At 40.4% G+C, this 111,620-nt stretch overlaps 2 protein-coding genes across 2 annotated transcripts in view; both read right to left on the reverse strand.

Moving 5' to 3' along the window:
* AQP4 (aquaporin 4) overlaps window positions 1–119 on the reverse strand; it is a 10,723-nt gene extending 10,604 nt beyond the window's left edge. Inside the window, exon 1 of the mRNA XM_010574348.1 lies at window positions 44–119. Within this exon, the coding sequence (XP_010572650.1) occupies window positions 44–117 (74 nt within the window). The 5' untranslated portion in view covers window positions 118–119. The remainder of the gene's footprint in view (window positions 1–43) is intronic.
* A 17,401-nt stretch (window positions 120–17,520) lies between these two features.
* Window positions 17,521–104,221, reverse strand: CHST9 (carbohydrate (N-acetylgalactosamine 4-0) sulfotransferase 9). Its single transcript, XM_010574349.1, has 3 exons — window positions 104,122–104,221; window positions 37,152–37,189; window positions 17,521–18,663 (listed from the first exon to the last, which is right to left on the reverse strand). The coding sequence occupies exons 1-3, from the start codon at window positions 104,219–104,221 to the stop codon at window positions 17,566–17,568; spliced, it is 1,236 nt and encodes a 411-aa protein (XP_010572651.1). The 3' UTR covers window positions 17,521–17,565.
* Window positions 104,222–111,620: the final 7,399 nt, after the last annotated feature.

Raw genomic sequence — 111,620 nt, forward strand, 5'->3', positions numbered from 1 at the left:
GCCGCCGCCGCCGCGCCGCGCTGCCCTCCCCTCCCCTCCCTACCTGCTGCTCCGCGCGGGCGAAGGGGGCTTGAGGCGGTGCGGCCGGAGCCCCGGCTGCGGGTCGTTTGCCGTCATGTGAATATGCAGATTAATCGAGGGGGTTCGCGGCTGCCCGCTCAAAGCGGCGGCGGCGGCGGCGGCGGCGGCGGGCGCCGGGGCCGAAGGAGCGAGCCCGCTGTGCTTCCGCGGCGCGGGCTGCGCCGCATCGGGAGGGAAGGGCTCAGGGGTCTCCCGGTTTCCTCTCTGACACACGCTGCATCGAAGGAAGAAACGGTCTGAGCACCTCTGCAGCCAGGGAGCTCTACCCAGCTGAAACGCCTGTTAGCACCTTCTGACCTGCTTACAGGAGAGGCAGGGTGCTTTTATTTGCTGGAAGTCGCTAAACTCAACAAAGTTTTGCCCGACATGGAAAGCCAACGGAGGCCGCTGAAAACAACCGCTGACAGTAGACCGTGATGCCGTTGAGGAAATTCCGATGGTCCCCACCTTGAGAAGAACCCAGTGACTCTACAGCCTGCTAACAACCCCATGAGAAAACAGGCCTTCACCTTATAAGAAAAAAACAAAGTTGCCTAAGTTTCCAGGCACAGTTATTTCATCAGAGAATGCATAGAAACTGTGGCTGGAAGAAGACAAGGCTGAAAATGGAACACAGTATCTAGAAAATCCTTTCTTTTTCCAGTGGCTTAGGCCTTTGCATGCAGTAAAAGGATCTGTGCGTAAGTTACATAGAAAACATTTTAAGTGACATGTAAACAAGGTTAAAATAGCATGCACAGAGAAACTACATCTACTGCCATGCATCCATGCAGCAACAGAGAAAGCATCAAAGTTTGGCATGATGATCAGCCAGCCTGCACGGGGCACGCTGTACCAGATAATCCTTCTGACCATTAGAAAACAGTGCAAGATCTCAAGAACTACTTTGGGCATGGAGACCATGGATGGAAAGTCCTCTCAGCTTCCGCTAGGAGATTGTGGGTAATAATTTACACCAGTGAAAAGCAAGTATTACATATAACACTATGAATTCAGGATGCCCTGGACAAATTCGTACACATAGCAATAAAAAAAGGCATGCCCCTGTGTTAAATACTTACCGATCACCGTTTATGGTAAATGCAGGTGATCAGAAAGCACAAATGTAGGTGTTTCTCTCACATTTGCCTGCTCTACCCCTAAAGCCATAGAATCATAGAATCGTTTATGTTGGAAAAGACCTTCAAGATCATCGAGTCCAACCATCGTCCATGCCCACTAAACCATGTTCTGGAGTACCTTGTCTACTTGCTTTTTGAACATCTCCAGGGATGGTGACTCAACCACTTCCCTGGGCAGCCTATTCCAATGTCTGACAACCCTCTCAGTAAAGAATTTTTTCCTAATATCCAACCTAAACCTCCCTTGCTGCAACTTGAGGCCATTTCCTCTTGTCCTGTCTCCAGCACCATGTCATAAAGGATACCAAGAGACATTCACAATTTGATGGCAAAAGAAAAACAGCTGGCTGGATGTTTGCCTTTCTTGTTTTCAAGCTTTGCTTCATTTGCTTATGTCTTGAGCTTAGTCAAGAGCAGGTGCAGTCATCATTACACAGCTCTGCTCTTTCATTTGGTGCATTTGGTTTTTCAATCTATGCGCTTCACAATCTGCTACAGTGATTCCAGAAACTTCCAGTTCTAACACTGTCTTACTGACACATAAGCCCACTGTCTACTTCATACACTCACAGACCAACTTTTTCTGTCAAGACTGCAGGAGGAGTTCCTCACAGTGAAAGAATTTCAGTTAGGATGCTCCTCTGCATAATGTTTTTTTACCCCTGTTCCCTTTTTCCCCTCTGCCAGGAATTACTGTACAAAAAGCTCCTTTTCAGTGCTGTTGTTTCAAACACCTGTGGCTTCCCTTGATGTGGCTTGAACATGCGTATCTTTTCCCACCTGCATTTGGTGAAGTCGTTATCTAATTATTTCAGCCTTTTATGCCATGGCTACTTCTGTCATACAAATCCTTTCCTCTGCTATTCCAAAAGCTACAAAAGGTACCCGTACAAGTGTCAAATTTATTTCCAGTTTTGGAGCTGGCTGTTTCAAATCAGGGCTGAGTTTGCTTTCATAGCTTTTCCCTGACAACACGCTTGTTCTTTGGCACCTTGCGGACTCTGCTCCTGTGGCCCATTTGTTTCATCACAAACAAAATTCACTTAGCAAAACCAATAACTGCTTTTCCTTTTCTTGCAGATGGCATATATCTGCTCTTCTTGATCTGCAGAGCAGATCACTGCCACACGGAGAAGCCAGAACATTAATAGCTTCTGTCACTGCTACCATTCTTATTGCGATAGATCTTCCGGAGGATTACACAGAGGTTGTGGCCACATAAACAGAGAAAGGCAATGCTTCAGGCACAAACCTGGAGCAAACTGCACTGTGCCAGCTCTGATCAAACAAATGGACTATGTTTTGTTGAAAGCACAGAAGGCAAGGAAGACATCCCTTGAGATGGCACTCAAAAACAGAGGAAAGCTGCCCCAGTTTGTCCTGGGATAAAGTTGTCAATGTTGGGAGTTGGGGCCACATAGGTTCTTTTTTTTTTTTTTTTTTAATTATATATTTTCATCTTTATAAAACCTGGGTTCACTCATTTTGGACTTCTACCCAAAGATGAAATATTCCTCCTGCTGCTGTGCTCAACACAGTTAAGGAAATAACTTACGAAAGAATATCTATGAAAAATTTAAAAATGGTGTTAAAGCTCAACCAATGTCTGAGGGAGGGGAAATGTGCAGTGGAATCTTGCTGTGCCTCTGCTTCTCCTTCGCTGAACATTAAAGCTGAGTTTCTACAGTCATTTTTAGGACATCATGAATTAAAGATCTCTGTAGGAACATAAGACATGGTGAGAAGATGCTGCAACACGTAAGACACATTCCCGTTCTGAACAAGGACTTCCCAGACAGTGGAAGTGTGCCGGATCTGGGATTTCGGTTTGGTCTGTTATGGAGGAGAGGGCGCACTGCCAAAGTCAGAGGAATGTGCAAACAGCTAATTCCAGCTAAAGCAATATGAAGGAGAGAGGCAGAAAAACTCCCAGCACTAGATTCTGTCACCTCAGTGAATAGCAGTGCGGAGAGAGTCCCTTCGCTCCTATGGCAAGTCTCATGGATATCCATCCTGAGCAACTCTGTCAGACCGTGGGGTTTTTCAGACAAGACTGAAGCAGAGAAAAGAAAGACCAAAATCCAAGAAAGGACATAATTTAGAAGCATTGTGTGTTTTCTCAGTGCCTTAGTCCTTTTCCACTTGTCCCCAGCGGATCTGGACTGTTCTCCCTTCCGTTGCTGTTGTTAAGCTCCTCAGCTTGCTCAGCTCCTCTCTCAGCACCACTTCAGGCTTTCAGTTTCCACAGGCAATGAGTCTTACATGCATGTGCTCTCTCTCTTCCCCTCTCTTTCTCTGGGTGTTCCTGCCCCTTCCAACAGACTTTGAACCCACCAGCCAGTTTTAGCTACAGCTGATGGAGGATCAGAAATCCCAAAGCTGTTTAGGCTCCTGCCAGCCCCACGAGCCTGAGTGGCTGGAGGTAAGCACAGCAAAAGGGACGCTTGCTGCCGCTGGCAGGAGAGGCTCCAGGAGGATTTTCAGAAGTGCCTGAGTGATGGAGGGACTTAGCTGCTGTTTTCAAAGTGGTGCAGACTCCTAGGAGTCTAAATTCCTTTGACCTTCCTTGGCTCCTGTTGACAAGAGCGTTCGAGAGCAGGCTGTAAGCCTTTCAGAAACCATTGACGCTTGCAGAAACTCTCAGACTTCCTTTTCTGACTGATTGAAAGTCTGTTGCCACTAATAAATCCCCCTCCCCTCACCAATTTATGTTTTATAAGTTTGGGTTAAGCTTTGTCTACTAAAAGGATCTTACATAAAACACCGCTTATTGAAATGTGATCTTTGCACATTTCTGCAGTTTTAATTTTCCTGCGGTGTAATCTTGTTACTTAGGTCATTCATTTTGTCACGCCTTGGTATCAGTCTGGTCCAGGTTTGGCTGCAGGGCTATGTTCTCCTGACATTTAGAGCAAGAATTCCCTGGGAATCAGTCAAGAGATTTGACATTGCTGCTGGCCAAGCTCCAGCGGGTTTAGTTTTACTCTCCTCTATTGCGGAATCTGTCTGTCCACAAGCTGCACATTGAGTTCTGTGCTAGAGAAGGAGAACTGAAAGGCACAAAATGGCCATTCATTTGGGGGATTCATTCAGGCTTTTCAGAAAGGTTTTACAAGAAGCTGTGCACTTAGATGACTGCTGAGCTTCCTTAGCCCTGCTCTATTGCCTCCCTCACGAGACAATTTGGATTGACTGCTTCTTCTTTGCTCTCTCCCCCCACCTCAATAGGCAGAAATTATAGTTGGAAAAGCAAAATTAAGACTGAGATAGTATAGGGACCACCGGGAGGTTTTTCATCTCTAGAAATAGTTTAATTTCAACATGGCACAGACAGGTCCTTTGCTGGGAATATGGGGGGAAAAAAAAGGTCCTTTTTCTCCCCTCCTGCCACAAACTGCTGCAAATCCTATTGCAAAAAGCTGCCTCAGTGGCAGAGACAGCCAGGATTTGATGAACTGGAAGGGAGGAGCAGGAAAGCAGCCCTGGGCACTCATGGGAGCTACAGGAGAGTTGCGGGAAGAATCCCGGGTCAACTGGAAATGGGGGAGAGAAGTAGCTGTCTTGTATGGGGGGGGCAATGACATGCAGGGGCACAGAGCAGGGTGCAGGAGGGTCTGCATGTGCCAGGAGGGAGGGAAAAACAGCCCAACGTGCTGGTGGCCTGTGCGCTGAGGGTTGTGTAGTCTTAGCCAGTGGGGACAAAGAGGTTTGTCTAACTTTGCTAGGTGAGACACTGAAATTTGGTTAAGTGCTCACAGATTTTATCAGCCACAAAAAATGTAGTACTCCACTTCATATATCCCGCTGTGGTGTGCTCTTGAACATCCAGCCATGCTTTGCTGACTGATCTAAGTTGCTCTCCCTTACAGTCCTGCTGCTGTTTCTAAGCTCCTCACCTCCGAATGCTGAGCCTCTTCCCCCAGCACTGCTTCAGGCCTTCAGTTTCCTACAGAAAGAAAGCTCAGTCAAAGAATCATGGAGCTTAAGATGAGATGGCAACAAAATATTTTCTAGTTAACTTGATCTATCATAGACCATTACACTTGATCTTATGACACATTTCATGAGTTCAATCACTTACATTTGGTTAAATACATTTTACAAAAAGCATCCTTGCTTAATTTGAAAACTCATGGGGTAGAAAATCCACCCATTCCCTTGGTAGCTTATTCCGAAGACTAATCATTTTCATCAACAAAAATGGTCTTTGTCTCTAAACTGAGTTTGCACGAATACATCTGCCATATAGTCATTCTTATTAAGCTATTCTCTCCCCGATTAAAAAGCCTCTTTTGCTTCTACTGTATCCCCATGAGGATACTTATATAATGTGAGCAAGTCATCTTTTCATCATCCGTTTGATAAGCTAAGCAGATTGAGCTCTCAAAGTCTCTAACTCCAAAGAAATTTCTCTAACCTTTTTTTTTTCAGCTCTTGTTTGTGCCTTCACCACTTTTTCAACATGCTTTTTTAAATACATTTTTAATATTGGACTCCCAGCAGGCATATTCTGAAGTAAAAGCATTTCTTGTAGCACACCTAGGTATTGAATTAGGCCTTCTTACCACAGCATAGCATTGAGGAAGCATTCCTCCTCACTTCTCCACAATAACTCCTCAGTCCTTCTCAGGATACAGACCTTATCCTGTAGATAAGTCTTGTTTCACTCCGAGACATGAAATATTGCAGACATTCTGTCTGACAGGGATCATGCTAGAGAACAATCCAGTCATCTGTGTTTGGACATCCTTTCCTCAACCTACCAATTTAAGTCATGTTCAAACTCTACTGGCAGCGAGTCTGTATTTACTTTCAGATTTACTTACTGAGGAAAATCCTGAGGCACATGAGGCCTCACAGCGATCCTTTCAGATCCATGCCAACTGCTGCTGTTACTACTCCACTAACTACTTTCAGAGATCTATCAGCCAGGTCCGAATCCCTTTACAGCTCCATGGCTAACGTATGGTGGTAATGCTTTAAACAAATGTCACTCAGTTGTGTGGTAGAGCCTCTAGAAACACATTGCTGTGTGCCACTACCTCTGTCAGCCAATGTGTAAACTTAAACATTAAACCTGTACTGTGTTGTTGTTGGTTTTTTTTTTTTTTTTTTTTTTTTGGCAAGGCTGAGGCTCAGCGGCACAGTGTATTTGACATGTGGCCCAGTGGTAGGAATTTGTTCTTTGTCCAAGCCATCTGCTGTATGTAATATAGTGATAATATATATAATACATATATAGATTCATAGCCATAGGATTTATACACCTAGTGGAAATGTATGCCATGAATGGGCTTATGCAGTGTGTTCTGAGAAAGGCAGTTTTGCTTCAGACCATTCAGGCTATCTTTGTAGTTTACAATAGTAACTGTCTTCTTAATACTATGTATTTTGCAGAGTTTTTCTTCCCTCTCAACATTAATACCTTCTAAAAGCTGAAACCTCGGGCAATAGAAGTGAAGATGTTGATCTTTTTTCTATGCAGAGGTTCATCTTTCACTGAACTGACTGAAAAGCAGGGTCTGACTATGAATATTTACAAGGTCAAGCTCTTTTGTCCATAAGCGTCTAACGAAAATCTGACAGCATGTTTTTCTTGAAATCCTTTGTAGAACATTAGTTTCATTTCTGACAGTTTTCCGTGTTTACGGAAAAAACTTGCTTGAAAAAAAATTAGATGAAGCCTAATAACTTGTGATATAGATGCCACATTTTTACTGGACTAGGTGACAGTTTTTAAACTCAGAAATGACAATTGGAGTTACTCAGTCTCTTTTACAGCAGAAGCTGTACTGCTTTGGAGATTCTTGCATTGGTTCAATTGTCAACAAAGATAATAGAGATTAATACAAAACCCAAACACTTCTTGCTGCCATCCTCAGCTTTACTGACACCAGCTTATAGCCACTGCATGGACGGATGGGCAGTTGGTTGGTGAACATATGAGAACTGATCAGTTAACAATGCTTTGTCTTCAGCTACTGAACTCAAGTGAATGTGCTGTGGGAGCACATGCAGCCATAGAAAACAGTCTTTTGAGGCCCATAGGTCTAGTCCAGTATTCACATGTATTGGCAACCCACAGGGATGGAGGGAGAGTGGCAGATGCAGTCTGCAAACATGGGATGAAATCAAACACAGGGCCAGAGGGCTCTCCTGCTTTATGCTACTTTCACATCTCGTGTTTCTTTCTAAGCAACATTTTCTAACCTAACCTCCATGACTGCCTTCTATGGGCACTTACAGATTGGCAAGCTGCTCTTTTGCAAAGCCAGCTGAGGGAAAAAAGCTGCAAGCTGTGTGAGTAAGTAAAAACAATACCAGAAGACATTTATTCCAGAAGACTGGGGATAATAAATATTTTTTTTTACTTGTTTGCACACCTATCTTATTAATACAGAGCAACTAGTTTGAGACCATTCTTCATGGCTTAACTTTTTTGACTCACCAGTCTTCTCTTTTCCTGCAGCCACGCTTTGGATAGACTGTAGATAGACCTGCTGTAAGTTGTTTACAGTGGATTTCGTGAGTGTCATGTAGAGAACTGTTTTTGTGAAGGCAAGTATTGTATTAAATCAGTGTTTGAAAAAGAGGCTGATATGACTAATCATACCTCTTCAAGGATACAAGCCAAAAAAGTCTGATCCTTGTTAAAAATAGATCTACCTTTGTAAGAATGCATGCAGAGAAAGGGAAATTTCTGAGGGGTTTATGATTTCACATGTCCTCTTTTGTATAAGCTAAACATCTACAATACCCATCTGATTTTCAGTTTCACCCTGCATACTTGACTGACATGAACACATTTTTCTTACTAGCGGCGCAGCAGAACCAACATGCCAGTGAAGGGATTCTTTTCAGCTACACGCCTCACCAGCACCATTACTGGTGAGGCTCCCGCTGCGGCGTCGCCGGTCTTTGGGGTGCAGGAAGGGGCACAAAACCACCCAGCCTGGTCCTCAGTGTTGCAGGGTGGAGTGCAGTCTCGCCATGCCATTTTTCCTGTCCAGTGTCAGAAACTTGTAATTCATCCTTAAAAGCTCACCCTGATCCCAACTGCATTGCCTCAAAGAGCTGACAGTGTACCTGAGAAATTGTAGGTATTTCCAAGTTTCCAAAACCATGAAGAAGTATAAAATGCATATAAAGTCCTAGTAGCCTGTAGCCAAGAAAGTTCTTATTTTCTTTCTTTTAAAATTTTTTTATTTTTTCTTTTATTTTCTTTTTTCTTTTCTTTTCTTTCTTTCCTTTCCTTTCCTTTCCATTTTATTTTACCCTATTTTAATTTTATTTATTCATTTATTTATTTTTACTTTTATTTTTTACTGGAGTCAGGATGCTGAAGTGGAACAAAGATGGAGTCTTGGAGGAGAAAATAATCACCTGAGTTACAAGCAAGTATAATTTGTTGGAAAAATGGGGAATTTAAGCCACATTCAGAAAACAAAGTGAATGTAAAGCAATAGGGATCATAGTGTAGCCCAACTATCAATCAATTAGAAAAATGTGTCAGAAATTTCTGTCGTGATCCAGAGCAAGGAATTTTTAGACAGGAGTCCATCCTGATTAAGTAATGAATAAATAAAATACACACCTTTCCCCACTGTTTCTTTGTGTGTAGCAGATACTGAAAGTCCTAGACCATTTCAGAAGTTTGGGCACACCATTGATTCACTTTGGGTTTTGTGATGAGGCCAAAAAGAAAAAGAAAAAAAAACAAAAAGAGCCTGGGAAACCCTATAACTGTCCAGTCTCAGTGGTTTTGTTACAGTGCCAAAATAAGGGGTCAGGGCATAATAGCACTAGAAAAGCTCACTTGCTGTGGATTTTACATAACGAGTTCCCAGCGTCTCTCATTCAGCCTGTGCCTAGTTCTGCAACCAAGACAGCACAGAGAGCAGATTTCAGCTATAAAGATGTCAGTAGGAGAGCTTGTTTTCCTTTGGTAAATTGCAATAAATTTAAGAAATGCCTCAGTGCCTGCAGGGGCAGGGGGAGCGGAAAGCAAAACTGAAAATGCTAAATAGAATCTCTCAAAATGTCCCAAAATATTCCCTGTCCTTCTCCTTGGCTTGCTCAGAAAGGTATGGGTTTGGCAAAGTAGCCTCTGCTGCTTCCAGTTAAAGTATGTTTAGGGATATGTTTTTATACTAAAAAGCTGTTAGGCATGGTTTCCTAAGAATTGGGTCCTTCAGCCACACTTAGGAGGCACCCTTGGGGCCACCTGCTTTTCACCCAGTGGGGCCACCTGGCAGCTCCTATTGATGTGCCCGGCAGCAGCGATTGCTCAGCCCACCAGAAAAGTTTTGCCTGCTTCCTCCAAAGGCCGACTGAGTAGCCTAACGTGTATCAGCTTAAGCTGGAAATTTCAGTCTTAGCATCGTTGTTAAGTAAAGCAAGGCAGAAAATAAATTGAGAGCCAGTTTCTGTGTGCAGAGGCAGTGCAGTGTCCTGGCCCCACTGCAGCCACTCGGCTGGAGACAGCCGAAAGGTTTCAGGGAGAAATGGGGAAGGGAATTTGTTGGCAGCCTGACTGAGACATAGAACAATTCCGTCTAACTTTGGTTCTGTGTTTGTGTTTTTCCTGCTAGTCAGGAGGACCTGCAGGGATCACGAGGATTTTGAGAAACATCCTCGTCCCTTGGAGCTGAGCTTTTGCTGTGCTGCAGTCTTAGGGTACTTTCATCAGAGATACAATAGCAAAGAAGCAATTTCTTATTGTGCACTGTCACCTCCAGCCACAATTAACATTTTGCCTTCTCATTAGAGGTTTTCCCTCTATCCCTTTTCTGTTTTGCCTTTTTGTTTCTTTTTTTCTTTTTAAGAGAACAGCAGAAGTCACAGCAAAGGTGACAGCTGGTGTCTATGGCTTGGAGTGCATTATAGGTGGTAAGACCATAACTTCCTTGAAAGCAGAGAGATGCTGCAAACCCTTGCCCACTTTCCCCCTACCAAGCTCTCCACCAGGGAACCTCCCTGCAACCTGCAGCTGTACCCAGGATCAGAAGCCGGCACAGCTGCCCAAACTGCAGACCCATAGACCTGGCAGCATCCTCCCCCAGGCAAGCTAAAGAAGCAAAAAGAAAACCTGTGCAAGAGGTAAACTTGCAGTCCCTGCAAGTAGCTTAGGTTCGTTTGGAATACTGTCCTGGCTCTGCAACATGCTAACAAAATGTTTATGTGCCTATACAGCATAGGATAGTTTTGCATATACAGTGCTACCATGTTCATTCTCTGCTATTGCCAGAGATGAAAACAGAGTTAATCTAAGTTCTGTCTGTACATCCCGAGCAATAGGAACTGTGTCTTTAGGGAGTATATGTATCTATCTATCTAAATATACATTTAAGATGCTTAAGGTCAAATGCAGGACTTAAGTTTAGTAGCTCCCGCTACCATTGTTGAGAAACATTTGGCTGAATGTTATGAGGCTCATGTATATATATAGTGTGGGCATGTGCGTTTATAAAACATGCATGCATTTATACGTGCATTTGTGCAAGTTTGTGGGGAGGGAACTGCTATGTAGTTGAACTCAGCTCTTTGAACACACATTGTTTCTTAGATGAATTGTACTCGTCATTCCTAAACCTTAAAAGTCTGTCTCTGTGTGTGTCTGCTTTTATCAAGAATGAGATAATTTAATAGGGAGGTGCTAGTCTGCCTACATCCAGTTTTACACCCAAGTAGCTAGCTTGGGAAAATTAAAGGGTTTAGCATTTAATATCCTACTGACATGTATTTACAATCCACTGAGTGTTGATTTACATCTCTGTGTGCCGAAATGCCCAGATAAACCTGCTCTGCTCCTACATCCTATGTCTCAGAATGCTGTTTCTTGAATGAAAATTACATGGGACACTTCAAATTTGCAAATCTTGGGCAATGAGCAGTATTGGGAGGTTCTGTGGAAACTGTGGTTTCTGGAAGGAATTTGAGAAAAAAACCCTGAGATAGGAGGACTTTCTACATGACAGGGACAAGACAGATATATCTGCACAGATGGTGACTGACAGTACCATACTCTCAGTCAGGCTTATTAGTGCAGCCTCAGTGCCATGATAACATAGATGTGCTGGACTGGAGCTGGCTTACACTTGACAGCTGAGAGCGAACCCACAACTGGTCTCACCCATTTGTGCTGACATACTTAAAGAGGGCGGGAAGTTGTATGAGGAGACAGAGGAAATGAAGAAACAATCACATATACTAAAAAAGAAGTTGGTCGTGGCCTTGAGATTTTTCCCTTTCCTTTTGTAAGGACTCTTTCCCCTCGCTCAGGGTTGTTAATCACATCACTTTCTGAAGACAAATAGAAGAAAGCAACATAGTCTGTATCAAGACAGTCTCCGTGTTATTAGTAGCCTCCACAGAGCCATAGAAGAAGCGGCTATGTTAGTAGGAAATAAATCCTGAGAGTGTCTAGCAGCCAGGTAAACTGGAGACTGTCACAAGGGTTGGCAGGGCCTCAGGAAGGGCTGGGGGAACACAGCCCTGGGCACTGGGTTATACAGCCCTTGAGTTTGAGAGAAGGCAGGAGTTTGCACACATGGATGGAATCCACTGCTTGTGCAGAACTCTCTAGCTGAGCATCACTTTATTTAGGGCTACTGCACCAAAATAAAACAGCTTCTCTTTAATTGGGCTCTGAATAAAATGAGACAGCAAGATTCTCGCTCTGTGTCTGTCTGCTCTCCTCTGTACAAAAGGAACTGAAGGGGCACTTTCCCCTGGTCAGACAACCTGGCACTGGTTGTATGCTGAGGCAGAGCCTGGGCAGGCTTGACAGATGCACACTGTTTTGAAACAGAGCTTGCATTCTTAAGGCTGCCAACTGCCCAGAACAGAGCTGAATGATGCACTTCTCGGCTGGAACAAAGCTGGGAAGTCCCTGGCTTCCTCCAAGCCATTGGAAGTAAAACATAAAGGAAGGCCATGAACATCCTGTGAGTTAAATTCCATACTAATACCTAATTTCTAATCACAGTTATCTATCCACGTAGTTCAATGATTTTAGGAGAAGGCACATGGTTTAATTACCTTCCTATTTACAGGACCCCTTTATCAGTGGGGAAATTGAGGCAGGGAGCAGTTCATGTTTGTCCAACAACTCCATGAAGTTATAGAACCTGGAGGAAGATCCAGGTCTCTGAAATCCAAGTCTGTTACTCCAGCCACAGCGCTACATCTAACATACAAGAACCCTGTGGGACTCACTGCAGTTAGCTACAGTGCCAAGAGCTCAACAGTTCTCCCCCAAAATAGATATTTTTATGAATACCAAATTTAAACTAAGACATTCTCATTAAACTAAATATGACTGTTTCCTCCACCCACCCACATATACACATTTCACAAGGCAAATCAGTCCCAGGTATGTGGGTTTATGGACAGATTCCCTTTGCTGAGTCACTTAGTTATACCCCCCCAGTACTCTGCGTTCCTGCACTGCCCTCTGAACTGTAAATGAACTGGTTGATACAGGACAGGTGCATCTGTATTTTTTATGAAGTGTCATAATTTATGGTCTGATTTTGGACATTAGGTTCTGAGGCCAAATTAATTTAGTTTTGAAAGCATCACAGCGGGTTATACAGCTGATAAACCGGTATTAACATTACAGTTAAAAAGACTTATCTGATGTATCATTAGCCTGAAGGCACATACAACAAAGACTTTTATATGTAACCTACATATACAATACAAAGCTCTAGTAAAATAATTTCCTCTCAGACTTTTGCAAAGTGTCATACTGTAATTTTCATTTAAATTTAAACTACATTTAAAATTAAAGTGGTGATCTCCAATGACACATCACCAAACTAGAACAGCCTGAGGCAGGAGTAGCTCCAATAAATTTGGCCTTTTGGGGAAGTTACACCAGAGGACATTTCAAGAGGTTGTGCCATGTTTGACTGCACTGTAGCTGCACACCTCTGACACCCAGCAAGCAACAGTTTAACAGCAGTTTCAGAAGAGATGAGCATGATGGCTGTGTCTGAGCTTTGCAAGCCAAGTCCTACCTGGAAAAACAAAGCTGCCTTATGTTGACAAATATATCAGAATTTGAGAATGCACACCTATGCAGTTTAATTCAGTTTTTATTTTTGTTTATTAATTAAAAGTATTTTGACTTTATTGTTAAATAAAATAAATTTATTTTATTTAGTACTGATTCATTTTAGGTGGAACATTAGCTTCCAAAAATTAAGTTTTTGTTTCAGGAGGGAAGCACAACTGTCTAGTGTTTGGACGAGACAAATGAGCCAAGGGAGCACTCTCCTCCTGCTCCAGCCCTCCCACAGACTTGCTGTAATGCCTTTACAGCACATTTGACTTGCCCTGACAACCGACCTGCATTAGAGAAGTGCTTAGAGATCTTCAAATGAAGAAATGTTCATAACTAAAAAGCATTTACTGTAATGAAGCCCCTTAAAAGAGGCTCCGCATGCTGCAGCTGATCTCCAGTATAATTGCACCGAATGTTGTGGAGTATATTTTCATTCCTCTTCTGCATATGTTCAATATAATTTTCTGAGTAAAACAAACATCTGTGCACAGTTGTGAAGGTGGGATTTTATACTAGTTATAGTGGATGACCTTCAGTTTTTTGTTTTTGCCTAGCAGTCTTACAAAAGACAAGCCAAGTTGCAACCCAACCTCACACTTTGACCTTTTAAAATTTACTTTTAAAAATAGAGGTTATCTTTTATGCTGCAAATTATGCCTTTATCTCTTATAATCCCATAAGTCAGATATCACAGTCCCACTTCAATTATGCTAAACTCTTATGTTAATTTTAAATCATGTAACTTAATTTCTGGCAAAGCAGGCTGGTGATTTTCAAAATGTGGTTAATGAGGCAAAGTACAATCTAGATTCTGCTACTGAGATCATCTGAATCCCTTAGGTCGCTGAAGATGACTATGGAGAGGCTCTTCTTTACAAAAGTCTGGTTTAGATTTTCAAAAAATGAATTTTTAAGTGCAGTTAGGGGCTATGAATTTTGAAGTTGAGCATACAAAGAAGTTAAATTACTTTCACTAGAGCCATAGAACAACAGTGCGGCTAAACCATTATGCTTCTGTGCACATGCATGTTTTAAAGACCTTAAGTAGTGTCCTCCCCTTTCAAATCACAAATGCAAACTGTACCAGATTTTCAAGATGACAATCCAGGGACCTGATGTCTATGTCCATGGATGCATGCAAATCAATGTCATTTTCCCTCTCATTTGCAGAAGCCAAACATTTGCTAATAACTTCTTTCAGCCCCCCTTGATTCAAACAACAGCTTTATCTAAGACCAGTTAGTAGATGAAATCTTAAGAGACTGCACAGCTTTTTCAATACAATTACATCCCCCCACCCCCAACTTCTGTCATTCCCTGATCAGAATGGCTGAAACTTTGTCACTAAGGGAAGCTCAAGGTGAAGCTTAAGTTCTTCAGAGACTTTGCCATTTACTACTATTTATTTTTCTGAATTAAAGAATTCATATGAAACTCATATGGAAATTGGCCTCCATTCTTTATTAGCATGTTAAACTTTTTTCCATCATATGTTTTTTTAGAAAATATTGGTACGTCAGCCATTTTTTTGTCTGTAAATTTACAATTAATTAACACACATTCATAACAGACAAGACAAAACAAATATATAAACATCCAAAGGTTGGTGTACATTTGTTTTTTATTTAACATCTTCAGTGGCCTCCCTACAAGACAAGACAGATTCATTCAGGATTTGAGGTTGGAATCAATACTTACAAGAGCAGAGGATCTAGAGAGCTCTACTGCATCCGTGGAAAAGATGCTTTTTACACCCAGGTCAAATCCAAGTGAAATCTAAGGCAGTTTTCACATGAGTTAGGAGGCTGGATGACACAAAATCAAAACTCTGGCAGGAGCTGCTCTTTAATGTCCTAATGCATAGTCCCACTTGAGAGCAACAGTCATGAAAGTGCGTGGTCAAATAATAAAAAAAAAATTGCACTGGGTAAAGACGCATGGGAACTCAGTAACAGCCATTAACCAGCATGGTGCACAGCACTGGAGTGGCAGTGTACTGGTGTCCAGCATGGCAGTGGCTGCAAGGAACGACCTCTCCAGCACGGTGCCCCAGGGGCTGAGCCCTCGGCGGTGGGGCAGCTGCGCTCCCCATGGTGCCCCAGGCAGAGTGGTGCAGCTCCAGCACTGCCTGCTCTGGGACGGAGCCCACGGGAAAATCAGGAGGGATTTCTGCCAGGGAAGGTGGGAGTCGGACACCATCTTGAGTCTAGAGGTGGAGGTTTAGGGACACATTGCTCACCTGAGGAAAGGCACGCTTTGGGGCAGTTTGGTGGTTGGATGTGGCATCCCAAACACTTCTGGTGTTAAGACCTAAGGGTCCGTCTAGGCACAGGAACAGCTCACACAAGTAACGGTGTGTGCCTTTACCTGTCCAAGGCATCCCTGCACCTTCTCATCAGTGCTGAACACCTGCACCTCTCCACACCTCATGGTGATGATGGCTTGTGGGCTTTTTCCGTCTCCTCTTCTGCTCCACAGCCCCAGGGAAGAGGCTGCCTCCGGCTATGGGTGCTGCTAGTCACATACAGCTCACCTCAGATTTGGGCTGCCCAGTATGCTTTTACCTTTCCCCCTCGGAGCAGCTCGTCCTGCAGTGAGGAGAGAGATGCAGAGCCTGCTCGGTTACACATTGGCACTGTGGAGGCTGGAGGTGGCTTTTTTCCTCTTCTGAGGAGAAAACTGAGGGAGAAACAAGCAGCAAAGCTATGTAGGAAATGGTCTCTCCTTTCAGCAGGGACCCACAATTACTCCTGTGGAAGGACTGAAGCCATACATTTGCCCAAGATGAGGGAAAGGACAGCAGTAATGCTAGTTGTGAGCAGTGGTTGAGAACAGAGGAAAAGGACTTTTTACTTGCTTCAGTTTCTCGCCAGGCTCTTTCCTTATTCTACAACTCGCTATATCAAGACACTGGAGCAAGATGCCCCAAATCACTCCAGGAAGCAAAGAACAGGTGTCATCTTTATTTTGGAAGGGCACAGGGATTTCTCCCTGTCCATTTTGCAGAGATCTCTCCTCCTCCTGGGACACCCTGGCCACCCATCCTACAACACCATGTGCAACTGCGGGTTGCAGAAACAACCGCATGCATTGGTCAGACAGCGCTTGATGGAGGAGAGGGAAGAGAAGGAGAGAAGGTACCTTTTGCTTTTATCACCAGGACTGTGGGACTCTGGACACAACTGCCTCTGGGACAAATCACCAATACCCATCCCACCGCATAACACTGCAGCAACTACCCCACCGCTGGGGTTTGCTGGCTGCTGACAAGACAGGAAAGACACCAAAACACAGGTGACTTCAGGAAGCCTTGGGAACAAAACCAGTCCATGGGTTTGGGAGGCAATGGGCATACATACCTTCTGTGTAACAAATCACTGGGAGCTGGGCTGATGATCGGACACTGGCAGACCAAGAGCGGTCACAGCAGTTGCAATGAATTTGCTTCTCAGTACAGCCCTTATAACGTCCCATAGCTACCACCCTAAGATTTTGCCCTATCACCAAAGATGAAGACTATCTTGAATTTTGGGACCACAGTATGCATCATGTGGTTGACTCCACTGTAAATTAAAATGTTAATTTTAATGTATGTGACAGTTCTCTGAAAGGAGGGTCATGTTTGTCAACTCTAGCGCATCAATCAAAATGGGGTAGAGGACCGGGACTTCAGATCACAGGCTTACTCAAATTTACTCTGCTCACTAGCTGAGCTGCTGTGTTATTTGTAGTTTTATGCATTTGTATTCAAGAGCATCCTTCAATAAAAACCAATCAGGTCTAAAACCAGCTACAGTCTAATGGTAATCAAACAACCAAGCCTTGCAACTGAGAATGCTGCAAATGTTTTAGAAAATTAGCCAATGCTTCTTTATTAATAAGTGACAGAAAGTAAAAAATACATTCAAAAATAGTTTCAAAAACAATTTCTAAAGCGGACACACCAAAAAGAATCATGCTACTCTGAATGCTTTTTTCTTAAACCATTAAAAGAACATTAGGTAAGCTAATGCAACAGCTGGCTGCGCTACCGCTTCCACAGCATAATCCATAATGGTAAAAGCAGCTTTTTCAGGCATTTTAGTGCAATTTATGCTGTTTACAGGTCTTTTTTTTTGTGCATTCTCCTGTAATTTAATGTCAATTGATGTCACTCTAGCATATAAAAACCCCACTAAGTCAAGACAACTCCACTTAGCAGTAACTTTGTTTCCTTTCAGGGCTAATATCAAACTAGTTGTTCTGAATCCCAAAATGATAAATATCTAATAGAAGCCTGAAGCTATTCTGGTGCTATACAATTGGTGATGTATAATTGAACATTAAGTAATCCAAGTAATAGAAGTCGTAGGTCAGCTGTCTCTCCTCCTTAGATAATTCTTTTAAGTATTGCCTCACTACTTCTGCACTTGTTCTCTCATCAGAGGAATGTCTGTCTTTGAATTTAGGAAACTTCAGCTCGGCTGGAGCACCTACGAGCTGCAAAAAGTAATTGGCGTCTTCTTCCAGGGTTTCAAACTTTCCTATAAAATCATAATTGATGAGGCAGGGATAGCAAAGCTTACTAACTTGCTCCCAATGAATGTCCATTCCTACTGGGCGATGGGAATCTAACAAATACTGGATAAACTCCTTGAACTTAACTCCTGAACCTGTTTTCAATGCCTCTTCATTTGCATTATGTCTATACTTCTTAATTATTGCCTTCCCAAATACTGGATGGTAATAGCTGTTTGCATGTTCAAACTTATCCCTGAAGGCAGATACCAGTCTTTCCATAGGATCACGTACAAATATAGTCTTGGTGTACGTGTTCAAGCGTGTGTATATCCCTTTTAGGTCATAACTGTCCAGTTTCCTTAGATGCTTTCCATAGTGCACATCATCATGGGAGATGTTGTGTGCTGAAGCGGCGAGTCCATTGAGCACCATGAGGACTCTTTTCCAATTGGAGCAGCCTGCTTTTGGCACTTCACAGTACAGGACCTTGTGCCTGTCCTCCACATAAATTCTTGACACCAGGTGTACGAGGTGGGTTCTCAGCTGCTTTCTGCTGTTGTATTTCTTACAGAAGTCATGCAGGAAGGACCTGCGCTTTTCCTGGGTGCTATCCACATCCTTCCACTTGCCACCCTTGACTAACGTCTTGTTTAAAGGGTGCGGTGCAGGAGGTAAATACACCCCTCTGAACCAGCTGAGAGGTGACTCACTCTTCTTCTGCTGGTCAGACAGTTGGCTCACCAAGGAGGCAGCCATCACACCAAAGGGGTCAGCCTTGCCTGGCCAGTGCCTACCACCTGAGACGGCCATCTCACGCTTACTGAGGCCAGGAGGAGTCCTCCTGCTCCACGCTGCTCTCCTCGGCATCCCCAGAGATGGGAGTGTGAAATCCTGCAAACATGGAAAGGAGCAGAGCTTACAACACAGCGACAGCCCAGCCCAGCCTACTCACATTGCCATAGCAGCAAGGATGGTGGTGTGTGCTTGCGACCAAGCCACGTTTAGTACTACAAAGTCTTTTCTGAACCACTTGATCGCTACATGTAATTTAGCAACAAGCTGGGCTAATTCCTGAAATACATGCTTCTGAAGCTTACCTGTTAGGGCACAGTAGGTCTTCCTACAAAAATAAATAGCTTAAGCCACACCTTTTAAGACATCAGAAGAGGCTCATACAGGGAGGCTGATAGTCCTGGTAGGGGTGGCCAGATGCTTTTCTCTACCAAACACATTTTCCCCCATGACAGCACTGATTGAGTTGCACGGCCGCTAACAGCTCTCCAGAGCGCACCAGCACAGTCATGCTGAGAGCTGCTGGATCTGCTTCCACCGCTGTGACTTGGAGCAGTCCTTGTCCCCCAGTGGTGGCAGGGGACGAACCTAGGGCTCCTAAATAGCTGACATCAGTGGGTTTGAGCAGGGTGTAGTGACAGACAAAATCCTCCCTCCAAAAAGGTCCTATTCCTGTCACCCTACAGATAGATCATGGAAGTGGGATGCATTGGACTGCATGTGCATACAGGTGTTTGCAACGCAGACGCCTGCATCTGAGCTAGATGCTTTCACAGCTGATAAGGCAAAATAGATGCCTTTAGAGCCTATTCCATCTGACTTATTTAAACATCAACATTAATGACATCAACTAACTAAACATCAACTAGTGACCCTGCAAAGAATGTGAAAAGATGAGACTTTCCTCCCAAACATCTCCTTTAATATCCCCAGCTATCGTGCAATCCACAAGCTGCAGAAATGGCAAAGCTCAGGTCTCTGTTTTGCCATCAAATTCTTCAGGGTCTTGTATCATGCAAGTTGACTGAAGAGTTTCTCGCAGTTTGGGTATTTCTGCTCTCTCATTCCTGAGTGGATTCTCGTGTGTCTACTACGGCTTGTAGATTTTTTCTCCTGCCAGTGGGCAAGCCTGCTGCATTGGGCCATCTATATAGCTGCCTATTTTCATTACACTTCTGGAGAGGGGGGATACTGGTCAACAGGTTTTTAAACATCCTTTTGCAAATATCAGATAGCCAAACGGTTAGATGGACACACACGCACAGACTGCCTGACTGCTTTCTTAAGTCTAACTTTTTTGGAAACATATATAAGATGACTCTTCTGACATAAACTGATTAAACATTTACTGGAAAGTTGATTTGTGGACTGGCGGACCATAAGTGTGGATTTGGGCGGATGGGAAAGTTCATAGGCTGACTCAAATAAGGCTGTTAAAAATTCAGAGGGATAATGTAGGAAATGGTAATGCATGGAACACAATTTGAATTCCAGTTTGAAATAAAGCCTATGGAAAAATAAGCAGTTCCAAGAAAAGTTAGCCTATCTTGCAGTGTAATAATTTCCAATGACAAAAACAAAACCAGGGGATCAGGCTATTCTGTATTACTGCAAACCACTGACGATCAGGTCTTTGTTTTCACTGAATTGAGTAAAATGGTTTTTGTATTGGTGAAAGCAAATAAAAGAACAGAGCCATGCAGGACTTGTACATCTGTGACAGAGGTCATGTTGCTGTTTTTAGAGATGCAAAAGGATATTGAATTCTTTCAGTTTGATGTGGTCGGTTTTTCTAATATAATTTGTTTTTTTTAATTCTGTTGTCTAATATTTCATTCTTTAAAACAAATGAAACACATGTGCCTAGAGATTTATCCCTTCTGCCCTAGGACGGAAAGAATTCAGGAGCATAGTTAGTGTGTAAAAAAGTGCTAGTAGTAAAACAGGGGATGATTATGAGCCTAATGAGAATTTCAGCAACACAGTGAATGGCAGCTTACAAGTACTACTGCAGAAGCACAAGAGTTACAAATAAATTAAATGCTTTGACCTTAAAAGGAAAACCTGGAACTTAAAAAGGTGAAAATGAAAAATATGGGATACACAGAAATCAACCACACAATACCAGGCTCAACAGAAGTAGGAATAAAGTTATACTACAATGCTAAAGTAACCGAAGACTGTAAACTCATCAGTGTGGCTCTGGGGAATTTTATAAATTAGAAGACAGTCTCCAGTGATACGTAACTGTACTGGTGTTCCCCAGTGCAGAGAAAATTCAAGAGAGGGCAGCAGTACCTCATGACTTCCTATGGTACGTAATTTGAATTTAGCAGTCTATTTCAGGGGATATTTCAGTGCAAAGACACTTGAACCATCTGAATTTCAAACTAAAGCTGCTAAAATAAGCCCTACACTTTGGAGGAAACTTCAGCCTTCTGAATTCAGCCTGCCATCCTGATCTAGTAGAAGATGCCTCGGTTCCACCAAGCCAGGAGGGAAAAGGACAGACTGAAAGGTGTGTGATCTTGATTTTGTTCTATTTCAAACAGTCCGCCTGGGATCCAGGACCAACCTCAGGGGATAACCCAAGGAGATACGAGAATAGGATTGCATTTCAGTCTCAGTAACTGTGAATGCAGCTGTAGGAACCACTACTGAAGGATTTTTTGTGGGATTAAAGACTTCAGAGAAGGATGGGCAGAACTATTCAGAGAAATCTCAGGCAACACCCTAAAGGAACAACATATGCACAGTGGGAGTCACTTGAAAGGGGCTCCCTCCAAGCGAGATGAGGCAAAAGAAGAAAGAATCTATCAGGAAAAAAAAGCCCCAAACAGAAGGAAAAAAAAAAAAAGACCTAGGGGAAAAACAATGACATGGGAAGTTCTGAGGACAAAAAAATTATCTAGATATGTAAAATACTATTAGTTGCTTCCCCTCTCTACTTCCCCTTCTCATTGAGACACATATCCCATAGTGAATACAACAGCATTGGCTAATAAATGTTATTATAAGCTCCACGAGGGATAGTGTGCTTGGAGTAAATGCTGGCTGTAATTTCCTCTATCTAAGAATGGGAGTGGATAGTGATAATTTTCAAAGGCATAAATGGCTGTTACATTGTCATGGAAGTTTTCCAACTCAAAAAAAAAGAGATCAAACCTTCCTATACACTTGCCTGAGTAACTAGGTTAGTAGCTAGTAAAAGTGAGATGAGTGAAGGGATGAATCAAGCTTTACTTTTGATGAGAAATGTTTAGCTAGGAAGCTTTCTTGGGAAACTAACAGAAATTGTTGAATAGATAGTGCCATATTTCTTAAGCAAAGCTACCTGACAGTCTGGCATATTTAGCTGCTACCACTCTTATGTGCATGAGAGAGCTGAAAGCCACACATTCTGAAAGGATTTTAATGTTTTCTGATACTAGGCTTACACAAAGTGAGGTGCCTTCTTCGGCTTCCTCTTGGTGCCAGTGACTTTTCAATGCCCATTTTATGACACTTTAAAGATCTGAACATCTCCAAGTTATGTTGATTTTTTTCACAGCAGGAACAGATCAAGAAACTTGCAAAAGCAATAAGCATTTAAAAAAAAATAAACCTTGTCCATTATATCTGTGTTCCTATGGTCTACCCCACAAACTGCTGAGCACCATTATTTTGGAAAACGCCTGAACATACACCAACAACAGGCAGCATGCAGGTAATCCCGTATCAGTCACTAACTCTGGACCCAGATCTTCCCATGCAAACAGTCCTTGCCAAACTCTTTGAGCCAAGTGTCCAAGTGCAGGGGGTGGCCATTCATGGCTTTCCAAAGAGCTGCTGAGTTTGGGAACCAGCTGCCTGGCATAGGAGATGAACTCCATGGTCACCTTGGACAGATGCAAGGCTGTCCTTGAGACATGCTGACAACCTATGCAGCAGGTTGTGTACATTTCAGCTGGGAATTAAAATCTAGTGAAGTGTTCCACCCTTGCCAGTTATTATGCAGAGTGCCTTGTTCTCCGTTTGCACTAACACGTTTAAAAGGAAGTTAAGAAATGGCCATGAGTCCAGTTTAGAAGAGCATGCATATCACCTCTGTCTCTCTTTAGCTAGGTAGGAACTGAAGACAGATTTAAAAATTAGTTTAAATACAGGGAAAAAAGGAATTTAACAGTGTTAGTGTGGTGTTTGGCTACTGGCAGGCAACTCAGTGAAGCTGCCGAAACAAAAGGCATTTTTGAGTCATTAATGGTTTCATGGATTATTTTTTTTTTGACATTTTTATTACTGAAGATTCCCTGCTCCTCCCCATCCACAACAGGATTTCTCCTCACTGTAAAAGTAAGTAGCCAATACCTTCTTTTACACACATTGAAGCTGTCCTTTCCTTTAATATCTTCAAAAGTCACTAGGGTAGAAGAGATTGAGTACTGCCAAGAATGGTTGAGACTCATCCAATTACGCTTTGTGGCCGTTTTACAATGCACAGGTGGGATCTCATCTAGACAGTTTGCAACTAGAGCAACCCGCCATGCAAAAAGATAATGATGTATTGGAAAGGATGATATTCCAGGGCTGATTTACAAAGATTTAATGCCCTGCAGTGCAGACAGTACTGTGTTTCCTAAACGCTTTAGTGCTGGATCTTCATTTTTACTAACAAGAATAATAAAATTAAGTGAGCCCAACAGAAAACATAGGACAAAGAATAGTGGAGGAAAGAAATACTCTGTTTTATTGTGCTTTTTTGTGCTGCCAGATAACTACATTGTAAGTATTAGTAATGTATGGTTTGATTCTCAACATCTAGCTAGTATGTCTTCTGTCCTAAAACGCGCTTCCTGAAATAGTCCTCTGTGATGCTTCTTAGGAGCAACTGCATGAATCACCTGGGAGCCTACTGTGCTCTGCTTTTTACTGTGGCTTGCACTTGACTGTTGCAGGTTTGAGCGCCCTGAGGACCCTCTCAGCACTATTATACGAAATAACTAATATGGGTGCTCTGCAAACACATGAATATTCAAAGATGATAAAAACTTCATTCCTTAGGACAAGAACAGGTCGAAATATTTCTTTGAAGATGAAACTTATGGAAAAAAATTATTTAGAAGGACAGAGCATTTGTGTTTTCTGATCAACCCAGGGAGGGGTTCTGCAGTACCTACTCTCAGAAACTTACCCACAAGAAGATGCAAAGGCCCTCCAGTGATGAAATGACAGGTTTTTGAAATACATGTTTGGAGTATATTGTATCTTCGCTTACATCCCAGTCCTCTGGTACTAGATGTGTTCAGCAGTGCCAAAGTTCAGCATGAACTGAGAGCACTAGATGCTTTATTTCACTGTATATATTTCTTTACGCTACTTCTTATGTGAGGATTATATTATAATGACCATATAATTTCAAGACCTTACTTGTTTACCTAGGATCTCTCTGTAGAAAACAGACAGAGAAAGGCTCTTCTGAGACAAGGTTAATTTTCCAATTCACTCTCTGATTCTATACTGATCAGGGAGCACATGGAGATCAGTCTCTCAGTTTAGGTATTTTGATGAAGGCAGCTTGAATACTGGAGGGCTATAAAACAAATATCCTTTTATTTGGATTGTAGGTACATGTGAGTCTTTGAAAAGGTAATACATAGTTTCAGCCTAAACCTCATTTGCTTAAAACATCAAGTTTTTCACATAACTGGGCACAGTTAGAAGGATTCCTTCAGCAGAGGTCCACAACTGTGGCAGATGGCTCAGAATTGATACATAGTTGAAATATGAAGAAAAGTTCGCATGAGTCCTATCTTCAGCAAGCCAGCACAGCCTGGAGCTATTACTACCTCACTTTAGCTGTAAAACCACATAGAACTATACTTAGACACGTACGTGCAAGTTTTCTTAAGCCTGCCAAAAGGAGGGATTATCCTTAACTTTTTTGTGCTAGAAGACTATCTGCAAAGCATAATTCAGAATGGCCAGACTCCTCTACTACTATGCTACCTGAGCTAACACGTAAATATGCTCACAACTTTCTCATATTGTAGCAGCTGTGTACTGTAATGTTGGTGAGCTAAACAAATCCCTACCGGAGCTCCCAATGGAGAAACTATCCAGGCTGGCCACAAGTGACAAGAAATATTTGCTGATGAGGTGCTTTACCTTCTGAGCAGTGGAGATAAACCTCTTGATTCATCACTTGTGCTTAAAACAGCCACTCCAGAGATAGGCACCACTAACCCCTCACCTCCCAGTGGAGTCATGAATTTTTGGCTTATCTAATTTATTCAGGGCAAATCACTACTGCTACATTCCTCACAAGCCAGAGTTGACATATGTATTCCTTGTGAACACTGCAAGTTTAGCAGAGGTACTTCTGTTAGAGATACCTTGTGGCTCATACACAATTCCATTATGGAAGAGGAAGAATGAAACAACTGTGCTTTGAACTTTCATAGTTCTTTCTGCCCCTAAAGTTCTCAAAAAACCACAAAATAGCAGCAAGCTTATCTTTCCTCTGGATTAAGATCTACGAATATTTTACATATAGAGCCATCAGTCCTGACAGACCAAACCTTAGTATAACAGATATCACATTTTCCTATGAGGTATGTATCCCTAAAACACACATACTTGTATCAAGCATCTCTAAGATTACTCATTGATTTAGGGGAAAGAAAAGAAAAAAGAAACAAGTATATGAGGTGCTCAGAGCTTCCTGCAGAGGCTAAGAGGCAAACTTTATGGTTTGTAGCTGAAATACAATTAGGTTCAAAGGAGGTACTCGTGAAGACCGAGCCAGACACAAATGAGAATAACTGATCATTGTAAGAAAAAAAAATACTGCAGGTAAATTTTAATTAACAGATACCAGTCACTTTAAACACTGCTTTTCAAAACAGAGCTTTGTGAATCAGTGACTATTGCCCCTTGAATCTGTTAGCAGAAAGTTCAGCATCTCACTGCAGGGTGACTTGGGAGTTACGGCAAGGGCACAGACAAAGTGAGTGAAGAAGGAAAGGGCAGAGGGAAAGTGATTGGGTTTTTTTTATGCTATGTGGCCAAGTGTCAGTGAATGAGCTGGTGTGGAAAAATTTGAAAGGAGAGTACCAACCCAGAGCTGGTTTTGGAGGAGAACAACCCAGGCCCACAGGCAATGGTGAAAGTGGAGAGGCTCAGTGAGGTAAGATAAACAGTAACATTATCAGGATTACAGTAGTAGTCCCATCCCCATTTAATAAGGGGACAGGAGGAACCTGTTTGGTTTTGCCTGAGACCCGCACAGACACAAGACTCCTGGTTTTGCACAGGGCTCCCCTCCTCTCCCTGCCCCCTGCCTTCATCTACAGAAAGCACAAAGTCACCCATGCTAATGAGGCAAGACAGTCTGCACGAGCCAATTTCACAAGCTGATTCATATGGTCAGCAGCTTGGATGAAGGAAATTAATCTCTGATTTTACTTGCCAATTCTTGTTCAAATCTGGAATTAACTCCCTCCTGTTTCTGCCCTCACAGTCAAAACATTTGGTTTGTCCAAAACATGCTCAGGGTGGAAAGGATAAGAAAGGTCAAGGCACAGTTAATAGAAAAAGTACCAATAACGATGCTATTATTACCAGTAACAACTGCAACCAAGTATTGAAAATAAAAACAAGCACCCCACCCCCTTATTACTAATAAAGAAATCATTGTCAAGGTCAATCGATGGTAATGACAAATTGGCTTCTGGATAGCACAATGCTGATGCTGCTTCTCTAGCTTTCAGACAACAGTTTCATGGGGCTGGTTCTTTGCAGTATAACTTACAGATTTGTAAGTAAGCACAGAGTCATTGCAGCCCAGACAGCCTGTGTTTGGACAGAGCCTGCATCCAGTTTGCTCAGAGTGCTTGTCTCTAGATGTGTAGCTAAGACACACTGTTAATACAAGGCAACTTTTAGACCATGGACCACTTAATATTTGGCCAGATTTAGCCCAGCCTCCTTCCTATGCAGTCACACTCATTTTGGGTATGGGTAGACCAGTATGTTCGAACAGCATTTAATTCTGAGCTCAATCCTCCTCCTCTGTGTATAAAAACTAAGTCAGCCACTGCAGTCATTGGCCAGCAATCTTCATCAGCACTCACTCTTATTTCTGTACAGAACAAAGTCATAGCAAAGCAGCTTAAACAACCTGAAATTCAAAATGGACTCAAACTAAGCACAAAATATTCATTTTATGAATATCAGAAAAAGACTCTTGGGTTACACTGACTAGTTGGTTTACTATATGTATACAGGGAATTTAAATCTGAAGATGACACTTTCAGGTAATCTCTATATATTACATATTGGTCTCTTATTTGAGTTCATTAAATAATGTTAACATGCCTACTTTTTCATAACTAAAGCACAGAAGCAAGTCAAATAACCTAAACAGTTCCCTCTGTTGACAAATGCAATTCTCAAAATCGTTACTTCCAAGTGCATGGTAATTCATATACACAGTCATTTTATGAAGAAGAAAATAAATAATGCCTCTTGCATATTCACAACTCAAGCCAGGTAGGCATTTTTGAGCACATTTCATATTTTAAACAACATTTATTTTCCTCTCTGAAGACAAGGGCTGATGCCTGAGGCTAGACACCAACATCTTTTTATCCAGAGGTATTAGGGACCATGTCTTAGCACTTGCTGATCAACACTCACCCTGCACAGGGGAGACCCAGCTCCCATTGCCCCATCTGCATGAGTAGATATATTTCCTGGGAGTGTGATCTAACTGCTGGACATTAACTCTGGAGGTTAACTAACGCTGCATCCTGGGACTGAAACACTGGCTCCCCTCTTCCAGGGAGTGCTGCAACCACCAGACATTGGATGAGCTTTCCTCTCTCTCTCTCTCCAGTTCACTTTTATATACAGGAGCGATATAACACAGGTCTTACAGGCAGCAGAAGTTGTAGGCGTGAATCTTCTTCAGCAGAGGAAAAAAATGAACCTCAACTTCCCTATTTCAGGGAACCACTGACTTAGTTTTCATAGATATCCCAACACCATGTTAAGAAGACTGCCTGGCACACCTGTACCTCGTGTGGTCCAATCTGGCAGGTGTGAACTTTCCTGGTGAGAGACCATTTCTGGGTTTCCAACACAGTGAGAGATGAAGTGGCTGGGTTGGATCGTCCTGCCAACACTGGGGCACACCTGTACCCACAGAGGAACAAGCCTACAAGGCTCAGCTGCCTCCTCTGGAAAGGGATGAATGAGCAGAGGTTGTTGCAGATCTGGACTTGAGTCGAATTTAGGCACTTGGGTTTCCTTCCAAAGCTGCCCCCTCAAACTACAATGAAGATATAGCTATTTAAACAGTTGCTTAGGTGTTTGTTCTGAGTAGCCAAATGCAGAGCTTGGATGTCCATTAAGATACTTGGAATAAAAAAGAGGCAAAGAGCATGTATTATATGGGGAAACGATGTGATTCTAAGCCCAAAAGGTTTTGAGTTGGGTACCAAATCCTTTCCTCAATTACTTTAAAGGAATTACTTCAGCTGCAAACGTCAAGCTACAAACAAGCTGTTTGACAAGATGTTCTTACCAGTGCCAACACAAGTGGTAGCCTAGTTTAGGAGGAGTTTCAGTCACATTTCCCCATCCCATCTCTCCCCGGCCAGCACTTCCAGTTCCTGCCTGTACCCAACTGGCAGCAGTGGGCAATGTGGTGGTTCACTACCTGCATTCCTGCTCGCCAGCCAGCCCTCTGCCCTCTCCTGAAATGGATACGGAGCTGGGATACCGATGGCTGCCTTTTCCCCAGTGAGGACAAAATTTCCCCTCCGACCAGCCACCACTCTTCACGTCCCTGAGCTCTTCTTCTCTTATAACTGTGTCAAAGTTGGCTAAAATTGTCCTCGGCTTCAAATGTTACTGCAGGAGAGCTGAGAGGGAGATGGCCTGGCAGCGTGACTGGACAGGTCTCCCTGGGGCACCCAGGGCATTCACAACTAGTGAAATGTAAAAATGAGATGATAAACAACTGTACTCCTTCCCCACAAAACCTACCATCCCCTTTGAGAAGAGAGGCCTGTAATGTAATGCTGTGCTTCTGCATACATGGTAGTATTTCTCACATTAGTGGCTGTGGTAAGATCCACAGGGATTTTTTGCTGGTAAACAGAATCCATTTCTATCTTGTCTGCAGGTAAACACACTTATCTTCCAGCATAAACGAGACATCTTGCTCTTTTAGAAATAGTAAGAAAAGTTTCAGATGAGACTAGGTTCAGCTGAAGAATATTAATGTATATTCAGGCATGAAGAATTCAATTTCCCCCAAATTGCTTTGGAAGAGATGGTAAGATCTCTAGAGGTCTCAAAGCATTTTCTCCTCAATCACAATTAGCATTTAATTCAAATTAGATTACTTTATTGGTAAATAAAAAATAAATGGAAATGTATAATGCACTCTAGGTTGGCAAATATCTCAAATCTGTGTTTGCCTCCACTTATACACTTTTAAACAAGTTCATGTGTTCAATTTTACAAAAAAATATTTATACTTGAGAATTAATTGCATTCATAAATTACTGTGGGACAAAATAGGCTGTGAATTTACAAAGGGGATTATCCACTGCACACTCCCTCCTCACACTGACTGAAAGGTAGCATACCCTATTTTCACTGAAGGGGGCTAACTCATATTTATCATAGGTAAAAGAAAATACCCCAGTTTATTCTGTAGCAGTTTTTTTGTATAGCTATCCACTCGGTATGCACTAATCTGCAAGCAGTGCCACAGATGATCAGTGTGCCATCCAAACACTAGCTAGTTCAAGCGCCAGCCCTCCTTGAAGCAGAGGAATAATGAGCAAGAACGGCACTGTGGTTAAAGGTGGGTGCACTGGCCAGAACCACAGTGTTTGGTTTTGTAACTTTGAGCAAGTCCCTTGACCTTCACACTTCATTTTTCCATGTCTGCAAAACAAGGAAAGATAATAATTGCCTACTCCATGTGAATATTGTGATTCCTAATTTCTGATTAACACTGGTAGAAAACCCTTTCCATTTTACAGAGCAAGAAGGGACACGCAGAAAGCTGAGAATCAGGATTGCAACCCAACTTCCCAGCCCATACTGCCTTTTGTTGCTCAAACCTCACACCATTTCTTTCAATACTTCTGTTGAACATCCAGTCATCTTAGTCTGTTGCATACTCTAATGCTTGTTTTTTGTCACAAGAAGAATCATTCTTCATAAAATTGAAGATATTTTTATCTTCATACACTGCATGTGTGTTCCTGTCTATACAGCCTGAGAAATGCTTTCCTACAAAAGGATACTGAAAAGGTTATCAAATAAAAGTGTCTGCTGTTCTTATTTGAATAATGCTTCCTCCTGCATTTTTCTGAAATTCACCATCTTGGTACTATATATTATTTAATCAGTGAAGGACTGTTATGTTATCTGAACTTGAAGGGGGCAGAGGATGGTATCAGGAGCAGCCCTTATCAGCCTGGAAGAAAGAAAATGTTATGTGTAGAGCAAACCTGAACAATTTTTCCTGTCCGGTTTTCCTATCTGATCAGATATCACATATTGAATGGAAAATTAATTTTTAAAAAATGCAGCTTCTGCTTACTGGTAAACAAAATGTGCAGAGGGAGCAGGAAGGATCTCATACTCAACCAGCCAGGGCTCAGAGGTGCCCACCTCAAGCATATGCCTGTAAACATGTAAGTACCTGCAGGACAGCATGATGGGGGAAGCTCTCATACCTTCTCTGGGAAACCAGCATAGCTGGGTGCCTCTCCACAGTGTCTGTACACTATTGCATGCTGGACAGGGAGCAAAGAGGAGGAATTAGAGGTCTTCGTGCAGTCTCACTGGGATCACAGAGACGCAGTGGGACAGCTCACAGGGCTGGAGAGCTGCCATGGATGGATACAGGCTCTTCAGGAAGGGCAGGCTGGGACAGCAAGGCTGGGAGTCACCTTTTCAGTCAGAGAGCAGTGGGGATACATGGAGCTCTGGCTATGGACAGATGAGAGTCAGTGGAGAGCTTGTAGGTCACGACTAGAGGGCAGACCAGCACGGCTAACACTGTGGTGGGTGTCTGTGACAGACCCCCTGACTAGGAAGAAGTAGCAGATGAGGCCTTCTGCAGACAACTGAAAGTAGCCTCACATTCGCAGACTCTGGTCTTCACAGGAGAATTTAACCACCCCAATATCTGCTGGAGGAGCAGCAGAGCAGGACACAAGCAATCCAGGTTTGGGGAGTGCATCGATGACAAATTCCTAACGAAAGTGATCAAAGGCCAACAATGAGAAGTTGGCTGCCAGACTTCACACTTACAAACATGGAAGGACTGGTTGGAGATGTGAAGTTGTGGTTGACGGCAGTTGCCATGAGAAGGTGGAGTTCTAGATCCTGAAAAAAGGGATAAAGGCAAAAAGCAGGATCATAACCCAGGGCTTCAGGAGAGCAGACTTTAGGGTGTTCAGGGACCTGCTTAGAGTAAACTCATGGCATACGGCCCTGGAGAGGAGAGGGGTCCAGGACATCTGGGTGAAGTTCAAGGACCACCTCCTCCAAACTCAAGAATGGTTCATCCCCATGAGGAGGAAATCAAGCAAAGGTAGCAGGGGTCTGCATGTGTGAAAAGGGAGCTTCTGGAAAAAAAAAACCCAAAACATAAAAAAGAAGCATACCAGAGGTGGCAGCTGGGACAGGTGACTTGGGGGAATATAGAGACACTGTCTGATCATGCAGGAATGGGGTTAGGAAAGCCAAAACCCACCTGGGAGGGATGTGAAAGGCAACAAAAAAGGCTTCCACAGGTCTATCCACAGCAAAAGGAAGACTAGGGAAAATGTAGGCCCACTAATGAACGGGGTAGGGACCTGGTGATAGACGTTGTGGAAAAGGCTGAGATGCTTGATGCCTTCGTTGCCTTGGTCTTCAGTAGTCCCATGCCCCTGAGACCTATGGGGAAGTCTGGAGCAAGAAAGACTTCCCCTGGCAGAGGAGGATCAGATTAGGGAATATTTAAAGAAACTGGACATAAACAAGTCCATAGGACCTCATGGGGTGCACCCATGAGTGCTGAAGGGAGCTGGAGGATCTCACTGTGAGCCTATTCTTGATTATCTTTGAAAGGTCATGGTGATGGGGGAAGGTTCCTGAGGACTGGAAGAAAGCGAATGTCACTCCTATCTTCAGGGAGGGCTAGTAGGAGCATCAAGGAAACTACAGGCTGGTCAGCTTCACCTCAGTTCCTGGGAGCATGACAGAGCAGGGGATTATTCCTCCCCAGGTACATTGCACTTTGCTGAACTTCATGAGGTTCCCGTTTGTCCATTTCTCCTTGTTGAGGTCCCTCTGAATGGTGGCACACCCATCTGGTGTCTCAACTACTTCTCCCAGTTTTGTATCCTCTGACAACTTGCTAAGGGTACAATCTCTCCCATCATCCTGGTATGCAATGAAGAAGTTAAACAGTTATTTTATTCAGCTGTGACCCCTGGGGTACTCCACTGGTGACTGGACTCCAGCTGGACTTCGTGCTGCATAGATTTATGAAGGGGAAATCATGCCTGACCAGTCTGATAGCCCTGTACAATGAGATGACTGGCTCAGTGGGTGAGGGGAGAGTACTGGATGTTGTTTATCTCAAATTCAGTAAGGCTTTTGGCACTGTCTCCCATAAGGTCCTCATGAAGTACAGGCTAAATAAGCGTTCAGTGAGTTGGACTGCTTGAGCTTAAACGGTTGTGCACAAAATCCAGCTGGAGGCCAAACACTAGTGCCCCAGGGTCGATGGTGGGTCCAAAACTATCACATCTTCATTGCTGACCTGGATCATGGGGCAGAGGGTACCCTCACCAAGTCTGCAGACAATACAAAACTGGGAGGGGCAGCTGATACAGAGGGTTATGCTGCCATTCAGAGGGACCTCAACAGACTTGAGAAATAGGTAAACTGGAACTTCATGAAATTCAACAAAGGAGAACGCAAAGTCCTGCGCCTGGGGAAGAACAACCCCAGGCACCAGTACAGGTTGGGGGCTGGACAGCTGGAAAGCAGCTTCGTAGTAAAGGACCTGCAGGTCCCGGAGAACAAGCTGACTGTGAGCCAGCAATGTGCCCTCATGGCAAAAAAGGCCAACAGCCTCCTGGGCTACATTAGGCAGAGCATTTCCAGCAGATGAGGAGAGGTGATCCTTCACCTTTGCTCAGCCCTGGTGAGACACACTGGGAGTGCTGTGTCCTGTTCTGGGCTTCCCAGTACAGGGGATATGGGCATACTGGAATGAGTCCAGTGTATAAATGGACATGGACATAGATACACTGGAGTGAGTCCAGTGAAGGGCCACAAAGATATTTAAGGGATAGGAGCATATGACATACAAGCAGTGGCTGAAAGAGCTGGGACTGTTCAGCCTGGAGAAGAGAACGCTCAGGGGGATCTTATCAATGTATATAAATATCTGATGGGGGGAGGTGGGGGAGTAAAGAAGATGGAGCCAGACTCCTCTCAGTGATGTCCAGTGACAGGATGAGAAGCAGTGGGCACTAACTGAAACACAAAGAATTCCATCTAAATGTAAGAAAATACTTTTCTACTGTGTGAGTATCAAGCACTGGCACAGGTTGACCAGAGGCTGTGGAGTCTCCGTTCTTGGAGGTACTCAAAATCCATCTGGACATGATCCTGGGCAACCTGTCTAGCTGACCCTGCTTTGAGTAAGGGGGTTAGACTAGGTGAACTCCAGAGGTGCCTTCCAACCTCAACCATTATGTGATTTTATGAAGCACATGCAAGTGAAATAATAGTTGTTTGTTTAGTGGGCTAAATGCATTAGCTCTCTTGAAGATTTTCAAATTTTTTGGGGGGGAACAAAGTAAGTAAGACTGAGGAATATGACCCCAACCCGGGATAATAGGAGCAAGGGACATACCTATTAGATAACCTCAAAGTAGCAGCACTTGGAAGCTGGCATACATGGACTGAACTTTTCCTAGCTAGGTTACATGAGAGGATGAAGGGGAGAGAGGAGAGTACTAAAGTAAACTACAGCAGTGCACAAGGAAAACCAAGGAGTTTGGACTGAACTGTGAAGTTTTTGCTCATATTAATATAGGTTTATTACACCATGTGTGTACCTGAAGCATCCTTCAGGTCACAAGCCATTCCCCAACACCCTCTTTGCAACAAACTTACACTGTCATTTAATAGAGCTTTGAGTTTTCTTTCACCTCTTTACTTTGGCAGAAAGTGTATACATACTGCCAGTACATCAGAGCTGCAGTTATCCCTGGTCCAAGCCTAGCTCTAGCAAGTATACTGCTTCATAACAGTCCTTTCTGTGTTCCTGTTTCCCCAACCCCATGTGCTGAAAGGGAAATCTCCCTGACAGAGATGTTAGAAGACTAAGAGATGGATATGCCACTGCAAGACAGTCTGCCTTGAGGAAAGAGCCCCTCAGGGACAGAACAGCGGGACAGCTATTGTGGAGCACTCTCACCAGCCTCCTGACCCAACCTGCAGCTTCACTGCAGAAGGGACAGGCACAAGTTTGAGCTCAAACACAGCTGGGAGTTTAACCCAAAAGTCTGACTGTGCAAACAACTTCAGCTTCTAAACGCAAGTACGCATAATCTCGTTAGTCCTTCAGAGCGTCTGAGAGGTACTGGGCAAAACCACATGTAGGAGTATACATTAAGACCACAACAAGAGACAAATCTGAGTGGTAAGGATGAAACATAAAGGATTGCCTTAAGACACATTTTGACTGGCAGTCTGCAATGTGTTTTTTAGCCAAGACTGTTACACAGTTAGAAGCACAAGGTTTGTTCTTGTTTCCTTGCATTTCCCTTAGCAGTAGTTAACATGCTACAGCTAATCAGGCTGTACATTGGTGCCAGGATTTACCCTGAAGTTGCAAAGGTGGTTAAAAACAGGTATTGAAAAGCAGTTCACATTTCTGGATGTCTCTGCTCAAGCAGAGTGGTAGATGGCCACTGCTGTTAAATGAACATGCATACCTATACACATAAATGACAAAAAAGGTGCTTTAAGAAAACCAGCAAATGCCTTGTGATCAAAGGGAACAAGAGCCAGTGAAGATGATAACTGTAGTCAAAGGTTTCTGGAAGTAGATACTACCTTCATGTTTTATCTATGTCATATTTTGCCAAACTTTGCTTAGGCTTTAGAAAGAGCTAAGAATCCCACAGAAACAACCGTGGTCTTCACGATGCGAGAGGTCCCAGATACCCACAAATAGTGAGGGGTTTACCTAGCAGGAGATCACTAGGACAGCAGCTTTATCATTTCCCCATCCTCTCTCTGTTTCAGTCACCTCTCAACAAGACACTTCCTGCTATTTGCTCCTTTGCACTCCTGCTCCTGTCAAGTTGTAACATCATTCATCTTCTGCATAGCCACTTCTCCCTCACTTAGATTTCTGGCAGCCAGTTTAACTCAGTGTTGTTGCACTGACTTGAACGGGACTACAGGATCTTCAGCCAGACAAGTATCTTATCCTGCATATAAAATTTCAAGTTCAGTATTGAAAATAAACTGAATCCTTCTATGGGAGATACTCCATAAGGATCAACCCCACTTCTAATCTTTTTATTGAAGTAATATTACTACAAATCAAATATGCAGTGCCTCTGCTATTGTGGCCTAAATTATAGACTTGAAAATTAAATTGATTTCTAATTTGAAACATTCTCCCATTTCTTGGAAGTCCAAAGGAAGTTTGTATGGAATGGGGCATCATCAGCTTCACTAGTATCCATTTGAAAGTGAATGTCTACCATTTGTCCCCAAAGCAACTTTTTACAGCTTTATTTAGACACACTCTCCACATATCAAGACAATGCAATTTTCCTGCAAAATTAGATGTTCTTAAGTTAACTGCAGAGAGACAGAACAGGTGAGTAATTTGAGGAGGGGAAAGCAGTGGCATGCAGGAAAAGACCAAGACTGGATACAGGAAACACGGCACCTAATCCACCTTTTGCAACTGTGACAAATGTCCTTTTTATCGCAATACACTTTTCCTCAGAAAAGGGCAATGTCATCCACAGAGCTGATTTTGTCACACAGAGAATGTGCAGAATTAGGTCTCCAATCAGCCATTCACAGCCCTATCAATGCAGCCTCAAGTTGTGTTTTAAAAATACAACTGCCCCCTCTTCTGGTCAATAAGGACTCCCAAAAGTGGTTTTGGGAGACATTTCAGGCTAATTTTAAAATGCAGTTTAGTTGATAAAAGTTAATTAGACTTGGTTTAGGATATAAACTCTCAGTCAAAGCACAGAACTTCCATTAAGTTTCAAAATATTTCTACACTTACTTAGAAAAAGTGAAGATTTTCTTTTGCTTATGTAATAACATATTCTTGGTGAAGTATATTCACCCATCAATTTCTCAAGATAACAGAAAGGTTGTAACACTCTGGATATTATTTGCTGCCACAGGACCAGGCTTCCCATAAGCTTCCAGATGCACACGGGCTTACTCTGTCAGGAGCAGTGCCAGCTCAGGCCACTGGAAGTGACGCATTGACATCCGTGCCATGCTCTGCCATGGCAGGGGAAATGCTGTTCGACCCAAACCAGGCTGCCTTAGGTGGTCAGTCACCTGGCAGGTTAGTCCTCCATCTAGATGATCAATTCACAGATAACAGTGATGTAATGATGCCAATGCCTCAATTTATAGCTTGGAAGGAAGACTACTTAAGGGAGGGTAACTGGTGGAATACAAATATTTTAATGACTGCTTTTTAAGTGACTTTTCAGAATAAATCTCACGATCAAACCAGATACCCATTTATATGTCATCTGGATAACAGCATTCAGTAAGAGGACAAGAAGCCAAGAATGAGAAGCAGCATGATGCTTCTGTACAAATCAGGTCCTTTCAATCTGGAAGAGCATGTAATTTAGGAAAGCAAACTCTGGGTTTCCTCCTCTCTTTCTGGTTAGGGGAAAATTATTTTCAGTACAGTTCCTATCTCCTTTTCCTGATGCTGAAATGCTAAATGGCAATATATAAAGGGTTTTTTTCTAAATAATTGCTCCTAATTGATACAGTAATAAAGACAAGACACCAAATGCCTGCACAAGCAATGTCACAGTTTAGTGAAGCCTCAATGAAAATTCATGGCAGAAATGAAAACCTAAACAACATGGAAAGCCACCGCTTACATGTCCTGTGCACGTATTTTGTATTGATGGTTTTCTGTTGTTTCAAAGGAATACTAGCAAACAGGAGAAATACTACTATTTAAAAAAAAAATAAAAAAATTCTATGCTACAAAATTTGATATCAATGAACAAATTACCTCTAGGCTTTGTCCTCACCATCAACACATTGAGAAGGAGATGAACTAAATTGCTTAAATGGCAAATCTTAGGTTTAAATCAAAATGATGGCTAGTCTTGTGAGTTCAACACATCTGCAGAGCCAGGCAGTTGTCTGATATGTGGTCCTTAGCACACGTATATAGTTAATATTAGCCTGTCCCATGAAGTTCTCCCCTTTAATTGCTACAATTCTTCTACATGAAAAATTCAGTAACAAAAAGTATGAAAGTGTCAAAATACCTGATTAATAATCTGTTGTTGCAATTTTTCTCCAGACTCTGAAAGAGAAAGGAAATAATTAGTTTGTACATATTTTAATGAATATGATCATGTACATACAGAACAAAAACCTGTTAATTCAAAAAAAAGTAATCAAACCTTATAATTAAGAAACGGAATTTAACAGGTACAAATGACTTGAAACTTCAAAATGGAAATCCACCTAAAGTAAAAGAAACACAAGACTCTCTTAATCCAGATTTGATAAAAAGAAGATTGAGATAGGTAGCCAATCTTGCTAACCTGGAACCCCACAAGAAATTACGATATTCAAAGTGAAGACAACAAATTTCAAATATGTGCTATGAGGCATTTTAATGTAGTGATACGTAGTGCTGCCCTGTGTACACGCCCGAGAGACTGGTAGCATCCAGCTCATGATTTGACCATTGGAGGAGAAAGGCAGCTTCTGCCATTACCCTAAAATAAAATTACATGCCTGTGTCAAGACTGAGGTTAGGCACCAGCTGGCTCAAGGGAGAAATTCTATCCTGATAATATCCACAAAGTGGCAAGTTGAATTATGGTCTTGCTTCCTTATTCTGGCTGCCTTCTGCAAGGTCCTTCAGTGTGCTCCTGAAGACATGATCAAAGCCTAGACAGAATATTGCTTTTCTACAGCCATCTGGGATCCCAGCAGCAATGACACCTCAAACCTATTCTTTCCTTTTAGATCAAAAGGGACAGTAATTTTGCCTCATTTACTGTTCCTATGCGCTAGTTGTCAAAAGGGCAGCTGGTATCAATTACCATCCCTTTGCTACTGGAGACCATCCACATGTATTGGGGAAAGTCAGGAATTTCACACTTACCCAGAGGTTTTTTTTAAGTAATAATGATAGGACACTGTTTGCGACCTGTCAGTATCACTATTAACTCTAGGGGAACCCGCCTAGCATGGATGGCTGCCACCTCCAGCACTGGAAATGATACTCCATTTCAACAGTATTTTTTCATTCTGATATGTGTGGCACAAGAGAGAATTTTTAAAAGGAGATGAAAATATTTTGAGTGTTAAAATACAGTATAAAGACTCTATTAACTAAAGGAAAATAATCTTCCCTATTTGTCCCTGAGAATACTCCTCAATGAAAGCATTATAGACAATTCAGATAAAGATAATCACTTTAGGCTGTATTATAAGATTGTCTCTTATGGTAATTATTTCCTGCATGCTTGTGTTGTGTTTTTATTTGCTAAATATAAAAATTATGCTTTTTTGGCTATACCCCCCCTGCCCCAACTATCATTTAGGGGAGACTTCTCAAAATGTATTCCCTTGTTCACTGAGTTCATCTTTGGGAGAATAGAATTTATTCTTGTAACTAATATTTTAACCAAATAGATTGTTGGTAATAGAAGATTAAAGGAGTATGTGTTTTTAGCATTCTCTAATGATATACAAGTTGCTAGGAAAGCAGAGTGTTTGAAATCTCTGGTTAGATCAACACTATTTTGCTCAAAGGTTTGTGGACTTTGAATACTGATGCTTTCCTGTTTCCCAGTACATTTGTTTTTAGGCTATTTTGATTCACTTTAAAGGAATTTTAATAACTTTCTGTTGACAGCATGGACAGCTGGTCTTGAGAATTAGTGAAAATTCACTTGCTGACTGAGGAAGGAAGTGACATCAATGAGTTTCTAAAGTCAGCCCCAGGGGAAAAGTGCGCTCCGCCAGAGTAGCCTTTCATGCCATTGTATTTCCAGTGATGCCTCAAGATGCAAATTGCATTATCAATCAAACTTGTGGTTTCTACCTCAGACAAATATGAAAATGAACAGAAAGACTGGGAAAGACCTTTGTGGCCATTCCTGACAATGCTAAGGAAGAGGTGAAGAAGAATTTATGGTAGTTCTTTCGTTGTTCACTCTTAGTTCTTACTTTTGGCAATTTAAATACTACAGTATCAAGGAAAAGGCAGTTGCAGAAGTAGCCTGTATGATATACCAGTAATGATGACATGGGTTAAACAGGACAGAGATTCACTAGGCTGTTAAGGATAGATCAAATTCAAGGTCACCAGCAAATTGAATAATGTGTTCTCCATTTATTCCCTAGAAGATCTTTGTCCTCATCACAGAACAACTACGTGAATTTGGCATAGTCGGCAGTTGTGCTTAGAAGAGACCAAGGTCTGTAATAACAGAAATGCTGTAAATTAGGGTGGAAATACATTGGCACCATTATACGGGGAAGCCTGCAAAGTCCTGGTGTGTGCTGCACTTTTGTTTTAGGAGAAAAGCTACAAAAAGCAGTGAAAAAACATGAAAAACACCTACAGCACTGAAAGGGGGTTCAGTTTCCAGCTGATGGTTAACAGTAAGGCAGTAGACGGCTTTGTCACTGAAAGTAGCCAGAATTTTGTCCTGCTTTAAAAAAAAAAAAAGAAAAAATTCCCCAGAATTCTCTTACAATGACTAGCACTAATTTCTGTTTTATTCATGGCACCCTCAATTTTGAGAAGGATGTTTCTGTTTAGGTGCCTTGTGATCACTTGTGGTGACCATCAGCATTCACTAGAGGGATTCAAGAGGCTCCACTAGAGAGAGTGCTCCAAATTCAAAGGACAGGAGGCAATGGGACACTGATAAAACCAGAACTGTCAGAACATGTCAGCCAGTCCCACCAGCAATACCTGCATTCGTCTCACGAAATGCAGGTAATTCTTGAGACTTGACAGAAGTTTCATTACCGGTAGAGCTACACATGCTAAATTCAAAATTTATGACAGTTTTTTCCAGAGCCACTGCAATGAGGTAGCAGCTTATGCAAGATGAATGGATGCATGAACATCAAACTAACTGGGAAATTTACTGCCATCTGGAAATTTATATGGAAGCTGCCCAGCAGGTAGCCAGTGTAGTCCAAGAGACACATCTTCTGCAACTCAGACTGCACACGGATGGCTTGCTCTTCTCCTATATTTCTCCTGAAACTTCTTTTTTTTACCTGTCATCTGGCAAACTGTTCCTAAATGGGCTCAATAGTGCCATCTGACCAGCCTTGAAAACAAGCAAATCAAAAGGGCTTAATCATAGACAACTGCACTTCACTGATACTTTGGGTCAAAAGATGTATTTACCAATACAAACTACAATTCTTACTTGCTGAGGCTCTGCCCTCCTGCCGCTCTAACTGAGGCTAAACTGGTGCAACTGGATTCCAAGGACGGTTTTGCATCGGGACTGGAGAAACAGACCTCCCCAATTAATTTTTTGGTGATTTTCTTTTGTCTTTCCAGTTGCAAAAAGTGTAATGGATGGTTGGAAGGTTGAGATAAATGGCCTTCTTCGGTTGACCTCAAGCTATATCACTTTAGAAAAAAAAAACTGCAGCAAACATTCTTGAAAAGATTTCTCTGTATTTTCATACTCTAATTAGTATACCAATTCCTGTTTCCAGGGCAAGTTGGGGTTTTAATTTATTTTTTTTTTTTTGCTTGCTTGTTCTTATTATAAGGAAGATTACCTTACTGAGAGGAACAATGTATGTTTTCTAATGTAACTGACCATTGCAAGACACGAGAGCGTGCCATAATTGATGCTGTCACGAGGAACTGCAACACTGACTCCTCAGCCTTACACACACAACCTACACAGAGAACAACACGTAATTATGCATACTATGCCCTGCTTACCTCCGTACAAAGGAATGTGATATTTGTGCAGGTTTACAGATTAATCTGCTGTAATTCCTTTTAATGTTAAACTACTTCCAGCTCAAATATAATTAAGATCACCAGGTACAAAAGATTCAGATTTGAAATATGAGTACACTCCAACAGAACAAATAACAGCTTGATGCTGTTTCTTATGTTCAAATAGTTGGATACATTAAGGATTTTGACAGCATGTTTGTTCCCTAAGTATGTAGCAGAAGAAAAAAAAGATTTCATTTCAAAAGGCAAAACACTACTACTGCATTTAATTAGTGTAAAATCCCTTAAATACACAGATCTGCCAATTTTTGTGACGTGACTGCTACAAGTCCTAGCAACAAAGGATTTCTTTTTTTCTTTTTTTTCCCTCCCAAAAATCAAATCCCAATTTATACTTTAAGCAACCGTCATCAACATCAATAAAATGAAGGCTTTGGAATAAAAAGTTTTTTTCCTTAAGTCTTTCAGATAATCCTACTACTATTTGTGGCATGACAGCAAGGCAGGGGACAAACAGATATTCTGGGTCTGTCTCCCTGTTCCCAAGTATCTGAGGGTTTCCAAGCAGACTGAGAAAATTGGGGAGAATCCCAGGAGGTATAGGGGACCCTCAGCCTTGCTCTGAAACAGCCATATTCAGTTAACTGCACGTGGGAATGGCACTAATAAGAAACCAGTTTTGAAAAGGGAATTCAATATTCTAATACCAGTTTAATTTTGTTTTTTCCAGTTTGTGACAGAAACAAACAGCTGTGGATTTTACTTTATTTTTATAGACCTAAATAAACTCATATGCAACCTATTTGGTATGATCCACCCCACTTTCATTACTGGCTTCCTAATCTACCAGAGCACATTCTGAGAAGTGAAAGGAAACCAAAGCACTCGTTCATGACAAAATTCTGCAGCAATTTCCCATGGCACCAGAGCCTGAGGAAGAAACACTCAGATTTGTTTTTCAGACTTACAATGGAGAAGGTGTGACACTAACAGATTACCTTCTGTGAAAGCCTGTAACTTGGCACACAAAGATTAAAATATTTAGGACAGAACATACATTTCCTATAAATTATCCGCAGAATCTCCGAGATCTGTAAGCAACACAGCTCCTGCAGATACGCACAGCATTTCCTCCTTCTTCTAAGAAGGAATTCGGAAAACTGAAACTGCTCATTTATAGCATTGCCTTCAAAATCTAGTTTAGCTTACTTTTGCACCTCTGTCATAATTATGCAACTGAATATGATTACAGTGGCCTACAATGTATTAATCACATCTTCGCGGTATTGCATAATCCTTCTCAGTTGTCACAACGCCAACTCGTAAGTTGCCCTGGCAGTAGGAAACATAAAAAGAAAACCAAGTTGATACTGATTGAAGCAAATGAAGGAAAGTTGGCCATCTCAAAACACTGAAAATCTCACAGCATTCCAAGGTCTCCCTAGCTAATTTTTTGTGATTACTCTTGATATGAAAACAGACCTTTAATTGTCAGTCTCTAATAGCAATGCAGAACTGTTCCCTGGGAGGTTCAAAGGACCCTGGGAAACTAAACATTTATGAAAGCTCAGAGTAGCCCAATCTCTTGTGTTGATTACCATGCACCATTCGGTTTCCACCTAACAAAGTCGTAACATGAAGAGACCCCAAAGGAAAAAAAAAAATTGGACTGACAAAGAAACATTAATCTTAATAGGACTGAGGGCCCTCATTCATTAATTCTGTTGTGCATAAAAAGGAGGTGGGGGTGTAACTCAAATTCATTCCTGGACCAAATCCTGCATTGACTAACATTGTGTAACTGTACTCATGGCAAGGAGATGTTAGGATATAAATTAATTAAAAATTTGAAGTTTTACCTGTCCTCTGCCTTATCAGCATTGATAAGTATTTTCAAATGAGACAGAATTGCCAGGATGCCCACTAACAGAGTTAGTAGGCAGGCTTGTTTGCCAGTTTTCTTCTAGAAGGTTGTGCTTTATATATCTGGGAAAAGGGAAAGCAAAAATTTGTCACCGTTTTCCTTTAAGGATGTAAGATTTGAGATAATGGAAACATGCCAGACAGCATATTTGGTTTTAACATCAACACAATATTGATATGGTTTGGACGGTTTCCAGTTGAACATCGTGTATATTTTCAATGCCTATTTGGCATTCATCCTGTATCTAACAACAAGAATAGTTTGTTTCAATTTTGCTTTACAGCTCACTATGCAACCGCTTTGAATGCTTTTTCCTTTTATTCAACTACTTCACGACTTTTTCAGATTCCTGCTTTCTTAAGGAACTGAATGGAGCAAATCGTGGATTCCTACTCATCTGCAATTAGGCAGGCAAAGATCAGTTAATTATGGCTTAGCAGATGCATTTCCTCAAACTCTATCACAATGTGATCCAAATCCTCAGGTAGAAACTGCCTCAGTTCTCACACTGCAAGGGCCATTGCTTTTTCATTTGAAATCACATAGACCACCAGCCTCCACTTTCATGTTGCTAGTTATGTATTGTGCTTTATGGTGCTTTATATTATGATTGTCTAGAGGATAGGTCACATAATCTGTTAAAATGCCTTTTTGACTACGCTCCAGTGTCAAGCTCAATTGCTTATGCAGTTATCTTCCACAAAATAGGTTTCTGGGCTTTGACACAAAAGAGGATGTTCCACCCATCAGCTGGTCCACTGCAGTTTCCTGTATCAAGGTCCTTAGTATGTGTTAAATGAGGGATGGTTGACCCTGATTTTTTTCTGCTGAAGGAAAACTATCTGACATTTACTCTAAGAACAGCACAGTAAGAGCTGTCATGATGGAAAAGACCAAGGAGAGCAACTGGAGCTTGAATCTACATACTCAGACCCCACACAGAAATAAAGCCGTGGACATTCAGCTATCTCTTTAATACACCCTGTTATGGTCTTAGGCAGCTGAAGCTTTGCATCACACTCACAGTAGGGCCAAAACATTGCAGTAGTTTGGCTTTGATTTTGGTTCCTGCTTGGTTTCTGCCGTATTAAGAACATATGGTTGCCCCCACCCAGACAAGGAATGTGACTGCAGTTAAAATTTGCAGTCAGATTAACCATGTTGAGGCAAAGCCACATGGAGTCACGACCATCCAATGTGGCATATCCTAAAGAAGGTCAGCTGTTCGTTTTTCACTTGCAGTGAAGATGAGTTGATATCCAGCTCTGAAGCACGCTATCCCCATATAATCTTAATTAGAAAACCCTGGAAATGGCATATGAAGGCACCAGTAACCAATGGGAAGCAGCATACAAGCTCCGACAGGGTTATGCCCACAGAAGCTTATTTTGACTCACCTGCTAGGAGAACTGCACCACAAACAGCTGAGCTACAAAGCTTCTCTGGTGTGAATCAGAAGCAGTGGTGTGTGCAAGACGAGTATGCAGCAAGCCCAAACAGGGGTGGAAAAATCCAGTTTCTTGGCACTAATTACAAAGTAGAGTCCCACAGCAAAGTCTCCATGGGAAGCCTTAGTCTACAGTTTCTGTATTTCAGAAATAAAAAGGAGATGAATTGTCTATACAACATAAGGCCAGGAAGTGACCAGTGGTGATGAGTGCAAATATTCTTTCAATTTACTACTCATTCTGAGTTATGCCTACATAAATAAACTGTACGTGTTTGAATCTGCCATGTTTCTTTGTTTAAGGTCTAAATGTGCCACTCTAAGGCATGCTCTTATTACACTGGCCTCAAATAACTTCTCTGGAATTACTCCATTTGGAAGTAAAATAATCCCCAATGAGAATGTGACACTTACAGAAAGACACTACTCACGTTTACGAGGAAGATTACATGCAGGAGAATCTGGAATTAATCCACTAGTAAAGAACAGAGGGGAAAAGAAAAAGGTAAAATATGATCCCTTTGAAACAGAACTTTAACACCTGGAAAACTCAAAAAATTCTCTAAACAGGCTAATTCCATAGTGAAGGAAAAATAGAAGGAGAAAGGCAAAGAGAAACAACGCTAGGACATAACCTTTCCTAATGCATGGCTCTGAATTAAGATTGGTCAGATACAAAACAAAAACCTACAGCAATCAGTTGCTGTAGGGAGTACAAATTTATCTACATTTTGTGTAACTAGAGCATGACCTTTCGCGACCAACTCTTGTGCTTGAATTCAGCTGTAGTTATTGGAAGTCATTTGTAAAAGGTCATCCATGACTGAGAATATAATATGAATCCAAGATGCACAAGGGTTCAGGTTTGTGCTACTCAAAAGAAATTGGGGAGAGAGAAGAAGGGTAGGAAGCCCAACCACTGCTACAGATTCAGTTCTTAAACGGATTTGGATAGTTTGACAAGAGTATTGAATCTAAATTTCCGATATGCGAATGTGAATTATTAGAGAATACACAGTTTTTATGTTTGTCATTGATGATTACGTTACTGAAATGTTACCAAAGGAGGTTATATTACCAAGTAAGGCTACTTATTTGCTTATTGCAATTTGAGTCAATTTTTGATGTCAAGAGCACTGTAAAACCTCTTCTTCCCACTGTTTCTCCATTCTAAGAAAAGATTATGGACACTCAGTTTTTATTGTTATAAAGAAACAAAGTTCTTGGGTAAACATACTTTATAGCCCTATTAAACATCTATACCTGACTTTCTGCATACACAGGTGTAGTACTGTTTGGTTTGGGTTTTTTTTGTTTTTTGTTTTTTTTTTCCAAAACAGTACTAAATTGGTGATATTTTAAGGAACTCCTTACAAGAGCCTATAATGATGCACAACCAACCCTCAACAAGAGAAGTTCAAGAGACATACAAAAACTTTTTAGTCATGTTCTCTGGAAGTGTTCCTTGAACATCAGAAAACTCAAACTGTATTCTCGATACTGACAAGGTAGTTGACTAGGAAAAAAAAGGATACAATAATTTATGGGTAGACGTAAAAGAAAATTCATGTAAGAGAGAACTGATAGTAGTTATTTACTCAAGATCTTGTGAGACCACCTCCCCAAAAACCCAAAACTAACTCTGAAGGCCAGTCTGTAAAGGATTCACCACAACTATATGAGAACACATTTAAGCTTTTGCAAAAAAAAAAAAATATTCTTGTATGCTTAATGTCTTTAAAGCCAAACCTGCAGCTTAAGCTTTTAATCTGCCCTACCACTAACTTCAGCCAGCTGAATAACAACTGAGTGTATATTGCACATACTGTGGCTAATTGCAACTGTCTCCTTTGCTGCAGGTGCAGCACCCTGATGCTCCAAGCTTCACAAACAGCACCGTACTCTGCTTTGGCAGGAGCCTTTTGCTTACTTTAGAAATGCCCGTCGTGCCTCCCTCTGTGTGCCATCCTTGCTACGCCAACTTGGATATTGGCGGTGCTCAAAAGTGGAAAGCGGCAGGGGTGATGAAGCAAGTTCAGTTGGAGAAATCATTGTGAGAACTGAACTCACATACATCACTGAAAACATGGTTAAATGTTTCCTTTTAATTAAACAGAGACTGAAAATAACAGCAGTGAGGTGGTATGCAGTACCCAGAATCTGCAAAGTACCCCAACACCGAAGCATAAATGATGCACTGTATCAATTTGATCACTTGGGCAGAGTCTAAGCAGGCTCAGGTAGAGCGCACCTTTTTCATGCACAGAGGGTAAATTGTCAAATGGGCTTTAAAGCCACACCTGCAGGTTTTGGACACACAAGCATTTTCTGCCCACAAAATATACTGCTGCTGCTTGCAAAGGACCATACGTACATACCAAAAGCTGGTACCTAGGTATTTGCATCCCTAAAATCCGCAGGTGCAGTTTTATGGAGACCTACGAGAAGAACGTGACCATATAGCACACAACTACTATTTACATAGCAGCCTTCAGACAACAAGCTAAGTAATCTTTCTGTAGGATGTGCCATGCCAAGAGCAGCAAGGGGAAGTAGAATTTAGAGCTGAAATTGCAGCCATGTTCATGACTGGCAGACTGATTTAAGAGACAAGTCTACCCAGTCCCAGTTTGCAAACCATGGGTGTGTACTAATACTGGTAGTGATCACGATACCCCACACTGAGGGTGAGCTTAATGTGTCTTCTGCAAAGGTGAAAAAGGAATTCTGAGAGAGTCCTTAGCACCAAGTGATTTGAAATATTTTTTAATCACTGAAAAACCCCACCTTGTTTATTCTTCCCCAGTAAACTGTATTCTTTTCCAGGCATTAAAAATTAATCCTGTGTGCCTGACGTGAATCAGCATGTGAATTACTGACCAAGTTACCTTCAGCAAGTACTAAGTGACATAGTCATAATACAGTGCTTTTATGTACATGTAAATTACTAATTTCTACTGAATTGAGCACTCAGGATGAGACATTTTTCTTCTGACAGAACACAATCAATGTTGTATCTGATTGTCAACAAAACTTGTTATTGGTTTCTTGCTAACCACAGGGATAAGGTCTTCACATATTTCCACGGATTAAGGGGAAAAGGCATATTTCTTTTATTATTAGCTTATTATTAGTATTTATAATAGACACAACTCATTATATGAAATCTAATTAAAGAATGTGAAAAGAAACACAAAGGAAATGTGGAAAAATTCTCTTCAGATTAGAAATTATTCTGGACTAAAGCCACACCAATTGCTATTACTTAAATAATTAGTGAAGAGTAAAAAACCAACTTGACAGGACTGAATTTCCTGCCTTCTGAGGGATCTAAAAAAGAAAATGTGATAACTGAGCATCCACCCCCCCAAGAACTTTTGGGCATCACGAACATATTGACCTATTGCTATAATTAAAGTCATTTGTATACTTTGGATTGTTTACAATATAAAGGCTAGGTCCAATTATTGCAACTATATGAGAAGAATATCTTCAGAAAAATTAATTTTACATCTTGATATTGCTGGCAGGGAGTGAAAGGAGTGGCCAGCATTTTTGGATGGTTAATTAGATGTATAGCCAGAGACTCTGGAACAGCAGAGCTGCAAACAGCTCAGAGTTTCAGATTTCTTCTGTTCATACAAACATATCAGTAATGTCCTTACTTTCAACAATACTTCTTGTCCCTTGGATTACAGATAACTAGCTCCCAGGATCACAGAAAAAAATGGAAACACCATCGGTTGCTATGGTATAGCACCAAACTTAAGTTAAACATAGTAACAAACCCACTGGAATAGGGGAAGCTAGGCTTATTGATCACAGGAGAAAGCCACACAGACAGAAAGTCAAAAAGAAATCCCTTAATTTTTAATTCTCATTTCTGAGAAAAGAATACACCAATTCTATTAATGCAACGTGGACGACTATTTCTTTGCCGGAAAACAAATGGCATCATGCAACCACCTACTCATACTCAACACCCAAATAATCTCAGCTAAAAATACCACTTTAGACAAGCTACAGACACACAACTTTCCTAAGGCTTTTGTTTCATGATTGGCTTAAACTGTTCAATACCTGGCAAAAACAGACAGCCCAACTCTTGCTGCTGCTGTAGTGATGCTGCTGCTCTTCCTCCTCCCTTGTGCCAGCACTAGCGCAGCTGCATCATGGGGTCAAGACACATCACAGTCCCGATTCAGCTAAAAATTCTCGTCTTACTTAATAGGCTGATTTTCAACCATCTCAGCCACATTAGTTGTGCAGATGGAGACGCGTGGCTGGAAACAACAGTGGGGGCAAGGAGAAGTCCCCTTCTGGGGAAGCTCACGCATGGATCAGCATAAACCTGCTGTAAATCCACATCCTCAGAGCCCTCCTCTGCCCAGCTGCTACTGAACCATCAGCAGCAGAATACCAAGATTTGTCACAACTGACTGAATAGTTCAGATGAGCAACAATAACAAGTCTCTCGACTGCCTCCTACTTTCTTTCAGGGCTTGCACTGTGTGGGACTTTTTTTTAATTCTCAGATACATTGTCTATTTGGCTTTCTAAAAGGTATTTGATAACAACTTGCAAGATTTCTTAAGGAAACTTAACAGGCACAGAATTAGAGGGAACACCTTTGCACAGATTTAGAAAAGCAAATGTTTAAAAGACGGGAAACAGAGCATTAGAAAAATAAGAGAGAGAACAGTCAGTTCTCACCATGGAAAGAAGTCACCAATGGAGTCCTGCTGCCTCATGTTGAGGACACCCATGCTTTTCAACATATTCTTAAAATCACCCGAGAAAGGGACCAACCAGAGAAACGACAATGTTTGCTGATGATATTAAGTTATCTGGGGTAGAAATGATGGAAGCTAAAGAACTTTTTACAAGAGTAAGTTGCTAATAAAATGACATACGAAGTGCAATTTATGCAAAGTGATGCTAGGAAACTTTCAGGGGAAAACTTTTAATTTAAACTCAAAAGTGGTGGACTCTGAACTGAATTCTGAGCACATTGCTACTCAGGAATGAGATTTTGGAGTGATAAAACTTCTGTGTAAACATCATCTCTGTGCTCACAAGTTAGAGAAAGCAAATTGAAAACTAGAGGAAAAACAAAAAGAAACCATTGTGTTTCTGTATATACAGACATTTGCATCTTAAATATTACACGCAATTGTGATCCTTCCACTTCTGTACAGAACTGGAGAAGAACAAAAGAGGGTAAGGTGGTGGACTGAAAGCATAGACCGGCTTACAAGGAGCAACAGCTATGAAACCTGGCAAAGCAATGATCCAGAGGAGATGATAGAGATCTGTAAAATCATAAGTGACATGGAAGGGGTGAATCAGAACTGACTGCTGCCTCTTCTAACACAAGGCCGGGGGCATCAGATGAAGCAGGCAGATGGCAGGTTCAAAACAAACATGAGGAAGCAGCTTTCCATGCAACTGGGAAAGGAAACTCGGGAACTCTTTGCCAGGGGATGTTACGGCTGCTGAAACTTCACATGGATTCAGGGGACAACCGAACAAGCTGAGACACGGGAAATCCTCTGGGGGTTGATAAGCAAACAGAAACCACCTCTGGCGCAGGAAGTCCCTGAAACACAAACTGCTGGAGTTTGGGAAAGTCACGTGAGGAGGTTTCACTTTGCTGCTAGGATATTGAGCGAGACAGCTCTGGCCTCATCCAGCATTGCTGCTGTTATGTGCAACAACAAAGACGCTAAAATAAAGGCCCCAGTTGAAAATACTTCAGAGTCTGGACACCCTCAATAAGTACATCCACCAGCTTACTGACATGGCCCACTGGTGGCAGGCAGACAAGGGAAGAGTAAAGCTGTGTTCTTTACCTTGCACTGCTCTCAACAGGGGGGTGCATCAGACAACCAGTGAAATCATTCTCAGTTCTTGACCCCGGGGCACACAAAGTGTTTACTATACTGGTTTCTGCCATTCAGATTCTTTGCACACTTAAAAGCTGCCTTCTGGTCATGCTAAGGACCCCTAAACCCTGGCAGTGATGAGCAGTGAAGCAGCCTGTTTATATCTAAGCTTCCCCAGCTGCCACAAATGAAATGTTTCCCCTTTGCTTGTTGTGCTTTCAGGGACCACGCTAGAGGGAGGTGTCAGAGCAATGCTCTTTTTTGAACCTAAGTTTTGTCATTAGAGCACATGCAGGACACCTTAAACATGGGAGGGTGTGTTTCCCTCCTTTGCTAAGGGGCACAGGGATGTCCTCCTGCTCGGGGGGGATGCCCTACCTACCAGGGTGTCATACAGGGTGCTGTTGACCTTTCCTGTTGAGCTGAGACACACGCCTCCAACCACAGGAGACTGACCAGTGCTTAGATAAATTTCCAAGGAAAAGGAAGAACAGACTTACTGAATATTAAAAGTATCAGGCTCTGTGTGCAGCAAAAAATAAACAAATACAATGACCTCTGTGACTTCCAAAGTTACCTATAAAGTGTACTGAGAGCAAGGGATTGATCTGCAGTACCCTAAGCCACATGCTAACACCAGACCGTTCTTCCATGCCACAGGCTGGAAATGCCAAGTGTTTAGGAGGTATTACAGGAGTTTTTACCACTTGTCAGTTTGCTGGTTTTCTGTTTTTGCTCCTTGGAACTGCACAAAAATCACTAGAGGAAAACAAACGAGTCCTTTTGAGAACTGATCTGTGTTGGATTTTTGCTCATAAAGCAGATATTAATTTAGAGACTACAAATAGCCCAACAGCCATTAAAATGAACTCTTAAGCACTGTTTCTAATTATACTGCATCAATTAAATACAATTATATATTAATTAAACTTTGTTCATATAGTAGTTCTCCTATGTTTCTTTTTCTTCTAGAAGAAATGAATCTGTTCTTCCAGAGATTCGTTTTCATGACAAGTAATGCTTATCACTTCATTTATTTTAAAAGTGAAACCCAAAATCTGCACAAGACACTAAATATAGCAGTTGTGTCAGGCCAAATCAGCTGTCAGCTTTAAAGTTCACCTGCATGGAGAACCCCCAAGTCAATGCCTGCACTATTTTCATTGCTGATTCTAAAGTCCTACCAGAAGGCCCACTTTAGCAGTCTAAGATGTTACAACTCCCACTGCTGAGTTGCGTTAACAGATTGAGTGAGTGCTGCCAGTCTATTTCGATGTAAAATCAGGTTACCTACAATCAGGGCTGAAGACCAATCAAGCGCTTTGCCCAGCACCGGTACAACGGAGAAGATACCCTGAATGTTAGCACCTACTGCCCTCTACCTGCCTCACTTAAAACGCCTAAGCAGCAAAAACAGAGAGAAAACGTCACTTTCCAATTTTTAAAATTCCCAGCCTTATAATTAAACTGGTCAAAACCACTCTGATCATAACTGATTTTTAATCTATTTCTTTTTGATTACAAGAGTAAGAAGTGTTATTCCCCTCTAGGTTGCAAGCAACAAGAGGGAATGCCATTATGAAATGTGCAGATATTTATTTCTTGCATAATTTTATCCTGTTTTCATAAAACCTAATTTTACATTTCCCTTAACAACACAGTGGGACTGTGAATTCAGGTGTCCAACCTTGGCATTCTAGGAAATGTGGTGGGAGCCGCACTGCAGTGAAGTTCATCATGACAGACAGAGAAAATAGAATTTCAGCTTGTAAATCTTTGTCCTGCAATATGATCTGTGCAGTGAAACACTTATACAGGCCATCTGAGCACCTGGCACATACTACAGAAGGGGAGACCTTGATGCCTGCACAGATAAGACTGCACCATAAAGGACAAAGTTCCCATAAGCTCTAGCGGATAGCCAGCACCATGAAAGGGGACCCAGAAAAAGTTTGTCTCAATACTCTTGACCTGCCATCCAGCCTCAGTGATGCTACTATAATCCACAGTTATGTTTGACTTGCATTTTAAATTCTCCGTTCTGCCCACAAGACTTGTTTTAAATTCCTTAGCTATCAACAGGAAGTCTATTCTCTTGGTTCTTGTTGGAGGGTACACATATGCAGTAACCTCTGGACTTTAATGCTGCTTCCCTCTGACCTACAGAATAGAAAATATTGCCATGTCCATTTGTGGAGGGACAAAAGCCATGCAGGGGGCACTCAGAGAGCCAGACCTGGCCTCAAGTCCATGAATGCAAAGGCAATACTGTAGCTGTGGGTATATATACATGTCCATTAATCATTAGCAACGGTTCTAAAACAGAAAAGATACAGGAAATCATGGCAAGTTGTTACAATCCCACCTGCAGGTCTTCCAAAATGCACCCTTAGTAGCATTCCCTCAGTGTGAGGCAAGACATACAGGGAAATATAAATGCCCACCTAGATATGTAGCTACCTGAACCTGTGTTTTCAAAACTGTTTAAATTTCCAAGCTTCAATATGCTTCCAACAAAGGCTTAATCTGAGACAATTCAGTTTAAAAAAACCAAACCCATATGCTTCCAGCATATGTTAGGTTCTTGTCACTGCTTCTTCTTCTTCTTCTCAGTGGTATTCTTCTGTCACCAGTGGTCTGTCTGGCAGTTACCATCCCTTCTCACTCCCAGACTCATTCAGGTTCACACCTGGAATATTCACGCCTAGCTCCACCCTCCCACTACAGCTGATTAATTTGATAACTAACCTGTCAGACTGCCCAGACAGCTAAAAAATCCCAAGTAACACCAGACTGAGGCCTTCTATAGCAAGCTTTGGTCAGAAGCTGAGGACAACGCTGACAGACACACTACAACTGCATGCCATGCCTGTTGAAAGTATGTGTAAACTAATACTTGCATTCTGCATGCCTCAGCATTGAGCTGGCCTGGCAGACACAGTCCCCAAGTGCCTTCTTTACTCTCTTGTGATAGGCAGTAACAGCCAGAAAAAAAAAAAATATATAGCAAAACCCACCCACTTGGGACACCCCCATGGTTCACTCTCCAGCCCACTGTGATTGTTTATCCATCAGAGGGGTATGGAGAAAAGAGGTCCCATGGCAAATTCTCACAGCCATCCAGCCAGCAGGTAAAAGGCATTATTTCTCAACACAAAGACAACTTTACAGGTGTACCAGGAGCTGCCAATATGCCCGGGTGTGGCCAGGCTGCCAGCGAACCTTAAGCATCCCATCAGAAGATCACTAGGGTACAGCAGGGTCTGGCAAAACAAACCACCAGAGCATAATGAATCTAGGTGGTATGCCATGAAGTGTCAAGTATTTTAAAGCCTTTTATAAAAGTGCACTCCACTTGGTATCTTAGGTGCTTCATGATTGGTATGTGTAAATGAGGGCTCTGTTTTTGTTTGTTTTTAACATCAGGAGCTTTTGCATTTGTAAAATTATAGCAGACAGATTTTGATACTCAAGAAATGTATCTGTGTTTGTGATTATGCCCCCCCCCACTGCTAAATATGATAATTTGTTCCACTTAAGGTTTTATTAATTAAATTAATACTAATTGAGCTGCCTTTTGGTGTATTTTTAGCCTGAGTGGTTTTTGTGCTAAATCCTGTACACTGTAGCCTTTCCTTAGCCTTCCCCCTTTATCCCCTGTCCCAGAGGAAATGTTTCACTGCAGATCATTGCCCTAAAACTCTTCTGTGTTTGCAGATATTTATGGCTATACATGCATACTCTTGAATCAATAATAAATAAAAAAAGCCCCAGATATTTTTAGAAGATATTTTAAAAATGAAGCTTTTACAAAAAAAACCCAGCCGAAACACAGCTAATTTTGTGTGACTAAATGCCCCCTAGTGACAAAGTCCAACTCCAAAGAGCTTTCACAGCCACTTCCAAGCTTTACACAGCTTTGGTGCTCAGTATCTCAAACATTTTTTTTTGTTGTTTAAAGAAAACAAAGTGTCGTGGTTTAACCCCAGCCAGCAACTAAGCACCACGCAGCTGCTCACTCACTCCCCCCACCCAGTGGGATGGGGGAGAAAATCGGGAAAAGAAGTAAAACTCGTGGGTTGAGATAAGAATGGTTTAATAGAACAGAAAAGAAGAAACTAATAACGATAATGATAACACTAATAAAATGACAACCGCAATAATGAAAGGATTGGAATGTACAAATGATGCGCAGGGCAATTGCTCACCACCTGCCGACTGACACCCAGCCAGTCCCTGAGCAGCGATTCCCCGCCCCCACTCCCCAGTTCCTATACTAGATGGGACGTCCCATGGTATGGAATACACTGTTGGCCAGTTTGGGTCAGCTGCCCTGGCTGTGTCCTATGCCAACTTCTTGTGCCCCTCCAGCTTTCTCGCTGGCTGGGCTTGAGAAGCTGAAAAATCCTTGACATTAGTCTAAACACTACTTAGCAACAACTGAAAACATCAGTGTGTTATCAACATTCTTCTCATACTGAACTCAAAACATAGCACTGTACCAGCTACTAGGAAGACAGTTAACTCTATCCCAGCTGAAACCAGGACACAAAGCAAAACAGCCAAACAAACTCTACCTCAAAAAAAAAAAAAAAAAAAAAAAAAAAAAATCACTGTGTTAGACACAAATCAGCCTTATTTATTGAACCATGACTCCAAATGCTTCTGTCTTTTCTTGCATAGGTAGCATCAAAGTCAATGTGAATACTCCTATAACTCAAGAGAATCACATAGTCAGCCTCGTGGTGGGTTGTTTAAATTACACAACATCCAATGAACTGATAACACTTGTGTTGATTCTAAGAGATGTCTGCCACTGAGTGGTGATGCTGCAAAAGTAGAAGAGAGAATTAACTCTGGGCCAGCCCTGCAACCCTTGCCACTTGCTACAAATCCCTCAGCCCACACTGAAGCCCACATCAAATCAGTCATTCCTTCCCCAGAGCAGCCCACCCATGTGAGCGCGCGTGTAGCCTCATCTGCTCGGTTATCTTCTCCAAAGGTGTAAGTGGAAAGCATGTACTTAGGGAAGCTTGGTTTACAAATGAGCTCTTAGAAAACACAACCACCTCCAAACCCAAAAACCCTATTTTTTTGTCCCTCAAACATTTTAAATTTGTGAAATTAGAGAAATCCCAGAAAAGATACCAGCATCTTTACTTTGTACTGCTACTCGTTAAGGCAAAAGCTGAAGATTCACAAACTACTCTTAATACAGATGAAAACTTCCGTATGTGTGTGTGTGTATAGTGAAAACATTTTTTTTGTCTCCTCAGTTAATGAGCATAAATTATATTTTCCCATTTTTCTAATGAAGTAATAACCTTACCACATTATTTTTATTTGCTGCATTCCCTGTCTTTGCAGTGTTATAATCAATGATGTTAGCTAGAACAGCAGTTTGCATGTGTTCTTGCAAGTTACTGTAGAACTGAGGTTTTAGTCAAACATACTCCTATATTCCTCTGGAACACTACATTGAAGGCTTAAAATACAGCTTTTCAGTATGCAATTTCTTACAGAAGATAAAGAACAGCTCAAAAACCAAAAAAGACATGGCAAAAGAGAAAAATTGTTCAAATGCAGGCAACATAAAAATGCACTAAGTTCTAATCTCCTAAGGAAATTTTGCTTCCTTAAAAACAACAAGCACCAATACTAAGATGCTCTAAATTGCAATTTGACCTTTCAAATTACTGTCAAAAAAAAGGTACCTGTTCTCAAGTTTTAGCAGAGTACTTACACTGCTGTCTCTTTGTTCGTATTCAACATCGGCTAATATTGGTTAGAATCGACATATAATACCAAGGACTGTAAACGCAGGCTAACTATCTACCCAGGGGAAGGAATAAGCCACCCTTCAGTATTTTCTCAATCATGACAGAAAAATCCAGTGCCTTCTTAAGGCTAATAAATGTAGACAAGAAACACGCTACTCTTACACTTTCGTGAGACATAAAGCTCTGCAGTTCAGTGTCTGTGGAAATTTCTTCTGAACATATTAAAATGATCTTAGGGCTCTCCAGAAACCCTGCTCATAAAACCAAAAAGCTAGGGTAGTTAAAATTAATACATCATAAATAAAACATGCATTTCAGTATATATTAAGTGACAGGTCTCAGAAACTCCACCGCCACGCACACTTTCACAAAGCAGCAAGAACACACGCAATTCATTAAACCCACTCAAGTGTGCTAGTTCTTCCTGGCATTATTCATAATTGAAACATTTCAATTTTAGTTAACAGAAAAAAGACTAATTTAAAAGTAAAACAAGGAAATTAGTTCTGTGTTTCTGGATTACAATCCCATAGTGCCTTCAACTAGCCACATTTATCCTCAGGGGGGTTAATTAAAAAAAGTTGTTTTTTTTTTTTAAAAAGAGGCAATGTAGCCCACTCAAACAGAAACCTTTGCAGACACAGATCTCTCAAATATTTTTTCCAGTATGTTATACAAAGCCAGGCAGAAAAACAATAAAAAAAAGTCTCAACTTATATTTTAACTATATACCTTGAAAATGTCGTTCCTTAAATAGGAATGCTCTTAAATAGGCATCAGGAACAGACTCTCCCACAGATGGGCTTCAGGTCAGGTCCTCACAGAGGAAAATCCACTGCTTGTAGCAAAAAGCAGAGTAAGAGCAGTGTATCCTGCAGGATACAGTTCTGAGGTGACAGATGACAGGATGGGGGTGACAGTCTCCCCCCACTTGTCCACCTGCTCTAGCCACAAAAGCCTCCTGCCAAGCACCTCCACAGCCCCTACATGGTCAGGACACCTCATCTGGACAGCCTATACAAAAGGAGACAAAGCACACTGAATGAAATGGCTTGGTTTATTACAAAGAAAATTAATGGCTGAGATTCAGATTTTATGTCTCAGACTCAATATTCACAAGCCAGAGGTGCACACATCACAAGCTCTGATCCAGGTCCACCATTACTCAACATGTCATTTGATTTTATTTTGTTCACAGAGATGAGTGCGGACAAGACGCATTTCCCTATTCTTTGTCTGTCTTAGTGGCTCGCTGGGGCTCCACACTGTGGTCCTCAAACACAGCCTCACCCCCTGAAATGAAAAAAATCACAGCAAGACATAGAAGACCCCACATGAAACACAGGCATACCCTGCGAGACTGGACTCTATAATGCCCGTAAGTCTCGTCTCACTGTATATGTTATACCACTGCCCAGAGCACCAGCACTTTGTGGGCAGAGCTGCCTGCACCTTTTCTAAAGCCCTGCTACATTTCAGTGCCATTCCCAGAAACACCACCAACTTTCCTCCACGCTGGGCCCTCCAACGAACAAGGATAAAATTTTTTTTAATTTTTTTAAAGTTATTCTGAAATCTCATTAGAGTATTACCTAAGTGGAACTGGGAGAGCCCTGGGGGAAGGAACCACAAATTTTTGCTTTATTCCTGCGTTCTTCCCTTGCAATCTGCTTTTGGTTACATGCTGGAGACCAGATAACTGCACTCAGCAGATTTTCTGTCTGGCCCCACGCGGCCTGTTATCGTTGGGCAAACAAGCAACCAAATTATGTCCTGCTTATATAAAATCATGTGAAAGCTATTCCAGCGCAACACCAGATGCATGAGGAGACCATTATTCTGGAGTGCAGCTGATGAATTCCTGAAACATAGCTCTGCCTTGTTTCTGTTACCTTTTGTCAACGTATAAAAAAAAGGAAGAAAAAACCCAGCAAGTTCCTTGTGCAGATCCTAATTTCCCCCAAAACCTGGTCTAGCTTCTTTATCATTGCTTCTCTGTAAAGTAATATTTTCATGATTTGTACAGTGAGGCAAAAGAGCTGTACACACTTTTCTGTTTGCATGATGAAGAACTGATTTTACCTGAAAGTGAGGCTGTAGTAACACTTGATCTCATCAGTCACATGGGGCCAGAAAAACACTCACAGTTACCACATTAAACAATTCCAGCTTCTTAAGTTTTGGGAAGTTAATTATCATTATTATGCTTTAATACAGCTATATCAGTAAATCTTTACCAAAATGTCTACAAGCCTTTTTGATTTTTCGTTTGGGAGAATAAATAATTCTGAAAAACAAAACAGCCAAAATAGTTATCATGCCATTGTTTAAATAGCTCCCACCACAAATAAAAATATGCTAAATATGCTGACAAGTCTACACATGTCCAAGGTCCATGCCTGCATAAATCAGAAAAACAGGTGAAAGTCATTCTATTTATTTAACAGTCACACGATATAGGAAAGGAGACAAAAAATATACTCTTAGATTTTGTTCTCTCTCTCCATAAAATCATCCTCATGAATCCAAATAGCAAGCATATTACCACTGGAAAGCCGGGTAAGTATCTAAGTGCCATGACTACAACACACCAGCAAGGGGAGTAGTAACACTTTGAGAACTTGTGTCTTCAGCCATAGTAAACTATACATAAACGTAATAATGTACAGAATATGGATGCCGGCCTGTACAAATAGTGGAAGAGGCATATATTCTACTGAAAGACTGAGAAATTAAAAAAAAACAACCCACCCAAACACAGAGTCTTGCAGCGTTATTTGTTTTTGAAAAGAAGGTGGAAGCACACATAAACAGTCTCGGATCAGCCCAATATGCCACCCAACAGAAAACCCAGGGCAGCAGGATAAAACCCTCTCAAATCTGAGACTGTTATTTCTAATATATTTTCTCCTTTTAAACAGCAATGACTACATATTTCTATGGGAGGGACAGACACTTTCTAGCTTCCCAAGAAGCTTATTTTCCTAAGAAAATAAACGCTTGGCACTGCTGGGGCTGGCAGGTAGGAGGGTTAAGGCATTCTCAAGCCTGAACTGCAACCCCTGGTAAGGAAAGCAGAAGGTGAAGTATCTTAAAGCAGGTTTTCACTGCTGGATTTCTTAGTTAGGGACAGGTAAGTGAACTGGCACTTTCCTAGAAAAGTACATTTTATAACTGCTGGCAGACTGATCTTTTAAATGCTCGTGCCCGCAGCACTGACGCAGACCTGCCCATGAGGTGGTACAAAGGGAAGAGCTGGACATCCCTGAGCTCCCACCACAGCACGAGAAGGAGAGGGAGCGCTGACACTGCCTCCTCACTGCATCATGCCCGCTCCTCCCTTTCAATCCTATACTACTACAAGCTTTAGATACCTCTGAGGAGTGGTGTTGCCCAACACAACTATAGCCCAGCCACTGCGGAGCAGAGGGCCTCAGGTCCCAAGCTGGGAAACGCTGTACTAGAGAAGCAAAGACGAGAAGAAAAGCTACTGCCTGCACCTGGTTCACCACTGCAGCCAAGGTTCCCACATTCATGCCTTTTCTACAGCACTGCGAGGTTTTTAGAAAGAAACAAGAATCCCTCTCCCTCCAAAATGCTGCAACTTTCTAACAACGGCTATCCAAGTAGGTAACCAAGGCATTTAATCAACTTGTAAATACCCAAGTGTGAAGACATCCAAAGTACTAATCAAGAAATTACTATGCATGACAAAACTCAGAATACTGTTTTGCTGTAGTTGTGCATAATTTAACTCAAAAAAGCAAGAGGAGTTATATTTGGATACAGAAGAAAGAGGTCAATTTGATGAGGGGGAAAAAATGCTGTCATTTTTACCAGCCTGATAGAGAAATTCTTCACCTAGTGTAAGAATTTTAGGATGTTTCTTCTCCAGTGTGATGCCAGGGGGACAGGCCATCAACCAGGGGGCATCTAACAGAAGAAGAGGTGTTCCAGAGCCATGTTTTTAACAAAAGAAATCCACCTCTATTACCTTAAATTATAGTTATAAACTGCTGTTTCACCCATTAAAGGCAGACAGACACGTGTATGTTACAACCCCAGAGTATAGCTGTTACAATAAAGCAATATAATTTTTTTCCTTCCTTCCGATAAGAAGGAATGGAAATATTAAATAAAAAAAACCCCAGATGGTCTCAGCAATTTCCTACTGATTTCCTAACGTTTCTTAACAACAGCCTCAGCAAATTTCCTAATTTTGAGTTTGTAAGTGGATGTTGATGGGGTCAATTCCAGGCCCGGCTTGGACAGTTTCTTGTTTTTCTCTGAGGAAAAAGATGTGGGACACGGGGTGACATCTGTCCTTGACACACTGCAACTAAGTCGGGAGAGGCTACGTGACCTACCCTGAGCCTCCCAGCACGGGTTTCCAGCTACCCAGACACAGAGTCTCTTCTGGCCGAGTGGCTCTTCAGCTAAGCAAGGCTGTGTGTGAATTGCCAAGACCAGACGACGGGGTGCATGGGCAGAGGAGTCTGAAGGTCCGTTAACAGGGCACCAGCCACAAAGAAGAGTCACAGGCCTCCTCTCGCAGCACTCAAATGGCAGACTTTGCCCTCCTTTTGTACCCTTCCCTTCGTTAGCACCAACCCAAAACACAATTACATCTAATCCCTTTACCTGGCAGAAAGCCAGCAGAGAAAAATGAGCTGGCATCCAGCCTCAGGACTTGCGTGACAGAGAAGGGAGGGAAACCTCAGCATGAAGTGCCCACCACTGAGAAGAGCTTGCCCTACCGCATGGGCCCAAGCAGCCTAACCGATGTTCTCTGGCGCTATCCTGAGGGTATCGCTCCTTGGGGCATAGTTTTGGGGCCAAAAGTAGAAAGAAGATGAAGAAAAAAGATGTCATAATACCAGGAATAAGTGCCTTTTCCAAGTAACCAAGCCCCAAAAGGGTGCAGAGAGCACAGAAGCTATTGTAAGAAACTCTCTTGATGCTAATGCAAATGGTCCTGGTTTCTTCCAAATCGACTCTAGCACTTGACCTTTAACGCATACCTTTCCAAGAAAATATTCTGATTAAATCACAATCAAAATTCCTTTAGATTTATTTTAAATAAGACAAGTAAATTGCATTAGCATAAGTGCATCTCCATCTTAAGAGGCAGACTCCTTGATAGGTAGCTTTCAATGCACATAGATTGCAAAAATACAAGGATGGCTTTAAAGACCAGTTTCCAAACTTGCCTAGATTGGATTTGGGTTGGTAACTCTTCTGAAAGTAGTAAAATTGGTGCATTTTTCCACTGAAGGTGTACACCTTTTCACCTTTTGGAGACTAAAATGTAATTCATTGATTTTGAAGACCTCTGGAAAAATAATCCATTTTGGTTTATTTGGAAAAGGTAGTAACAGGATATCTTTTCAAGAAACAAGTACATGTAAATGCAAAGTTCTCTATGCAGGCATGATATACACCTCAGCCCTGCCTAAGATCTCACCTGCAGTCTGTATAGACTTCATTCATAATCTAAAATAGATCCTGTAACATTCACGTAACCACAAAAGGTTTGGTTTTTCCCTGAAAGGATGGTGGCTTTACACATTCTGCAAAGTGATTTTACCTGCACATCAACAGCACCATCACAGACAATCCAAATCCAATTTGGACCCCTCTGGCCATGGGCCTTGCTGGGTCAGCCCAGCATAGACAAACCCAGGCAATTCCACACCCTCCGATGGGAAATACCAGGCATGACTAGATCGAAATCTGCCAACCCTTCTTCTGTATCACAAACAGGTCCATGGTATCCCAGTTTTCCCTGTGTTATTCTTCTTCCTTACATAAATGAGCCCAAAAGCATAATTTAATTTGCAAAAAGAGAACTAATACTCAAACCTGTAAAAAAGACAGGATGCTGGACAGAAATGCTCTGGGATGAAGCTATAGTATGGAAATTAGCACAGACACGGCTGGCTTTTTGTCTTCCCATCATCATCATAAGAAAGACCCCTCTCTTTCTGAGCCCCCTAGCTCTGGAGTTTGCACATACATGCCTCATCTTCTTCTTTCTTCTTTAAGGTAGCAGAAAATTTTATCTCAGTCTCCTCCTTATCTGCCACACAAAAAATCCAGATTCAATGTCTTCATTTATTTTTTAAAAAATTGTTATTATCAAGAATGTTCCTAATTATCAGTTACATTGAGAGATAAGAAACGCTTTTCCTATCCTGGGAAAATACTGGGGGTTTTTCAAAACCTTTTCTGCTCCAAATCAGGAAGAAGAGTCTAAGATTGTAATGATTTTATAACCCCCCAAAAAAAAAAAAAAAAAAAAAGGCATTTTTAACTAGCTGAAACTTCCAAATAGTTTCAAAACATTTTGTCCTTTTTCTTAGGCTGCAGAGTCTGACAAATTCAGAATAAGTAAGAAAGGATCCTTTTATTCAGAAGATGTCAAAACAATAATGTCAACACAGTACTCCAAAAAATGAATTTAAATAGAAAATTCATTTGAAACTTTGTTTCCTACACTGTTTCACATTTGCACTGGATCAGCGTTTCGTTCTGAGGGAGAATATTCTGTCAGAAAGATCCGACTTGCTCTAGGGCTCTGTGCTTACTTGTATTTGAGCAACAGGAGAATCAAGGCCTGAAAAGACGTTTTTCTACGGTAAGTACTGTAACCCTCCTCCTTGGGGTCTTGCTGCCTGTGATCCCAGGCCCAAGGCCTGTATGGCACAGCTGTGCTACCTTGACTCAGATTTCTGAGAAAATTGCTAAGTTGTGAGGCAGGGATGTGAGAAAGCACATGGGGTAGAGCCACGCAAGACAAGAATAGCAAAACTATAGACAGAGGGACAGTTATTGAGCTGAGGATAGATGCTGCTACAGGACTCAGGAGGAAAAACACTGACATGAAAAGTTATAAAGTACTTAAGGGAGTGGAAGAAAAACACAGCATCTTACCTGCTTCTTTCTGTTCTCTAATTTCCTGAACTAATGAGTATTTAAAAAGAAAATGCACAAAATAGATAACTAAACTGACTGCAGTGAAAGCTCAATTACAGTCCAAAGTATTAGTTCATCTGTATAATTTTAACTCATTTCACATTGATAAAGCAGATATTCACTGTATTCGAATGTATAAAACAATATTTAGTATTACCCTCAAATAATATTTCAGTATCATATTTAATTTTTTAGCTTCATGCTTCTATGTATCAAGGGTCTAATCTTACCTGATTATTCCCATTTTACTGCATTATTTATCCTATATCCTCATTTCATAGCTTGGAATGAATTATGGTAAATGTGTACATCTAGTGGCTTCCTGATGAAACACATTTTCCAATATTATTTTTAAGCACTTACAATACAGTGTGGCTAGGGGCACTACGTGACAGATGCTATGGAATCACTGAACATTTGAAGATTACTGCATTAATTTTATAAGAACTGTTATACGTATCCACATGGGCTTGTTAGTGATTGTATTACTGCCTAAGTGGTTAGGAGACGAGTTACTGCAGGAACAAGTGATCAGTGGAGGTTGGGGATACCGATACCAGAAAAGGCAGGTTCTATACCATACCCAGAGTAGTCTACAACAAGGACATGCATTATTTTATATGTATTAATTAATTGTCCCACTGCAGAAGACAGGTGACCTGCTCTTGACTAAGCATACACATAGCTTATTTATAATACATTTTCTCTTTTCTGAAGAAACTCTGCTTTAGGAAAGCCTACTGGTCACCATGTAAACCCGTCATTTCCAAACCTGGTTTAATATAAGGCAAGATGGGGCAGGACAGGCAAATGGGTCAATTACCACCACACGATCCAGGTCACGAGACATCTAGATTTAGCTGAGAGAGCACAGGTTGTGGGGCTGGATGGGAGATGCTGCTTCTGGCCAGGGCTCTGCAGCATGTTCTGCAAGGAAGGAGATACTTCAAGGATGTCCAGGGAATAAGGTACCTTCCAGATGACCAAGAACAGATCAGGTGAAAGGTGTACACCAAAGCCATGACACTCATCAGTGGCCCTATGCTGGGCTTGACTCTGCGCTAACATAAAAAATTATTCCATTTGGTCTCATAGCTTTAGTTCAAGAAATAGGAGTGTTCTTCTGTTGGATGTTCTGTCCTCTCATTTAATAGCCAAGACCAAAACGAACACAGCCAGTTCATTTTACTTAATGCTGAACTGGGAGGACTTTTTCCAAACCTCTTTCAAGAAAACAGGCAGTCCACACTGACCACCAGCCGTTGTATGCCACAACTCCAGCTGATCCCAAATAGCATCTCATTCACAAGCCTCTTTAGCCTTAAAGAGATAAAGAACTAGCCTATGCATTAATGTATACTTCAGTTTCTTCAGGAACTATAAATACAGGACTTCATTTGCTGAACAGCATCACAGACAACACACTGCAGTACCAAATTTTTAAGAGACTGTAGTAATTTTCTCCTGAATTCAAAAGGATGCAAGGGTTAGACGTACAACAGGACCACATCAGTTACAGTCTGCCTTTGGTGTGACAGTGGTTGATAATTGGCTTAATATCCATGAAAAATAAAGCAAAATATTCATGCTAATTTATCGGATTAGACACCAAGTTGTTTGCATTACAAAGTCATCGAACAACTGCTTCTAATGGTGCCAACGTAAATTATCACAAAACAAATCATTTGTTTCACAACTGAAATCGTAGAAGTGTACAGAACAAAGATATACTTTGGAGACAAAACAGTTGTCACTGTCTGCCAGTCTTTCAAACTAATTATTTAATTTCCTTGTGGCATTACAGTGATGCAAAATCTACATGCAATTCATGTCTTTTACTATTCTAATTGTATTTTCTTCCTTTTTCTAAATTCAAGCTATACACACAACTAAAGCTGTATTTTCACATCTGATTAATTTCATAATCATTTGTGTTAAGTCTGCTCCAACTCAACCTAAAAGATGTGGAGGAAAACAGTTTTGTTTTTCCTTTAGCTTAGATTTAGATTTAAGAAGACAAGCAGCAGCAGCAGTGTGAGACACATATAATAGGGCTTAATTACATCTCATACAGGCTTAATTACAAGAAGTGGCAGAAAGAACTTGCAACATTTCATCGCTAGAGAAAAGTTATCAACCATGTTTTCCAAACTTTTAGAATAGAAGTGCAATTAATTGCTTCATATTTGCTATTCAGGCTGATACACATATCACAACTGCCACAAGAAATGGATAGCAAAATTAGTTTGATGGATTTTTTAATAATAAACATAGAATTTCCTCAAGATGGTAAGGGAGTTGAAAGCCTGCATTTACAAGTCCAGATTTCTGCAGCAACTGGTTTGCCCTTTTTTCTTCTTAAATTCAGGATGAAATATTGCTCTTGTTATGTCCTTTGATATCCTTCTTTAATTCCCAATGCATAGACAAGATATTCTATATGCCAATTTACGTAAAACAGTTATTTCAGAACTAGTTGAAATACACAATTTCATCCACAGAGGAAGCTTTAAACAAGCTGGTTTCTGAGCATGGAAACTGAGGAGAAATAAAAAAAAAAATAAATGTTTCTACAGTGTACCATATGACAATTTTAAGAAATTTTTATTGCCAATTTCAATTTTCTATTATTTCATGACACATCAATAGCAGTTGTACACATTTATTTACGTGCAAGTGATAACCTTTCATTACAACCCAGGAGGGGCAGATTTAGGTGAAAAAAGCCAGTACTGTGTTGATTATTGTAGCATTGCCAGATTCACAAAGGCTTTTATCTAGACCACTTGTAACACCATTATGTGTGCACCTTATGTTATGCATTATGTGATTTATAAGGGAATTATTCGCTATTGCCGAATAATATTTTGAAGATACAAACAAGTACCAGAAAAATTGAAATCATTATTTCAACACTCAGTGGCAATCTGTCAAAAAAAAAAAAGTTTTTCCAGCAGTGCTGATTTGAACAAGAAAAGCATTTTTCTCTGAAAATAACCTGACAACAGAATTCAGAGCAGGCCTAATCCATTCCTGCCTGCTTTGATGGTATTTAGTACAGGATCATTTTGTAGACATTCTGCTATATTATTGTTGTTAACATCTTTGAGCAACAGCACTCCGAAACTGGTTATTCAGCCTAAGCTATTTCCTGGTCACTCTTCGTAACACAGCCGAACATATTTGCTGTGCTGCAGCGAGCGTGTATGAAATGCTAACCACATGCTGACGTTTTCAGTTTCAATCCCTGTCTTCAAGAAAGAAGGTGTAAATGCCAGGGGAAGACCACCAAATAACTGGCTCTGCTATAGGGTGTCACATCCAGCAGCATCAGAGTCGATACGTTGGCGTGGGAGCTAGGGTGGGGGTAGCACTTGCTATATAGGACACTGTTGGCCAGCTATCTGGAGGTTAGACCTGTAGACAAAAACTATAGAGACAAAAGTTATTGACACCATCTTCCTGCACACAGAACATTTTCTTGCTTTTTTCCAGTGCAGAATGGGATGTCTCAAGCAGCAAAGCTTTAAGTAACTTTCTTTAGGAAGCTGCTCAATAACTTGCAACACATCCCTGACAGAAAACTAAACTCCCTTTAATTTAAGGATTCCTGGAACCCAGCTGAACACTCTGCTACTTCTCAGTCACCCAATTGTTTAATCCACTATTCACTACACCTTTCTATGGCTATCAGCATCAGTAGCAAGTTCAGTCCCTCCTCCTGATTTTATTTGGTTTTTTTGTTAAAAAAAAGCTGTTCTTTAGCTTCCTTACTTCTAAGGTCTGAGCATTTCTAATAAATACTTGATTTTGTCTTCTGTCCAGGGCTAGTCCCAGTAGGTGCCAATATTTTACTTATATCTGCCTCAATGGCATTTTTGACAAGGGGGGAAATCAACAGCATGCTGAAAAGATGCTGTAATGAAGATGTTAAAGAATAAAAACTTGAGCTTAAATCCTGACCCCTGCAGAGCCTCATTAGTACAATTCACCCTGTCTCAATTCATCACCATTCATCACTGTTCATTATTTACAGTCCTTTGACTCATCTACAGTCTGTATGACCATGTTTCTATCCAAGCCAACATGTATTAGTTATTCGTGTATGTTTTGGTGAGATTGTATCAAAAGGTTTACTAAAATGCATGTATTATATCACTTGCCTTTCATCTGCTTATTTTGTAATCTTATCAGAAAGGTAAAAAAAGCAATCATCTGGCTAGATTTATCCTTTCTAAGCCTATTTGTCTTATTGCTTATGGTTCCATTATTACAGCTGAGGAAAATAATCTTCTTTACTCCACCTCTCAATGCATTTATCATTTGCCTGCTTTTTATAGTTCTAATTTCACTAGCTCTTCCAGTTATAGTCACAAAACACCCTCAAAAATGGACCCTGCCATGGGAAAAGATGCATCTGCACAATGGGGATAAGGTTTGTGGAAAGAAGCCCAGACATAGAACCCAAGGTATAGCAAATTTTATTCCTAAATCTGCCTCCTCTGACCTTAATAAACTGTGTGTGCTAAAACGCAGTTCTGCAGCAAGGAGCACAAATCAACCAGTCAGAGCACTTCAGCACTCCCTTAGCTTTAACCACATGAAAAGCCCCTCTTGACTTCAGGGTCTACTCAAGTGTCACAAGCTAAGCACAAGCTTCACAGAAGGAAAAAAAATCAACTACAGTAAATCACAAGCCTCATTTATTAGCTCTGAGGGCCTACCTCCTGGAGATGGAGGAAGCAAGAATACAAAGCATGGATGTCGGTGCCGCTGAGGAGCTCTGAAGTCCACAGCTGGCTCTGCACAAGCCAGTTCTTCTCACACCTTTTTCTGTTACGCCTCTTGACCAGCGTTCATTCATATTCCTCATTCTCTTTAGTATTTGCTGTTGGGTTCTTGAGCTTTGTTTTTGCCATTCCTTGGGAGGACCTGTTGTATGACCTCCCTGTTATACTCTCCCCTTGCTACTACGCTGACATACACACAATCCCCCTCCGTACCTGCAAATGGCAGAAATGGTTGGAGACACTGCAGACCAAGTAGAGGTTCTTCAGTCAACAAAAAAAGATAAAAAGTAAAGAAATCGGGGGCCTCTGTTTTAAACAGGCACGTCAACTTTGTTCACAGAACCTTTACTCAATCAAATGGGGCTGAGAGTTAAGAACTGTATTTTTTTATATGTCATTTTGGAAGTCCCATTAGACGTTGAGACTTACTGAGTACACCTATAACATTTTTCCTTAAGTATATTTTCCTTGAGCCAAAATAAGTCTTCCCAGCAAAAAAAACAAGCCACCTCCAAAAAAACCCCTGCTAAAACCCCCAAACCCAGCCCAATAGTCCAACCTACCACTACCACAATATAGTAATATGACACCGCTTCTCAAATGGGCAAGGAAGAACAAATAAAATAAAATAAAATAAATCAATTGTTATAAGCTGAAAGGGTAACAACACCTGCCAGTTCAGTTTCAGAACTGAGATGGAGAAGGGGCAAAGGGAGGCACCCCTTGTTGAGAAGGATGCGGTGGTGTGCTGTTGCCACGCGACCCACAGCAGGAGCACTGCGATAATCTGCCTGTCTCTTCAGGCACGCTGATCTGGGCATGGAATGGGGAGGCTAGGAACAGGCTCTGAAACAAACAACAACTGTAATTAACACTGAAAAAGCAGCAGCATGTAGGTGCCAAGATTAAGACATTAAAAAACCCCCATGATATTAAAATATTAAAAATAATCATGACAGAGACTGATCTAGAAGAAAAATACACCCAAATAAAAGGGAATACAGTGCAGGAACAGTTGAAATCAAGGAATACTAAAGCAAATGCTGATGAACAAGCAGTGACAAAAGAGGAACAGCAGTGTTCAGCCTGAATTGGATGCAGAAGGAATTTGAACCACTGTATTTACTTTCTGTCTCTTTTTTCTTTTTTTCCTTTTTCTTTTACTAAATAAATAATTTCTGCTTACTCCAAGGAAAAACAAACAAACATTCAACATTTCAGACATCTGTGAAACTGAAAACTCTGCGAGGCCATCCAGGAACACTGTGGATATGTTGAACAGGATTCAGTGAACAAAATGGATTTGCTCAGACTTTTGTGAATGTCTTTGACCTCCACAAGAATGAAAATATTAAGATTAATGATTGCATCGTAAGTGTTACACCATCAAATAGATCCAGTGGACCCTTGAATAGGTATTAAAGAGATAAGCAGCTCTAATACTGTTTCCTGCCACTTAAGACACATGGAATGTGGGGTCACATTAACCAGTAACAAACAATTTAGGAAGTGGATCTCCTGGCTGGTGCAATACCTTCTCAACAGCACAGGAATCTTGGGGGCCTTTTGCAACACAGCAGTTGCCAACTGAAACCCAGGGACACGTGTTTTCACTGATGAAGTACAGAGCACTTAGGTGCTAGTTACAGAGATACATGCTAGCATGTTTTGGCAGCCGAGGTAGAGGGTAGAGAGGGGCAAAACACACACATGCATGCTCTCTGAGAATGCAAAAAATCCCACTCATAATTCCCTCTACATTTCTCAGCCAAACAAGTCTCCTCACCCTTTTCAGTTCTGTAAGAAAAAATACCCACAACTATGATTCACACAAAAAGGCAGAAAGGATGCAGCTTCACACACTTACCACTTTGCCTCAGAATTCAGGTAAGATTTACAGCACTTTCAAAACGAGGTTCCTAAGAAGTGTCTCATTTGAATTACTACAGAGACACAGACATTCTAGGTTGCACATGACTTCTGAAGATTTAGACTAGGTAATGTGTAATAAATATGTAATTACTCTTTCATTAGTAATTACTCAGGGGGCATAGAACTTAATTACAGTCTATTTCACTGACGATTATTGCATCCACCTATTCGAATACAATGGGTTGTGGAGAGGAATTGTACAGAAACATTTTCCTATCTGGCTTTAGCCAACATGAAGCTATATATCTTTTTAAAAATATTAGTCATATTTAATTTCAGAACTGTTTTGCTTGTTTAGACGTACTATATTTCAGAGCTGCATTATACAACAAAATCTTATGTATTTGCTAAATTGTAGTGCACAGCTGTTTTGTTACTTATACTCCATCTTAAAATTGACTGGTTGGAAAATGAAGTTTCTCTGAAAGCAATCACTTCTGATCTCATTTAAGTTTACAGAACCCTCTATGAAAGTCTCTTCTTTGAGCTGAAAATGTGATTCACCAGCAAAACGAATGCTACCCTGAAACTGCAATCCAGAAAGAAAGGGGGATTTCAGTTTCATTCTTTGCTTGTTTGGTGGTTTTCAACCAAAAAACCACAAATGGATTTAAGGGGAGAAGACCCAAGCAAACACAGCTGACTCAAACTAGAAGGTCAGTAAAGCTTGGAAAGAGCTGCATGAGTATCTCACACTGACTAGAAGCTGTAATTCTCAGAACAATTACCTGAGATACAAGTCAAGCTAGTTTGTGAACAGTCTTTGCTGAATGTTGTTTTAAAGAAGTAAAAGCATCAAAAGTTGTCTGCATAACTGATTAGTTAGTATAGGTTACAAGCAGGTATCTAAAGAGATTTCATCCAACAGAACTAAAGAAATAAGGCCACGATCTCAGGTAAATTGGTGGCACAATTTACAGTAATGTCAAGAGAAGAAGTCTCAGACTTCAAGAGGAAGGATGGTATTTGTTTCCTAATCAGGAAGTGTTCTCTTCTAATACTAGAGAGACATGTTAGAGAAATCCCTCAAAAATGATAGGTTTGGTGTTTGTTTAGACAAAGAAAGTAAAACTAAAGACATGCCTTTATGCCTGCGTCATCACCATGCTGCCAACCCACAGACTTATGTACACTACGCTGAACACCAGGAAACAAAATTAATGCCTGCCATGCAACAGGTAGCTGTAGGTGACTGATAAAACGATCAATGGTTTCCAGTTCCATATTCAAGAAGGCACAAGGAGCAATACGAGGCAGAGTTTAATAGTGTTTTGCCCCATAATTTAGCCCTGTGATGTAAACTGACAGTTATCAGCTGCAAGCCTGACAAACCAAAGGAAAACAGACCCACTCTTCCACGATGGACCTGTCACGCCTGCTGCTGCCCACTCCAGCTATGATGGCTGCGGAGCTGCAGAGCCCCCGAGTGACATGTTCACAAGGGGGTTACAGGAGATGTAGCAAGGGGTGCAGGGGAGGGTACTGCTGTTGGTGTCAGCCAAGTCCCAAATGGATTCAGGTGAAGACTAAAAGGTGAAAGAGGGAACACCAGTTAACAAAGGAAGGAGTACAAGACAAGACCATAGCCAATTTTGTGGGGGGGAAATCTTCCAGAAGGTAAGTTTTCTAGCAGAAAACACTATCAGCTGTAACAGCAGCCAAATACTGGGGCCCAACATGCTGCAGGAGGGCATTTCAGCTACTGAGGGGCAACCCCCTACTAAGGTATGAGACAGAGATCCCCTGCTACACCCCTAAAACATCTTAACACACCTACGCCAACATCTTTACACAATAACTGGGGGTGGCAGCTGTTACAGAAAAAAGCGGCAACTTTCCTTCGAAAAGAGTCAGGACTTAAACAGACCTACTTGCTAATTTAGAAGAACAACCATACTTTGACAGTAGGGTACCAACTATGAAAAAAAAAGAAAATTTCCTGTTAAATACAGAAAATCTTTGTTTCAGCAACAAAACCTGGAATACCACCAGGCACTGAAGAATTAAACTGTGTAAGGGAAAAATAAGTGAAGACTGAAATGATTGCTGGTGGATGTTACCCCATGAAAATGCATCAAGACAGTTACAAGGAGTACAATCAACAGTTAACCTTTCTCAGCATTTCCCCTACAACTTCTGTAATACACTGAAAGGTTCACTTTGTCATTGAGCAGCAAATACAAATATATACCATCCAATGAACTGGAAAAAAACACCTCTACTGATTTCACACAGAAGATAGCGCACAATCAGTATAATTAAGTAATTCAAAAATAGAAAAAAGCAGGTTCTGCAGGTTTTGAAGCGCAGGACAGAAATCTGTGCTTCTGCATTGCAATAGGTTATTTCTTCTCTAAAGGGAAATGTTTATGATTTTATGCTAGTCCATGAGATTGTCTCAGGATAACTAGATCTTCTACATTCAGCACACAAAAACATTACTCCGTTTTGTTCCTATATAAACACCAATTTCCCACTATTACAAAATGAGCATACAATGAATGCCATATTCACCCTACTCTCACAGTGCCTCTTCTTTATGCAGAATGAATAGAAAATGGGAAAGAATTAAGCTTGTGTGGCCATCTCGTATTCTAACACCTCCCGAGTGCTTGGGAAGTAAGTATCTCCAATCTTTTATAAATATAGAAAATTCAGATTCCTTCTCTCTCTCTCTCCCCCTCCATATACACAAAGTTTTAAGGAAAAGCTAAATAATGCAGTGTTATTTAAGACAGAATGACCATAGCAACTTCCCCTTCTTTTCTCTGCTAGAAAACTTTAAATATAAACTTAATACCATATCCAATGTTTTGTATATCTAAGTACAGCGCTCAGTACAAAAGTCCATTTCAGGCCTAAAAACACTGGTATGGTACTATAAAGCCATTAACTGTATATTAAATTATACTACATTTCATTTATACTACATTTCATTTTAGCTGTGATGGCCCAGTAATTACTACTGATTGTTTCTGATCTCTCACATATGAAAAAGCATGGCTGGTAAATTAGTAATGATAACCAATAATGAGAAGCAAGGGCATTTATACTTTCTCTTAATACACCATTTAATTGCTATTAAAAAATCCATTATGCTCTGTCTTTTACTCTGTAAGGCAGATCCAACCCATTAAATATATCTTTTATTTTCTCTCCTTTTTTTAACAAAGATCACAAGATATTATCATATTACCTTTCCTCTCTCACTGCACTGCCAGGCTCTGGCCAACCAATTCTGAATTTGCTTTCACTTTCAGACATTTATCTGCATACAGTTAGGTGAAAGGTATTATTAATCATATCCTGTTGCTAGGCTACCTGGAGATGTTCATTTAAGCTTAATGTTTCTCTTTGTTAAAAAGTGCCATGAGGAACACACAGATTTGAGACAAGAAAACTACCTTGCAGAAGCTGCTTTAAAAAAAATAAAATAATAATCAAGAGTATCATAACAGAATATGCATTAACAAGAAAAATAATTTTAAAAACCCCAGCATTGTCTACAGTTTGCATTGTCTACAGTGGACCTTTTGGATAACTGAGATGCACAGTAAGAATTAAAATTCGCTGGAATAGCTTTAAAGACACTACAGTGTCTTTATTCGAAACAATTCAGCAATGAGAGCATTATCCATTATTCAGTGAAATGAATAGAAACATATTTACTACATATAATCTGAAGAAAAATACCATATATGCCTAAGTAAATTAGCATACTATTTAAAAGTTCACTGGTATAAGCTTATGTGAAGACTTACACCTCTGCATGTAAACTCGTATTCATTCTATGCCTTTACTACATCATAACACAGAATACTCATTTCACAAACATATTTCAACAAACAAAAAACTTGATGAAATCCCACCAGCAATACCCACCGGTCCACATTCACTCGCTGAGGGGTACCATGAAAACATAGCCATTCATTCCTGCAGACACCCTACTCACCTATCTGCCGCATCTATGAAGAGTTACCAAGGACTTGACATGGGTTTAAGTTACATATTACAAAGTTCTGTGTAACAAAAGAGGTTAAGGAGCACAAGAGTGGAATGTGATTTAAACGGCTCTTTTTACCTAGTGAGTAGCAGTCGTTCAGCTGAATTGGAAAACATGAAGCAAAATCTTAGCACAGACAAGGCCATGCATAATTTTACTCCAAGATAGCAGGATGAAGTTCTCTGACTCTCTCAAGGTCTTTAATACAACCGGCTCCCTCATTTAAAAAAATTGGCAAAAGGCCTTGCCTGTGTTACAGCTTAAATCACATTAGTGAACTGAAGCAAGACAGACCACATTGTTTCACTTCCGCTCTGCCCCAGCTTGTCTACATGGAATTAAAGGCAAATTAACTTACACCATGAAGCTGGTGTACATATCTGAAACACATCACTCTTGCTCAGAGGACTGGCTAAAAAAAAGGACCTACTTGAATGATTTTCCAAGAATTTTGGAGCACTGATACCCACTGTAATTCAAGTGGATGAGAATAAATTCCATCTCTGTAGGATCCCTTTCCATCACTGAAGACAGAAAGCATCAGCTTTGAGAGTATCACTATCTAGTATATATGCTCATCTGGAACTTTGGGTTGTAGCCCTTAAAAACATACAAGCAGCAGCACTCACTCAACACAAGGGGTGCTCATAACATCCTAATTCACCCCTTCTGCTGAAATGCAAAAATTCTGAATGTCAGCGTAGACTGGCAAATCTTCTCTGTTTCTGGGGAAAGTAAGCCTTTTTCTGAAGTTTTGCCCTGAAAGTGAACACAGCACTTTGACAAAGTGACAGTAAGCAGTGCTACCAAGTTTTCAACACAGATTCCCAGCTTGGATACTGGTTATCACAGGAAGCACACATGGGTGCAATCAGTACTGTCAACACCATAATGAAAGTAGTCTTCATCCTTTACAGAATTAAGAAAGCAAAAATAACTTTCAGACACCAGCAGTAACACTGGACTCTGTTTTTAATGTTCTGGTGCCTTCCAAATACCAACTGCAAACAGTTCTCTTCCTGATTCTTCATGTGAAAAATGGATGCAAAATACTTCTGGAAGACATTAATGCAGTGTATTCATGTCTCGCCAAAAAACTGTACAAAAATGTCTGTAGTATGAAAGACTAAGCAATTTTTCAGAGTTTCCTTTTTTAAAGAAATTATTTCCAATTAACTTTCATTTCTGCTCTAGCATTATAGGCATAGAGAAGTTTGCATTCAGCATTTTCAGAAGTACTAAGCACTGGATTCTTAAGTGCCTAAGTAGAGATTTTTTTAAAAGTTGGTTTATGTCATTTGGGTTTTGAAGTGTCTACTGGTTAGTTTAAAAAGAGTTTGTTTCAATGAATATTCAATTCTATTTATTCTTCATGGAAAAAGACAAGAAAACAAATCTAAAAGCCTGCAGGCATGTTTCTGGCACCAGTTCTGGTCTAAGATTCCTAATTGCAGTCATGTTTTCCTTTGAGAAGGGTGAGATGAAGCCAAACAGGCAACGCTGGGGACTAAGCTAGTGCTGGTGATGTCATCATAAGAATTCTGATTGTTTGATCAAGGAAAAATTACTTCATGCCTTTAAGAACAGCAAATATGAGGGCAAAAGTCAGCTGAGAACTTGTCATAATAGAAGCCTTCTCCCACTCTTTTTGGGAGAGGTCCAAAACACAACTGCAGCTGCTCTTGGAGAATAAGCAGAACCATAGTGAACAAAGCTAGGAAGAGAATGTCCTGGACACGACGGCATAATCTCTCTTGTCTAAGGGGAAGAGAGCTTTAGAAACCTTGGCCAGTTTACAGACATGCAAACTGAGCATCAAAAGCATGAGGCTGGTGTCTCGTTCACAGCACCTCATCTGTTGTCTTAGGTTATGTTTAGTGCCTAATGTTGGAAAGGTATTCACATCATTCCATGGTCAAATTCTCAGACGCAAATAGCATGAAAAACACAGAAAGAAGTAATACTTTTTACTTTGGATACTGACATTTGAAAATGTTGAATGGAAACATGCAACGTTTGCACAAAGCTGAGACTGGCTGCCTGATACAAATAGTGAGGAACTTCTCTTCTACACTGCAGAAGTGGCCAGAAGGACGGAAGCCCTGTCAGTTTAGGGAAGGAGACCAGATGATGTCCTGTTAAGTTTTTTAGGAGAAGATGAAGAGGATGCAATACAGGCTCCGTAACTTATGACACATTGGTTGCCTTGAACAGGGGAAAAATTTCTGGCAGCTCAAAAATCCTTCTGCTGGGTATACACAGAGATGGAGCAGCAATTTCAAAAGACTGAAAGATTACACTATAGTTGAATTATGCCTAACACATAGTTAGGGAAGTAGGGTAAGTCATGAGCCCTGAATTATTTCATGCTGCAGCAAGACTGCTACTTACATACAAATTACCTGGCTTGAAGCTAGACCAAAGTGTCTCAAACTCAGTGAAGATGCTATTTGTGGGTGCAATTTAGAGCACAGAGTAGTTGCCAAGTATCTAGTTCCAAACAACCTGGTTGTTGCTTTGCACCTTCATATGTATTTAAGTAAGTTTTGCAGCCTGAAGTAACATGAATGTATAGAAATCATGTAAATGTGACTTGCCCCATATAAAAACTATGTTACATACAATTATATAAAGGTATCACTAGTTAGATTTAAAAAAGTAAGTTAGATTTGGTTTTAAAAGTGGAATATGTCAACCTCAAAATGCTTTATTGATCAAACACTTTTATATACATCATTGCTGACATTGTACTAAAAGTCATATTGATGAAGACCTGTACCTCTGGCAATGGTTTTTATGGTAAGTGTACCAGATAACTATTTCACCAATGAAGATCTGTTTGGTTTAAAATCTTGCAAATAAATTGTTCTGACACTACAGCATTTTTAAAAATTCATTCAAGGAAGAAGAGGCTCAGTTTCATTTAGAGGATCAAGCATTTTTTCAGACAGAAAAACACCTACAACAAAAGTGGCACAGCTTGAAGTATACAGGACTATGCTTTCTGGCTTGGTAGTTATGCTTTAGTAATGCTTTGTAGTAGTACTAACTCCACAGTGCTATCCAAGTTAATTTTCCCTTGTACTTGAGATTTCAGGTGGGTGGGGGAGAAAAAAACCCCAAAACCAAGACATCCTTTCTTGATATGAGATACAGTTAAAGTCTTCATTTTTAACTTATCACAGTCAGTTTTAATACAGGAAAAGTATACCAAAACATCACGCTTATAGGAGTTAAAAAAGATAGCTGTGTATGCATAATCTAGTTTTAGTTTTGAAGCTGGCAAAAGTACATTCTGTCAATTACATCTCACCAGAAGGAGGTGGTGGTGGTGGTGGGAATTAAAAATCTTGCTGTGCCTGGTGGTCTGATAACCACAGCTGCCACACTCATCATGTGAAAGATACCTCTCCACATTTCCTGATGTCTCAATCAAGAGCATATAAAGATTAAGCTACAGCAGGGCAAAATGCAGCATTAAGGTTCCAGGGCAAGAAAGTAATGATGTAGTAATGTACTAACATTGTCTGACATTATGCAGGGAAAAAAAAAAAAAAAGCTTTCATGAGACTACCACTAAAAATCCAAGAACTAAGATACTGTCCCACAACTTGTCTGGTAGCATGTAAAATGAACAAGTATTGCATGCTTCTCTACAGCACAGGGAAACCTCTACAGTACAGATAACAAATATACTGTTTAATTTCACACTCTCATCCTCGGTTTCCACTCCCACTTTGTCTTTAGAGAAAACTACTCAATAGCTTACCCCTCTTTTTTGGCCCGTCCTTCCTTTCCTGAATTGCCTCATCCATTTTTTCCCAGCAGATTGTACTGGATAGTTCAGCTGAGCTTTAAAAAGCCAAAGAACAATTCGATCTTCTTGCCAGTACAGTGGGCAACTAGCCTGGATCCGGGCTAAAACTTTGTAAAGTTTTACAATGCTGTTAGCGGCTGCTCTCCCACACTTCAGTAGCACTGTGCTTAATGGGTGGGAAGAGCTAAACATGGCTTTTGTTGGAAAGGATTTACTGGTTTGGAGAAAGGAACCCTAAGATTTTGCATGCAGATTTTTATCTCGTTCACTAAATTGAGGTTTCCTGCTACCATAGTCCTATAACTGTTGGTCACTGTCTCAGCAATAAGACGTTAGGATGGCAGAGATAGAGATGATGAGCACTTCAAAGAGTAAGTGCAGCGATACCCAAGTTGTTTTCGCAAGAAGCATCAGTTTTTCAAGAGGCAGCACTGTCAAAGGGACAAGGGATCGGAGTAGACAAGAGACCTCGATCTTGTTCTGTTTAACAGCTGCTCTGCTTGAAGTGCTTGAAGAAAATAAAACCCAATTATCATCTGTCTCTTCTATTATTTCTATGATAGTATTTGGAACTGTGGCAGTATTTTAAATAGGTAGCACCCTGTTGTAAGGAACCCTAACTAAAGCATGCAGGGCAAATTCAGTAAAGGACACATTTGCTGCAGCCTCAGCATCTGCAAATACAATAGAGAGAAAGCAGGGGATAGTTTCCTCCCCAGCCAGAAGATAAATTCCTCTCATCCTGCAGTTGCCGACACGGGGACCACACCAGTGAAGCGCTGCTGTAGGCAGTGTTGCATGGAGCCTTCTGTAGCCCATCAACATTACAGGAACTTGTACAGCCCTCCAGAACAGATCAATTTATGGCTGGTGGCTCCTCAAAAAAGTATTCCTCAATCAGGTGTCTGTGAGAGTGATTTAAAGCTAACTGCAATTACGTTCACTCCTAATGAGCAGCTAGTTCTTCAAGAACCTAAACGCACCACAATTTCACCTAATGAGACGACTCACTAATGTGATTGATGAGTAATCCCCCTACTGCTGGTATTCTGAATGACCAGAATTGACTTGAGTTTCTCCAGAGTCAGCTATGCGGTATGAACCTCCTTATGCTACCATGCTGAGCATGCAGGTTTAGTGCTCACTTCTACAAGTTAATGTCCTACCTGCAAGTACTCAATTTTGTGGTAACACCTAGTGCGTTGAGGTGCATGTAAGTAACGATGCCTTATTTTTATGACACACTTCTCATCTTACAATTTATATTCAAATTTTTGCCTTTCAGCTAAAAATGCTGACTTGCCCTTTTATAAGGGACAAGAACAGCTTTTGCTTCACAGACATCACCAAGACATCTTTCTGACTTCATTGCTCTTTATACTCCTCATTTAACCAATCAAACAAAATCTGTTTCCTGTAACAATGCATTCAGTGAAGTCCTTTCTTTGTGTATAGGCTTTGTCTAAAAGATTCTCATTTCTCCTATAGTACACTCAGGTCTATTCCCTTCAGTGTTTCCTCAGATACATAAAAGAGCATCAACATCTCCTGTCTTGCTAGCTCTGTGCATGCAGCTCAACATCTCAAAAAGTTTCAGGTTCCTACAACAGGAGTAAGATTTCAGCTAATACCACAAATGTATTTTCCAGAGCAACAGTCTATGCCCATCTTACAGCAACATCCAGATGTCTTGGCATGCTCCAAGTTTGAGAAGTAGTTCTTTTCTTCTACCTTAATTGAAAAGGTGATCTCTCAAATACAGTTTGTCCTTCTCAATCTTTGTTATCTTCATCCTTCATCAAATATGTCTCCTCATCTGGAAAACTCATTCCACTTGAATTCCACTCTGGTTCCACCTGACAGCATCCCTCTGTACTTTCTGTCCAAAAACCCCTGTTCCACTGGCTCCAGAGATCTGGCCTCGAGATACTGCATTTGAGCTCTGATGGCCATGTACTACTGTTCATACCAGAATAATTGCAGTCTGAACTGACGATTATAATTTAAGCCACAAACATTTGTTATTAAGAGGCAGAGGACGGTAACAGATCTCTTCCACATAGTAAAATAAATGCAGAAAGATTTTTATCTTCGGAGTACTCTAAAAGCATACAAGTTTTAGGGCATGCTTTGAAACACGCTTTCAATTCAATTATTGTTAATTGCAAAACATGAAGGTCATGGTATGGACTATACATCTTCAAAATGTTTATTAAAGTAGCACTGATCACTAACTTAATTAGTCATATCTGCAGTGCTTTTTTTCTCCCGCTACCTTCCTTCTCTCCATAGGTTTTCAGATTCACAGCACATTTTTTTCAGTATTCCTCTGTAGCAATTCTATAATTCATTAAGAGAAATGACAATGCAGAAAGACCAAAGGGTTTCAGTTTTTCTAGGAAGTACCGGGCTATAATAACATCCAACCATCAGTGCAACTATTAAGTGAAAAACATCAATATAGGACTCAGTCTGATTAAAAGTACCCTTTAAAGCAAATTTTCAAGAATCAACATCTATGTGGTTAATACCTGCCTTAAGGTAATGTTTGAAACTCTGCTGAAAATCAGTTATGCCAGTTGTAGGTAGATGTTACCATCAAACTGCTATAGTATCCTGCAGATTCTTCTAAGCCAAGAGTTTTTACTGCTGCTATAGAAAAACCCCAAAGATCTAGAAAACAACTCTGAAAAATAAAGTACTGCAAAAAGACAACTATAAAAAATGGTATATAAAAATTACAAGCAAACTTTCCACTATAGGTAGTCCCCTATAGATTATCAAAGCCATGCAAGTAAGTAAGATGGGGGGAACAAAACAAGAAAAACAACTAACTGAACATCAAGAAAACCACCTTTTATACTATGGCTTAGCTGTTCCCCAGGAAGGGAAAGGGGTGTGCCACCATCTTCTAAAGGAAAGAAAGGGGAAGACTTAGAACTCCATTTGTGTTCAGAGGTTTCAACATCCAGTGAGGAATTTAGCAATCCAACAAGTTTACGTTCCATGTATAGGAAAACATGAACTTTGTTATATTTTGCCTGTCAGGTTTCTTTTAAACACAGGGTTAATTTTTAAGATGATTTAGATCTCAAATGTCATGGAAAGCTTGAATCGGTACTAAGATGTTTTACCCAAATTATGTATTTTTAAGATGCCAAAGTGTTGAATGCATAAACTATTTACACTTGGAGACAGAAAAAAAGAATAGCACTTTAATTTCTTTGTTCCTATATAGCCTTACACTCACGCTCCTATGAAGTTGCAGAGAAGCTCAGTAACCCATGAAGAATGCGGTATAATATAACAAAGCATCTGTAAATAACTCCATCCCATTTTTTGCTGTTTGGTTTTATAAGGAGTCACAAAAATACTTTACACTTCATTATATGAGCAGAGTGTACTCTGTTTATGTCAGCCAACCAACCACTAAACTACCAGAAATTTAGTCTTTTAATATTCAGAGTGTCTTCTTACATTCATTCCTTCTGCTCCACATATAAAGCAAGGGTGTGGGAGAACAGACCCTGCAATTACTAGCCAGAAGGAACAAAGCATACTTCTGTCTGCCAATCTCTAACTCTTACATCACTTGCAATACTTCCTAAATTCTGTTTTTTATAAAAAGTTAAAAGCATGGCGGAAGCTATCTAACCTTTGATAAGGAACAAACACTTTTCTTCAGTAAGTATGACAAGATAATGAACTATACCCACTTGCATACAAAATAGTAAAAATAAAATAAATCATTGAACAGCTTTAAGTTATGGATGCACCAGAGCAGAGAAAATAAACCACAAACATTCATGCTGATCTGAAAAGTAAAAAAAATCTGGAAAAGGAAAAAAAGTTATCCATATCTCATCTACTTACAAAAAGGTACTCTCCTCCCTATAACCCAAGATCCTACTGCACATACAGATTAAAGGGACAAGAAATACTGTATAAAATAACAGCGTATATATATTGAAAAAATCTTGGTACCAAATGCAAGAGAAAAATACAGCCCAGAGATTTTTACTTTATGTTTCAAACAGTGAATGGAATTCTTCTCTTACCCAGAATTAAATGCTCTTGCTGTTTGCCCATGTTCTGAATTAGGACAATTAGTTTTCCTTTTGTTTCCCACTGTGGACTCAACATGTGCAAGACTTTTGACAAGTTGTTCCATTTAGTGACCCTCTCCGTGTCCCACCATGTTTCTTTTCAAAATGAGAAGTGTGGGGATTACCTGCAGAAAATGCTGAGGTATTGAAGTATCCCTGAACAAGCAAAAAAGCTGGTTTTATAGGAATGATATCTCCACTTTGTTCACATGAGATGGAGCCATTTGCTAGGCTCCTAGTACCCTTCTGTACTGCTGCTCATTTGTGAGGACAATAGGGACCTTCAAAATTATAACACAGCTGTACATCTCTCAGAGACCTCAAGCCAGGCATCAAATGTCTGGTATTAGAAAAAGGTAGAATACTCAAAGCAAAACCCCACTCTCCTTCTAATTAAGGTCTGTGTATGTTAAGTCCTCGGTATCATTTCATGTTTTGTAATTTAATGAGTAAATTTATCCTAGTAATGGTTTCTAGGTACAGATTTCTCCAGAACTTCAGTGTCCATAGAGAGTGGGCATTAAAATCCATAGTTTCAGCTAGCGAGAAACCAAAAGTCTTGAAGGGTTTCCACCATACATCACCAAGCTAACCAGATACACAACTAGGATCCAAAGCAATAAATAATAAGAAACAAGCTTCAGAGGTCAAATACCATTTATTTTTAATTTAAAGACAGAATTAGTTGTCCTGTTCAAATAAAATTGTGTCTGCAACAAATAAGGTCTTTATGATAACAATACTTTGGACAGCACAAGAGGATACGTACAAATAGCCATGCTTTGCATTTTTGAACAGTAGTAAGAACATAGTTTTTCTGCCCTCCGATTATTGGTATAACTGGACTCCTTTTTCACTTTAGCTTATACTGTAAACATTTTCTTTTAAAGTATTTTTGGTACAAAAGAACATTCTAGCAGTAAAATATTACAACATTTATGTAAAAGGAGGAGGTAGTTTGAGGCTCTTGGGTGTAGATGAGAAAAGCAAGGGAAGTTAATGCGCTTAAGCTAACTTGCTCTTCTTTATTTATTGGTGCCGATTGGTTCTGAATATTTTTTTTTCTCCTACTTTAATATACCTTATTATATATACCTGTTGGAATTAAAATTATAAGAAAAGAACATTCTGCCTGAGGGACTGCAAGAGAAATGGGAGAACAAAAAGAAACAGTGAATCTGTCAAGATAAAAAAAAATACTCAAAGAATTATGGGTGATAGTTTGGATATTTTACAGAAAATGTAGCAATTTTGTCTTGAGAAGGTGTATCCTTGATAATAAGAAGCATCTGTAGCCATGTCCAGTTGTTAAACAACACAAATTACCATCTCTACCACTGCAAGGTGCGTTTTCCACGTCTTTGCTCTGCTCTTTGCCCCTTTAGAACAATCCAGTCAAGTGAACAGTTTACAGCTCAAGTATGTAGAAAACATGAACAAATCCATACATTTTTCTATGTTAGGCTCAAAAAAACCCCATTAAAAATACATCTACTTTGCTTTTGATAATGAGAGGCAAAAAAAAAGGGAAATAGAACATGGTAAAAACTTATTATATGCAGAAATATTCAGACTACTAGGACTTAATCTACCTGATGCAAAATGTTTAAATCTTAACATTAACACAGCCCCTCCCCCAAAGCAAACATACAATACAGATCTATGATATGTAAAGAAGAATATGTCAGGCTTATGAAACAACTCTTGGTTAGACCACTGTGATCAACATTAATACCTTTAATATAAGCAGCACTGAAGCATCTTCTACCACCACTCCTTTGGAGGAAGCGAATGCTGAAATACAAGACTGTAACCTTTGTATGTGTTTCTAGTTTAAATGGTTAGTGAACTATAAATTGTATTTTTTCTCTTCTTTTGGCTCTTAATATGTGAATACTAAAGTTATACACAACTGCCTTACAGTTACTCACATATGTACTGAAAGTCTAATTGTGAATTTATTAGACTTAAGTTTTTTAATTTAACGTTTTATTTATTATTTTAATTAAACATTTAATATTATTTAGTATTTTAAACCAAGCAATACACAATATATTTGTTGAGGGTGTTTTTTTTTTTTATTTTGCTTTATTGGGCAAATATAAAAGGACACACAAAACCAGAAAATTTGAGACAGTGAACAGAATTGGCTTCTAAATGCAGTAAACTAAATATTCATACTGACATACCCATTACTGACAGTTCTTAAACTCGGATAAATAAGGAAGTACTTATACAGTTCAGATTTTATGCACCACCTGTCTACCTTGCAACTGCAGCTTCTGAGCCTGTATACAGTGACCAATATAATTTACAAGAAATCATTTTATCTGACTAGATAATATATTCTGATAAGAAAAATGAATTGCTTAAATGAACTTTGTAAGCAATGAAAGCAGAGCATAAATCTTGAGGAATGGCAAAATTCTATCTCAGGATTTAATTCAAAATGACCCAGGTTTTCAGAGTTACTAAGAAGAAATGGAATAAACAGAATTTCATCTTTCTGTGAGGAATGCTCTCTTGCCTTTGTAAGGAAGGGTCTCAAAGCACACCAAACATGAAAAAAAACTTCCGTTGACCCACCATCGATATGTCCCTGTTAGTATGGGACCCAAATACCAGAGGAAACCTGCAAAGTAGCACCTGGCATCAACCCTGCTTTGTAGACAGGGAATCGGGGCATAAGAGTTTTCTGTATTGTTGAAGCTTTCTTAAGAAATCTACGGCAAGCTCAGACCAAACACGTTCTCTTTCACCTTATCTAGGACCTCAATTAAGAGGTCACACTTCCTCCCCCAGGAAAGGGAGGCAAATGAATCAATGCCACGAATCTCTGAATTTGCTGTTTACCAGGTAAGCACATCACATGTCAAGCAAAAGCCATCTAACTTCATAAACCAGAAAGAAGCTTCCTGAATGTATAATGGCTGAAAGAGGGTGCAGCACACTATATAACCTTTCTCTTTGCAGCATGTTATGTTGCGGATCTATTTTGCATTATTTTTCCCCTCTTTTATTCGCAGAGGGGCATCTGTGCTTCGTTGATTAGCACCTGAACTGGTATTTCAAAAGGATCTTAAAAATGTTAACTTGAACTATGTAACATACAAAGGGTTAACTAAGCTGAATAACCACAGAAGAACCTGGCAAACCTTTGCAGTTTTATATAACCTAGGAACATGAAACCCCTTTCTATTCTTGGATAGATTTCCTTTGCATACACTTTTAAAAATGTTTATATAGACAGAACACAAACTGTAGTACCTCTAAGGGGTATTCACAAGGCTAATTTTAAGCAGAGGAAACCAACTTCTTTCTAGAGGCCCCTGGAAAGACATCTATAGGAGATGTTCAGAAAATGATAATGAATCTGGATTGGTAATTGCAACCAGCAAAAAACAAGAAAAAAACCCCATTGTTATTTTGAAACTTCAAACCACCAACTCACCTGCATCTGTACCTGCCTGTTCTCAACTAATTTTCAGCTTCACCCAGACAAACCTTCCTGTTCCCTCTGCTCCTGTTGGCCCAACCTTAGTCCAAACCAGTGTGTGACACCAACCTCACTGACACTACACCGCAGGAGAGACTGAAACCCAAAGTTACCCTGGAGGGCAAAAGGAAGCGTCCTCCTCTCCACTAACCACAGTGGTCTGGAAGATTAGCCTACTGACCCTAAGATTTCTTTTCCAAACTCCCTCCTACACATCTTGTCTCCTTCTTTCTCCTACATTTCATGATTCATGTGCCTAGGCTTAAGATGCAAATCATGATTTGAAATCTCTTTACATCCTCCTTGATGGATCTCCATACACAATTTATAAAGCCTTCCATAAGTCACCTTAGACCAATACAAAACTTCTCCCTTATTCATGTGTCACCATCATGGTTTAACAGAGCATGGAAAATCTTTATCTTCTGCAAATAAATTGGGGGTCAAATCACTCCACAACAATGATCTACTAATGTCCTAGGCTAAAATACTACAGCAAATCTCCATTTTTGTTATTTTAACTTAGGACCTGTAAGAGGAACAGCACGTAGACGAGCAGGGGCAGGAGAGCAGCACCGTCCACTACAGCACTATTCTCACCCAAGGGTATCCAGAGACGCTCATTTTGGGGTTCTGTAATCAAGGGCTGAAAGCATGCAGGTGTCTTGGTGGCAACAGCCATGTCATGTTCAGTACCATGTGGGAAACGTGTTACAATGCATTATTGCTCAAATCCAAAATACCTCAAACTTTTCAGACTAAAAGTGAGCTATGAAAGTGGTCTTACTTGCTTAAAGCATGAAAAGCATAACACTGAAGTAAGCTGACATTACCCTCATTTCCATAAACCACTGCAACTACTGACTGACATTTTGCAATTTAAGCAAGAGAGGAGTCAAATTTATACTGGCATTTCTACTGTCAGGCAAAAAAGTATGAAGCGTGCATAAACCTGCAGTTCCATCTACCGCTTGTCACTGTATCAATGAAAAGCAAGTGCGTATGTCACTTTCTCCTATCCATTTGCATTACACATATAGAAGGCATGATGCTCTGTATCTTCTCAGATGCTGTTTTATATTCAATAGTGAGCCTTTGCTGTTTCAGTACAGTACCCACTAGGTCAGGCTGTTTGATAGAAACTATCAGGTTAGAAGTCATCCTCAGAACAGTTGCCATGTGCTTATGTGGCGGCTATAATTTTATTTTTTTTAAATTAACAAAGTGTTTGAACTTCTTCAGGAGAGATTCACCACCAATCTGAAATACATATTCTTGCATCTCTTAACTGGACAGTTACTAAAAATAGACTTCTTGAGGACTTCTTCCCCTAGAAAATTTACTCTTGAAGAAGGATATATTTTGTTACAAACACAAGGTTTCTCCAAACAAAAAAATGCATAAAAGAAAGTAATAATACAAAGGGCTTATATTGCTTTCTGAAAGCTTTAAAATGTTTGATCAGATCTGCTTTGGAGATTATTTAATCTGTGACTGAATGTCACTGCCTTCTTACTTTCAGGAATTGAATTAAAAATGAATGCAACCTTTATCTAACAGTTCCAACAAAAGACAGTACAGTTTCTATCAGAAAATGCAACAGTACAATTAAAATAAAACCCCCGCAATTCAATGAAGGATGGACAAAACTGATTTCTCTGTCAGACTCTCCAACTCGAACTGCACAGGCAGACTTTGCTCACAGAATTCTGAGGTCTCTTCATGTCAAATCAAAACTTAATCAATTGCTGTTGCAAGGTCTCTTTTTAAGACATCATTCTTTAGAGGACAGACCGCAAAATATTTACTAATAGTCACTGAAGTACTGTACCTAATTAAACAAAGTACATTTGTCAAATAAATTAAGTTACGCATTGCCATTTGCTTCCTCACTCTTAAATTCAAACACAGTAATTTATAATGCATCTCCAACATATCAGCGTGAGTTTAAGGGGCCTTTGCTATAGCTAGTAAAAACCTCAGTTAATCCTCTGAAGGGAAGTCTGACATTCTAATTTTTTTTTTCATCTTTAACAGGACCCTGAATTTAAGCTACAGATCATATATTGCTTTGAATCAAACAGTTCCTTAAAAAGCAAACCTAGAGATTAAATAATGTAATTTTTATTTTTATTACATTTTTCTTTGAAATAAACAAAAGTGAGCCTCTATTTTTTTATTTGTATTTAGTTTCTACTTTGATAAAATGATATTTTCTAGTAAAGATCATTCTGAAAGATTTTCAGATAACCTTAACCTTAATTTATTTAATCATTATTCTTCTGGGATGCAAAGAAAAACATATCATTACAAAATTCTAAAAAAGTCTTTACAATTTCATTTTCCTAATTTTCTTTTCAAGCGTAAGCTCATCAGGAAAATAAGTGAAATTTTTTATGAAAGCTCTTGTAGTTACTTGCATCTATTTAGTGTTAAGCATAATTTTTCTTAGAGCTTTTCTTTGACCCACCTAGGCTTGTGGGGTTTTTTCCTCAAAAAATTTGTGGTTATTGGTGGTTAGCTAAATTGCTTCAAATTAGTAAAGTTACTTTTTTCCATTCCTGCATCCCTCCCATCTGAAAAATTTCATTCAACAGCGACCATTTGAGACTACTGTCACCTTCCTCATTAATTGTCAGCTAAGACAAGAGAATTGAATTTTTGTCTGCTGAAGTTTAGGCAGCAGTTTCATAGCTAGAACACCCTCAGTTGCTGTCAGATGCTCAGTTTCTCCAAGCTGACGAAGTGAATTGGCATACCTATACCCATGAATGACAGACAGCTCTTCTGAGATGAAATGGCAGCAGGTCAGTTCCTCTAAGCAGTTGAAAGGGTGATGGCAATAGCTTCACAAACACTGTTTAATCGTTATTCTGTTCCCAAAGGTGTTGCAGCTGATTGATAGACTAAAATTTCATTCTAGATGGTGATAAGAAAACCAAGCTATCTTACTATTCTCTTTGCTATCCATACCCAGCAAATGTTTTGCCCAACTCAGACTGTCAGCTCCACTTCCAATCACCATAGAAGCAACATTAAGCAAATGTGGCATTCAGAACACTTGATGTTTTATATAAAAACCCCACAGAAATCCTCACTTATTTCTCTCCCTCTCAATCTTAGGCACTAAGAGATGCATGTTTTCTCAAAAGCATGGAAAAAATACCCAACTAATCAAAAAACAATCATTATTTCAGACATGTTACTGACCTCATTGGCAGAGAAGTACAGTTCTACCTGTTATTAATTTTTTAAAAATGCTAATTTTTCTCTTATGGAGAAAGTGCTTTATACCCAACCCCCTCTGCCCTCAAACGTCCATCAGATCTCTGACCTGCTCTTATCAAAATTCCTCCCCTTGAAAGGCAGTTTATTTACACATGTGCAAAGTCAATCCCAGAACAGTCATGAGCACAGTTAAATAGGCATCTCCCCCCCCTTTAAAAAAAATAATTGGAAAACAAGAATCTCCAAGTTACTACAAATTCTTTGATAGGTATAAAGCTGAAATGATACAATCAATCATTCCCAACCTACAGTTTTTGCTAGAGAAAAGCACAGAAAAGTACCAAGAATGTAAAAAAATAGCCAGGATGTTCTGCTGAGCCAATCACCCATTAGTTACTTTTTTATTCTGTAATCAGTAAATGACATTCGTACTAGGACAGAAGGTGGAAAATCTTTTTTAGTGATCCAATGATACCACGCTCTGATGAATATTTCCGTAGAATTAAACAGCATCATAGGAAAAAATGCTACTAGGAGTCTCCAGTACACTCAAGCTGGGCACTCCTCAACAGAGGAATCCCAGAGGAAAGGCATCAGTCAAGACAACACTGTACCAATTGATGGAAGAAGGAATAATCCAGGGCTATTGAACACATCTCCAATCCAGGAAGCCTCTAAATTAGAAATCACAAAGGGCAAAGAAAATTCTCTGAATTATTATTATAAACTCGCCTTATTTTTACATAGTCTACTCTAGGCACTGTTGCAGAGACAATATGCTAAGCTTGAGAGACCTTTGGACCTGACCTGGTTTAGTTTTTCTTCTCTGCCACAGAAAATTGGCTTCATAAGTCTCTGCTTGAGGTACCTGAAGCTAGAGGTGACCTAGTATGTCTTACGTGGCAGAGGGTGATCACCTCACTACCATACTACCCTCTGCTCAGCTCAAGTAGCATTTCTCTTTGAAACTTACAGCTTTCAGTTTGGTAACAGTCTGAATGCCTCCCCTCACTGGTATTCACGGCAGTCTAAGTCATTAGGTCCTATAAACATTCATCATTTAAAAGACTATTTATGATCCACTTGATTAAACCGTCCTGTTCAGAAAAGAAAACTCATATGAGTCTGATCTGGGCTTTTTGCTTTTCTTGGACCCACCTAGTTTGTCAGTCGCAGGCATTTTTTTCCCCAAGGGCTGTATGTCACACCACCAACCCTATTTTACCTCCCTTTCAGGCTCTACCTTGCCTCTCTTCCACCATTCCTCGTTCCCCAGCATATGGCACCATTACAAGGCAATGAGTCCACATACAAATGCTTACTGTTACTTTCCATTAGATGTTTCGACATCAGATTCAGCCTCCTTCCCCCACAACAAATATTTTGTTTCATTAGTAGCTGGAAAATACTCCTAGAGATAGGTGCAGTTTCAAGTGAACATTTTTGATGATACAGTATTTGGCATTACATGAAATGCAAACATATTTATTTGCTCGGTTTTATTGCTATTTATTTAAGAACAAAATGTGACTGTCTGTAGCATTACCTCTACACCACAAACTTTTGTTGCACAAGTGCACTATCACATCAGAAGAAAACAACAAAAGCCAAAGAAAAAGAATATTTAGAAAGAAAGCAGGAACAGACACTCAAGTACTTTCACTTAGTCAAACTTCAGTGTTCTGTGCACAAAAAAAAAAAAAAATCTTTGTTAATTCTACTGATCGCTTTTATGATCAGTAGAAGCATCATCATTCTCTGCTGCACAGACCTTTTTGGCACAGAGTGCTCTTAACATGAGAAAGATATTTTTACTTCTCACCATAAAAAAGATGATACTCCTACACATTCACCCATTGTAAGGCTTTATAAACTGCAGCTGCATTAGCTTCTTCCAGATACTTGGAGCGCAGGAAAAGAAATAGCAGTGGGAACTAGAGTTCTGGAAAACCCTGAAATATCAGAAGTTTTCTCAAGGCAAAAACACAGTTTTGGCCAGGTTAGTCATAATGCACCTGCAATATTAATTCTACATTTCCTACCCTTCAGAATGGCTGTGTGATGACAGCCTTCTTTTAATGGTGTCACTGGAATATGATTTAATGATAGGGAATTTAACTAATGATTGATATGTGGGAAACAGCATAGTCAAAGGACAAAAATATTTTAGTGATAGAAACTGCCAAGAAATAGTTGGACTAAAGTAATACGTAATCATGAAAAAAATTAACATGTACAATAAATAGGTAATAGCATAAAGTAAGTTTAGCATATTTCTCATAACAGAAGTCATAACAGAAGTTAGAATTAAACAACTGTAGTATCTGGCTTACCCTCCCTTCCTGTCATCAAGGATCAAGAAACCACTTGCTTTTCTCTGCCATTTTTTGAATCTCTCTTTTTTCTATGGCTTACCTCAGGTGGTAACAAAGTACACTTGTTAGTGAATGTGTCAACTTCAAGAAACACATTATTGAACAGACTTAACTAGCCTTTTTGATCCTTTCTTGGATCTTTGGCCCTTGTAGGAGGGACAAAACCAAAAAGGTGCTGTGCTACCAGCTCTGGAGTTAGATATCCTGGCAGTCCTCTGACCCAGAGGAAACACCTGGTCTTCAGGCACAAATGAATGCTGAAAGGATGGCAAAAATTTGCAAAATAAGCAGATTACCTCCCCCAAGTAATTAATAAGATTGCCTTAAGTGGATACTAGTCCACGTGGATTAGCCCATTTAAAATACCAAGATTAACCTCTAAATTTCAAGAAAGTTGATTATTTATTTGTAACGTGGCATTGGTTATCACAGACTAGTCTTTGCCTAAATAGACTCCCAAATGTCATTCGACTACGTTTTATTTACAGCATATTAATGCCAGCTGCACAATATGCGTATTTTGGTAGCTGGAGAGGCTAGGCTGACTCTACTTGCCTAGAATACCTTGAACCCACCCATCAGTCAGCATCTGGCAGTTTTATCCAGGTTATATTTATATGTACATCAGTCCTACACCTGATGCCAATAGAGTTCCGTTATATTGCATGATCAATCATAACTTAAGAGGTAGCACACCTCAGCTATTTGCAGATTAATTCCACCAGAAAGGAATTTCTGCTCAAAGGTTAAATAAATCATGAAGTATTTATACCTCACTGCAACTACCTCAGACTACGTAAGCCCAGTCTCATCTGCCTGTTCATCTTCAAAACAGACACACTGAAGTGAAAGATTGTAAACGAAAAGAAGTAGTGTGAAATTAATTTTGCCATCTGTAACAGGATAAAGAAAATAAAAAAAAAATAAATCCATAAAGTACAATAATCATGTCCATATTATTTCCTGTATTTCACATATACTTTGTGTTGCCCCTCAAATCCAACAAAACTAATTTAAAAGTCAGGGGCAAAACGGGGGGTTTTTTGAGAGACATTTATCATCTTCCCTCTGCCACCAGTCCCAAGACTGCAATACCAAATCTCTGACACAAGATCAGACAGAGGAAGAGGAAAAATCATCAAATTATTCTTGTAAAAATACATTTGTTTTTACATTTTGTTGCTTCATTGGGTATCACTTAATCAGGGGCCAGTCAGCCAACTCTCACTCTAATGATTTTGCTCCTACAAGTAATTGCTTTAGTGATTAGAAGTCTATTCATATCAAATGGACTTTATTATTGCATTAATAATTCAGCAACTCCCACAGCAAAAGAGTAAAAAAAGAGAAAAACACATCCATGTAAATTCCAGTCCCTCTACCAACCTGCCTGCCCTGTTTCATTCCTTCCCATCACAGAACATGACAGATTTGTTTCTTCCCCAGTGCCAGTATTTTACGTATTCAATGACCTCTTAGAGGACTGCTAGTAGGCAGAAAAGGTTAGACATCTTGAGGATCTTATATTCCTATGGAAATTTCAGTTTCTAAGGAAAACAAATTTCTGTCATCTTTATTAATAACTGTTCTGTGCAGCTACTCAGCTTGAGTGTTTCTGAATAGCTTATAAATCAAACCAAAGTTCATGAAAAGTCTTGATTGTTTGGCCCTACATCAAGAACAGAGCTGCAGATCTTTCTGGAAAGTGTACCATAATTCTTGACCGCAATTACAGAATCATCTTAAATCAATGACATTTAATGAATTATGTACATAACATGTTTAAAGTAACAAGCTGCATTTTACACACAATTCAAGTGTCATGACCTGTGTCAACAGATTGTAGCCCATTAGCTCTCAGTAGTGGACAAGGCATACTGTGCATTAATGAATCTTTAATGATAGCAAGAAAGAGCCAGAAACAAAGAAAAACAAAAATAAAATTAATGCATCTACATGTGTTTTCCTCATTTATCTTGCCATGCTTCACTTAAAAAGTGTACTGCAATACTTTAATATACCGTAGTGGTTTTTTGAATACAATAGAAAAACAAAAATAAAATTAATACAGCTAGATGTGTTTTCTTCGTTTATCTTGCCATGCTTCACTTGAAAAGTGTACTGTAATACTTTTAATATACCGTAGTATGTTTTTTTGAATACGCTAACATTATTGCAACACAGATTCCACTGCATTATTTGGCCACTAAATTTTTTTCCAGGAATAAAGAAATAATTTTGCATAGATTAGAGGAGCAAAAAGTGAAATTCTATTGACCCAGCTTTATTAAGCTTTTGCTAACTAACACCTCTCCTTCAGCTGCCACTGTTGTGAGGCCAAAGTCAGGAAGAATAAATTTGAAAAGCAGTAAGGCTCAGCGATATTTGGTGGAAGAAACCAAAAGCTTCCATGACTAGTAGCCACCATTTAATGAAAGAGCTACCATTTTTCTTACTCCACTGTTGTCTCCAAAGCCCTCTACAGAGGACAGAGCTTGTGGCCCTTCCCCTGCCAATCCCCATCAATAACAGCTTTTTGGCACTCTACTGTTTGTGTCCCTCATGAGCATGGAGCTGATGTTGTGTCCCCTCCAATGGAGTAGCTGACCCTCCCATGAAGTTTGCATAGCACACATGCCACTCTATTTTCATTCCCACTGAAATGCTGCCAAGAGCGGCTGCAGCGGACAGTTTCCTGAGCAAACGAGAACAGTGGGAATCACGCCGCAACCGACAGCTATGCAGAGACAACACCATTTGCACATCACAGCAAACGGGTGTCTTCACTGGAGATCCATGGCCCTCATCCTAATCCAAGAAAGCAAGACTGTTGTTCACATTAAGGCTTGCACAGATGCATGTTTGGGAACCATCAACAGCAGTATGAGAGCAGGAACATACTTTTCTTTTTAAACATAACATTATCTCCTATCTATACCATTCTCTGAAAACACAGTATGGCTATGCAAAGCCAAAGTAACCTCTCATGGCATACACCTCTGAACAACAGAAAACTATGAGGTTTTGGCAACAACTCAGGAACAACTGTGTTTCTTTCTCTTCCCAGGGTTTGTCTGCTCTTTTTACAAGTTTAAGCAAGAATATCAAGTATGATCAACGGTAGAGAGAAAACTGCCTTCATACACAATGTTTACTACATTTATTATTTCCTATTAGACATATTTTCATTCCTTAACAGAGCTATTTTGTGGATGAATGGTGAAACATCAGGCACTGATATTTTCCCGTTTCTATTTAATACAACTGACTGCTTCCAGCTGCAGCTAACGGAACTCACGCACCACATCTCCCTAGTTGATCATAATCAAAACCAAAAATCCCCAAACCCTCTTTTCTCTTACAAATAATTTACCAAAAGGCAATATGCACATACATAGGGCACAACTGCATGACTCTAAATAACCAAGCTGTTTCTAAGTGCATGCTTGTATTAAGCCTAGATTATAATATATCTGTAGCAGAAGTATTACAAACCTTTAACAGCTTCTTCCTCCATCTATGCCCTTACATACGTACGTACAGCTGGGCAAGTTCTTCTATTGCTAGATTATAATTGGTACTGAAATGACCTGCTCCATTCCAATCACATTAAATATAAAATCAATTAACACCTCCTCTTCTTTCACCTGGCATTTGCTCACAGTGAAATTTAATATTGATTCTGACTATTCTTAACCTTAGGCTGCTGATCTTTAGTTACTTTTCTGGATGTTACCCAGTGTCCGTGACATGCAGAAGCTGTCCCCCAAGGTGCATGTCAAATTTTGTGGCTATTAGGCCATCATCCATTACGTTCTAGGGCAATGAAATTCTTCGCCAGGAGACAAGTACTGCCTTGCTATCTCTGTTTCTCAAGAAACTCAGTTTTCCAAAGCCAACGACTTTCTTGGAGTCTCCCCTCCTCCCCGTTGTCTGCTTGGCTCACAGCAGGTTTTGTCCATGTGAACCGAACTCCTTACAACCACTGCCTCAACACCAGTTACCCCATATCCCACCCCTGCCATTCCAGGAGCTTCTGCACTGCAGCATCCCTGAGCCAAAAAAAAAAAAAAAAAAGTATTATTAGTTTGGAAAGGGCTAGCTTCAGGAAAATTATTATTAAATAGGTGATGTGAAGTCTTGAATCTTCTTTGCTCAGCATCCTTAGTCATCTCAAAGAAAAGGAAGATTTCTACATTCCTCAGATATTTTGATAACCTGTCATCATCCCTTGTAGATGGTGCTCAGTGTAGCTCCTCGGAAGCCAGACAATTAAGAGACAAAAACTGTGCCTACTAAGCCTGATTTTGCTAGAGTTATGCACTGTGAATTTCTGCCACGATTGTGTGATAAAAAGCTGCATGGTCAATATAAACAAAATCATTTGAAACAACAAAGCTGTGAGGGACAAATTTTATTTTCTAGCAGGTATCACACAGGTTTAATAGATGCCAATGACAGTCTTGGATATTGTTACTGTGGGGAGGCTCTCAGTGTAGTAAGGAAACAATCGTTTTTGGTGGATATGAGTGGGACTGGAAGGAGTGGGAGTTCCTAAAGAACTACTGTAGGGCATAACATTTTCTAGGTTGAAAAATACTGTTGCCACTTGCTGCCAACTACAGCTTTCCAGGCAGTACAGGATACTGCTGCACATCTTCGCTAAATCAAGATTAAACCAATCAAAATCCAAAACAAATGGATCTGTGTGATATTTTATTCCCCATCACTTTACATCAAGTGAGACTCATATACGCTTGGGAACAGTTTCATCTGTATAAAGGGCAATGCTTAAAATACAGCATATTTTGCAGTTTTCTTGAATAATGAATATTTATAGTTTTACGAAAAAGAGAAGCCTTTAAGCTGATTTGGTCACTGACCCCAACTTTGGATAGAAATGAACAAACTTTGGCAGGATTTTTGGGTTGGGGTTTTTTGGTGTCTGTTTAAACATAGCATTTGATAGTACCCAACTAACTCTCCCTTGTGGCTGAAGACAGTAACATTCACTCCCACAGATACAGCCGCAAGGCTCAAGGTTGGAAGAGCTGAAAAAGAAAACACTGTATGATGATGTGACATGAATCTTCCTAGTTTCAAACTGACAATTATGAAATTATGAAATGCCTTCCAAAGAAATACTGTAAAAATGTAGAAACACGCTTTTTCTTTGAAAAAGCCATTAACATAAATACAACAAAAAATACAAAAAGGTATGCAAGACAGTTGTCTGAGGCAGCAGGGACCCAAACTTGAAAGCCTAGCTAATCTCCATGCTGCCATGCCATGATGATTGCCTTTAAAAATAAAAAAAGAACCAAAAATAAAACCAGGTTTTCCACGTTTAAAAAAAAGTTAAAGGGAATTTTCTTATTCCTTGAGCCTTTTGCTCTGAGATATAGATCACATTTTTTCCAGCTAAATCATACCTGTCATCTATAGGACATTAATCCCTTGTACACTGAAATGGCTCCCATTACTTGTAACCTGTCATCCTCCTGATCTTTAAATGTTTATTTCACAGATGTTGCAAAATTATCAAGAATTATCCCTAATTAATAGCAATAACCTGTTTATAGTAACACCAAATGAGTAAAATGGAAGCAAAAAGACAGAAACAAAGTCTCTTGACACTGAACAGCGAAACAATTCTTCCATGTAAACTGATCCCCATGTATCCAAATAGCTGACTGCGGTGAGAAGATAGGTTTCTGTCTAAAATATTTCTCCTACAAGCAGTCCCTACTCCTACACAAAGAAGTGAAATAAAGAGGATACTAAAAGTAAATATACATGCATACATATATGTATATACACACACTAAAAACAAATACCAGAAATTCTAATTTAATTCTAGTAAGAATCCAAAGGTTTCCCTTGGAATTTTGCAGAGACCACATCACATGCTCTAACAGGACTGTTTGTAATCAGGCTACATATCAAAGCAGTTCAACATCAGACACAGAGTTAAGCAGCCTTAAATGTACTCCAGCAACAACCACTTGCTATTCTGAAAATGTGCAGCGCACTTAAGGAAAACAGAACAAGTCAGGAACAGAGACACTTTTATCTCAAAGTTTTTCTGCTATTACTTCTAAATTATGACATGCCAAGTAGAAATTACCTCTCCAGCATTCTTGCTTTGTAAGGCTATATGTATGTCTTAAATGATACTGCATGATATAATCAGTGCACTGAACAGACAAGACTACAGGGCTTCATTGCCTGAATGACCAGCTTTTAAGTAAAGGACTTTCTGGAACAGAAGAGGTGCTATGAACTGTAAGTTATTAAAAGAAACAACAATGGTGGACAATAACCAGAAACTGACCACTTCACTCAATGACAGCACATCTGTTAGAAAATTAAACAAAAGTTGAATAACTCATATATTTTCTAAAAAAAAGCATAACTACTTAACAGAAAGAATGATTGCTAAGGGCTCCATGTAAAATCATATTCCAAACATCATCCAGATGTTCTGCTCCAAGGATCTGAATAACTGGAAAACAATGTGAAGACTATCTATACATGTTTCATACCCAATTCAAAAGAGCATTCTGAAGACAGCATGACCAACACGCAGCCTTCCCAGGAAAGAGGACACCCTGCTTCGTAAGTGTTCCACTATCAATCCAAAAAGCCCTCCAGCAGTAGTTACAATACAAATTCTGAAGCAAATTCAGTTACATACCTATAGATATAAGAAAGTTATAGGAGCCTCTTTTGAAAGTCCTATCTGAAAATAGGCAAGAAAGAGTATGTTCAGGTGTCCTCAGTACAATTAAGGTATGTGTTATACCTTTCTAGGAGTAGACCTCTGTGGTTGTCAAGGTTTAACCCCAGCCAGCAACTAAGCACCACACAGCTGCTCACTGACTCCCCCCCACCCAGTGGGATGGGGGAGAAAATCGGGAAAAGAAGTAAAACTCCTGGGTTGAGATAAGAACAATTTAATAGAACAGAAAAGAAGAAACCAATAATGATAATGATAACACTAATAAAATGACAACAGTAGTAATAAAAGGATTGGAATGTACAAATGATGCGCAGGGCAATTGCTCACCACCCGCCGACCGACACCCAGCCAGTCCCTGAGCAGCGATTCCCCGCCCCCACTCCCAGTTCCTAAACTAGATGGGACGTCCCATGGTATGGAATACACCGTTGGCCAGTTTGGGTCAGCTGCCCTGTCTGTGTCCTGTGCCAACTGCTTGTGCCCCTCCAGCTTTCTCGCTGGCTGGGCTTGAGAAGCTGAAAAATCCTTGACTTTAGTCTAAACACTACTTAGCAACAACTGAAAACATCAGTGTTATCAACATTCTTCTCATACTGAACTCAAAACATAGCACCGTACCAGCTACTAGGACGACAGTTAACTCTATCCCAGCTGAAACCAGGACAGTGGTCTAGGTATGAACAAGGTTGGGCAGGTTGTCAAAAGCTTATACACAATAATAAACAAAATGTCATCAGCTTCTGCTCAAACATGTTATTGAATATATAGCTGAGAGCAGCCCCCCCAAACTCATCCCATTTAGTTTCTTTTATACCACTGGAACATGGAAGCTAAATACCAAAGGATTAAAACATACCACCAACTCAGAAATACTCTTCCACAATACCCTCAAGAAAACAGCATGGCAGGAATCTCTTTTAAGAAAGAAGGATTCCTAAAATTAGATGCAATTTAGCTATATGAATGATAAAAGTAAAATGAATGACGTGCAAGATTGAGGGCTGCTGAACAGCCAGACCCAGGAAGAACATCCTCACAAACAGATAAATACAGCCTTAAATGTTATATGCTGCAATATGAAATTTTAACTTCTTTTTCTTAAAGCTTCTGGGTTTTGCAACTGCTGAAGAAAGGGTGAGACTCTACAATCACCAGCTCTGAAAACCATCGTTTCTTATATTTAGCTTTTACTTATGTTTTTAGATCATTATGGTTTGACAAAGTATCAATCTCTACCTGTTTCTTAATATAATTTTTTTTGTGCAAAGACAATTCTTGTCTCCCTACAGCTTGCATCCACTTAAAGGGGGGAAAAAAAGGAAACCCATTTTATGTTATATGGTGAAATTCACCTAATAAAATCTTATAGTATTTCTGGGACTTCAACAGCTCTATAACTGCTCACCAGAATTTACTGATCCTATTGAATCCTCTTTCTCTTGTGCTTCAATTCAATAATGAGGCAGATTTTTAAAAAAGCAAAGAAACAAAAACACTTTACACAGAGAAGACAGCATATTCTGACCAGAGGGGTAAAACCTGAACACACCCAGCCTCATTATAACAGCCTCATCACTAGTTGGGCATTGTAAGCAGGAAGATTTGCTTGTCATACCAGTGGTGTTCTCCAGCAGAGTCAGCAAGACTCCCATAAACTATCTAAGACTTTGACAACAGAAATATTTCAAGGTTACTAAAAGAACTAAATTATTCATGATTAATAAACATTATTGAGCAGTGTCCTTTTCTCCTTTATTTACAAACCTGGTTTCTACAAATATATTAATTTAATGTATTTACCGAAGACTGTCTGGGAAAACTATGACTTCTGTGTAAACAGTTGCCTTTGTAATCCATTACATATGAACTGTTCCTTAAGCCACATCAATGATGCTCCACTTAAGCAAGTTTTAAATAAAAATCAACCCACACAAACAGCTAAGACTAAATTTTACTGTATGTATGCACACATTCATTTGCTACTTAAGAGCGTCAAGATAAGAAAAAGGCTCACTCCATAGAGTCAAAATATCTCACCAGATTACCAAAGGACCCAAAAGATCCCCTTGGATTACCAAATCTGGCCAAGTGGGGAAAAAAAGCCCACCTGCTTATACCAAGTAGTATGGATACAGTGTGGATGGCTACAGCAATGGCCATCTAAATTGAGAAAGCTCATGCCAGTTCATGGAATTTCAAACTTTTCTTAAAATGGGATTTTTTATCTGAATTTTTATTCTGATTCTTCACAAAAACAAGAGTTGTGGCCTGAGGAATGGGAATGAACTCTGTGTGATGAAGCTACTCAGGAGCTGGATGCACAAAACTGCAGGAAAGCACACAGACTGCAGAAGGATGCCTGGGCACCCACAGGTTACTACAAAACTGGTACCCTGCGAAGTGAGGAGAAAGCATGCAGAAAAATCCCAGTATCCTTAAGGTGAGGTACAAAGCTGCTGGGAAGGAGAAGCAGCAGACTTTCTCACCCTCAGGAACCAGAAATCTATGGGAGGACAGAGGCAGTGCAGCCTTCTTCACATTAGTGGTCATACTGCACCCCATGAAAATCTGCAGTAGTCTTCATAACCATGAATTTTCTAGGCATGCTTCACAAAAAAGAATTACATAAAGTTTAAGAGGAGAAAAAAAAACCCAACACACAACAAAACACTACACAAGCCCAGCATACAGATCTATTCACAAAGATATTCGCAGATTATTTTGTAGTAATTAGTCACACTAAATCATATCAGCCCCCCCCCCAAAGAAGAGTTTTAAAGTACAAAATTAGAATCCCTAACTTAAAACTCCAGTTCACATCTATAACATATTAGGATTAAAATGCAAGTGCCCATTGCTCCCCACACCCCCCTAATTTAGGTGATTCATTGTATAAAACTCAACATCAACTCTGAAAGACCCAGCAGTTTGCTTCCCCTGTATAAGATTAACAGTGCTGGAAATAACTAAAGCATGTAATAAATAGTAATACCTTTTTAATCAGTGCCACATTATTTGATGCTTTCACTGAAGAATGCAAGACTGTATGGAGAACTGTCAAGTAAAGCTGCAGGATTTAGTTGAATTCACATCAAGCTTCATTTACATATATGAATTTATAAATTAATATATTTATATATGGAGAACTTGAAGTGCTCCATAAACATTATATTATCAATGTTGACATCAATTAAGTTTTCAGCCAGATAAAGTCTGTATGTGTTAACACTCACGTCGGACTGTTCTCAACAACTCTATTCCCCACTACTCCACTGAGGTGAACTGAAGACACCCAACAGAAGGGCTCTTCTACATCTAAGTAAGGATATATCATCCTGTCTTTATACGCTCCATGCACAGAGCCAAACCAAGAAACCTGCCTGTTCTCTCAGTCTGCTAACGTCTTTGAAAAGCCATCAGAGAGGACCACCATGTAGGTAGCAGCTGTTTCTTAGACATCTCTAAATGAAAGATTTTCTCTTTTTTAAGGTATAGGGTTGATGAACACGACAAGAAATAATCTGAAGAGTCCAAGCACAGTGGGAGAGAGCAGAAGACATGGCTGTGCTGAGAGATGCATCCAGCTGCTGAGCCTGCAGGTGCATCTGACATAGACCGACAGGATGAAAGATTAGTGAAGGTGTTCCTGTGCTGGATAAATTTGAGTGATGAGGTAAGTCTGCAAAAGTAAATCAGAAAAAAACATGCTTAGAGAAGATCAGCTCTAGAGGAAAATAAGACAAATGGGGGAATCAAATCACAGTTGAGATCTCAGAGATGTGAAGAGCAAGTAGAAAGAAGAGAAGAAAGAGAAGTCAAACTATGACAGAAAAGTGGCATTAGGTCTAGTGTGAAAAGTTATGAACAGCAAGAAAGAGAAAAGGTGCAATGAGAATGGAGACTATGAAAGTAAATAGTCTGACTTTAATATAGCAGTATAGACAAATACTAATAAGGAGCAGGGTATTACCATACAATTTTCCAATTCCCCACAAAATCTACTTCTGATTGGGAATCATTCACATCACAGCTAGGAGAGCCTGAGAAATAACTGTGAACATTACAAACAACAATCTAGCAAAATGCAGTATCTCTTCCAGTGATTGTGATTTACAAAGGCTCCAAGTCAGATATTCAGAAGAATGGGGTGGTAAGCAGCAGCACCTCACTGGTGCAAAACAGATACTTTCCTAAACTCAGACACAGCCAACTTTCCATCCTTCAGCAACCAAATGCAAACATAAATGTTGTAGGTCTTGAGCAGGGCTCCGTGGAAGATAAAAATAGTGCTGCCAACAACAAACACTTGTCTCTACAGGCTCATAGCACGGCAGTTGAGAAGCACGAGGTGCACTTTCCATTTCTTAATAGAACATCAAATCACATGCTCAGCCACTTGCAGATTAAAACTAACTGTCTTACAGCTGTGCAACTAGTGATATAATTAAAGGAGCACATAAAATCCTTGTAAAGATACTTGTCAGTTTGGGATTCTCCAGACACAGCTCATCCCCAAAAAAGCCACAGTGCACAACACATGGCAATATGAAAAACACAGCAGAAGAGAAAAAAAGGAGTGCAAAATGCCCATAACTAAAGTATATAATGAATATGCAAATACGTTTTATTTCGTATCAATTCTTAAGCATCATACAGGGGGAGAACATTAGAAAACTGAGCTGAAGAAGGTTTAGAGGAAATACAGGTGTTTGAAATAAAAAAGAATGGCTTTCTACATGTTAAATTGGAAAAGGCAAGAGCAGACACCAAAGAATTATTTTCTCCATGCTCTTTCTGACGTGTATGACCTAGGGACTGTAGAGAATGCCAAAATTCATTTTTTGGATCTTGCTGAAGTGCTGTCACAACAGCAGTCCAGTGAGATAAAAGGGCACTCAAAACTGCAGTCACACTTTAAGCTCACTAACCATTCTGTTATTCTCTGATAGTTTCCATTTTATTACAGAAATGTTTTCACATGGAAATGACTTATGTGTACAAGGAGAAACCTCTCTCCTGAAGAAGATTATGGCAATACATCAAAGAAAACCCCAAAGAAAGCATCTGCTTGCCCAAAAGAACACAGTATGTTCTAATTCACCCTTTATTATATTTTTCCTGTTTCTTTTTAATGGTAGATAGATACAGACAAAAGAAAGGAGTGGAAAAAACACAGTGAGAAATAGCAACAAGGAGCACTGCAAGGAAAGAAAAGTTAATTACAGCACAAGAAAAGATGCAAGGAATGTGAAGAATGTCAGCAAGTAAATAAATCAATAATCTACAGTCATCATCTACATTCCTGAACTACCTTGAAAGCAAGGGTATCTGCCCTTAACATTCCTTACAACAGCAGACATTTTCAAGGAGGGCTCCCCCCCAGCGCACCGTGTTTCTGCCAGCACCCTTGTGTCAACAGCTGACTACAAGGGAACCTTTCTGAAGGGGACCTATACTACACCTTTTTAACAGTTTTGTTAATACAAGCTTGTAAATACCATGGACCACACCAGAAACATTAACAAGACGAAATTAATGTTGTGATCATTGCACTTAGTTGAACAAAACCTCAAGGTCATTGCCAAACAATTGCGGGAATGATGCACCAGATTCCCCCCTCACCACTGCTCTCTAAAACATATTGAAGCCTAACAGCTCATACAGAATAAAAGCACGGATCAATAAAGCCAGAACACTAATGCGGTTTTACAGATGTGTTTCTTCACAATGGTATCAGCATACTATAAGGAAGGAGTTTTACAGAGGAAATGGAAGCTAAGGAATAGAGACAAGAGGACATAAAAGTCAGGACTTCTTAACAAGTTGGGAACATTCCGTATTGTTAATGGGGGAAAAAACCCTAAAAAGTAAACAAACAAAAAACCTCAAAACCCCTAAACAAGTATATACAACTAAAATCAAGGATATGCCACCAAGTAACATGGCACAACAGAAGGGGAACTACAGAGCAAACCAGTGGGTGTTACGGACCTTACTGACATCCACCCTATACACATTTCGGGGGGGGTTACTTCAGACTAACTCTAGACTGGTGCTGTGAATTGAGCATCCACTAGAGGTTGAGGTAAATAGCCTGGTTTAGTTTCATCCATAAAGGAATCTAGATCAACCTGTGGTGCAAACCAAAATATGGTAAACAGGGAACACAAATTCAACTCAGAAGTCTAATCCTGAGCCAATGCTAACACAGATTTACCCGAAGTTGCAATGTGACTCTGGTGCTGTATGTAAAAAATGTCTTCTAAATCCAGTATCTAACTCCATCTCAAAAAAAATAAAAACAACCCCCAAAAACCAACCCAAAAATGGGGTAGGATGATTCCACATGAGCACTGTTGCTTAGAAGACCACTTTTGTCTACAAGACATAGCAGTAATTCTCCAAAAATTGCTTTGCCACACAGAATATAATGTACAAAACCCACAGAAAATCGTCATACAGAATTATTTCTAAACTGGACTTGCTTGGCTTCACGCATACACAATATGCTTTTGCAACACTTGCTTTTGCAACGGAAGCTGATACAATACAATTAGGTAGCTGGGGGCATCTTTTTGTGTGATTCAAGAAATTTCTTAATACTTACATGAAGTGTAGCAATTAAAACCAGCCTGTTTTCAGTGCCATTCTACTGCCAAATGGGGGGACTCCCCCCAAATGTCCACATGTATTCCACGGACTTTACAGTCATCTTTTCAATAATGGATGCAATTACATTAAAAAAAAAAGGAAGAGAGAAAACCTACTGCACCTGTATGTTGTTCTTCAATCCAAGCTTGCAGATACATGAAGAGGAGTAGACCAGCTACTCCAAACATCAGTAGAGACACAAAGACTTGTCTTAGGTTCATGACCCTATCAGGAGGCTACTTTTCAGCTTTCAGAAGGACGCATGGCTCACTTTTCTGAAGTTTTCAGCGTGCCTGCATCTTCTTCAGTATCTTCCCCTGAGACACGGACCTGGAATAACAAGAGACAGAGCTAGTTCTCGTGTTACATTTTTATTCTTCACCAGAGACTGTATAAACAGCATACTGTACACAAGCTGGAGCTCTTACAAGCTGTTACTTTCAACGCCTAGACTTCTGTTCACGATCTCAACAATCTTTCTACCCCTGGATGAGCTTCAAGCAGAAGTGTTTCGCAAAGCGGCTGCAGAGACCATTCCACCTCCATGCTGCCGGCCATCGCCCGCTGCCCGGCTGTCACACCAGTGCACCGCTGCCCACCAACCATCACAGCTGAGATGCTACAGCAGCAGCTGGAGGCCCCCCCTGAGGCAGCCGGGCTGCACCCCGCTGCTGCCAGCCCCCTGCGATGGGCAACCCAGCGCCTCTGCTTCTGGACCGCCCGACCCTTGTTTAGCCCTGGAAGGATGCCTGCAGTCCCCCTGCCCCGCAACGTGACAGCTCCACTTGCAGTGCCTCGGTATCAGTTCAGCCTGCGCTTCGGGGAGTCGTACTCTGACGTTCACCCTCAAACATGAATCCAAGCTGAGTTTTGCAGGGTTAGGGAATGTCAGCAGAAAATGGTATCCGTAACACAGCAGAGAGGGAATTAATGGATCATCTTGTTAATCAGCTATTTTGCAACACGTGAAGGACTTGTCAAGATCCTAGTTCTTGCCACTAAGTTCAATGGAAATGGGATCAAGCGTAAAACCTTACCAAAAAGATTACTTCCTTGCACAGCAGAGGGCCCAGAAAAAGGAATTTACCTGATGCCCTGCACCTGCCACAAAGGGGCCATAAAATTCACTTTGTAACAACAGAACATAGAAGACACTGTGGATCATAAAAAAGCCGGCTCCTTAACCTGAATCAGAATGCGTTCACTTTGAAAGCACGTTACTAGAAGCTGATGAGCAGCTGTTGAAACTGGCCTGCACAGCAGAAGAAAAAGTGTTAAAATTCAACACAATGGACACCCTTCTAAGTGCATATCTGATGGAAGTGTCTGGTAAACTGCTGCAAAGAATGCAAAGAAAAACTCAGGCTTTCAAAGGAAGACATCCCACTGAAAAATATTTGAGAGAGAAATCTATTAAAAGAATAGAGCTAAAGTACATGTGCATCCAAATAAACAGAAAAAGAAAATGCAGGCATTTAACAGTTATTCTGAAACGTACAAGTACTGCGTGTTCCTCAAGTCTGTATTTTTAAATAACTCGGCACTGTTACATCTATAATTGCTGTATACACATAGACATAAGGCTTAGCAGGAACTCCCATTAAAAATAGCTGTTGAATTAACACAGTAACTACGTTAGAATGAGAGAAAATATTTCAAGAACAACAAAACTGTGTTCAGAACTTTACAGTATTTTTTTCCAATTCCGTGTCATTAAAACTGTACACTTCACTGAAGCATAAACTTGCCTGCAGAAAATGTAAACCAGAGTTTAAATATTAATCTTTTTATATGTAATTGTTCTGTAGAAGACAGATAGCTAGACATTAACGGAATGTAAATGTTCTGTCTGAAGTCTTTTTTGTATGGGTCATGAACTATCTGGTTCAAACCTGAAACATGGAAGGAAGGTGAGTAGGTGCTTTATTCCATCTAGTTTTTTCTGCCTTGATCCTGCAGAGAAGGAATTTCCTACATGTTATATACATGTACCTGTTTGCAGCTATTGTGATGATGCACAGGATTGGAAGGAAGCAGTGAAGATTGGGCAAAACCAAAGAAAATGCTTGGGGAATTCTCTGTGAAATGCCTTTTGCAAGGGTGTTAGCTGTTATCACTTTTCCTGCAGTGCCCTCAGCATTCTCAGACTTGCAATCTTCCTTATCTACCCTAAAAGGTTTACTTAGGTCTTTGCACCTAACTTCAGTCCTGCAGCAAATGCACTGTTTGCATGTCTTCAGAAATCACTCTGCTGACGAGACAGAAGTTTCCCAGCATAAGCAATGCTTCAAGAACCATTAGTCGAAGTACCAACGAATACAAACCCCTTCTGTTTTCCCCCAGACAAAAGATGTGTTGTTCATGCAACAGGACATTGACAGCATCTGGATTAGAAAAAAAAAAAAGCCAAATAAATAAGACATGAAGGTCTGAATGAGTATTTTTGAAGGAAATGAATTAAATTGTAGGTACTAGAAAGCAGGAATCAGCTTCTTTTGGAAAAGTTGTTGGGGATTCCTAACTGCCTCTCATAATAAAAAAAGTGCGCAATCCAGACGCACACAATAAATAGTGGCATGCTTCCAAATAAGCCCGCTTTTGTGGTTTTGTCGCTTGTTTCCATCTCTGACTGCACAAAACTGTCGCATTTTTAGCCCTCCTTTCTGAAAACCAGTGTCCTTGAGTGGGCAAGAAAAGCTTTCTCAAGCCACATGGATGATGCTGAAAGCAAAGTATCTCACACCACATCTCCATGAACATTTCCAACACTTGTCGGCTGGCACTGCTGCTCTCTCCAGCCCCTTGCTCTCATCATCCCTGACTGCCCAGCTTTTGCCACCACCACAAGGGCTTACGCACCTGCACAGTAACATTCAGAAAGCTCATCCAGCTAAAAACTGCTCCAGAAAGAAGGAATGGGGACCTTACTGCCAAAGGAAGTCAGGAAATACTGGTTTAATCAAATTACAGCCCACAAAGGCTTTACTCAAGGAATAATGCCGATGGTTTTTCCTTTACCAATACCAGCCATCACACGCATTCATGATGCATGATGGCATAGGATATATAGATGACCTTGCCCAAACACCATCACTGTTGCATGCAGCACCATCTACAAGCCCTGCACCATCACCTTTTGGATGCACAGTAAAATCAGGAGCACGTCCAAGCAATTTAATCTGTGAATAAGAACACAGATGTTTTTCTACTAGGGTAGTTTCAGTTTTGAGTGGATAAAAAAAGCAGTTCAAGGTGCATTTTTTTTTTTTTTTTCAAACTACCAAACACACCCTAAAGCTAATTTACTCCACCATCACAGTCACTACAATTATCTTTGTATCAAGAGTTGTCAAGCTGCTTGCAATTAGTTTAATTTATTTAAATTTAATTTATATGAAACTATTCTTTGTTTATGTGTTGGCTCAGTTTTAAGATTAGTTTTAAACAAGAGTAACATCATTTTTAATTAAGACTACCTATTTTAGCACAGGTTAAACTCTAAATACATCAAACCCATCCAAAATCTGAACCTATTTTGCTACCTTATAAGATTTTTAAAGGCTTTTCAGCTTGAATAAGTAGTTTTATTTATTTAACATAGTGATTTGTAACACACATACGAAAAAATGATAGCGACATTAAAAACAGTCTGTGTCTAGGAGTCTTCTGGTAGAACTTGAAAAATGGCTGCACAACACTGACAAATTTGCTCCTTTAGTATTAAAAAGCAACAGTCATGGATAACACTCTCTAGCATCCTGGCAAAGAGGAAACACCTGCAAATATTCTTTAATCAAGATGAATGCTCTCTTGTGGCTGTGAAGAAAGAGCCACCAAGCAATTATTTACAACCTAAGTATTTTCAAAAAAGATCAGCTGTATCAAGACAGAGGTTCAGCATCCCCAGTTAAGCTGTAAATTTTTCTTTGCTCCCAGTCCTGGGCAACATGGCTTCACTGGGTGATAGCTTGACCATCCTGCTGGATAAGACGCTTGCTACAGGGAAACTAATGAGGCCTAAGAAACTGCTGTGTCCCTCTCACCTACGCTGAACTCAGTTTTTTCTTTAGCCCAACCTCCCCCCCATCTCTTTTGGAAGTGTGGACCTTAATGTCCCATCTGTTTCAACTCAAGCCTTCACAGAAAATGTCATAGTGACCCACGCACCCCAAAATTTCAAGTCCTTTCGCGTATTGGAGAGAGATTACTACATATTGTTCCTATCCATCATGGAGAAACAGTTAATTTGGGAGAGAAAACCACTACATGCCTCAGATGACAACACAGGCGTCTTTGCAGCAAAAATTCAGAAACTTGACAAGTTTATAATCATTCACTTCTGAGGCCAAATTGTTTAATACCGTTGTCAAATTTAAGAGTTTCAGGAATCCACATTCCACCAATGTAAAATCCTTGCATTTTTCCCATTGTGTTTTGGGTCCCGTTCAAAGAGGCACATTCCTGTACAGGGCCAACACAAGCAACTGAAATAGGACAGCCACCCCAAAATGGGGAAGAGTGCATCTCCTGCTTTTGGCATGATTCGTCATTTCAGTACATCGTCCACCTTTCACTTCCTGGCAAGCAAATACGCCTGCAGCTGAGGAGAGGTACCTCCAGCACTCAGGTACCATTCCTGGCTTCCTCCTATTCCAGACCACACAAAACCCAATGGCATCTGGTTGCAGTATGTTTGGCTAACTTAAGATTTCCTTGCCACTACTACCCTCACCATCACCTCGTTCCAAAATCAAAAACATATAAAAGCAAATCATTACATTGCCTCAAACTATTTAGAAACCTTTCTTTTTAATTCCCCTCCACCTTTTTTCCTTCACCTGAAAAAAAAGATGATCAAGGTGAATGGTTAGCCAGCAGAATACTGATGAAAAAAACAGATGCTCTTTATAATGGTCAAAGCATAACCATATGTGGGTTACCACAAATTCCCACCCACTCAGCATCTCCTTAGATGCAACAGAATTGATAAAAGCAAAATGAGAAAAAGGACACAGAAAGCTACTGCAACCCCACACATGTTTTTTTCTTCCCTCCTTCCTTCCTTACCCCAAGAAGCAATACATTTTCTGATCCCTCCACTGGAGTATCACGGCAAGAAAATTTTGCAGCGAGGACTGTCCTGCTGGACACTGGCCCAGGCTACTTTCAGCTCCGACAGTGGAAGGAGGAAAGGGTATCTTCTCATTTCAACAGTCCCCCTCCTCCTTCACTTCTCATCTGTTAGCTTGTGTCCTACTTCATGCATAGGTGATCCTCCAGGATCACCTTTCTTTCCACTGTCCACATCTCAACTTTCTGGCTTCATAACAACTAGCGCAAGGCACAGCTCCAGCTCTTAACAATGCCTGCACAGTTCTTCATATCAAGCGGTGCTACTCTTTGTTCTGGTCTATTCCAATGGTTGCTAGGAATAAACGTACAGTATTTGCCATTTTTTCTCTCCAGGAAATTACGCTGAGCATTATGGTTGGATGAAGTCATAGTCCTTACAGAAATCTGAATTAAGTGCGCAACCAGATCAAGATAACCAAACTCAGTGCTGCTGAGAAAGTTTGTAGAAAGAAACAAACAAACAAAAACCCCAACACCAAACAAAAAACCAAACCAAAATTCCCATAATGTAGCCCTTCCTGTCCATAGGAAACTACTGGGTGGATCAGGGAGGGGGGGAACAGCCAACAGTCTGGCAGGCCTCGCTACAGGGCCTGAGTGCAGACAGGGCAGTGCAGGGATGAGTTTCTCTCTCACCCCATGACAGACAGAATTTCAGTACCTGGTGCCAAAGAGGGAGATACCCAGCAGCCAGGCCCACTTGTACATCAGTCCTGCTGACACCTCAGCAACTTCTTCACCTGAAGAGCTGCTCATAAGAAGGTTGTGTCGAAGTGTAACTGAAGGCACCATCTGGCCTGCACAACTTTTATCGCTGGCAATAACGGATTATTACTACTTACCAACCTTGCAAATCAAGTTAAGAGAATTTTGTTAAGAGTTCCACAAGACAAAATGAAATATTTTGGATGACATATGTAGGGATTTCTTTTCAAAGGAGAGAACTGTTTAAACAAAGTGGGCATCCTTCACTCACCCACTGAAAATCCTGAAACAATAAAGCCCCTTTAAAAAAACAGAGCTTAAAAATTTAAAATTTCAAGAGCAGTCAGGAAATTCCAAACATCAACATCACCCAAGTAACTTCCCACCCAGCCAAGCTGCACATATTTAACATTTTTCTACTTCATTCTCCCTTGTTACATAGCAGACCAAATGTTGTTATAGCAATTATGTTTTGTTATTAATGCACTTTATAGGATACAACTTGTTATACAAAATTAATAACGTGGCAAAGAAAATATGGTTTGCATTTGATTTGGCCATTTTAATCTATTAAAGTCACTAGTTCCTCATTATCCTTTCAATGTATTTCCAAAGAAAAAACTCCTAATGAAGCAATGGATGTAAATGACTCATTTTAGTAAAGAAGCACATACTGGTATCTGATGCCATTAAATCTTTCCATAGGAATTGTACTAGGTGAGTGAAAGCAGTCCATAGCACCTGCATTGCTTCTGCACAAAGACAACCACTTACCTGGTCCTGCTCCTCAACCATAAATACTACTGAACTTCCAACCGCATTAGCTTAATCCACACAGCAACGCCTCAGCCACTTGTAGGTTAATTTAAAGCTGCAGCTCTAATTATTATTCTTTATGAAGAAACAAACAAAAGCTATGCTTGTGTTAACAACATATAAATGCAGAGTTGTTTGTTCTACCCATGAGTATGCAGGTTAACACATCAGCACCATGAAAAGTTTTGCTTAAAGAGAACAGAGGAGACACTCCAGTACTGAAAGCGACGGGTTTGGAACTTCACCAGTTTACCAGAGTGTTCAATACCAACGGTTTCGTTCTACAGCTGCAGGACGTGTCCCTTCAAAAAGGCAAAAGCAGTATTATTCTTCCTAACAGCTCCCACTCAGGAGTGGGGGACCCTACTGCGCCTCAGCAGACAAAGACAGGTTTGGCATGCTTAGCTCTTACCTGCCTGAAGCGCTGCTGGAAGTCAGCGAGCAGTCCCATGGAAGTCACCTGGGTTGGGGGAAGTTAAAGAGAAACAGGGCTCACGAGACAGCAACTTGATGGCTCTCTATCTTCTAGCCGGACTGGAGGTGGACTTTCCTCCCCCTCTTAGCATAGGGGAGATTAGGAAAAGGACTGTGTCAGAGCAAGATCTTCCCTTTTTTAAACTGCTGAAATTACACGATCTGGTTTATTGACTGCAGTGAACCGAAGTGTTATCAGCATGCCAAGTAGACTTGCAGTCTGCCCCGATCATTCACTCTACTGCTCGAAAACGCACAGGCGATATTAGCGGATTTTTTTTTTTTTTCTGGAGACGTGCCCTGAATTCCCGATTCCCGTTGGGTGACGATGGCGGGGCGAGGAGTCAGCAGAAAAGTTGCTCGGTCTGGGGGAGCGCTGCCTCGCCCGGTGCCGCGGCGGGGGGCTCAGCATCGCCCTCAACTTCTGGGGACGCCCCGGAGCTCGGGGCGCCGAGACCAGCCGCAGCCCCCCTCCCCGAGCGGAGCCGACCC

This window comes from Haliaeetus leucocephalus, unplaced genomic scaffold, assembly GCF_000737465.1.
Source record: "Haliaeetus leucocephalus isolate CR32 unplaced genomic scaffold, Haliaeetus_leucocephalus-4.0 Scaffold428, whole genome shotgun sequence".
NCBI classification, from domain to species: Eukaryota; Metazoa; Chordata; class Aves; order Accipitriformes; family Accipitridae; genus Haliaeetus; species Haliaeetus leucocephalus.

Coding starts and splice junctions, on each gene's coding strand:
- CHST9 (XM_010574349.1), bottom strand. CDS start 104,221: ATGAACCTAAGACAAGTCTTTGTGTCTCTACTGATGTTTGGAGTAGCT. Junction 37,190..104,121: donor GATTGAAGAACAACATACAG/GTGCAGTAGGTT, acceptor TTTCTCTTTCAG/AGTCTGGAGAAAAATTGCAA. Junction 18,664..37,151: donor AACAACAGATTATTAATCAG/GTATTTTGACAC, acceptor CCATGTTTGCAG/GATTTCACACTCCCATCTCT.